The sequence below is a fragment of the Myodes glareolus genome, chromosome 13 (assembly GCF_982192425.1).
Source record: "Myodes glareolus chromosome 13, mMyoGla1.1, whole genome shotgun sequence".
Taxonomy (NCBI): domain Eukaryota; kingdom Metazoa; phylum Chordata; class Mammalia; order Rodentia; family Cricetidae; genus Myodes; species Myodes glareolus.
Window position 1 is genome coordinate 52,858,699 of NC_142038.1, and position 119,706 is coordinate 52,978,404.

At 43.2% G+C, this 119,706-nt stretch overlaps 2 protein-coding genes and 1 long non-coding RNA gene across 10 annotated transcripts; 2 read left to right on the forward strand and 1 right to left on the reverse strand.

Moving 5' to 3' along the window:
- Positions 1 to 333: 333 nt before the first annotated feature.
- Positions 334 to 68,663, forward strand: Fam13b (family with sequence similarity 13 member B). Of its 7 annotated transcripts, none has more exons than XM_048442492.3 (22): positions 334 to 485; positions 21,661 to 21,827; positions 23,210 to 23,401; positions 23,814 to 24,026; positions 27,323 to 27,500; positions 27,813 to 27,954; positions 34,698 to 34,858; positions 35,399 to 35,531; positions 41,186 to 41,250; positions 43,445 to 43,493; positions 44,229 to 44,376; positions 47,459 to 47,524; positions 48,854 to 49,064; positions 53,036 to 53,165; positions 53,698 to 53,779; positions 56,081 to 56,310; positions 59,146 to 59,229; positions 59,479 to 59,574; positions 61,942 to 62,025; positions 62,118 to 62,281; positions 64,169 to 64,270; positions 66,533 to 68,663. In XM_048442492.3, the coding sequence occupies exons 3-22, from the start codon at positions 23,245 to 23,247 to the stop codon at positions 66,654 to 66,656; spliced, it is 2,619 nt and encodes an 872-aa protein (XP_048298449.3). In that variant the 5' UTR covers positions 334 to 485; positions 21,661 to 21,827; positions 23,210 to 23,244; the 3' UTR covers positions 66,657 to 68,663. The 7 variants fall into 7 exon arrangements, with proteins under 7 accessions (XP_048298449.3, XP_087752291.1, XP_087752293.1 ...); XM_087896165.1 differs by lacking the exon at positions 334 to 485 and adding an exon at positions 15,135 to 15,425; XM_087896167.1 differs by lacking the exons at positions 334 to 485; positions 59,479 to 59,574 and adding an exon at positions 15,135 to 15,425.
- On the forward strand, positions 44,383 to 46,567 carry LOC146891793 (uncharacterized). Its single transcript, XR_015005412.2, has 2 exons — positions 44,383 to 44,717; positions 46,105 to 46,567. It is a non-coding gene; the product is annotated as an uncharacterized LOC146891793 (long non-coding RNA).
- A 1,469-nt stretch (positions 68,664 to 70,132) lies between the features above and the next one.
- Positions 70,133 to 95,186, reverse strand: Pkd2l2 (polycystin 2 like 2, transient receptor potential cation channel). 2 transcript variants are annotated; one of them, XM_087896171.1, is made up of 14 exons: positions 95,106 to 95,186; positions 94,581 to 94,682; positions 92,128 to 92,261; positions 89,959 to 90,215; positions 87,587 to 87,808; positions 82,660 to 82,888; positions 79,880 to 80,050; positions 79,108 to 79,289; positions 76,426 to 76,546; positions 76,132 to 76,233; positions 73,306 to 73,370; positions 72,130 to 72,187; positions 70,738 to 70,850; positions 70,133 to 70,225 (listed from the first exon to the last, which is right to left on the reverse strand). In XM_087896171.1, the coding sequence occupies exons 1-14, from the start codon at positions 95,134 to 95,136 to the stop codon at positions 70,141 to 70,143; spliced, it is 1,872 nt and encodes a 623-aa protein (XP_087752297.1). In that variant the 5' UTR covers positions 95,137 to 95,186; the 3' UTR covers positions 70,133 to 70,140. The 2 variants fall into 2 exon arrangements, with proteins under 2 accessions (XP_087752297.1, XP_087752298.1); XM_087896172.1 differs by lacking the exon at positions 94,581 to 94,682 and having other exon boundaries at positions 95,106 to 95,181.
- Between the last annotated feature and the right edge of the window lie 24,520 nt (positions 95,187 to 119,706).

Consider the following 119,706-nt stretch of genomic DNA (forward strand, 5'->3'; position numbering starts at 1 on the left):
GAGAACTGAAAGTTCAAGGCCAGCTCGGGCAAAATAGTGCGATCCTGTCTCAAAATTAAATAAAAGGGGCGGGGGAATGGCTAAGACGAAACTTCCGAAAAATAGTTGCCCAGGGTTCAAGTCCTTGAAAAAAAAAATCAAAGTAGTGCAGGACGTGACTTTTAAAGTTTATGACACATTTGTGGGAGGAGGGTAGCCACCTAAACTGCATTTGTCAGGTTCTGGGATCCCCGCACCCACTCTGACGCTGACTGAATGGGGCCAAGGTCTTCGTGTTTCTTGGTGTTCCCATTTTATTTATCTTTGACCCTTGTCCTGTGGGCTGGTTCTTTATCTTCTAAGGACAGAGATAAAATAGCCGGCTAAGTCTAAGTCTGCCTGAACAGCCTTTTGGGCAGTGCCAGCCTTGGTTCTGGGGAAAGGGTGGCTGCTGCTAAGCCCTCCTTTGCTGTGGACTGGAATGCGGACCTGCAGGACTGAACTGGGTGAGTTTCTTCCCCCTGAGGTCTCCCTGTGGTAAAGGGAAGTTTGGGGAAATGGCAGAGAAAGTGGAACTTTCAGAGTAAAACTGATTAGGGTTTGATTAGGCCAGAGGTGGTGGTGCATACCATACCTTCGCACTTGGGAGGCTGCGGCTGGAGGACCGTCAAGTTCCAGCAAAGCGTGTGCAACATTGCAAGACCCTGTTTTAAAAAAAGAAAAGCCCCATCTAAGGTGGTGACAGGCGCACTGCCAAGTGCTCCATGTTCATGATCAAAATGTGGAAACGGAAAGAAAAAAACCCAAAAACCAAGGTAGCAGGGATGGACGGGCAATTCCGGGGTGACACCGTCACCCTCACTGGGGACACAGAAACTCAGTGCAATCAAAAAGAAGCCATGGCCTCTGCCCCTCAGCCCCATTAGATGACTACACGCCAGGTGTGCTGGCTCGGGAGCCCAAGGCAGGAGAACCACTGTCACTTTGATGCCTTCATGGGCTACATCGTAAGCTCCAGGCAACCCGACAGGGTGAGATCCTGCCTCAAAAAAGAAGAAAAGAAATAAATCATGTACAGTATCTGTTGTCAGAGTTCAGGCAAATTTTAAGTGTTCATTTTTTGTTGTCTTGATTTTTTTTTAAGATTGATTTTATTTTGAGACAAAGCCTCCTAGAGTTCAGGTTGGACTTAAACTTGCTAGTAGTTTAGGATGACCTTGAATTCCTGACCTTCCTGCCTCCTGAGTGTTGGAATTATGGAATTACAGGTGTGTGCCGCCACACCCAGGTCAAGTGTTTTCCTTGGTCGTTACTCCATACAAATATGTGCACGGATACACCAGCACATCATAGCATTCGCTTCATGGAAAAAACTGGAAACGATGTGCTAATTGAACACATATCTGTGGAATATTTTATGTAAAAAGTAAATGGATGCTCTGGGGTACATGCCTCTACTCCCAGCATTTTGGAGGCAGACACTGATCTCTGCGGGTCTGAGTCCAGTCTGGTTCCAGATTAGCCAGGGCTATGTGGCTAATATATAATAAACGTATATTATTCTGTCTCACAGAACAAAGCCACCCACCCCCAAAGAGTTGATGGAATATTAAGGGGATGCTTTTATTTATTTAAAAATTTGTATGCATTTTTCAGATGATATAGGCATCTAAAAGGATACCCTTCACAAGATGTACTTTTGTGAGAAAGGGAGTAAAAGTTAGAGTAAAAAGCATTTTCTTTTGGTTTGTAAAACTTCTTAATTTTGTATATGTGCCTAAGTGTGTGCATGTGCAATGCATGAGTGCAGGAGCCTGTGGAAGTCAGATGAGGCATTGGATCCCCTGAAAGTGGAGTTACAGATGGCCATGAACTGCCTTGTGGATGCTGGGAACCGAACCTGGGTTCTCTGTAAGGGCAGTATGCACTCTTGGCTGCCGAGCCATCTCTTTAGCTGTCTTCCTTTGGTTTTATGAGACAGGGTCTTATTCAGTAACTCAGGCGGACCTCAGACTCATGGCAATTCTCCTGTCTCAGCCTTCCAAATGCTGGTATTCCAGACATGAACTGTAATACAGGGCATCCTTATGTAGCACAGGCTAGTCCAGAACTTAGCATATAGACCAGACAGCCTTCAAATCCGCAGTACGTCTCCCACTTCTACCTGAGCATTGAGAGTACATGTATGGCCTAATCTCTGGGTCATGAGAACTTTGATTTTTGTAAGGTGTTATTGTGTGGGATGTGTGTATGTGTGTGTGCCTATGGGCAAGCTGGGCATTGTGAATGGAGGACCTTGCATGTGCTAAGCAAGTCATTGAGCTACACGCTACCGCTCAGTGCCCATTTTTTAACCGTTCTAAGTTCCCAATTACTATAATGCGGTCATTGTTTTGTGCCTAAACTCAGGAATGTGTATTCCTTAAAACTTTGTACCATTCCATTTGTTTTTTAGTGTGTGTATGGGAACATGTGCCACTGTGTGTGTACAGAGAACAGAGAATCACTTTGATCCTACCATGTGGGTACTGGGATGGGTTGTCAGGCTTGGTGGCATGCACTTTCGCCTGCTGGCCATCTTTCTGGACCCATATATTACTTCTGTACTTGAAAAAACAATGATGAGGTTGGATGTGGGAGCGCACACCTTTAATGTGGAGGCAGGTGCAGGTGGATCTCTGAATATGAGGCCAGGCTGGTCCACAGAGTGAGTCCCAGGACAGCCAGGGCTACACACAGAGAAACCCTGTCTTGCAAAGAAAAGGAAAAGAAGAGGAGGAGGAAGAAGAGGAGAGGGAGGAATAGTGATGATGTGAACTGGTCTGTTTCTCTAAGCCCTCTAGGTTCTTGCCTAGGTCTAGCATCACAGTTGGGTGGAGCATGGTGAATCTTCATCCCAGATGCACGAGAAGGAAAACTTGAACCACAAAGAACCAGATAAAAATAGAAGAAAGGAGGAGAAGAGTGGAAGAGGGCACAGTGGCTTAGTTCTTCCACAGTGACTTAGCTCTGGAAGGTGGAGGCAGAAGGATCAGAGTTCAAATTGCTCATGGCCAGCTTGAGCTAAATGAAAACTTGCCAATAAAAAGTAAAGGAGGGGGCTGGAAAGATGGCTCAGTGGTTAAGAGTATTGGCTGCTCTTCCAGGCATTTTGAGTTCAATTCCCAGCAACCACATGGTGGCTCACAACCATCTTTAATGAGAGTTGGTGCCTTCTTCTGGCCCGCAGGCACACATGTAGACAGAACATTGTATTTATTACATACGTGTAATAAATCTTTAAAGAAAGTAAAGGGAAACATCCATGTTATGTTATGGTTGTTGAGGCTTGCCTTACAGGCTTACTACATTCAGGTGAGGTGTTCTAAAGATGGCAGATTTGTCCCCCCACCTCTTTTTTTTTTTTCCGGTTCGTTGAAATAGGGTTTCTCTGTAGCTCTGGAGCCTGTCCTGGAACTAGCTCATGTTGACCAGGCTGGCCTCAAATTCACAGAGATCTGCCTACCTCTGATTCCTGAGTGCTGGGATGTACACCATCACCACCCAGCTGTCCCCCCACCTTTAATGCTTGCCCAGGCTCCTGAGGACTCAGAGGAATGGAGCCCTGGACCTGTCAGCTCTTGCCCGAATGAAGGATGAGGCATCCTTCCCTCTTCCAATGGGCATTCATTTTCCAGGTGTCCTTTTTGCTTGCAATAAGCGCACTGTCCTTCTCTAGCCCCTGTTGCAGGAGATTCTGATTTCCCTGGGATCTCTCTCATCAGTGTCCCTGAGCACGGCCACTACTGCTCAGGTCAGTCTTTTATTCTGCTTTTCTTCTACAGAGTCATGGCGATTTGTGAAGTTTCTGAGCAGTCTCCAATAATTGGAACCTATTCATACCCTCAAACCCCTCTAAGTTCTGAAGTTTCTATTATCCTGGGAGACTACATGACAAAAGCGGTAGTCAGTTGCTCACTGGTCTTCTGGTACATCACATCTGGGTCTTTGGGTGTGAACATCCGGTAGACCTCGACGAGCCCTCCAAGAACCCACAGACAATTCCTGGGGCTCTTGTATTAACTCACTCACCTTAGGCAGATTGGCAGTTTTTCTAGCAGCGACCTTCATTCCTCTTAAAACGTCTTGGCAAAATTGTTCAGAGCATCCTTCCCTACCTGAGTGTTGGGGTCCCAGTCAGGTTGAGCAGAGGGGAAAATCCCTCTGTAGGCAAATGTTTTTTGTACCGACAGCCAGCTCCCAAATAACCACACAGGGACTTATTAATTATACTTGATCAATAACTGAGGCTTGTTTCTAACTAGCTCTTATAATTTAAACCAACCCACATTTTTTCTTTTTTTTACTTTATGTACTACCACGTGGTTTGGTTCCTTTTTTCAGCAAGGCAAGTTCATCTTCTCTCCGCATCTCCTCACCTGTCTCTGTCTCCATCCCTGAGAGCTCCCTCCCTGCCCACAAGTCATTGGCCACTTAGCCCTTTATTAAGACAGTTAGAGCAGTGATTCCAACTGGCCTGAGACTCTCCAGCCAGATTCTGTCTGGTCCTCAGCCATGAAGAAGATGGCCAGGAGCTGTTGACAATCATCCTGGGTCGGCTGATGGGTGTAAAAGACTTTTGAGAGCTAATGAGAGCCCGAGGATTTTTAGAGGACGGTGGGTTCTGAGTTTTCCAATTATACAAATCATTGATTGAAAAGGAGATGTAAACTATGAAAGGAGAAGAATGAGAACTCCAGGGCTTGGGTGCACAGCCGTGTGTGTGTGTGTGTGTGTGTGTGTGTGTGTCTGTGTGTCTGTGTGTGTGTGTGTGTGTGTGTGTGTGTGTGCTCTCCCTTAGAGGCGGGAGGGGGGAACTAACCCTGCCCCAGGGAATTCGTCCCAGAGCCCTCAGCCAGAGCCACTCCTTTTGTGTGAAGGGGAAAGAGGCCTGAGGCAGAAGATATTATCTGCCTTTCAGTGTAGCCAGGGGAACTATTTCCTTGGGGATAGGGTCAGCTTCCTCTGGTGGGACAGTGAGAACAGGCAGAGGTTTGGGTTTTCTCTAGTAACCTGGCCCAACCAAGAGGAGTCAGGTCCCTAGGAAGAGGGTGCAGGTCTTAAGTCAAGGGTATGGATCTTGCACCAGAGAAATGTTGGTTGTTTTTTGCTCTTTTGGGGGCCCACAACCCAGCTCCCAAATAAATATACACATAGTGGCTTATTCTTTCTTATGACTGCCCAGCCTTAGCTTGGTTTGTTTCTAGTCAGTTTCTCTCAACTTAACTTATCCCATCTATCTTTTGCCTCTGGGCTTTTATCTTTCTCTACTTCTGTATACCATTTTTTTACTTCTTGCTGTGTAGCTGGGCGGCTGGCCCCTGATGTCCTCCTCCTTTTCTTGTTCCTTGGTCTTGTCCCATATTTCTTCTATTTAGTTTCTCTGCCTGCCAACCCCGCCTATCCTTTCTCCTGCCTCACTATTTGCCATTTAGTTCTTTATTAAACCAATCAGGTGTTTTAGACAGGCAAAGTATCACAGCTTCACAGAGTTAAACAAATGCAACATAAAAGAATGCAACATATCTTTATATCATTAAAACAAATGTTCCACAGCGTAAACAAATGTAGCACATTTTAAAGTAATATTCCACAACAGAGAAAGCCATTGGCCAATGTAGGGACATTGGTCAGGGTGGCCAAAGTCTCCAGTCACTATGTTCCAGACAGCCTGAACTATCTGGGGTTCAGAGATACATCATTGGACCTCCCAAGTGCAAAAAAACAAAAAACAAAACTAATCTATTTCACACAAGGTCTGGAGTTTCCCAGACAAGATACAGACACCATACCAACTTCCTTGAAGTGTTTTAACACACACTTCATCGGTGTCTTGGGACTGCTCACTTCCCTTAGTCTTAGGGAAGGTTTTATTGCTGTGAAGAGACACTGTGACCACAGCACCTCTTATAAAGGAAAACATTTAATTGGAGCTGGCTTCTAGTTTCAGAGGTTTAGTCCATTTTCATCATGGCTGGACATGGTGACATGCAGGCAGACATGGTGCTGGAGAGGTAGCTGAGAGATCTGTATCTTGATCCCCAGACAGCAGGAAGAGATACACTGGCGAGGATCTAAGACCTCAAAGCCTGCCCCCAGTGACACACTTCCTCTGAGGCCACACCACCTAATAGCGCCACTCCTTAGTGACCAAGCATTCAAACACAGGAGTCTATGGGGGGCATCACTATTCAAACCACCATACCCTCCCATAGCAACTTCCTCCCAGCCAACAGAATTGACAAACACACACAAGAGTCACACAGACAGGCAACAATAAAGACAATCAGGGGTTGTCACCATACAGGCTTAAACCAGAGTTCCAGTGACATCTCACACATACCCAGACGCTAGGATTTGGGCTGTGTCCAGCCTTTCCTAAGTGTACTTTTCATAAGGTGCCATAAATACACTCATCTCTGAAGGAGAAGATCCAGGTGACTTTCTGTAATTTTCCATTTAGGGTGGAGGCTCAGGAGCCTCTGGGGAACCAAGAGTAGAGGCAGAAGTTCTTGGGACTGTCCTTTCTCCCTGCTGTTGCCCCAGAAGTGGTCTAACTCCCCCTGCCCCGTTTCTCAGTCTTCAGAAAGTTGTGAGGTGAACACACACTTTTCTTTTCTTTTCTTTTTTCTTGTCTTTTCTTCTCTTTTCTTTCCTTTTTACGTATTTTACGTAGTCCTCACTGTCCTGGAACTAGTTCTGCAGACCAGGCTGACCTTGAACTCAGAGATCTACCTGCCTCTGCCTCCCTCCCGAGTGCTGTGATTAAAGGTGTGCACCACCAGCACCTGGCAACACATATACTCTTCTCTATTTGTTTTTGGTTTTTTATTTTTCAAGACATGGTTTCTCTGTTTAGTTCTTGCTGTCCTGAAACTCACTTTGTAGACCAGGCTGACCTCGAACTCAGAGATTCTTCCTTCCTTCCTTCCTTCCTTCCTTTTTTCTTTCTTTGGTTTTTTGAGACAAGGTTTCTCTGTAGCTTTGGAACCTGTCCTGGAACTCTCTCTTTAGTTCAAGCTGGCCTCAGATTCAGAGATTTATCTACCTCTGTCTCCCGAGTGCTGGGATTAGATTTACTTATTTATTAGTGTTCTGCATCAGACTTCATTACAGATTGTTGTGAGCCATCATGTGGTTGTTGGGAATTGAACTCAAGACCTCTGGAAGAGCAGGCAGTGCTCTTAACCACTGAGCCATCTCTCCAGCCCCAGAACACTCACTTTTAAAGTCAAATGTAGTCTTCATCGCTGGTTAGCAGCTGCATGGGGAACTTGCCCAAATCATGAAACCCTGATCCTTACAAAGGTCTTTTATGTACAAATCACCTCCTGGTGACACATTCCAGTAAGCAAGAACAGTTAGCAAGAAGAAGAACTACAGAAGCCAAAAAGCAAAGTTAGTACATTTAGGGGCTTTCCTGGATCCTGGACTTGTAGACTTCAATTGATTAGGTCTTTGTTTGCATTTTAGCAGGTGTTGGTATACCTGCTGTGCTAGGTTTTAAGGTCAGAATGGTGCCTCTAACATGGTGTGTCTCTTGTGTGAAGTTCTGGGGGCCTGCTACAAGTCCACAGAACTCTAAGATACCAGAATGTCCTGTCACTTGGCGAGGTCATCCTTTACGGCAGGTTGTCCTTGAGCATCACAGCGTCCATCTAGCAAACAGGGACAATGGGCAGCGGGACTGTGAGAGAAGCTTTATTTTCCTGTTTGTGAGCAGCTCCTCGTGAATTAAATGGAGTTGGATGTTGGGTGAAGCATCTCTCAGGTCTGGACAAATGACTTTGCCCATCCCCTTGGCTCTCCTGTAAGCTTCCGGAATATTCTAATAATTATAGGTCCATGCATTCTGACCTCAGTACAGACGAGCAAAGCACAGTTAGAGAGGCGACCGTGCAGGGACACAAAGCCAGCTCTGCAGATACGAAGTGAACTGTAGGTTCCTGCAGAGGAGATGAAAGTCTTAGGCAGGATCCCAGTGCATCCACAACAGGCAAGAACCATGTCCTGACGGCTAGAGAGCAAATACAGAGTCTACAGCTGCATTTCCAACACTTAGCGCCAGGCCTGGCAGATTGTAGGTGTTCAGCAAAAATTTACTGTATGGACACTCCAGCAGAAACAAGAAGGAAAACAAACAAATAGCAAAACCTTACTTTAGAGGCCTAGCAAGTAGCACGCCCTTTTAATCCCAGGATTCTGGCAGTAGAGGCAGGTGATTCTGTCAATTCCGCCCAGCCAGGGTTGCATACTGAGACCCTGTCTGAAACACACACACACACACACACACACACACACACACACACACACACACACATTGCTACCCCTTTACTATAATTCAACACATTTGGTTAAACTATGAAGTATGGATGTACTCTTCCTTTTAGTGTGGGTTTTGTTTTGTTTTGCTTTGCTTGAATCAGGGTCTCCTGTAGTTATCTATCAAAGGCTGCCCTTGAACTCCTTATCTTCCTCCCTCGTTCCTGCTGCTGGCCTCACAGCCTGGATAACCAGACTCTCTTTCTCTGAGACAGAGACTAGGATGTTCTAGAGCTCATTATGTAGATCAGGCTGGACTTGAATTCAGAGAGATCCACTTGCCTCTGTCTCCTGAGTGCTGGGATTAAAATCATGTACCACCATACCTGGCTAATGCTTTTATTATTTCAATGAATAAACACATTTCACGGCGATTGTCTTCAGTTACACTCTTGTAATAAGACTGTAGTCTGAGCCGGGCAGTGGTGGTGCACGCCTTGGGAGCACTTGGGAGGCAGAGGCAGGCGAATCTCTGTGAGTTCGAGGTCAACCTGGTCTACAAAGTGAGTTCCAGGACAGGCCCCAAAGTTATAAAGAAACCCTGGCTGTAGTCTGTAAGCATTTGGCTATCAGTTTATCCATTTGCTACAGGCAGGGCTCCAGTGAGAGATGGATGAAGCATCAGGATAGTCAGTCACCAGACTCCAGAGCCTCTGAGGAAGAAATGGGCTCTACAGAACGCTAAGAACTTTTCAGAATAAAAAGACAGACAACGGTTTATTGTTTTGTGAAGGTCACAATCCGAGCTTCTTAAACTTTGTTTCCCCTCCATGGATACAAGAAGAGGGAGAAAGAAGAAAGGAACAGCTATTCACAGATATTTATTTAACTTATTTATTTCTGACAATATTGTTAGATTGTGAAAAACAGATGATCATAGGCACTTCATCAAGAAGCCAAAACAAATTTGTCTACAGCAAATGCTCACATTATTGTCATACAAAGAATTCCAAATTGTTAGGCCAAAAAATGTGGACTTGGCAAAGATGAGCATTACTGTCCATTGTTCCAGCTCCTCAAGCTTGATGTGGCTGGCACCACGGGCTCTGCGAGTGAATATAGCAGCCGAAATCCACATTGTGTTGACTTTGGTCCTATTCCAAAGCCATTATATTTCCGAGAGATGTATGATGAAGCCTTTTCAGCGCAGAAATCATTAATACTCTCCCCAGCACATCATAATAGCTGTTCAGGAAATACGTACTCAGGACACGAATGACACCAAGGTTACTTTGGGTTGCTAAGAGCAGAACAGTGTCGGCCATTATTTTGGGTTCTGGCGTGGGATTTGTACACTCTGGAACAGTCTCTTCTCTTTGCAGCTAGTAATGGTTTTTGTTTATGAAGAACACACATTCTTGCACTGGTACAATGGTCCTGGGCAAAGTGGCATAGCCAGACTTCTTGTGCATTCCTCAGAAGAGGCAGCCATGCCACTCTCTAATGGTGAGTTGCTTCTCCTTTCGGATTGTCGGAGTTTTGATGGGCTCTTAGTCTTTGCCCTCTTCACAAGAGAGGCAGGAGCGCCAGGCAAGGAGAAATTAACGAGTTAAGTTTGAATGACTTGGACAGCATTCCAAGGCTCTTCAGGAACCAAAGCCAACAAGCTCCTTTCCCTGTTTGGTACCGCCTCCATCCCTCCCCAAATTGCTTGTGTTTTCTCAGCCGTATCTAAAGCCATGGCTTGGTTTACATGTATAACAATTCTTCTAATTAGGGAAGATCATTTTTTTTCTTTTTCCCTTTTCTTTTCCTTTCTTTCTCTTGCCTCCCCTCCGCCACCCGCAGACAGGGTCTTTCTAGGTAGTAAGGCTAGGTTTGAACTCGCTTTGAGTTCCAGGCTTGCAGTGATAATTCTGTCAGTCTCCTGAGCACTGGATTGCAAACGTCTATCATCACGCCTGGCAAGAAGAAATGTCTTTGAAGTTTAGTAGGTCTTGAAAATAGCACCAAGAAGGCAGGTATGGTCCAAGAGTTTTGGGGTTCTTGATTTTCATTTGAAAAGAAATTGACCAGGGATGGGGTATACAGCACACAGTTTTGGGTTGAGCCCCAGTAACAAGCAGGGCCAGCTGTGGTGGTGAATGCCTTTAATCCCCGCATGGCAGAGGCAGGGAGGCAGAGAGAGACAGGGAGGCAGAGAGAGGCAGGGAGGCAGAGAGAGGCAGGGAGAAGCAGAGAGAGGCAAAGAGGTAAAGAGAGGTAGAGGCAGAAGCAGAAGGATCTTTGTGAGCTCCAGGACAGCCAGGACTACATAAGTCCTACTACATAAGAAACCCTGCCACAAAAGCAAAGCAAAGCAAAGCAAAACAAAACAAAAAGCACACAGCCGTACAGATGGATAAGCGTTTGGGGACTTCTGGGAAGAGTTCTCACACAGGGACCCATCCCTAGCAATAAAGATCTAAAGCAAAGTATTTCCAGAGATGCTTTCTGGCTCAAAGCAGGAGAGGAGTGGGAAACCCTGCAGCACACTGTTCACTAAACAACCTTTAACACACCAATTCATGGTAGCTTTCCTTTTTGCCGACAGGGACCCTCGGTACTTGACCAGAGCCACAAGGCTAGTAACAGGGTCTAGAACTCAATGCAAGTTTCTAATTTTAAGTTCAGTATGCCTTTGTACTAAATGGTTGTGTTTTTAACTTTTTAAGTTATAGACTTGGGGATAGAAATGTCTTTTTGTGCTTGTTAACTCCGGTGGCTCATTTCTTATTAACATGGCATTAAAGATATAATGGCAATCTTGACTGAGAAAAACTGAATCCACTCTGAAACTTTGGGGCTGGATGAGATCAGTAAGGACAAGAGGGACAATCAATTCTGAGTTTCCTCCTAGCACCCAGAAGAGATGGGCATAGAAGCCTGTTACACCATGAAGAACTAAATTCTACCAAAGGAGCCAAGATGCCTCTTTTCATTCTCTGCATGGGTTGTAAGGTGACGAAAGACAGGGAAGTCCCGACTTCAAGTCTCATCCCAGGCATACTCTAACCCTAGGCGACAGATACGCCGGCATCCACACATCCAGGCACGCTCTCAGCCACAGCGATCATTTGTTCCCTCTCCAGTGATCTGATGCGCAGCCTTACATCCGAGATACATATACCGAGTTCAGAGAAGTTAGGTACAATGCTTGTTTTACTGTGTGAAAAATAATCTCAAAAAGCCCATTTCTAAATAACTTTCCTCATCTGGATTAACTTGAGGGGTCTTTAGAAACACAAAGGTCTGGGTGCTTCTCATCCTGGCCAAACAGCTACAGTTTTGACACTAGAAATATATCAAAATATGAGGTCTATCCCAGCATGACAGCATACACCTGTAATCCTCAGGAGGTGATGGAAGCAGGAAGATTAGGAGTTCAAGGTCAGCTTGGTCTATAACAGACTGTCTCAAAAACAAAAGACAAAAAAGGAAAAAAAATCCAAATCAAATCAAAACATGACTTCCATGCCTATATATAGTTAAAACATTCGTAAGAAAAAAGAAAAATATATGTAATTCTGGAACATGACTGCTGAGCTTATAGATCTTTATTACATAAGAAGCTATATTCTCAGCCAAGGAAGATGGGGCTTGGCTCACAAAACTACTTGGGGCCAAGTGTGATGAATCCCAGGACCCATATTTTGGAAGACAAGAACTGACTCCTGCAAGTTTTCTCTGACCTCCACACAAGGGTGTCCTCCACCCCCAGTAAATCAGCGTAAAAGAAGCTACTGTGTTCATTGTGGAGCATTCTGTGCTGTATATGGGATTCAGCAGCACCCTTTGTAGTTACTACTGGGTCTGCTCCATGTTTATCCACCAACGACATATCCACACACTGCCTCCGAACAGTCTGGCTGAGAACTGTTGCTTTTGATTGAAAACATTTATTATGTATGCACTTGGGAAGGGGTGGGCAGTGTGCTGTGGCGTGAGTGTGGAGGTCAGCGGACTGCTTCAGAAAGTCATTTCTCTCCCTCTACCTGTAGATGGGTTCTGAGAATTGAACTCGGGTCACTAGGCTTATACGGAACCATTGACAGCTGGTATACTACTGTTTTAAAGGAAGTACTAAGACACGACAACTCTCCCAGATTACCTGCCCCACCAAATCACCCTATTACAGCACCCTTTGAGGCACATCCTTTTTAGGAATTCTAGACAACAGCAGGACTGCAACACTAACTACAGTGAGCTGTGACAGGATTTCTTTGGGGACTGCGGCTGTATGCGGTCATCTTGCCAGCTCCAGCAGGTGACAGGGCCCTCAGCGGACCACTAGGTACTTGCCCTGCTTTCCTTGCCGTTAGACAGGACAGTGGGCTGTGTCTGACGCCCAGGGCTGACGCTATTCTGGCAGCAGAGCAGAGGAATACTGAATCCAAGCTAAGATGAGACTGCCCTCCCAAGTCTGGATAAGTTCATGTGAGCTTCCTGTGTAGTTTTGGAGCCTGCTCTGAAACTCGCTCTATAGATCAGTCTGGCCTCAAACTCACAGAGATCCACCTGCCTCTACCTCCTGAGTGCTGGGATTAAAGGCATGTGCCACCACCACCCAGACTGAAAGTTGTTTTTTTTTTTTAAATGAAAAAGAATGTCATTTTGTATGCATGTGGTATGTGTGTATTGGTCCAAGGCGACTCTGAGGAGTCGGTTCTTCCTTGTCCTTTCCACCTTGTTGAGGTGGGGGCTCTCGTTTCTGCTGCTCTGTCACACCAGGTTAGCTGGTCCCTGAGCTTCTAGGCAATTGTCCTGTCCCATCTCTCATCTTGATAGAGCAGAGTTGGGATCACAGATGGCCCCAGCTTTCTGCGGGCTCTGGGGACTGAGCCCACGTGCTCAGGTTTGTGCAGCACAGGCTTCTACCTGCAAAAGCAGCTCCACGCTAGTCTTTTTGTTTGTTTGTTTGGTCTGGTTTTTTTTTCTTTTTAAATTTTTGTTCACCCTATTCACATGTGCCTGGTCTGGTTTGATGAGACAAGGTTCCCTAAGTACTTCCAGGTTGTCCATGAACTCATAGTGATCCTCAGGTCTCTGCCTCCCATTGGGATTTCAGGTCTGTGCAATTACTTCTCAGCAAACTTTGTGTGGGTATGTACCTGCGTGTGTAGGTGCTCACAGAGGCCAGAAGAGGCGTCCAGAGCCCTTGGAGTTGGAGTTACAGGCAGTTGTAAGCTGCCTAACGTGGGCGCGGTGAACCAAACTCAGTTCTTCTAGGAGAGCAGGAAAAGCTTTAGATCAGGAGTTCTCAACGTGTGAGTCGGGACCCTTCTGAGGTTAACCGACCCTTTCCTTTCACAGGGGTTGCATGTGTGATATCCTGCATAGCAGAAATTTACACGGTGATTCCTAACAGTAGCAAAATTAGTTATGAAGAAGCAACAAACAATTCTAGAGTTGGGGATGACCACACATGAGGAACTTTACTAACGGGTCACACATCAGGAAGGTTGAGCAGCACTGCTCTAGCGCCATCTATCCTTTCAGCTCCTGCAGGATATTCTTACTTAGGTTCTGTGGTTCTAGACTTCTTGTGGACCCCACCCTTCAGTTATGACAGCATCACCTGGGCGTGTGACCTTAGGTTACAGGTAATTTCAGTCTCTCTGATGAAGTTTGGGAGCCACTTTGGTCTCTGTAACATTTGCAGAGAGATCATTGCTGAGGGTGACTTATTATTTTTATAAATCTTTGTGGGTTTTTCAGACAAGGTAGTCCAGGTTACCTTAAAGTCATTATGTAGCCCAGGGTGGCCTTGGACTCCCAACCCTCCGGCCTTTACCCCGCAAATGCTGGGATGACAGGCAAGGGGTACCACATCTGGCTGATTAACTTTTTATAAACCTTGTGCCAAGGTCTGTGATTTTTTTTTCTTTTTTTTCTTTTTCGTTTTCCAGGTTACTGACTTCTGACAAAGGCAGGTAGGTAGGAATTGCGGTGGTTTGCTTTTATTATTTTTGTTGTCTTTTTAGGTAGCTCAGGAAGGTTTTGTACTTGTTATATAGCCCAAGTTGGCCTCCAACTCGAGGTGATCCTCCTGCCTCAGCTTCCAGAGTGCTGAGATTAGAGAGGGATGCCACCACACCCCTGCAGTGACTTATATTTTAGAGAAAACTATAGTTCACCTTACCAAACACTGCGTTTTTCTCAACGTAAGTCCTCAAAGGCCTTAACAGAAGAGATGACCTAGTCACATTAAGGGTGGAGGGCTCTGCAAGGTTGGTCTGCGTGGCTACACAAGCAAGGTCATAATCCTGGGCTCATAGCTTCTGTCTTCCTGCCTTGTAGCTCTGATTTAGTATCGTAAGTTCTTTGCGAGCAAGTATCCTATTAACTTCCATATTCCGATCCCTCTGGGCACCGCGCTCGGAAATCTCTCCGGAGTCTAGGTCAGGTACTTAGATAGAGCAGGGTAGGGGTATGATGGGGCGAGGCAGAGCCCCAGAAATCCCTCATCCGATCCAAATCGCAGGCAAAAGGCAACACTTGGGTCTGACGGGCAGCTTCCTGTGACGGTTTATGCATCCTCACCGTAAGGGTTTCCCGAACCTTCTACGGGGCTCGGGACACAGCTCCGCAGAGACCAGGCGCCCTTTCCCTTCTATGCCTCCTTAATCCTCTCCTTCCCAACGTTCCCGAGTCGAGGACCCCAGCCCTGGCTCGCTCCTGGCACCGGACCAAGGAACCCACAAGTGGGCGGGCCAGAGCCACCGCAGTCCAGCGCCGAATCCGGGTTGACCGGGGCGCCGCGAGTTCGCCCCGCCTCCCGCGTCACTTCCGGCCCGGCCGCTCGCCCTCCACCCTGCTCCCCTCCCGCTCGCCGTTAGGGAGGCTCCGCGCCTCAGTCACCACCGCCTCTGCCGCTCCCGCCCCCTTCTCCGCGTCTGCCGCCGCCGCTGCCCGGGGTCTCCGGGGGTCGCTACCGGGCTGGCCCTGCGCCACAGCCGTCGCTTCAGCCTCGCGCCGGAGGCCGCCTCGGAAGGAGACCCGCCGGCCGCCGTGTCACTTCGGGCCTCCGTTCTCGCCTTGTCGACGTCGCCAAGGGTTCTGGAGAAGCGGCCGAGGCCGGGGAACGGGGCTTCGCGGTTCCAACGGTGGGTAAACGGGCGGGTGCCCGGCACTGCGCATGCGCCGCTGGCGGCCACTGCGGCCCTTCCCCCTCCACACCCCCCCCTCCGTGGACGCCTCGCAGCTCCGGGTCCCACCCGCGGTGGCCGCTGGGCCCTGCGGGTCGGGGTCTGGGAGGTCGAGGCACAGCCCCGGTAGACATTCAGTCGAGGGGCTCCTTTTCCGCTGGGAAGGGGAGGAAAAGGCGGTGGCCCTGACTGTCGGGGGGTGTGGCAGCCTTGGCTTTGCAGCCGCTGCAGTGCGTGCAAGCGGGCGTGCGCCTCCGCTCCCGGCCTCGCCTGCCCCCCGCTTCTGCGCCACCTCGGCGCCCACTTCCTCCAAGCTGGGCAGAGGAGTTGCTGCGGGGGTGGGGTAGGGAAAGTGGTTTATTCCGGGCTCGACTGCGCCCCATCTTAAGGTCACCTGAGATGAGTGGTTGCTGACTTCCTTAAGTCGCTCAGAGACTATAGCCAAAATTGGGCTGCCGGTGCCCTGGGACCTCATTTAGAACACCCTGAGCCAGAGCCAGGCCCGAGGGATCCCTGCGCAGGGTGCCGAGTTTCAGACGGGGCGCCTGGCTAGATAAGCTTCTAGGAAGTGGAATCCGTTGGCACACTCGCCTAGTGGAAATTGTTAAACTCTCTTTGTTTGTAATCAATTAAACCCAAACTGACTTAGAAGAACTGTTGCATAATTTCATCCGGTTTCCTCTTAGGCCTTCTAGACGGCTTGGAGGAAGCCAAACTGAAAATGGCCACCACAGCTACAGAATATTTGGCTATTTAACATTAGATAGCGGTGGCATGGAGGTTTGTAGGAGATATTAAAGGATAGTTTTGAATATTAACTTTCTGTGTTCGGGTTAGTATGAAGGTGTGCCTCCAACCTCCGTCCCCTTTGTAACCTCAAAGTACTGTTTGACCTGGGTTTTCACAAGTACTGTGGTCTTAGTAAATACTTGTTCTGGTCATTACTTGTTTGCCTTTTAGGTACCTTGATCTTATTACAGATGGTTGTGAGCTACCATGTGGTTGCTGGGAATTGAACTTAGGAGCTCTGGAAGAGCAGCCAGTGCTCTTTACCTCTGAGCCATCTCTCCAGCTCCCTCTTTTCCTTTTAAATTAGGGTATTTTCTCCAGTTTTACCAGTTAGGTGTCGCAACACAGCTGAAGTTCTTGCCCTGTGTAGAAGGGCCTGTCCTAGGGGCATTATTCTCCGTTGGATAAAGTAGCTTCATTGTAGTATCTTTTTTTTTTTAATTAAAATGTTTTAGGATAGAAAATGGCTGAATTACGCCAGGCGGTGGTGGCGCATGGCTTTAAGCCCAGCACTTGGGAGGCAGAGGCAGGTGGATCTCTGTGAATTCGAGGCCAGCCTGGTTTACAAGAGCTAGTACCAGGACAGGCTCCAAAGCTACAGAGAGACCCTATCTCCAAAAACCAAAAAAAAAAAAAGAAAAAGAAAGAAAGAAAGAAAGAAAAAAGAAAATGGCTGAATTAGAGTGATTTATCAGTATTTCATCATCAGTAAACCGACAATTCTCTTTTAAGACAGGGTCTCAGGTAGCCCCGATTGGCCTCACCTCCTTCTCTATCTAGCTGAGGAAGAATGACCCTGCCTCTCCTGCCCCTTCCCAAGGGCTGGGATCAGAAGCACACACCACCATGCTAGGCTTCAGATTCTTAAGCAAAAAAAAAGTTTGTTGTGCTATGTTGTATCCTGGCACACACTGCGGGTCAGAGGACGACTTTCAGTTCTCTATCCTGTGGGTAGGTTCTGGGGTGAAACCCAGGCCTTCTGGCTTGCTGGCAAGTGCCTTTTCCCTTAAGTCTTCTCTCCAATCTTCAAATTGTTTTTTGGAAGCATTATAGTAAATTTATACCTAAAAGTTATCAGTTCACAATTGACATACAGTTTTATTTTTGATACGGTCTTTGTGTATCCCTGGCTGGCGTCACTCAAAAAATCTTACTGAGCTTCCTGAATGTTGGGATTGCATTACTGGGCACCACTACATCCAGCTGTAACAGTGTTTTTTTCCTTCTTCATAGAACCACCAGGTTCACCTATAGCATGTGCACATATCCCCTCCCCCAGCTACAAAAAAAATTGTATGTGTACACTATTTATAGGGTCTCCCTGACCTTGAACTTCTAATCCTCCTCCCTTCTGTTGAGATGACCAGCTTGTGTCACCTGTTGACGCGGTGTTGGGGGCTGAGGAGGGCTTTGTGCCCGTGAGGCAAGAGTTACGTCTTTAGCCTCTCCTGTGCTTTTGGTTATCGTTTCCCTAAAAGCTGGTAGTAGGCAACTGCACAATTTTTTTTTTAACTTAAGTGTAAGTGTAGGCTTACGTGCCATGGTGTGTGTAGTGGAGACCAGATCCCTGGAACTAGAGTTCTAGGTGATTGTAAACGGCCTGCGTGGGTCCTCTTAACTACTGAGCTCTCTCAAGCTTTTATTCCATCTTTTTGTAGTTCTGGGAATTGAACTTGAGGCTTGTGGGGCAGCGAGCACCTTTCCCTGCTGGACTGTCTCTGAGCCGTCTTGCTGGCCCAAGGATAACTTTTCTAAGCTTACTGTCCTGGATAGGACTCTCTTGCTGGGGTGAGAACACCGTCACTCACAGTTTAGGCAGAGAAGGGTTTATCATAGGGAGTGTTGCTTACTGGCTGCTCATGGCTTACTCAGCTCCCTGTCTTACACAGCCCAGGACCACCTGTTGGGACAGAACCTACCACAACATGGGTCCTTAATCAAGAAGATGCTCGGCAGACCTGCCACGAGCCAGTCTGGTAGAGGCATTTTCTCAGTTGAAGTTTCATCTTCCAGATGACCCTAGCCTATGTCTAGGTGACAGAGCCAAACAGCTAGCGCACTTACCATTTGCGTATTTTTAGAGAAGTGTTTATTGCAAACCCATACCTATTTTTTGTTTTATATTTTTGGTTTTTTGAGACAGAGTTTTCTGTGTAGGTTTGGACCCTGTTCTGGAATCCATACCTTTTTTTGTTGTTGTTGTTGAGTTATAGATGTAGTTAGTCTTTATTTTCTGCATGAGTTAAATCTTATTTGAAAAGCTAATATTTCTGAACATGAATGAATTACTATAATTTCATATAATATTTTGTTTTTTCAGATAAGCAGCAAAGAAACTGATTTTATATCCAAAAAAGATTCTCAGCCTAAATTTAGTTCTCAACTAGGCACATCAACACCAAGAATCTGTTTCTGTCACATCAGTATTAAAAAGGCATATCTGATTACACACCTTTATTTCTAGTACTTTGAAGGTAGAGGCCAGCATCTCTGGGAGTTTCCAGGCCATCCAGCACTACATAGTGAGACACTCAAAAATAAAACAATAAATAAAATCTCCCCATTAAATGAAGACCCTATTCTAATCAATGAATGTTTTTCAGAGACCATTTCTTTATTAATAAAGTATTCTTGTAGCATGCTAAGAACGTGGGAGGAGTTACTATTGTACAAGGAAGGAAGGATGGAATGTTTAGATGAACCCACGTGAGTGAATTGGGACTTCTCCAAGAGAGAACAGTAGGTTCATTTATGAGTAGCTGATTTGAACTAGAAATGGGAACAGTGAAGGGTGTGGAATAGAGTGTAATGTATGCCACGTTAGTGCAGCAATCACCCTGTGGCTCCATGATCTCAAGGGAGATGGAAGCAGTTTCAGTGAGGTCTCTGTTAGCTAGAAAGGACATCCACAAGCTCTGGACTTGACAAGTCTTCAGCTGAGCATTTTCTTCTTTTCCTCCTTATCTCACAGGATAGTTGGAGGATTCTGATCTGTAGTGAACTGGAAAGTACTGGAAATGACAGCATCAGTTCAAACAATTGGATTCTAATTGGTCAGTTTAGAAATGTGGAGACAAAAATGAGGTAGTCTTTGTTGTTGATTTGCTCAAAGTTCACAAAACAAATAAGGATAGTCCTGACGGTTCTTTGTTTGTGGAGTTTAGGGTTGGACCCATGATCTTATGCTTATCAGGTTGGTGCTGCTTTTGCATATGTGCCTGTTTCGTGTGTGTACATCTGTACCTACTTATGTGTACATGTGGGTGTGGATACTAGTGTTCCTGTGTGAGTTTTCGATTGACAGCCAGAGACACCTTCCGGTGTTGTTCCTCAGGAGCTGTCTACTTTGTTTTTAGAGACAGTCTTTTTCCAGGAGCTGGGGCTTGCAGATTATACTAGACTAGCTAGCTGGTCTGCCAGTGAGCCCCAGGGACCTGCCTGTCTGCCTCCCCAGCACTGTGGTGATATAGGCATGTCACCATGCCTGGCTTTTTCTGTGGGTGCTGGGGATGGAACTTGGGTTTTCAGTCTTGTGGGGAGAGCACTTAACTCTCTTCAAATCCCACCCCTCTTTTTATTTTCAGAGGAACTTTTTTACAAATTGTGTAAAATGAGATGAGAAAAGTTTTCATCTCTGGGAACCCATTTGTCTACAGTAAGTTAGAGAATTCCTCTAATACCCTTTTCTGATTAAAAACAAGTAAATTGTAGTTTTATATTAAAGAACAGTAAAAATGATAAACTATTCTGCTCAGTCATGGTTTCATATGCCTGTAATCCCAGAACATGGGAGGCTGATGCCGAAGGATCTTGAATTTGAGGTCTTGATTACATAACATGACCCCGTCTCTAGAAAGAAAAAAATAGTTTGGAGAAGATGGTTCAGTGATAAAGAACACTTGCTGCTCTTGCAGAGTACATAGATTTGATTCTCAGCATACATAATGGGTGGCTCACAACTGTGTCTAAATTTGACTCCAGGGGATTGATCCAACAGCTTCTTTTGGCTTCTGTGTATGTGTGTGCATAGATGATCTTAAAAATAATAAGGTGCTGGAGAGATGGCTCAGAAGTTAAGAGCCTTGGCTGCTTTTCCAGGGGTCCTGAGTTCAATTTCTAGCAACCACATGGCTCACAATGTTTGTAATGAGATCTGGTGCCCTCTTCTGGTGTGCAGGGGCACGTGCAGACAGAGCACTGTATTCATAATAAATAAATAATAATAAATAAATAATAAATCTTTAACAAATATTAAGATAAGGTTATCTTCTTAAAGTCCTGTTCCTCTTAGGCCTTGGTTGTGACCTACCTGAAATTAGATGTTAGTATTCTAGGTCACTTATCTCAGAAGTAAGGTCTGACATTTGGACAGGCAAAATAACTCCTTAAAGTACGTGTCTATGGTATTGAGGTTGACTTCCTTCTGTAGAGCATGCTGCATTTAAATTCACAGAGATCTGTCTACCTCTGTCTCCTTAGTGCTGGGATGAGAAGCATGTGACTGCACACTCAGCTTTATTACAATTTTCATTTCATTCTCTCTGTCTGTCTCTCTGTGTCTCTGTCTATCCCTCTGTGTGTCTGACTTGTCTACCCCACACGTGTGTGAGGAGGGTGTTAGGGGAAACCTTTCAGGAGTTGGGTCTCTTCTTCCACCATAAGGGTCCTAAGGATCAAGCTGAGGTCATTAGGCTTGGCAGCAAGTACCTTTACCCGCTGAGCAATCTCTCTAGCCCAGTGGTTCTCAACCTGAGTGTCATGACTCCTTTGGAGATAGATAATCCTGCACATGAGATATTTACATTATGATTCATAAAGTAGCAAAATTACGGTTATGATGTCACAGTGAAATAATTTCATAGTTCCAACCAATTAGGAAGATTGAGAATCACTGTTCTAGCTCCTTAAGTTCCTTAATGTGTTACATCTGTGTATGTTAGCGTTTAGTGTATTGTTCATTACTCTGCTTTAGAAATGCTGGGTGACATGTGCTTATAACTTCCCCCTGAAATAACAGAACTGTGGGCAGTGGAAAACAGTTGAGAAATTTTGTGTGTTTGAATGATTAGATTTGACTGGGAGGCAGAGGCAGAATAATTTCTGTGAGCTTGGGGTCAGCCAGGTCTACAGAGTGAGACCCTGGGTTTTTTGTTGTGGTTGTTGTTTTTGTTTAAGATTTTTATTAGTACCTAACTAGGAATAGTTGCTAGATCCTGTAACCCCAGCATTCTGTGGTGGAGACAGGTGGATCCAGGGAGCTTATTGACTGGTCAGTCTACCTGAACTGAAAGCTTCAGGTTCAGTGAGAGATTGTATCAAAAAATAAAATGGGGAGTGATTGAAGACTCCAGACAAACACACATACGGATGAGAATTGAAACAGTTGTTTTTTTTTTCCTTGTAGATTAACTGCTGAAGTACTGATCGAGTTCTGCGTTTCTTCAATGAGGAACTACAGGCTGATCTTCTGCCATAATCTCAAACAACCATAAATGACAGAAGGATGCTTGCTCAGTGAGGGTAGCTGGTGCAGAAGCCGTTTTTTAAACTTAGGTGTTTAAGTACTCAAAGGTAAGCTTTCTCAGTGGTAATTTTCTGTAAGTATGCAAATCAATGATTCTTGTGGTTAGCTGCTGTTCGATTAACTTTGAGATTTTTGTTTAATTAACTGGCACCAAGTGCATCAAAGAGTAGATGTTGCTTGTATAAGAAAGACTATGTAAATTTATGGTTATTTTCTTGATCCTAAGTTCATTTTTACCATTCCTGAAAATTGGTTGGATTGTTTCTTGTTATGCTATGGTGCCCCTGATCTAGCTAATACAGCTGATTCAGTGTTACTGTTTTAAACTTACAGATCTTGGGATTCACCTTTTATCTGGCGTATCAGTACTTGAAAAAGTGTTTCTTTTTAAAAGATTTATTTATTGTTTATACAGTGTTCTGTCTGCATGTGCATCTGCATGCCAGAAGAGAGCGCCAGACCTTACTCCAGATGGTTGTGCGCCACCATGTGGGTGCTGGGAATTGAACTCAGGACCTCTGGAAGAGCAGCTGAGCCATCTCTCCAGCCCCCTAGTTTTTCTTTCTTCTAAGATAATCTTTTCTCCTTTTGTTTAGTGAATGGATTTTTATTGAGATTAGTTAGTTATTTGGACTACTTGTTATCTAATGCTTCAGATACTAGAGACTCACTTATTTGAGGCATTATCTCCTGGGAGAGAACCATTTCTTCTGAACTAGCTTGGGGGTTTGAAATTGTTTTCCTCACTAAAAGTGGAAGTTTAGAACTAAACATTTTTCCTTTCTGGGGGAAAAAAAATGAGTTACAGCTGCTCATATAGAAATAAATGATTATTCTTGTTCTTATCAGGCCTCAGTTTATAAAGTGGTTGGTTGACAGTTAGACATGCTATATATGGTTGTATACTAGCAGTTAGAAGGCTGAGGTAGAAGGATTTTGAATTTAAGGGCAACCTGAGCTATACACTGAGACCATGTCTCATAAAGGCCCATTAGTTTACAAAAAGTGATTCTTTTTCTGATTCAAAAATTGAGGGTTCAGAGATGGATTAGGTTTGACTTCTTCCTACAACTGCATTATTACTCCACTTTCAGAGTGAAAGTCTTCTTGGGGCAAATTTGGCCCTTAATTATCTTGGGATATTAATGTCACTTTCCAGAAACTTTTGGATGACCTTTGACACTGTTAAAGTGTTCAGATATCACAGAGCATTCAGACCAGATTCTATAGTAGAGGAAAGCTTTTGTAATTACGCTGAAATTTGTTTGTAGACTGTATCATGGGCCTGATAACCAGAACATGTTTAAATAGTCCACATTCAGGTGTAAAAGCATTTTTCTCTAATGTATTTACTCATAGTGCCGCCTGTTAATTATTATAGTCTTTTTTCCCCCTTTTTCTATTTTCTTTTTTGTCTTTCATTTGGCAGAAAAGACAGCTTTGATTTCTGGCTGCAAAAAAGATATGAGGAAGAGCTCCTCCCCTTCCTTGAGTAACTGCAACTCCGATCTTGCTAACAAAATATTTGGAATTCCACTGGATGAACTGCAGCAGGGAGGCCATCCAGACAATGAGGTTCCATTCATAGTCCGCCACGTTGTGGACTATATTGAGGAACATGGTATACATTTCCTTACTTTGAGGGCTAGCTTTTGTTGTAATAAACACAACTATCCCTTTTTGATTTTGGATTTAGTTTTTTCTTAGTATGAATAATGCCAAAACATGAAGAACAGTATGAACTGTAAGGCTGTAGTATATTTTTCTTAAATTGATTTACCTAGAAATGGCAGTTGCCCAGCTGAGAACATTTTTAGTTGGGGATAATAGAAACTTTTTAAATGGATATAAGGGTGGGATGAAATAGACTATCCCTCAGAGATAGTGTGTTGCTAGATGACCAGTTTGCTTTTTTAGCCAAGTCTGGGGAGCCAAGAAAGCCTTTCCAAAAGCTTAAGAATTTTAAGTTGAGAATGAATATATGTGGCCAGGCAGCTAAGGTGCAGCTTAATTCTTACCTTGAACTAACATAGGCGGTCTGGAGCAACAAGGGCTGTTTCAAGTCAATGGGAACGCTGAGACAGTGGAGTGGCTTCGACAGAGATACGACAGTGGAGAAGAGGTGGATTTGGTTAAGGAAGCGGACGTCCCCTCAGCCATTAGTCTCCTTAGGTTTTTCCTGCAGGAGCTCCCTGAGCCCGTCATTCCTGGCAGCTTGCATAGTCACTTGGTGCAGCTTTCTCAAGGTAACAGTTGGTTCTTATTTCAGTTATTTATTATTAGTTTTAGAGTCCTTTTAGAAATTTGATATGTGGTCAGTTAGTATAGAATTTCAGAGATTAATTTTTTATTTTCTCCATTATTCTTTGAGTCTATGTGGTATAGTAAAGGCAATGACAGCTTCTTAGATCTTTGTAGTTGTTTACAATTTTTAAATAAGTATTTTTGTGTATATGATGTGTGTATGTATTTGTGTATGAGAATGTACATTTACTACTGTGTGTGTGGACATCAGAGGGCGGCCTTGAGTGCTGTTCCTCATCTTCCCACTTCTACATGGGTTCTGGAGACCCAAACGCTCAAGGCATCAGGTATGTGTGGCAAGTGTTTTATAACAGAACCATCTTTAAAAAATTATCATTTATTTTGTTGTGTGTATGAATGTGCATGCTACAGTATGCCTGTGTAAGTTAAAGGACAACTTGTCAGACTTGATGCTCTATCATGTAGGTTCTGGGTATTAAGCTCAGGCTGTCTTGCTGCCCTCCCTTCCCTGATTTTTTTTTTAGAATTGATGTTATTGAGCCAAAGACACAAAAGGGTATTTTCTTCGGAAGGTGTCTAGATCATTGGACACAAATTCTATTTATTGTAGATAAATATGCTACTATGTATCATTCAGGTAATTCAGTTGTTTATTGAATGCTTGCTATATGCCAGAGCACTGCTCTATATTTTGGGAACGCCAGCACTGATCAAAGGTAGTTAAGAATCTTTTCCCTCTTGGAGCTAGAGTGAGAGAAAGAGTGTGTGTGCCTGTGTGTGAGCGCATGAGCTTGCATGAACACTAGTGCCAGAACATGGGTGTTCTCTTCTTCCACCATGTAGATGTTGGCAGTTGAACTCAGGTTGTCAGACTGTGACATGCTGAGCTAGCCTCTGGTCTGAGCTAAAGTTTTAAAAGTGATATTTAGAGGAATAGATGATAAATACAAAGTAAATATGTGGGTGTGATATGTGATGATAAATTGGAGATGTTAGGTATAATTAGTGTTAATTGGATTTTGCTTGTGATTGTTATAAGCGACTTCAAAAAATTATTTATTTTTGAGAGATAGGGTTTCTCTGTGTAGCCCTGACTGTCCAGAAATTCACTCTGTAGACCAGGCTGTCCTGAACTCGAAGAGGTCTGCCAGCTTTTGCCCATGCGCCACCACTGCCTTGCAAGATTTATTATCAAGATTATTTTATTTTTTTAATTATTTATTTTTATATGCATTGGTGTTTTGCTTGCATGTGTGTCTGTGAGGGCGTCAGATCCCTGGAACCAGAGCTACAGTTTTAAGCCACCACGTGGGTCTTGGGGATTGAACCTGGGTCCTCTGGAAGAGCAGCCAGGATTCTTACCCACTGAGCCATCTCTCCAGCTCCAAGATTTATATTTTTTGAAAATTATGTATATACGTGTGTCTGTGGATACATGCAAGTGCAGGATCCTGCAGAATCCCAAGAGAGTGTTGGATCCTTAGGAGCTAGGGAACTAAGACTCCCTACAAGAGCAGCACACGCTCCGAACTGTTAAGCCATCTCTCACTCTGTCTCTGTCTCTGTCTCTGTCTCTCTCTCTCTGCTCTTCACAGAAGTTACCAAATACTTACTGATTTGTCTTGGCTATGCGCTTTTTTGCTTTTGTTCTTTGTGTGGCAGGGTCTCTAGTTCGGCTGTGCTGAAGCTCACTATATAGTAGACCAGGCTGTCCTCCAATTCACAAAGCTCTTCCTGCTTCTGCCTCTGGAGTGCTGGGATTAAAGTGAGCACCACCACAGCCGGCTCTTAATAGATTCTTATAATTGTTTCCACCAGTTATAGGCATGATGTTTTAAAAAAACACTAAAATTATAAAACTATTAAATACAACATAAGAATAATAAAATCATGTGGTGGTTTATGCCTCTAATCCCAGGCATGTTCCATTCAGGTATGACTTCGGAGTACTGGTGTATTTGAATGGACAGTTACTAATATCACAAAGTATAGGAAAGTTGTTGCATTAAAAAATCTTAAGTAAATCATGTGACTTTCCCCCTCCTGTTAGACTTTGTGTAAGTGTGGATACATGTGTGTGGAGGCAGGAGGTTGATGTCAGTTGTTGTCGTCAATCATTCTCTACCTCATTTTTTGAGACAGGGTCTCATTGTGTTTGGAGCTCTAGCCAGCAAGCCCCAGGGTTCCTCTGGTCTCTGTCTCCTTGGTCCCGGGATTACAGGGGTGTGTTACTGCATTTGGCTTCTTAAGGGGATATTGGTGACCTGAACTCAGGTACTTAGTCTTGTGCAGTACGAGTTCTACTAATTTAAGTGGTCTCTCCCGACCCTGATAAACATTTTAGACCTCTGTTATCTTCCAGAAATGGCCAGTATTATCATGACTGTAGATAACCTTTTATCATTTTTTTTCTGTAAGTTAATTTTAAAAACCTGCAGAAAAATTAAACAAAAAATGAAAGTAATAAATTACTTCATTTTTAAGTATATCTGAGAAGTTCTCCAAAATTAGACCATCATCCATTAATGGGGTTTCTCAAGGCCCCATTTCTGTTAGTAAAAACTCACTGACTTAACAAACACAAGGCCTAGCTTCTATAATCACATTCACTTGGTAAAAAATGAAACGAGAGCCAGGTGTTGGTGGTTTGTGCCTGTAATCCCAGCACCAAGGCAGCAGGATTGCCTGAGTTTGAGGTCAGCCTGGGCCAATCAGTCTAGGCTACCAAGTGAGGCTGTCTCAAAAACAAAAAAAAAAAAACAAAAAATTTTGAGAAGAAACCCAAGTGAGAAACAGAAACCTTCTTTTCGATTTAGTTGGACCATACTGTGTAGGTTTAATGGTTCTTTTCTGAATCCTGCCACCCTGTTCATTTCTTATTTTCTTCATTGTTCGCATAGGAGATTGTCATTGATACTTGCTTGTTGATGGCAGGTCAGTGTATTGTGACTTCCTAGAGTTGGCATTAACATGGAAGCAGTAGTATAGTCATGTAGGAGACAGTATGATGAGAAAAGTTAGAGGCCTGTGAGACGAGGTGAGAAAAACATCCTACTGTAATTGAAGCTGAATCCTTCTCTGCCTCCCCTTTTCAAACTCTTCTTTCACTTAATAAGTGAAATGCCAAGCCCTAAGGCGTTGGCCTCTCCGGAGGAAGTGAAGAGGTTTTGAATTATAGTTAAAAAAAAAATAACGTGGGTGGAGTAATGTGAACCTGGCAAAATATCTGAGCTTGACTTTTTACTTCATTAAGAAAACCTGTCATTATGTTTTATAGATTATAATAATGAAGATGAATTTGGAAGAAAGTTGAGGTTCCTCTTGCAACAGCTTCCACCTGTTAATTACAGTTTGTTAAAGTTTCTGTGTAGGTTTTTAGCCAATGTAGCATCACATCATGAAGAAATTTGGTCTGCAAATTCTTTGGCTGCTGTTTTTGGTCCAGATGTCTTCCAGTAAGTTATTTCACAACTTTGTTTAATTTAAAAAAAATTGGATTTGTGAAATGGGATCACTATATCGTTTCCCAAGAATCATAGGATGCTTGGTGAACCATTATTATTATTATTATTTTTATAGTCTATCTGATTAATTCTCATAACATTACTGTTTTCAGGGTACAAATTAGGTGGGTTTTACAGATGGGAAAACTGAGGTACGGAATGATGACATAAATTGCTCAGTTTCATAAAGTGACTCACTGGTTCTTTTCTCATTTTACCTGTAATTAATTTAAGAACTCAGCTCAATTTAACTTTTATTCTCAGCATTTACACAGATGTGGAAGATATGAAAGAACAAGAAATTGTGAGCAGGATAATGGCGGGACTTCTGGAAAATTATTATGAGTTTTTTGAGAATGAAGAGGAAGATTTTTCATCAAATGATCTGAGTTCAATTACTGAGCAGGTGAGCATACTTAACATTCAATTTCTTAGACAATATTTGTAAGAGTGTGCTGCGCTCTGAGTGACTTGACAGAAACATAATTTACCTGTTAAACTAGAGGTGGTTCTTTTGGCTATCTTTGTAATGAATGGGCTACACATCTAGTGTATGATTGGATTCTATGCCCTTATCCCTACTTCCTGATCTTAGTTTAAGGTACTAAGCTGAAAGCATTTATTATCTATCTGTAGTTCTGAGCATTGGACCTCAGTCTTTGTGCATGCTTGGTGAGCATTCTGTTACTGAGGTAAATGATCAGCTAGGAAAATGGCAGAGTGCATAGAAGAAATTCCTTTGTATTTCACTTTCCAGCCTCATTATTCACTTAGAAATTGTGCGGTGATGGTGCATACCTTTAATCTCAGCATTTAGGAGGCAGTGGCAGGTGGATCTCTGTGAGTTTGAGGCCAGCCTGGTCTACAAGAGCTAGTTCCAGGACAGGCTCCAAAGTTACAGAGAAACCATGTCTCGAAAAACAGAATCAAAACAAAACAACAAAAAAATTGTTTTGTGTGCCCAGATTGTCCTTGATTTAGGTAGCTCCTTTGTCTTGAGTGTTGAAGGATTCCTGATATGCCCTACACCTGGATAGTAGATAATTTTAAATTCTGTGAATAAGAAGTTTTTCAGACACTAATAATAAATTCATTAATTATAGAATTTTAGACTGTTTTAGTTTCGGTTTGTATTGTCTGTGTGAGGGTATAGTATTAATTTAGCCCGGTTTGGCCTGGAACTCAGTAGACAGCCTAAGCTAGTCTTAAATTGTCAGTAGTCCTCTTGCACTGGCCTCCCCAGTGCTGGGATTGCAGGTGTGGGCTACATGCCTGATTTTTAAAATCTTTTGTTATTGTGATGATATTTATTTCTTTGTCTATTTATTTATTTATTTTGAGAGATGATTTCAGGCTGGTCTCCAACTTGTTACATAGGTGAGAATGACCTTAAACTTCTGATCCGCCTGCCTCTACCTTCCAAGTGCTGGTGGAATTATAGGTACTCACTACCATACTTGGTTTTATGACGTATTGTGCACACTCTTCCAACCGAGTGCTTGCATTATACTTGATTTAATTTTCCTTTATGAAATAAGAATACTGGAACTTGAATAACTAATTTTTTTTGTAAGTCATTATTTAGACGCCTCACATTTAGAATTTGTGAGTTAGATATCTCTTTGAAAGTTTTTCTTCTAATTTAAGTAGTTTGTCACCAGACTTTTTTTTTTTTTTTTGCCCTGGAACTAACTCTTCAGACCACAGACTGACCTCCAACACAGTCTGTGTGCCTCTGCTGCTTGGGTGCTACTGGGATTACAGGCATGTTCCCCTGTATCTGGGTAGTTTACTGAGGTAGGGTCTCGAATAACACACAGTCTGGTCTTGACCTTGCTGTTAGCATAGATTAGACTTGAATTACTGATATCCTACTACAATCTTGTGAGGACTGGGATTACTGGTACGCGCTACCACATTTAGCTCCAAATGATGATTCTTAGGAATAAATGTCAAGAGGACAGACAGGTCAGTGGCTGTGTCATGCCATGAAGTTTTTTGTTTTTGTTTGAGACAGGGTCTCATGCAACCCAAACTGACCTGGATCTCCTTATATAGTTTTGCCTTGAGTTTCCAGTATTTTGATTATAGCCATGTACCATTATGTCTGGTTGATACAAACAAACAAACAAAAAAAGGAATTGTTGACAGCTTGACCTAGTATTTATAGACTTCTCAAATTTGCAGTATATGCCTTGACTATACTTTATATTGTTGTATACTTTTGTGGTTTTCTGTCCTATAATTTCCTTATGTGTACTGAACTTTATGTCTACATGTCAGTATTGTCTTACATGTCAGTACTTTTATATTTTTTCAAACATTAGAAAAATTAGCTTTAAAATATATCGCATTTTACATTACATAGGATGATACTTAAATTAAGCAAGACTGAAGAGATATGTTGAATTCTGATGGGTTTGCCCATAGATAGAAAAGGTATTAGTATATTGATCAAAATATCTCCAAGAAGTAGGGTAGTGAGGTGTTTTTCAAGTTACTAATTACTGGGATTTCTTTCCGTCCCTCCCTCCTTCCCTCCTTCTTCCTTTCCTTCCTAAGATTTATTATGTATGCAGTGTTCTGTCTGCATGTACGCCTGCAGGCCAGAAGAGGGTACAGGATCTCATTACATGGTTGTGAGCCACCATGTGGTTGCTGAGAATTGAACTCGACCTCTGGAAGAGCAGCCAGTGCTCTTAACCCCTGAGCCTTCTCTCCAACTCCAGATCTCTTTTCTTTAAAAAAAAAACAACAACAACAAAAAAAACTTAATTTTATGTTGTATGTATGGGTGTATGTCATTACACCATGTGCATGCTTAGTGACTTCAGAGGTCAGAAGAGGGTATTAGATTGCCTGAAACTGGAGTTACATATGCTTGTGAACCACCATGTGGCTGCTGGGTCCTGGAAGAGCAGCCAGTGCTCTTAACCCCTGAGCCTTCTCTCCAGTCCCTGGGATCTACTTTCTTATCCATTAAAAAAAAATAAACTTCTTGAGTAGAGTGAAGTAACAGAAGTACAGATTTGTGAAGCTTGTTTTTCTTTAAGCAATTTGGTAAATTCTGTTTGATTTGTTAGTAGAATTGATGAGGTATTTGCGTGCAAGTAAAATAGTCTCAAACTCAGCAGAATTGTGTTTAAGTTACTTGAATACTTAAGTCTGATTTATATGCTTAAGGATACTAGCAAGTATGGCTGTTGGGCAGTTCTTTGCTTTTTATTTTAATTTTAATAATTGAAAGAAGCCAAGTTTATTGAACACTGTTTTGGAGTTTCATTCCATTAACTCAAAAGTTGTTGAACTCTTCTGAAGGTAGTAGATGTCTTATGCAGGGTATGTGTTGAAACAGTGAGTAGGGAATGCTTGAGAAATAACTTGACAAAAGTCAAGTGGACTTGGATAGGGCTCTTCAGATGAATGAAAGTCCAGTAGGGGGGTTTGAAGTGACAATTGTGTTTCTTTGTACATTTGAGAAGGCAGTTAGCAGCGTTCTCCACAGTCTGGAGTCTGGAGAGCGGGCATTTCACAAGGCCCTAGAAAAGGGAATTGCAGCAGTCAAAGAAAGAAGGGGTGTAAGTATGGGTGAAGGTTTCTGTAAGTGAAGTTGAGACAGCTATATAGTTCAAAACTACAAGTTCAAAATAACTATGAATAAACAAAAATTGTTTGAGCAGCAGAAAAGGAAAAGGACAAAGGAAAGATGAAGAACTTTTGAAGATTGATGTGGAGTGAAAGGACTTTTTACTCTGTCCTTTATGCCCTCTCTGATATAAATAATTGAGTTAGTTATTACTGGAGAAGTTCTCAATGATTGTGCTAGGAATTGGAATTGAGGAGAAGAAAATCCTACAGGCTATATTTTTAGTTGTGATTATAATAGTGTTGATGAAAATATTGGGGATTGTCGGTTATGGAAGGTTTATTGACTTGAATATGATACATTCAGTATAAAGTAGCATAAGGCTTTCATAGTTCCTAAGAGCTATTGTCTATAGAAGTGATTTTTTAAAAAATAATTCTTATTTTTTTAATTTGTGAGTGTGTGTGTGTGTGTGTGATGTCTATATGTGTGTGTGTAGGTTAGAGGACAACATTGGGTGTCTTTCTCTGTTGCTCTTTAAGTTACCTAATGAGGCAGGGGTCTCTCACTGAATCAGGTGCTCAGTGATTGGTTCTATTAGCAGGGGATCTTCCTGACTCCCTCTCCTCAGTACTAGATTTACAGATGTACATCACCATGTCTGGCTTTTATGGGATCTGTGAATCCAGATTGAGGTCCTAATGCTTATGTGGCGTGCCATTTGAGCCAACTGAGTTATCCAAATGAGCCATCTCCTAAAATTATTTTAGCATGTTTTTTAGTATGTTTGTTATACATATGTGTTTGTATGTATGTGGACACACTTGTGCAGAGGTGCACACATGTGTATCTTATATATGTGGAGGCTAGAGGTTGACATTGGTGCTGTCCTTGAATACCTTCCTCTTTGAATATTGTGGTAGGGTCTCTCACTTATCCCCAGAACTTACTGATTTGGGCTAGTCTAGCGAGCTAATAGCTTTGGGAGTCTGGTCTCTGCTTCTTGAACACTGGGATTACAGGCAGACGACCATTCTTACCTGGCTTTGCACTTGGGCTCTGGGAATCTGAACTCTAATCCTCATGCTTGTGTTGTAAGCATTCTATCCTCTGAGCCATCTCAGTGATTTATGGGAGTGATACATGTTCAAATAGGAACAAAATAGGTAGACTGAATATTTAGTGTTTAAATAAAATAGTTTTAAATTTATATACTGTGTATGTATGTGATGTGGTATCGTGGCACCTGTGGAGGTCAGAGGACAACAGCTTGGGGAAGTTGTTTTTTTTTTTCAGCTACATAGGTTCTAGGGAACAAACCTGAGGTCGTCTACTCAAGCTTGATGGCAAGTGCTTTATCTGCTGACGCTGTCTGTCCAGCTCACTGCCCCCTCGGAAGCTTTTTTTTATAGCTGTTTTATTGGTAGATGAGGCATTACGTTTATAAGTACAAATTAAATGGAGTCTGTCATACATATTTACAAATTGAAGTCATTGACTTTTTAAAGAAAAGTTTTTGAGATGCCCTAGGTTGAACCTATAGCCTTGGGTGTGCTAGAGAAGCAGCCTATCACTGAGTTGCAGTATCCAGCCATTGACTGTTTTCATGTGACAAATGGTAGCAGTCAGTGTTGAAGAGCTCCCACTTGGGCTTGTGTAGTCTAGCTTAGGTAGCCATGCTGGTAAGACTTTATGGGTGTAGTCTGACATTTCCAGGAGCACTTTCTGTCCCTCTGGCTTTCACAGTCTCCATGCCCACTTCCTCGATGATCTCTAGCTGGAGGTGCAGCAGTGTTGTAAGTGCATCAGTTAGGGCTAGGACCACATAATCCCTGTTCTGTATGTTTTGGTCAGTTTTCTGTAATGGTCTCTGTCTGGCTAGTTTGAGACTCTGGCCCAAGATCTGCTGCTCAGTATTTTAATGATTAGTATTAACTTATAAAAGCTTTTAGGTTATTTGTAGATAATTTCTTTTTTGATGTAATTTATTTTTGAGACAGGGTCTTGCTGAGTAGCTCAGGTTGGCCTGGAAGTCACTGTGGAGCCCAGATAGACTTGAACTTTTACAGGTTTGTGCCACCACATCCAACTGCTACTTTTGGACAACCTTAAAATAGGTTTCACTTAACAACGTGTTTTTGGCTGGGCAGTGGTGGTGCACGCCTTTAATCCCAGCACTTGGTGGCAGAGACAGGTGGATCTCTGTGAGTTTGAGGCGAGCCTAGTCTACAGAGCTAGTTCCAGGGCAGCCAAGGCTACACAGAGAAACCTGCTTTGAAAAAAAAAATGTTTTATCGACTTTCCCTTTGTATCTTAGTTGTTCATTTTTGTTAGTGATTACTTAATATAAAGTTGGTTTTATGATGGAGACGTTTTATAAATCCTACTAAAAAATAAAATTACAATTTTGTGCTTAATAATTAAGATGTAAGTCCTTTGTTTCAGGATTTTATTTTGATGGGGGCTGAACTCAGTCCCTTGCAAATGCTAGGCTAGTGTTCTATCACAGAGCTACATCACTAGCTAGGGTCCCGTTTCTTCATGAAAAATGTAATCAGAAGTTAGCCAGAAATTATGAAACATAGCTAACACATAAAGCATCTTACCCCTGTTTCCCCCTTGATAGGGTCTGACTGTGTGTCTCTGCTTGCCTAGAGCTCACTCTGTAGACCAGGCTAGCTTGGAACTTACTGTGTAGACCAGGCTATCCTGGAGCTAGAGAGATCTGTCTGTCTCTGTTTTCTGAATACTAAAGACAAGTGTGCCAGCCCAGCCACAAGCAACATTTTAGAATATCCCCCACCCCCATTTATCCTGAACTGGCCTCTCAATTTGCCAGGATGATCTTGACCTTGACTTTTAATAATTATGCCTCTCTGTCTCTCATTTACTGAATTTACAGATGTATTTCACAAAACTCAGGATATTTGTGCCTTCTTTTTTATACTTAATATTAAAATGAGTTATTTAATATCCTTAGAAAATGGAGAAAGGAACTGGAAGTCTTTCATGTTAGATTTGCAAGATTAATTAGGAAATTACTAGATATATAAAAGTGGTTAGAAAATGAAGCTTAAAAAAAATCATTTTGAGAGACAAGTCTTCTCTGTAGTTCTGGCCAGTGGAGCCTGCAGCGATCCTCCTGACATTGCCTCCCTGGTATTGGAATTGCAGTGTGTACTGCCGGGCCCAGTGAAGACATTCTTACTGTTAAGTGCAAGCTTTTTCATAGGTTATAACATTATTCATATTTATCATGCATCAAAATGCTGTTTGACATAAGCAAAATTAAAAAGTTGCATTGTTCTTGTTTATACACTTGTTTTACTTTTTATTGTTATTTAGTTTTTTAGTGATAGGGAGTGAAACTGGGATCTTGTGCATGTTAGGTAAATGTTTTCCCATTTTATAATTTTATTTCGTTATAAAAAAGTTGACATGTTAGAGAAGAGATTGGTATTAGGAAATGAAATTTAAAATGAGTTTCTTGCATTTACAGTACTTTTTAGAGTAAGACTTTTTAAAGCTTTATTAAGTTTAATCCTGAAGTTCCTTTTATGTAGGTTAATGGACTTTCTGAGGAAGAAGAGGAGGATGAAAAGCTGGAACATATAGAAGAGCTTCCAGAGGAAGGTGTCGAGAAGGCAGATGGCATGCCAGAGGGGTTGCAGTTGAGGATGCCTGAGAACTCCCTGGAACCAGACAGTGTTATAGCGTCGGCAAGGTAAGGACCCAGCTGAACATCTTCAGCTTCTGAGTGTTTCATTCTCACTGTAGACTCAGGCACCAAGCACCAAGAGCACTGCTTTGTGAGTGAGCTTGGCATAGTGGGGATATAGTTAGTGTTGGAGGATTAGCTAGCAAGCGTGTTCCCCTGCAGGACCAGCAGGCCAGACCGTGCAGGTTGTATATAGTAAGACCCTTTCTCAGGAAAAAAAAAAAGACAATACTAAAAAAAGAACAAAAAGGAAACTAGAAGCCAGTGAGGAGCTTTCATTTACCAGTGTTCACTTTCCTTCAGAAGTAAAGCCTCGTATAGAGTTTTCTTAGAGTTTGCTTTTACGTTAGCTACTTAGTTGGGTTTGGTTAAAGTTTTAGAACCTTTGAAATAGAGTTTCTAGAGATGGCAGTACTGTGATTGAATTGACTGACTTAGTTACTTTACTGCAGGATTACGGACTTGAGCCACCACAGCCAACATAGGTCATGATTGTTATTTGATTGTTTCAAAGGCCTGATCCTGACTTTTTAAAAATCTTATTAGGGTTGATGCTGCTGCTGATACTGCTAATACCAGTGATGATAACATAAAGTGTTCAAAGCCTGTGGCTGTTACTACCGCAGATAATGAAGTCATGCAGCAAGATTTTATATTTGAGGATCAGGAAAATAATCAGGTAAGAAATGCTAGAAGCATCGTTCTAATTGTCCCATGTGTTCCTCTGATAGCAAAAGTTAGTTAGTAATTCTGCTGACATACTTGTCTGTGCTGTAAATCCCTAAGAACATAAATTCTCTGTAGAATTTAGGAATCATGTTAGAGAAGAAGTATAGAGCACCTTATTTTTATTATTTTTAATCTTTTGTGTATATTTGTGAGTAAGCTTATGTGTGCCATGGTCAGAAGACTACCTTTGGTGTTAATTTTTGCATTCAATCTTGTTTGAGACAGGATGTGGTGTTTTGCTTGTATACACACCAGACTGTTTGACCCAGGAGCTTTGGAGGATCAACCTGTCCTCCAGCCCATTTTGCTGTAGGCGCTAGGATTGCAGATTTGTACTGCTACATTTAACATGGGTTTGTGTGGCAAGGACATGTACCCAGTTATCCATCCCCCATCCCAAGGGCCTTTTTGTTTTAAGCAGGTCTTAACTGTATAGCCCTGGCTGACAGGGAACTCTCTACATAGACCAGGCTGCCCCTGTTGTAAAACAGCATGAGAGGGAACCTGGCGGGTAAGGGCTGTGGTTGGGAGACAAACGCACCATGCAGGCAGAGCTTAAGTCATGAGTTTATTGAGAGAAGGGTAAAGGGGAGGGAAGAGGGAAAGAGAAATACAGAGGGGAAGAGGAGGCAGGACCAGCTTGCAGTGGGCAGAGCTTGTCTCTTAAAGGGACCTTTGCACCTGCACAGTGCCTTAGGAGCCATAGGACCCTGAGCTGGCTAGGGTACCACCTGGGTTCATCCTGCTAGGTGACAGGGCCAGCATAATGCCTGAATCCTAACAGCCCTCCTCTGCCTCCAAAGAAAAGGTATTAAAGGTGAATGCCATCATGTCCAGCATCAAACACATTTTAAAAGTATTTCTTGGAAAGAAAGTTTACGATGTCCACTGAGGTAGTTAGTGGTGTTGTGTTGAGCTTCATTAGTTTCAAAGCCTTCTGTATTTATTAGTACTTCTGAAGAACATAAATTTTCCCCCTCTTTTCCCTTTACAGTTCTTAGTTGAAGTAGACTCCTATAATAAAAGACAGATTTAAATAAAACCTTTTTGTTGTTCTTATGGGTATAGATGTTTTGCATATACCCCATTGTGTGCTAGTGGAGGCCCAGAGGCCAAAATAGAAGGCATTGGAACCCCTGGGAGGGAAGTTAAAATTGTGAGCTGCCGTGTGGGATCTGGGGATTGATCCCAAGAACAGCCAATGCTCTTAACTGCTAAACTGTCTTGGTGGAGGCCTTCTCACAACTCCGCTTACTTTCTCCCAGCATTCAGTTTAGCCATCCCGTGCCTGCTCCCCCCCCCCAGCTCTACTCTGCTCTATCACACGCCAAGACAGCTTCTTTATTCATTATTCAGTAAAAGCAACACATATACAGAAGATCTTCCCACACCACTGTCTCTCTAACCTCTCCCATTTTTGATATTTAAAAGATAGGAGTCTCACTGTATAGTCTGGAACTTGCTATGTAGACCAGGCTGGCCTTGAACTATAGTGATAGTTTACCTTTTTTTCCTTAATTGCTGAGATTAGTGAGCCACCATACCTGGCAACAAAAGAGGAGAAAAACAAGCTTAATAAATTCTCCCTCAAATCCAGGTGGGCATGGGAAGAAACAGTAACTCTCTAACAGTGGCTTAGCTAGCACTGGTGTCCAGAAATGACTGTGTAGATGACGACCAGGAAAGGCATTTGAACTATAAATAGGGTTTAGTTCTGTTAGGGCAGAGTGATAAGGATTTCTTCTTCCTGCAGAGGAGATGTGGCACAAATAGAGATACCTTATGTGTGAGGTAATGGAAATTCAGGCCCATGTTGGAATGCCAAAGTGTTGTATGATGTTTATTCTTTTGCTTTTCTGAGGGGCCCGCCACTCAGCTTCCAAGTAAATCACACACTGAGACTTATTCTTAGTTATGAGTGCTTGATCTTAGCTTGGCTTCTAGTCAGTTTGTCTTAATCTTTAAATTATCCTGTTTACCTTTTGCCCCTGGGCTTTTGTTTTTCTCTATTTCTGTATCTTACTTCCCTCCCCATGGCTTGCTGGGTGTCCTCGTCTCTTTCCCTCATTGCTCCTCCTCTTGCAGATTTCTCCTGTTTCTACTCTGCCTGCCCCGCCTATCCTTCCTCTTGCCTTGCTGTTGGGCCACTCAGCTCTTTATTAGACCATCAGGTGTTTTAGACAGGCAGAGAATCACAGCTACACAGAGTTAAACAAATACAGCATAAACTAAAGCAACACACCTTAAAATAATATCCCACAATGTAAGCTGTCCCGTGTGTACTGGGAATTGAGCCCTAGCCCATTGAAAGAGTATCCAGTGCTCTTAACCACTGAGCCACCTCTCCAGCTCCAGGATAAAACATTTTAGACTCCTCCCCCATTCCCCATGTTCAAGGAAGAAGCTTTATAGTTTAGCTACATCTCTGTACATCTGCTTCCCTTTATAATAAAATTGCTAGGAGTTGTTTTATTCCTCACTCTTTCCCTTTTTAAAAATACTTTTGGGACAGAGTTTCTCTGTGTAGCCCTTGCTTACCTGGAACTCACTCTGTAGACCAAACTGGCCTTGAACCCAGAGGTCCTCCTGCTTCTGCCTCCCATTCTTTCTTAAACTCATTCCTGCAATCTAGCACTCTTGAAACAGGAGCATCTCCAGTTGGAGGCTAGTGTAGGTTAGGCCTTGTCACAAAGAAAGAAAGGGATTTTTTTTTAAAGTGTGGCTATAGGACATATGGATATTACTTCTGTTAATCTTTGTATTGTCTCTTATTTCAAGGTAAGTAAAAGTATAGATTAAGAGTTGGTGGTGGGATAGTTTGCTTTTATAATACAGGTTTCTAGATTTTCTTGCAATCTTTTTATTTTTGTTTAACTGTGTGCTCTGACTATCCTGGAACTCACTCTGCAGACCAGGCTGGCCTCAAACTCACAGAGGTCTGCCTGCCTCTGCTTCCCGAGTGCTGGGATAAAGACATATACCACTATGCCCAGCAAAGTTTATCTTTTAAATTTTGTCATAAAAACTAAGGCATATGAAATACTGATTTCTTTTCATGTGCCTAGTGGTGGGAAAGCAGAGACCTAGTTGGATTGAGAGAGAGGTGTGAGGCAAGATTGAGGTGGAAGGAATAGGACCTTGTTTTGTGTGGGCACTTGAATGGGATGTACAGTGTTAACAAAAGGAAGGTCTGGATGCATACCTGGTGAGGGGTGGGGGTGGGGGTCAGGAACTTCAGGGAAACGGGGAAAGTTCATCTTCTCCTCTTATCCCTGTTATATGCTATGGAATGGGGCTTCTGAGGCTTGCAACTGTTTCTCTTTTATCTTAGATTTGGCTTTGTTTTCCCACCCTGCTGAGACCTGCCTGTGAATTTACACTTCTTAGCAGGGGCCTGTTAGCTCAAGGTCTTGGCTTGTCCTGATTCTTCAGGCTTTGAACTAATACATAGGCCTATGACCTAGAAACTTTGAGAATGTATATCTACTTTCCCAATAACATTTGATTTTTAGATCATTGGTTCTCATATTGTTTCTTTATCTCTTAAAACTTGTTGAAACATCTTAGGCATTTTTTAAATACGAGTATATCAATATTTATTATACTAGTAAACATTGACTAGTTTTAAAATAATTTATTAAGAATAAATTTATTCATAATATTTTCATTTTATTTTTTTCTGTGTATGGGTGTTTATGTGTATGCTGTCCTCCTGCATGTATGTATGTATATGCATGATGTGTATGTAGTGCTCCTGGAGGCCGGAAGAGGGTGACAAATAGCCTGGAACTGGAGTTATAGTTGTGAACTGCCATATGGGTGCTGGAAATTGAACCCCAGCCGTTTTTTCTTTTCTTTTTCTTTTCCTTTTTTTGCAATAGCAGCAAGAGCTAACCACTGAGGCACCTCTCCAGCCCACCCCCTCATGATATTAATAGGGTTGTTTTTCCCTCTCTCACTCCTTCTTTGAAGTAAGGTCTCAGTATGTTGCCCAGTTTATCTTGAATTTATGTCCAGCTTAGGCCTAGTATAGTCCCCTGAATAGTTAGGATTCTGGTTCCATTATGTTTGCATCCATGCATTCATCCGAGTTTGTGTGGTGCACATGTATGCAAATGCACGCGGAGGCCAGAGGTCCACGTCATGTTCCTCGTTATTCTCTGCCTTGTTTTTTGAGACAGTCTTTTGCTGAGCCTAAGGCTTTCCGCTTTGGTAGATTGCTGACTGGTTAGCCCAGTGGATCCTCTTGTCTTAGCCTTTCCATTGCTGGGATTACAGATGTGCACTGCTGGGCCTGGCCTTTCTACGCTGCAGAGAAGCACTCTGTTAGCTAACCTGTTTCTCCAGACCCCACTTTTTTTTTTTAAATAACTTCTCATTAAATGTTTTAATTTGGGAGGTTGCATTGTTTTATGTTTATAAATATAATTAATGCCTGCCTAGCGGATTTTCATATTTGCTTTTGTATTCAATATGCTACTGTAGAGTAGATTGGATTAGAGAGTGGGAAACAGTTCGGCCTCATGGAGATTTAGTTTTTTCACAGTCAGGCACTTTTCTTGCTAAACAAAATGGATTCTTAAGAATCTAAGAAGGTTGGCAAGTGGATAAAAGTACTTGCCACACAAGTCTGTCGATTTCAGTTCACAGAACCCACAATGGAGGGAGAGACACAGTTCCTGAAAGTTGTCCTCTGATCTTACATATGTGCTGTGGCATGTGTGCTCATGCAAACACATACTAATATGAATTTAAAAATTAAGAATTTAAGAAGAGTCTAAGAATTGAAGTTTTTGTTGATTTTGCAGATTAAGAATATGAAAATGTTTATGCACGTTGTAATATTGAAAGGGGTTATATTTTACTTTGGAGACTTGGTCCTTCGCGTATCTTAGGCTGGTCTGTAGAGCAGGAGGAGCTCAGATTTTGAGTGTTCCCGCCTCTGATTCTTGAGTGTTGAAATTATAGGCATGTGCCCACACACCTAGTTCTCTTGGACTATTTTTAATTTGTAAATTCATTGAAGAGTAGATTCTTCTGTGCTTCTGAGGCTCATGTGCCCCTCCTCCAGTATAGAAAGAAGTTGCTATTTCAAATGTACCCAAGCCAGACCCCATGGTCTGCTAGGCAAGTGCTCTACCACTGAACCAGCACCATAATTTTTGGAGGAGAGAATTCTAAGGAAAGAAGCTACTAGTGATTATTGCTTACAAGGAGACAGAAAACAAGGTCCCTGCAAGTTCTTAATATATTTCAGGTTTTGGGTCGGGTGATGGTGGGGCACACCTTTAATCCCAGCACCTGGGAGGCAGGCAGATCTCTTGTAAGTTTAAGGCCAGCCTGGTCTACAGAGTGAGTTCCAGGACAGGCTCCAAAGCTATAGAGAAACCCTGTCTTGAAAAATAAAAAATAAAAAACAAAAACAAACAAAAAAGAAAAAAAGGGAAAAAAAGTTCAGGTTTGAGGGAGGTTAAGTTCAGTTACAGAAACTGCCAGTTCCTAAGGCTGTTACAGTAGTGGAGAAGGGACGGTTGCTAATTTGTCATCTGATGTCTTCTCTACTGTGAATGTGGGAGCTGATAGACAGTGGTATTCTTCTGTTAGTCTGCAGGTGTACTGTTAGAGCCCTGTAGTGACCACGGAGATAGTGAAGATGGCCGTCCCGAGAGGTAAGCCTTCTTTTATTGTTGCTGATAAATCGTTTTGAGAATTGGAACAGCCTTTTCACAGGTTTTTGGTTGAGAACTTTGGGTGAATATATCCATTATAGCACACAGTTTGGGTAATTTTAGAAAGAAAATTAGGCTTTCTACTTTAGTGGTAGATTAGAGTATATTAAGAGCCACAGGTAGACTCTTCCAGCTGCAGACAAGCATTAATTATGAACATACATTATTCAGAGAGAACACAACCTTCTTAGAGATGACAAAAACTTCGATTTATAAAAAAATTAGAATTTATCGATATTGTAAATGGACATGTCAGTGAGTTAACTGATAGTTTGGGAACTGGCCAGCCAACCAAAAATTTATAAAATTCTTGCTTCAATGAATAAGTGTGGGATAGTTTTTTTGTCCCTGGTACTCACTCTTGCTGTGTCCAAGAATAATCTTGCCCCATTTGGTGCTTGTTCATCCCCGTCCCTATAAGATGTCTAAGATATTGAGACCCATCAAATGTAGTCCCTGCAGATAAGGTCCCTTTGAGGAGGAACAGAGCGTTTCAGTCAGTGGACAGAAGGCTTTTCCAGTCACTGGGTCTTGTTGCCCTTTGCATCGTTCTGCCCCAAGCTGCCAAGAAGTATATCCTAACATTCTTAGCAGAGCTGATTTGATACTCTGAAAACGGTCAGGAATGAGGGTTCTGATAGAGCAATACTGATTTGCTGATTGCCTAGTGGTCAGGTAAAGTTTTGTAAATGATGTTGTATCTTAATTGTGAGTAGGAACCTGCTGTTGGTGGGTAAGTAAATTCTTTGGAGCCTTGTCTCTGGAGTGTCCTCATACTCTGAAGGTCCACAGATTTCCTGCTTACGGAGCTCCTTGTGCTTCCTTTCAGGAGGCAGGACTGATCCTCCTCCAGCGCAGGGAATTTTGGAGCTGTGGGATCCCCGAGTGATGACAGCGGGATATAGAGAACAATGAGTGTCCATTTAGTGAGCACCCAGTCTTTTTGGGAAGCTCTTTGCTCTTTACCTCATGTCTAGGTTAGCAAACTTGTAGATCTAGAGTACTTTGGTTAGGTGAATTGCATTTTGCGTAGTTAATACTTAACGTTTTTCAGATTTAGATAATTAGGTCTTTCAGAGTGAGTCTTTGAGAGTGAATCTAACTTATCCTACAATTTGCTCCAACCCTAAATAAAAGAAAGCCTTGAAGCGATGATGGTGCACACCTTTAATCCCAGAAACAGAGGCAGGCGGATCTCTGAGTTTGAGCCAGCCTGGCCAACAGAGTGAGTTCCAGGTCAGCTAGAGCTACACAGTGAACCCTGTCTTGATCCCCTCCCCCCTCAAAAAAGAAAGCTTGTCAGAGAATTAAGTTTATTTCTCAGGCCACCAAAGATAAGATACTTACATAAGGAATTAGCTTCTTGCGTTTAAATCAAGGCTTGTCTTCCAAGTGCTCACCACTTGTTATGACCACTTAAAAGTAGCACTTAGGTATATTTATAACAAATTGGCACAGATCTCTTTGAGGAACATTTCCCACCGTGGGCATGTTGATAGCTTACCCTATTAATAACAGATGCTTTGTTGACTGACCAAAGTGGGTAGGGATCATTTGTGACAACTTACATTATGGTTCTTAAACAGGGTTTCGTTTTTCTGGAGAAGTAAAAGGTGAATGAAGTTCTCCCCCCCCCCCCCTTTTTAAAATGTTATATGTTAGGTTTTTGTGGTGAGGGTTTAAGAAGCAGTAACCTTCTTGAATTGCAGTTACTTCCTGTGATAGTGATAGCCTTAAAGGACAGATCCAAACCATGGAGAGAATAAACATGTTGGTTAGAACTAATTTATTTTATGAATTCTTTTTCCAATATGCATCAGTTCTCACTGCCTTCTGTATTACGGTTTTTAATTTTCCTTTCCTAGAGATTTTTATTTTGGGGGTGGTTTTATGTGGGGAGGCAGTGGTGGAGAATATCATTTAATTTTTCCAAACCTGAAGTGAGTCTGTGGATCTTTTCAGTATTGTGTGATTTTCAGATACAGGGCTCCAAAGAATGGGCATGTGCCCCGTTGTCACTTTCCTCTTGAATTGTAAATGCTAGCTATATTGGGGAAGAGAAGAGTCTAGGTAAGAGGTAATAGCAGTTACCTTTTTAGTCTTCAGATGCTAATAACTATACTTGTGTTTTTAGGAAGGAATATTTGTTATGTGACAGTGATAAATTGCCACACTTGATTCTGGTAAGAACTATCGTTATATTATAATTCTTAAAAATGTTGCCTAGATTAATGTATCAGTTATGTCTAGCCCCTAATTCTTGCATTGGGATAAGTTAAGAGAGTCATGTGTGTTTTAGTTAAGCAGCAATTAATATGATTACAAGATTGTGGGTTATGAAAGTACTTTTCTAAATTTGAAATCGAAACTTGGTTTCCTAGTAAGACATTATAAAATGCAAATTTATGCTTGGATATAGTTTGCTTGGACCTGGAGAGATGGCTGTTCTGGCTGCTGTGCTCTTCTAGAGGTCCTGAATTCAATTCCAAGAAACCACATGGTTGCTTGCAACCATCTATAATGGAATCTGATGCTGTCTTCTGGTGTGCAGGCGTATAAGCCAGCAAAACATTCATAAACATAAAATATATACAAACCTTAAAACAACGAAACAAAACACTGGCTCCTCTTCCAGAGGACTTGGCTTTGATTCTCAGCACCCACATGGTGACTCATCTGTTACTCCAGTCTCAGGGGAACCTGATGCCATCTTCTGGCCTCTTTTGGCACTAGGCACACACATGGTGTGCATAACATAAGTGCAAGCAAGCACACACACACACACAAACGGAACAGTTAGCTTTGTTGGCACAAAAGAGTAATGAAAAATACTTAGGGATATTTGTGTGCTGATTGTGTCTGAGCCAGTTATGAAAAGCGTCATGATTATGAAATGCATTCTTTATTTTAAAATGCAGGATTCTAGTAGCAAGATCCATGATTTGAATGCCAACACTGAATCAGAAGTAACAGACGATCAGAGTGGTGGTGTTCAAGGAGAAGCAGCATGTATACAGATCGCTCATTTAGATCTGAAGAATGTTTCTGCTGGTGATAAGTGGGAAGGTAATTTTACCTAAACAATTTAATTTCCTCAGACCTTTATTTAAAATTGAAGTAACCCAAAGCAGTGGTGAGATCCTGTCCAGTCTGGACAGTGTTTATCGTCCTGCTCTGTTTTCTCTTGAAAACAAATGAAATTTGTTTTTGCTTTTTGGGATTTTGTTTTGTTTCCTCAAGACAGTTTGTTTCCTAATAGAAGGACAGTTCTTTCATGAGTAGAATGTAACTATATGATTTGCTTTGAGAATGAGTGCTACCGCTGGAATGGTACCTGCCTATAATCCCAGCATCTGGAGGATCAGCCTGGGCTATAGCATGAGACCATCTCAGAGCCACTTCCCAAGGTACCTCCTTCAAAGCAAAATCAAAGTTGATTAAAGATAAAAATCACCCTAGAATAGATTTGGTTAATTATTAAATCAGATACCATTTCTTGATCTGTGAAAGTTCAGTGTATTAGAGTTTTGATGATTCTACCAGTTTAAACAGGGTGTTTAGCTACCTTTTCTTATAATCGTCAGTAATATGTTTTTATTTTTTAATTCTTCAAGGGTACTTTTAAGCAAAGATTATATAGTGATTACAAAAGTATTTGGGGGAGACCATAAATAGTTTGCACAAAGGAATGAAGTTTAAATTTAACAAGCAACATGTGCATAATCTTTTTTGTGTTTTTTTTTTTGTTTTTGTTTTTTTCAAGACAGGGTTTCTCTGTAGCTTTGGAGCCTGTCCTGGAACTAGCTCTTGTAGACCAGGCTGGCCTTGATCTCACAGAGATCTGCCTACCTTTGTCTCCCAAGTACTGGGAGTAAAGGCGTGCGCCACCACTGTCCGGTGGGCATAATCATATTTTAAATTTAGAAAATGTGCACTGAATTTTTGCTAAAGGTTTTACATTAAGAAAAACCATAAGTTGTAAACAAATATTGGACTTAATTTAAGTGAATTATTTACACACTAAAGTTTTTTCTTGGGAAAAATACCAGACTCTACAGTTTACTTTGAAGTTGGTAAAAAGAAGGTTCATGGCTAATGAAACGCATGAACAATGCACAGCACTGCAGCAGGTGTCAGTGCAGAATCTGTCGGTGGTGTGCGGGATGCCTTTACCCTTGCTGTATTTTTATCCACTTTAAAATGTTGGAGAAGGGGGAAAAATAAGCAACTAGTTTAGAACCATGAATCTTTATGAGTCATAAATCATCCTAGTAAAGAGAAAGTGAGACAACTCAGAAGTCCTAAGCCCAGTTTTTGATCCTGTGGTCAGACTCCTGAGATTGTCTTTTGGCAAGTTACTTGATGGCATACAGTGGCAATAACCAGAGGAACTGCAGTGCCAATGCCCTGAGTTCCTCTTGCCGCCTGACCATGGTTTTAGTGTAGGTTTTTGTTATTCTTAGTTTTTAATCCCAAGTCCAGTCATTTAAAAAAAGTTCCTACCAAATCTTTGTGCCAATTTTTAGTGTTATCTTCCCCTGCCCACCAGTTCTAGGTCTCTGATTGTGAGCCTAACTTAAACTATATCAGGAAGTTGGTTGGTTCCTGTTTGACTTATTCAGAACCTTTAAAGAAGCTTCCTTGAGTTTGGAAAAGTTAGCATACTGGTGGTGGTGAAGATCACCATTACTGCAAAGGATCGGTGGCTAAAAGAGCATCTCTAGGAACCATGGTAGGGAAGGAGTCTCTGAACATGAGGGTAGGATACTGATGAAGCCTTTTTGTCTCTTCTAGTAGGAGATGCTAATAAATAACCACTCACGATCTTCGCCTGGAGGCTCTGGCCTGCCTTAAACATGGAAGAATAAGCATTTTCCATTGTTTGGAGAGACTGGTGTCTCTAGCTCCAGCTTTCCGGAGGTTCTCAAAGAGAACCTGATGCTGGGTGTTTGTTTCCCTCTGTCAGAATTCAGATATAACTTGTCAAATGAAAGGAAAAAGCCCTGCTGTTCGTGGCATGGGTTGCTTCATTATCCACCCAACTCATCCGTCATGATAGATCCTTGCAGTTCCCTTTCTCATTTCCAGAAAGGGGTTGGTGACCTTCAGAAACTCAGTGCCAATGGATAGATGAGTGACTTCCTAACCCTGGGAGAGAATGGTTGTCATTAGTCATGTTGTTCTAACTTTGCCACAACTATGAATATTGATTTTCTGCAATTAGGTGTTGGAATATTAAAAAAGAACTTAAAGCAAATCTTTTTTAGCTTTGTGTACTTTGAAATCTATAAACATATTTTGTTTGTTTGCTGTGAGTCTGGTAGAGAAATGGGGATGACTCCACAAATTGAGGCCCTTCTCTCTCTTCCCTAGTAAGTGGGGATTTTGTTTTTTCTCACAGGGTAGTTAGCAGAGCATAGTCAGCAAGCAGGTTGCACATGTCTATCACAGCCAGTGTGGGTTTGTGGTAGTTCAAAAATTTTTAATGGTGGACATCTTTCCCTCAGTAGTAAATCTCTTAAGGAGCATGATGCATAACAAAGGTAGATTTTTGTTACTTTTCTGTTTTTGGTCCTGGGTATAGAACCTAGAGCCAGGAAAATGCCAAGAAGCACTCCGTCACTTAATGATACCCTCAGCCTTTTATTTATTTATTTCTGGGGTTGGGTGGGGGTGGGGTTCAAGACAGGGTTTCCCTGTACCTTTGGAGCCTGTTCTGGCACTCGCTCTGTAGACCAGGCTGGTCTCACACTCCCAGAGATTCACCTGCCTCCACCTCCCAAGTGCTGGGATTAAAGGCATGCGCAACCACTGCCTGGCATCCTCAGCCTTTTAAGAGAGTTGTTTTCTTTCTCTCCGTCTTACTAAAAGGCTTCAAAGTATACCTGACTAAGATGGCTCGGTTCTTCATCCTGTTTCTATTATTTAATAACAGTCATTTTTGGGTTTGCCTTACTTGATGAAATATAAATGTATATTTGCTAAAGTTTGGTTAGTAATTTCTTTGCACAATGTTTTTGAGCAGAAAGCCTAACTGGTCTTAGGGAAATGTTTTTGGTATCCTTGGCTTTGTGTTATGTGTATGGTTTGTTCTGCCTGTGCTGTGTGTTCACTGTAGTGTTTTTTGCCATTTTTTCCATTTTATTAGCATCATGCCTTATCACTTTCCCCCTCATTGATTTCAAAACAATGCATCTGCAGAGAGATGGGGAGGGTAAGTATGGTTCACTATAGTTTAGTTTTTTTTTCCTTTTTGTGGGTCACTTTGTCTGTCTTTTCATTAGCCCTTCTCCTGCTGTCCCCAAATCTTAGGAAAACTTGTATTAAAAGTGCAGGAAAAAATGTTTTTGTTAATTTTTTTTCTTAAAAAGTGGCAATTTCTCAAAATGTTCCTTATTAGTGTTATTTGCTGGGACACAGGTAAAAGGGTTGCTTTGAAATCACTGTATTGCTGAGTTTGTTGTGGGATCACATACTTGTTACCCAACTTTTAGTCACCAAACTGATATAGGTTTCAAAAGCAAGCTAAGTTATTTTCTAAAAACTGTTAAAAGATAATGCTTTAAATGGCTGATCCATAACATTAAATGACATCGCTGAAGTGGTTATCTTGATTATTGTCTAAAGAAAGGGACAACGTAAAGTTTTGATATGTTAATTCATTGTTCCATTAGGTATCATCAAGATTTAAAATTTTAAGTCGAATATATAGCTAAGAAGCCCTTCCTCTCCCACACTCCAGGGATGTTTAAAGTGTTGTATTTGGCATATATTTGTAGATGGTGTGTGTGAGCAGAGGCATAAGCTATATTAACATGGCTTCAGTGGAGAGTATACAGGATGGCTGTGATAAAATAAATGCTGTTTCGTTCTCACTTAGATATTGTTGCGGGGATTAAAGTGTGTGTGTGTATCTTATTTATAGGAACCTCATAACAGAAAGTAACTATCACTGTTTTAATGTCAACTGTTAACATTTTTTCATATTATTTAACATATTGTGAATAGGGTAAGTTGGCTCCTCACTCCAAATATTAGAATTCTTATAGTGTTAACTTCCATTTCTTAGTTCTGTGTAGTGTGGGGAAAACTTTCATATTTTACCATAGCCAGCCATACCATCTGATAATGAGAGAGTTCATACATCCAGTGAGTGAGTGTTGAGTGTTCACTGCTTCTAGGACTTGTATTGAAAAAGTGTTTTTCTGTGTAACAGCTTTAGACTATTGAGTAAGGATTATATTGAATAACATCTTTAGAATTAACTTTAAGAAATTTAATAGTGTGCTTTCTTGATTTGTTACTGGGTTCAGGCATTTAAGGTGAATCTCTGAATGAGAGGATGTCAAGAATGAAGCTTGGATATTTCTAAACTCCAGCAAGCATTGTGAATATGCTATAGTGTCTCTTGCTTTGATGTTTTCCAGTATATAGATATATGTGTGTGTGTGTATATTAATAAGCAAAACATATAAAATGAACCCATTGGATAATGTTGTAGACTCAAGATACTCATAATTCTGCCCTTGTGTTTGTTTCACAGAGCCGTTTCCTGCATTTAAGTCTTGGCAGGAGGACTCAGAGTCTGGAGAAGCTCAGCTGTCTCCGCAGGCTGCAAGGATGACTCACCATCCCCTGGGAGAGGACTGCCCTCCAGTGTTATCACATCGTAGTTTAGATTTTGGACAAAGTCAGCGTTTCCTCCATGATCCAGAAACACTGGATTTCTCGTCCAAGGCCCTTTCCTTCACTAGGTATGTGATGTCACATACTTGAGGCAGTTCTTATTCTATACACAGGTACTGCTAGGCCCGCAGTTTAAAGCTGCTGTCCCCATTCCTGGAGTATGTTTTGTAATTCCCTAGTTGTTGCATTTTGAATTTATTGAGGTTTATGTAGTACTTGGGGTTTACTGTTAGACTGTAGGCACTTCATGGTTCAGTCCTTATTCATTTATTCATTCATAATTGGAATGCAAGACTCTGAAGGGGAGAAGCTGACTAGTTCCCATTATTCTAATTGAAACTTAATTTTTATTGGGTTCCTCAACTGTCGTGGAAGTAGGAGGGAGATAGTGGTGTTGGCATCCTCTTGTAGCATCATAGAATGCACCTTATTCCCAGAGGGAGCTAACATGCCACTGAGTGGGCCTGTCAGTCTCTGACCTCCATACTCTTTCTGTGTGTGTGTGTGTGTGTGTGTGTGTGTGTGTGTGTGTGTGAGAGAGAGAGAGAGAGAGAGAGAGAGAGAGAGAGAGAGAGAGAGATTTCAAAAAGAAAGAAAAGAAAACAACAGCAAAATCTCAGAAATGTCCAACTGTGACAGAAGCATAAGGAAAATTCACATAAGAGGGAATATTGGTTCATCAGTTCCAAGATAGCAATGTCTGTCTTCCAGATTGAAGCTATAATGCTTCTTCAGTCTATGGAGTTGGAGCAGGGTCAAGAGCCAGACTGCTAAGAACTCAAACACAACACTTCATGAAATAATAGAGGAAAGAACAACGGGTTTTCTTAGCAGGTGTCCTGGAGTTGCAACTTGTCATTCATGGTTGACAAATTAATTTTGCTGTTGAAAATGGAAACTTTGATTACTTTTATTCAGAGAAGTTTAAAATGTATTATTATTCCTGTTGCTGTGTGTGATGTGCTGGGAATGGGGCTCTCTCATGCCATAGTGTGCGTGTGGAAGTGAGGGGACAGCTCTGTAGTCAGTCTGCTCTCCTTCACCTTATGTGGGTTCCAGGTGTCAAACACAGGTCCTGCACAGCAAACGCCTTTATCTTTTGATCATCTTGCCGTTCTAGGCAACTTTTTTGATGGTCAGAAAAGATAGACATTGATGGTGCTCATGAAGATACAGACGCTAATATGACTATTATACCTCTTCCAAAGAACGCCTCCAGATCAAGGGAGGCATGCTTCAGGCTGCTGCTGCATCTTTAGAAACTGGCTAGTGATATAGGTCTGAGATTTAATACCCCTTTCTCCCAACTAGACTCGACAGTGAGCAGGGAATATTACCTAGTTCTTAACACAAACAACATTCTCCTTAGGGCAAGGAGGAGTTTCTCGGGATGGGAGCAAGTTGTCTCATCAGATGTTGGAGCCTATTGTGTATATCTCATAGGTAGAAAGGCTCATCACCCTCCTGTGCTTCTGGGTATGCCTGCATTCTGAGGTGGAAGCTCCCCCAGTTGGCTAGCCTGGATACATACCAGGGAATGCTATAAAGAATTGGGGCAGACATTAAAAACAAGCCATGCCTGCAAGCAAACCTTTCCTGCCATATTGGAAAACTACTGAGGCAGAAGCCCCAATAGCCCAGCAGCTTGGCAAGATACTTTTAGGTTAACTTTCTAAAAATAAAATTCAAGTTTTATAAGTGCTTGAAGATATTTTCACAGTTAAAATGACTGCAGACAAGTAATCTGGTCAATAAAAACACTTCAGAAATTATAAAGTTCTGACCTGTTTTTGTTACGCCTTCATATCACTGTGTTTGTGATTATTATTTATTTATAAACAGGATTTTGTTTAGCCAGGTAGTTCCAGAGTACTGAGATCCATACTGTGTCTGGTTTCTATGGTATTAAGGACTAAACACAAGACTCCTATATATGTGCACTGTACTGACTGAGCTACATCCCAAGACTTAATATTCTGATGTACATGTATTTTGTTTTATCATGTTAAAAGCCAACATTGAGGTGGGGCTGATGAGAGAGATGGATCAGGCGTTAGGAGCACCCACCCACACTGTGCAGCTTACAACTATGGGTAACTCCAGCTTCATGGGGGGTCTGACGACTTCTTGTGGCCTCATAGGCACTGCACTCACTTGTCCATATTGGACTGAAAAGATGACTTAGTAACTTAGAAGCATACTGCCCTTGCAGAGGACCCAAGTTCCATTTTCAACACTCAGGTGGCTCACAAGCACATTTAATTCCCATCTCCAGGAAGATATGATCCTTCTGGCTGCTGAAGGCACCTGAATTCTTGTGCATACCCCCTCCCCACCATACACAAAACTAAAATAAAAATTTAAGCAGCTAACATAGCATATACTTCCAAATGCTCTAATAGTAGGATACAGCTTCGAATATTTTCTGTAGGAAAAAATGCAACAAGCAAACATCATTATAAGTGATGCTAAATAGGAAATGATCACATTGTAGCACAACAGGGCCCGTTTTTCATTTGCTTTTAAAGAGCCTTTGTGTAGGAGCTAGAGCGCATGTACTGCTCTGCCAAAGGACCAAAGCTTGATTCCAGCACCCATGCCAGGCAACTTAGAACTTTCTGTTACTCAAGCTTCAGGAAGATCTGTCGCCTCTGACATGTACTGGAGTGCTCACATATAGACACAGACAGACATACACACATAATTAAAAATAATTTTGTTTTTTAGACAAGGTTTCTCTGTGTAACAGCCTTGGCTGTCCTAGAACTCGCTTTGTAGACTAGGCTGGCCTTGAACTCAGAAATCTGCCTGCCTTTGCCTCCTGAGCGCTTGAAAGAGTATGGAGGGGGCAGGAGAGAGGGAAGGGGAAGGAGAAGAGAGAGCTGTCTGGAATGAGAGAGTGACTGTTAGCACTGGTGAAGTTCAGAAATGCAAGGTAGGATTTGAAGGCTTTACTGGGAGCTGCGTGGTTTGCGTGGCTTCCTATCCCCGTGAGTCCTTTTTTGGAAAGTTTTTATTTTCAGCACTGAATGTAAACACAGGCTTTAAACTCTGTGAAGAATGTATATGCAGCACCACTTCCTTCCAACTAGCATTCTTAACTACAATTCTTTGGGGTAGGGACTTGCTTCAGTGGTTGAGTACTGGCTGCTCTTGCAGAGGACCACACCCACATGGTGGTTCACAACCATCTGTAACTCCAGTTCCTGGGGATCTGATGCTCTCTTCTGGCTTCCAAGAACACTGAACACACAGTGATATATAGGCATAACAAAATACAGGCAAAGCACCCATACATATAAAATAATAGTAATGACAACATCAACAATAATAAATAATACAAACCTTTTGACAGGGTTCCCAGTATTGTTTATTATTGTTGTTGATGTTGTCATTACTATTATAATTCCCTGATGGTCAGTTTAGGCAGCCTTCTGACAGGCTGGGTCAAGTTGCCTAAACTGACCATCAGGGAATCAATAAGAAACCTTGGTCATTTAAACACATCCCCACTGCAATTTTAATTATGTGTATATATGTTTTTCTGCATGTGGGTTTGTGTGTGTGAGTGCAGTGCCCACAGAGGCCAGAAATGTCAGGTCTCCCAAGGTTGGAATTACAGATGATCATAAGCTACTGAGAAGGTGCTAGGAACCGAACCTGGGATCTCCTGGAAGAGTAGCCAGTGCTCTTAACTGCTAATTCATCTCCTCTTGAGACATATTTTGTTATCATATGTGATAGCTAATTTGTTTTATTGACTGTCCCTTAGTATTAGGAGTTTAATTTTCACTTAAAATTACTATTTTCATTATTGTTGTATTACATGCTCATGCCACAGTGTTTATATGAAGATCAGAGGGAAAACTGCTGAGCCTTGGCGCTGGTCCTTCCTTCACTTTTAAGATGTCCTTACTAGTAATAGCAACACATCAGGGCAATAAGTAATGCCATTAATTATTGAAAATTACAATAAAAATTACAATAAAATTACACTTGAAAATTTAACACATCATGTTGGCCTGTTGTTTTAAATCAGAATTCGAAGGTCATCCTTTAGTTCAAAAGATGAAAAGAGAGAAGACAGAACACCGTATCAGTTGGTCAAGAAACTTCAGAAAAAAATCAGACAATTTGAGGAGCAATTTGAAAGGGAAAGAAATAGCAAGGTAAGTTTCTCGTGCTGCCTATAACAAGTCTAAATTCATACTACAGCCGAGAGAGGAGGATCTTAGAGTGGGCGCTCCAGCTCTCTGCTCAGAACACACCCGAGATCCTAGAGAAGCAGTAGTGGTCCTAGACACCTGCGCGCCAGCGGGTCCTCAGGACTGGATTGCAGGGACAGTGTGTTTTTATGTTTTCATGTGCAAACAACGTTTTAGAATTTTTAAACTAAATTCTTTACATTAAAAGATCAAAGTTTTGCTCTGAGATAAACCACAAGTAACAAAAGGGGAGGGAGAAATGAAGAAATTGTGTACTTCTAATGATTAGAAGTCTGATGCCTAGAAATGAAACACTACCTTCAAACCAGGCTCCTCCCAGCTGTCTGACCATGAAAAGCTCGATAACAGATGAAAGTAAAGTGAGAATTGAGTGAAATTTATGTTATAGGAACCATAAAATACCATGGGGAATAAATAAATTAATGTAACTGTTGTGTATTACAAATGTCAGTGATCCTTCTCCATAACTTTATAGCCCTCCTACAGTGACATTGCAGCCAATCCGAAGGTATTAAAATGGATGACAGAGCTTACAAAGTTACGGAAGCAAATTAAAGGTAAAAGTGTGCATTTTGTGGAAAATCTGCATCTTAAAAGCATAATTCTGTACCAAAATTTGTTATAATTTTTGATAATTTAAATCTTGGAACTGCTGCACGCCTTTAATACCAGCACTTAGGAGGCAGAGGCAGGCGTATCTTTGAGTTCGAGGCCAGCATGGTCTACAGAGCAAGTTCCATGACAGCCTGAGCTACATAGAGAAATCCTAACTTGAAAAATAAAACAAAATAAAAAATAATAAATCTATTTGGAGCTTTTTTGGGGAAAAAATAGATTTCCTTTTATTTTTAAGGCCAGTAGTGCATATTGAAAAATGAGAATCTTTGTGCTGTGTTCTTTCCAATGTCTTGTCTTGTATGAGTATTATTACTCTTTTGGAAGATCCCTACATTACATTCATATGTGCATTGATCCTGTACAGTTTATCTGAAATAGTTCTAAATATCGAGTTGCTTTGGGTTTTGGTAGGTACTTCATTAAGATCTTTGTGCATGGATGGGAAGTAAAATTTTATCTAAGCTAATATAACTAGGAGCTGGGAGTGTTGCTCAGTGGTGGAGTACTTTCCTACTATGTGTGTGGCCCTGTGTTCCATCTCTAGTCCCTAGGCTTAGTGAATTTTTGAAACTATAAAAATTAATTGCTAAATTGTAAATTTTTCCTGAGTCATAAATTATGCCAGATATTTTAGTATAGTGTTAATATGGTTAAATTTTATTTATTCTGTGTTTACTGAGTGTGCTTTAATAATTACCACTACTTTAAAAGTTACTTGTGTGAAGAAAGGGCTTACAATGTGAATCATTGCTTTGATTCATTTGAACTTAGTGAAATTTTTAATATCTAAGATTTAAGACATTTTTCCTACTGTTGTAGACTTTAGTCTTGTGGTTAAGGTCATTTCTTTGAACTTTTTTAAAAGAATTATCTCCCTCTATAGTTCTAGTAAACATTTCCTTATTATTTAAACCACTTTCCAGCCATTAATTATGACATTAAATTGACCAGACAGCCTAATTAATGTTCCAATTCTCTCCCACTCTCACTGTCCTGTAGTCCGTCCTTTGCACACCATTGGAAGTATTTTTTAAAAAATATGGTTACTTTTTTGTTACATTCTCCCACTGGGTTTCCCTTTCTAAGTCTAAACCCTATACCATAGCTTTTAAGAACTTGCACACACTGCTCTTTGTAGATTTTTATCTTGTTAATGTCTCATTTTCTGTTCTCAATCTTAGAAGAATTTAGGGCTTTTGACCAGGCTATTGTCTCAATTGGGCACAAATGCTATTTCCCTAAGTCTTCTGTGCTGGGTATAGTTGAATGTGGAATATTCTATTCATTCCATGTTCAACCAGAATGACACCATTGAGAGAGGCCTTCTTTGTTTTTTTTTGTTTGTTTGTTTTTGTTTTGTTTTTCCAGACAGGGTTTCTCTGTGTAGCCCTTACTGTCCCAGAACTCTGTAGACCTGGCTACCCTCCTGAATGCTGGGATTAAAGGCATGTGCCACCACTGCCCAGTTAGACATTCTTTTCTTTGTTAATTCTACTTAGTATTGTTCTTCCTCCACAAAGGATGCTCTTTAGCACTGTGACTCCCACTTTAATTTTTGTTGTGTGCAGTCTAGAGTTCAATGTCAAACACCTTTCTCAATAATTTAAAAAAAAATCAATTTTTTTTTTTCTTTGAGACAGGGTATCTCTGTGTAGCCCTGACTGATCTGGAACTCACTGTGTAGAACAGGCTGGCCTTGAACAGAGATCCACCTGCCTTTGCCTCCCTAGTACTAGAATTAAACGCGCATTGCCTCTAAACCCAGCCCATGCTCAGATATTTTAAGACAGGGTCTCTCATTGAACCTGGAGCTCACTGAATGGTTAGCTTGGCTAGGCAGCAAGCCTCAGAGCGCCTCCCACCTCTGCTTTTCCCGGGCTGGGTTATAGGTGCTGGGGATCTAACTGAGGTCTTTAGGCTGCACAGCAGACACTTTCCCAACTGCACCATCTCCCAGCCCTCTTTTTATCTTCTTCATAACACTTAGCAGTTGAAATAACTAAAACTATTAATAGAATTGTCTTTCCTTCCTTGAAAAACAGTATGTACACCATAAAAATGTGTTTTGTTTACTTCTCTTTGGTGCTTATAAAGCTATCATGCTTTGCAGTAGGCTACTTATAAATATTACATAAAGGGACAAGTAGGATAGTTCTCTTGCTGTGTGCACACTGCATGCTAAAGGTGTGGCTTGGAAATGTATGTTACTGATTATTAATCATCTTATTTCTGAAATTTAGATGCAAAACACAAAAACTGTGATGGAGAATTTGTACCTCAGACACGTCCTCGGAGTAACACTCTTCCAAAAAGTTTTGGCTCTTCTCTAGACCATGAAGATGAGGAGAATGAAGGTGAGCCCAGAGTCATTCAGAAAGAGAAGAAGCCGTCTAAGGAAGCCACTCTTGAACTTATCACAAAACGATTGAAGGAAAACCGTGCTGAGCGTCACCTACCTGAGGATATCAAGGTAATGCTGAGCTATGGTCTCTGCCCGGGGTAACCTTTAAGAGTGCCTGAAACGAAATAACTAGCACAGCAGGGTGGAGCATGGGCTGCCTGACTTTTCTACCCTTCAGATCTGCCACTTCAAAATATGCTTTTAAAACTTGGAGTACTATGTATTAGTGCATGTTGCAGGTTGTTGGCAAGATACTGATGTGTAGAGTATAAAATGGCTGAATTTGAGTGGTAGCTGTATATATTAGCCTATTGGACTCTGGCATAAACTGTGTGGGTTCTGCCACATGGTTTTTTTCAACATTCCTATGAGAAATATAAATGTGATATTAGCCATTGGAAAAAAAAAATCTTGCCAGATGGTGGTGGGACACATCTTTAATCCTAGCACTTGGAAGGTAGAGGCAGATGGATCTCTAAATTCAAGACCATCCTGGTCTACAGAGTGAGTTCCAGGATAGCCAGGTCTACACAGAAACCAAACAAACAAAAAAGATAAAAAGAAAAGATACCACTCAAAAGCCTGACATGGTGGCACATATCTGTAATCCACGTACTAGAGAATTGGAGGCAGGGGGATCAGGAGTTCAAGCTACATAGTGAGCTTGAGCCCAGCAAGGGCCACATGACACCCTGTTTAAAAAACAAAACCAAACAACCAAAAAACCTGGACAATCTAATTGTTAGCAGGATTGCATGAATTATGTTTTTTAGGAATGATTACTGTTGTGTATGGTATAGGTATGTATGGATCCATGCTTCTCCGTGTGCATGGAAGCCAAAGGCAACCATCTGGTTAGGACTGTCTGCCTCGGTCCCTAAGACAAGATTTCATTGCACCTGTGAGCAGACCCCATTACCCCACAAAGTCCTCTGTGAGGCAGTCCAAGCAGAGCTCTTAGGAACCACGTTGTATGTGAGGTGAGATTGCTGGGGAGATAGTCTCAGGGGAACCCAAGACACCCTGACAACAGAATCCACCTCTCTAGTGATTTAAATATGTGAGTCTTTGTTTCCCTGGAACAGGGCTAAGTAGTCTTTTTTACCCCTCCTTCAGCGTTTTCTTTGTTCTTGTGGCTGTTTTTGTTAGAACAGCAGTCTACTCCCACTGCAAGTGGTTTGGTTGCATTAGCTTAGTTCAGATTTACAACCCTAGATTTCAGAGTTGAGACTTGAAAGTGGAATGGCAGTTTGTGTAGGTCTACACTCAGCTGTTGCTTACGGCATGAGAGTGTCCAAAGTGTGATTTGTAACTTCCTCTGGTAAGAGGCTGAGAACTGTTTGCTGTTCCTGGAATCTGTAGAATTTATTTGGTCTAGTTGAAGGGTATCTTGTGGAACATTGGTTCATTGAAATAATGGATGAGTCTGTGGAATAAAAGGAAAATTTGTATACAAACACGTAGGGAGTTCTGCCTGCCATGCCATTCAGAATATTAAGATAGGTGTATTACACTGTAAAGAACATGTCAGCCCATATAGAGGGAAACATGAAGTTATAGGATGGAGGTCTAAGGTTTCAATTGGACGTTTTTGAGCTTTCAATAGGATCTTTACACTATATTCCCTGGGTCAGCTGTTTATGTGTTGAAATGTGTGTCTGCCTTCACTAGTCTTTTGGTGTCTCATTTATCTATCTATCTATTTGTCTGTCTGTCATATCATCCATCCATCCATTTTTTTTGTGCCAGTTGAATCCAGGGACCCTTGCACAAGCTGGGCACATGTGCCACTGAGTTCCATCAGTATCCTTATTTTTTTTTTGAGAAAGGCCCTCTCTCATTGTGTAGGCCACACTGACCTTAAATTTCTGATTCCTCCTCTTCTGCCTCTAGAATGCTGGATTATAGGCCTCTGACCACAATGCCTTGCCTGTAGTCACTAGTCTTTTTTTTTAAGAGTGTGTGTGTGAGTGAGTGTGTGTGTGAGCGGGTGAGTGTGTGTGTAAGTGAGTGTGTGTGTGAGTGAGTGTGTGTGTGAGCGGGTGAGTGTGTGTGTGAGCGAGTGTGTGTGTGAGCGGGTGAGTGTGTGAGCGGGTGAGTGTGTGTGTGAGTGTGTGTGTGTGAGCGGGTGAGTGTGTGTGTGAGTGAGTGTGTGTGTGAGCGGGTGAGTGTGTGTGTGAGTGAGTGTGTGTGTGAGCGGGTGAGTGTGTGTGAGTGTGTGTGTGAGTGAGTGTGTGTGTGAGCGGGTGAGTGTGTGTGTGAGTGTGTGTGTGAGTGAGTGTGTGTGTGAGCGGGTGAGTGTGTGTGTGAGTGTGTGTGTGTGTGAGCGGGTGCAGGTGCGCATGCCACAGCGTACACAGGGAAGTCTTAAGGACAATGTCATGAGTTCTCTCCTTCAGCCATGTGCTCTGCAGATTGAATCTGGATTGACCTGAGGTCCTCAGGCTTGTGGGTCAAGTGCTTTTAAAACGTGCTGAGACAGCTTTCTGCCCATATTTATGGTTGTTTTGACAAAAAACTTTGAAACATTATAAAATGTCAAGCAATTATGAAAGTTTCCTATGTGCTAGATAGGCACCATTACAAGTGCTTTTACATGGATGAATTTGGACCTTTGAGGCAGAATGGAGCATTACTGATTTATAGAGTAGGATGTTAAACGCAAGGTGTCTAAGGTATGCAAAACGGCACTATTAATTTATACAACATATAAATTAAGCCATAAAAATGTATTGATTGACTTACTGTGATATTTGAATTGTATGGGAAGCTGAAAACTACAGCTGCACGTCTATAATCAAAGAATGCATTAGCCAACCCTGTTTTGCTGACTGTCCGCTCTTTCACTGATTTCACTGTGGGAGGGAGGAGAATATTGACACCAGTACTTTGTCCCCATTCTAGAAAATGACAAAAGATCATTTGATAGAAGAGAAAACATCTCTGCAGAAAAGCCTGCTTTACTATGAAAGTCAACATGGAAGGCCGGTAATTTCTCCCCCACTAAGACGATTTGCTTTTTTCCTCTTTAAGCAGACCATGCTGCTAGTAGCACACCACAGCCCATGCTGTGTCTGCACTCTTCAGTGCTTTTATCCAGCACTGTCCCTAGAGTTGGGAGATCACCTACTAACTTAAAAATTAAATTTGGGGTGAGGGGATCATATTAATTTGTTTTTGGTGTCTAGATTTCTAATAGTAAGGTTACTTTGCTTCACTTTTTTTTTTTGGCTTCAGGTGACCAGGGAAGAAAGGCACATTGTTAAGCCTCTGTATGATAGATACAGACTTGTAAAACAGATGCTGACAAGAGCTAGCATTACTCCTGTCCTTGTAAGTAAACTAAACAAATGTTTGGTTTTGTTTTTAAAGACAGAATCTCACTTTGTAGCCAAAACTGGCTTGGAACTCACTAGTCCAACCAAGCAGGACTCTTAAGTGGCATAGTTATAGGTGTACATTGCCGTGCCTAGCACAAGTATTTCTTCAGTTTATTTTGACAAAATATAGTTAAGAAAAGAAGGGTGATGAAACAAATTTTCATAATATTTTTGAGACACACATGACCAAGGCTGAAAAGTTGTTGTGATTATGAATTTAAAAGAGTAGGAGATGCCTATGACTATTTTCTCGGCACCTTGGTCAACACTTCCAGGCGTGTGGTATTAAATCCTAACAAAAAACACACGGGTTAGAATATGATGACCCTGAGATCCAGGTGGTGCTTTTGTATGCAAACTTACATAAACGGCAAAGTAGTACTTGTATGTTGTGCACCTCACCTAGCCTCTGCTTCAGTTCTTGCCTATGGATACTCTTGTACTGATCACCGTGAAGGTGTACCTCTAGTTGCATTGCAATATAAATGGGTTTTAAGCATTGATTTATGTAAATGTATACATGGTAAGAGTGGTGGTCAGAGGACAGGTTTAGGGGATCAGTTCTCCTACTACTCAGGTTTCCAGGGTTCAAACTCAAGGTAAAAAAAGCTTGGCAGTGAGACTGAACCATCTTGCTGATCCTATAAATGGGTTTTAAGAAAGAACCTATCAAGACAATACCTACTACCAGGTGTCTGGCACCCGCTTTTAATCCTAGCACTAGAGGCAGGCAATCTCTGAGTTCAAGACCAGCCTAGTCTACATAGGGAGTTCCAGGACAGCGAAGGCTACACAGAGACAGACCCTGTCTCAAAAAACAAAACTAAATTAATCAAACAATGCTAATTCACAGGGCCAGAGAGATAGTTTAGCAGGTAAAGGTGCTTGCCATCAAATCTGACCTGCTCTTCTGCACACCACACCCCTCTCTCTCACACATACATGACCACACACAAAATTAATAGAATAAGATACTTTACATGATGCTTATCTGTATTAGTGTATACTAAAACAAACACAAAATAGCTTATTTAAAATGGGGTCTTGCTGTACTGTCTAAGGTGATTTTGAGTTGTGAGCGTATGTGTATGATCTTTTAGCCTCAGCCATCTAAGTAGCAGGGACATTGAACATGCTGACGCGAAAAATGAAATTTATAATACTTAGATACAAGTCAGGACTATTCTTGGAGAATTACAAGTTTGATGCTAACTAGAGCAACTTAGCATGACACAGTCTTAAAACGTTCTTAAAAGTGGAGTGCTGGAATGTTGTTAGTGGGCTAATGATTATCTTGCGTGCTAGGATGAATAATATCTTAGGATTTGATTTAGTTTAGTTTTGCTTCTAAAGAAGAATTCGATGAGGTCCTGAGACTCCAAAATAAAGATGCTTGAGCTGGGTGTGGTGGCACATGCCTGTAATGATATCACATGAGAGGGCTGAGGCAGGAGATTCATAATCCACATATTCAGTCTGCTATGTAGTGAAACTCTGTCTCAGACAAAGGGCTGAACATCACACTGTGCTTGTGAATCTGCCGGGCTTTTCTGAACTATCAGTTAATACCCTTACTATATCATAAAAGTAAAATGTAAGAAAGGCGAGTCTAGTAAAGAATTTTTTTAAACATTTTTAAAGATGCTCTAAGATTTTGAAAATAGTTTTTATATATAGTTTTCTCTCTTTTTGTTTTTTTTTGGGGGGAGTTGGTTTTGTTTTGTTTTTTTTGTTTGTTTGTTTGTTTGTTTTTTTGAGACAGGGTTTCTCTATGTTGATTTGGAACCTGTCCTGGAACTCATTCTTGTAGACCAGGCTGGCCTCGAACTCCCAGAGATCTACCTGCCTCTGCTTCCCTGGTGCTGGGATTAAAGGTGTGCGCCACTACTGCCCAGCATTTATTTTTTTCATTTTTATTGAAAAAATTTTCAGACTGTATTTTGATTGTTCATTCCCTAAACCTCCCAGATCCTCTCCATCCTCCTAGCCCCCAACTTCATGGTCTTGCTTTTTCAAAAACAAAAGAAAAAAAAAGAAAAGAAAGAGAAAGAAAAAGAAAATAAGAAGAAAACAACAAAAACCAAAAAGTAGTTGGCCAACAGAAAACACACTTGATGTTTTTGTGTACTTTTGTTTTACTTTAGTATTTTTTTATCTTACTAATTTTTCTTTTTGGTTTTCCTGTTTTGAGTTTTGTTTGCTTGTTTTCTGGGGGGCTGCTGGGGACTGAGTGAGTCTGTTGATGTACCATGAGATGGGTGTGAAGCAGCACTAACCTTTCAATCTGTGAATTTTGGAACTGGTGTTGCTAATTTTACAGGGATCTCCCTCCACAAAGCGCCGTGGTCAGATGTTACAGCCAATCATAGAAGGAGAAACAGCACATTTTTTTGAAGAAATCAAGGTAATTGTGTAGAAAAGTCATTTTTTAATTACATTGCTAACAGGAAAGTGGAAAGTCATGACCTAAGTGGCTCTACTTGGTCATCGTTTTAGGAAGAAGAGGAAGATGGTGTCAGTCTGTCCTCTGAGTTAAGTGACATCTTGAAAACAGCCATACACACACAGTCATCGTTGGAAAATTCAGAGTCTGATGCTGAAGAAAATCAAGAAAAACTGGCTCGGGATCTCCGCCTATCAAGTACTCGGGCAGCTTCTATGTAAGTACTTGGGTTTGTGATTTTAACTTATTTCATAATAAAACTTCCATATCAAGATATCCAGTATAAACAGCTGAATGCTTGGAAGATAGTAATTTTAAGAGATTATTAGAAATTGCTTTGTGAGATACTTTTTATAAGTATGATTTACAAATAGAGATTGTAGTTCCAGTTGCCTTCCCTTTTGTGTGTGGGGGCTGCTGCTGGTGGTGCCGTGAATGGAACCCAGGACCTTATGTATGGAAGACACACTGTATTCCCAGGCCTCATTTTACCTTCTGTTCTAAAATTGTGTGAGAGGGTACCCTTTGCCCACTGCGTGGGTCTGGAGGTCAAAAGACAGCCTTAAGTGTTGGTTCTCACCCCTGCCTTGTGTCGTGATTTTGATTTCTCTTGCTGTTTTGTGCCATAAGAGTGCTGGAATTACAGATATATGGCACCTTGTTTGGCTTTTTAAAAAATATTTATTTATTTATTTATTTATTTATTATACAATATTCTGTCTGCATGTATGCCTAAGGCCAGACCCTCATTACAGATGGTTGTGAGCCACCATGTGGTTGCTGGGAATTGAACTCAGGACCTTTGGAATTTGGAAGAGCAGGCAGTGCTCTTAACCTCTGAGCCATCTCTCCAGCCCCCCCTTGTTTGGCTTTTTACATAGGGTTCAGGGATCCAAGCTCACGTGTCAGGCTTATACATCAAGCCTGATTTGTTGAGTCCATCTCCCTAGCCTATAGTTTCTATTTCTTTATTAAATATTTCAATTAAAAAATGTACTCAACTTATAACAGTTATAGGAACCAACTGAGAATTTGTTTTTTATTGGCCTGCTTATTTGTAGGTGGATTTATGACAGTGGTTCTCAACCCTTAATTCACCTTAAAATTAGAAAGGTTCATGTGTGTGTGTGTGTGTATTCGTGTGCACTTCTTTTTTTTTAATTTTTTATGATTTATTTATCTTTATTTTATGTACATTGGTGTGAAGGTGTCAGATCCTCTGGAACTGGATTTTTAGACAGTTGTGAGCTGCCATGTGGGTGCTGGGGAATTGAACCCAGGTCCTCTGAAAGAGCAGTCAGTGCTCTTAACTGCTGAGCCATCTCTCCAGCCCCTCGTGTGCACTTCTGAGTAAGTCAGAAGTCAAACTTGGATGTTGTTCTTTAAGAGCAATTTCCCTTTTTAAATAAGACTCTTGTTAGGTTTTTTGTACTTTTTAAAAAATTTCATTTTAATAAATAATGTGTATATTTGTATGGATTTATGCATATGTTGAGTGCCTCTGGGGGTCAGAAGAATACATTGTGAGAACTGCCTACACATGGGTGTTGAAAACCTAACTCAGTCCTCTTCAAGAGCAGTAACTACTGAGCCATTTTTGCAACGCACACTCATTTTTACTTATGGGTGCTTATGTGTATGGGTGCTTACTTATGTGTATGGGTGCTTTGCCTGTGTGTGTCTGATGCCCCCCCGAAGGCCAGGAGAGGACTTCAGGTCTCTGGGACTAGAGTTATATACAGTTTTGAGCCACCATGTGGGTACTTGGAATTGAACTAATCATTGCCCCCCCCCCCTTTTGAAACAGTGCCTCTCATTGACCTTGGGCCAGGGATCTTTCAAGAACTGGGATTATAGGTGCACACCATTGCACCCAGAGACTTTATGTGTGCCCTGAGGGTCAAGTTCGGGTTCCTCGGGGGCTGTGTAGCAAGCACTTGAGCAGTTCCCGCAGCCCCAGAACGGTTTCATGATTTAATTTATAGTGGAGTGTAGACATTGGTACATTTCGGAAAGCCTTAGCTGCAGAGAGGACTAGAACCAGTGTTAATAGAATAAAGAAACTGTATCATTTAGTAATGCTTTGCTTCCATTTTAACTTTAGGCCTGAATTACTGGAACAGCTTTGGAAAGCCAGAGCTGAGAAAAAGAAACTACGTAAAACATTGCGGGAATTTGAAGAAGCATTTTATCAACAAAATGGAAGGTTTGTTAAACATTGTAGATGTTGACATCTTTCTCCTTTTACTCACAAAATGTATGTTAAGGTAGTGGAATACATGGGATTAAAAACACAGGCACTGATGCTTGCTGCAGCCAATGCTGGCTACCAGTTTGATCCCCAAGACCTACATAGGGGAAGAAAAGAATCAGCTCCTAAGGGGTCTCTTCTTATCTCCACATGACACATGCACTCTCATGTTCCCATACACTAAGAAGAAGAATTACACATTGCTTATAGGATGTTAGCCCTGAAATACAGGTTTTAGCTCTAAGACTATAGCTTGGTGCAAGAGCATTTGCCCAGCATTTGCAAAGCTCTGGGGTTTAATCCCCAGCACTGCAAAAACACAAAAAGAAAATTATATATATTATTTTTATATTGTATAATTAAATATATATATGTATGTGCGTATACACACATATGCATATATATATATATATATATATATATATACATGCATACACACACACACACACACACACACACACATATAACTATGTAGACCAGACTGGTCTCAAACTCAGAGTTCCACTGCTTCTGCCTCCTGGGATTAAAAGGTGTGCTTCACCACTCCCAGCCAATTTTATAACAGTCTTTTATGCTCTCAAGACCTGCTGTTACTAAAGTCAAGGAAAAGTCATAATTGGAGTAAGCATATCAAATATTTTAAGGTTTGTCTAAAGCCATTCTTGTTGGTTTGCAGTGCTGGAGCTCAAACCCATAAGGCAAGCATTCTACCACTGAGCAATATTTCTGGTCCCCAGTGATATGATATGATATGATAGATATTAGTGACCTGTCTCTCTGAGATGATCTCATTATGTAGCCATTACTGGTCTGGAACTTGATATGTAGACCAGGCTGGCCTGGAACTCAGAGATCTGCCCGTCTCTGCTTCCTGAGTGCTGGGATTAGACACCATTGGCTGTCTGGATTCTTAATTTTTATCCTGAAACAAGCTCAGGTTGTCAATATACTGCTTGTTGGATTATCCCGGCTACTCATTCTGGAGATTCATAGGTATGTGAGTCTAAACAGTATGCCATATGCCTTTAACTGCTTTGCATAGTTGACCTATATCCCCAGAGTTGGGGGCTGGGGAGGCGTGTGGATAGGAAGATCCCTGGGCTCACTGAACAGCCAGTCTAACAAAAAACTAGAAAGCTTTAGGCTCTGCGAGATAACCTTGTGCTGTGGAAACACAATGAAGAGTGATAGAGCCAGGAGATAATTTTAGAGTTTCACGTCTATGTGGGTTATCAAGTATGATTTAAACAATCTGAGTACTGGGGAAATGGCTCAGTCAGTGAAGTGAACCTTCACTACTGTGAAGCCTGCTCTGTGGACCCGAGTTTGATCCTCAGAGCCCAAACCAGTTGGTGGGTATCTGAATGCTGTATCGTTGGGGCTTGATAGCCAGTTAGTGTTGGGGACATTTGCTTAATAATGCAAAGATGTGTTGCATTCTTTTATGTTGCATTTGTTTAACTCTGTGAAGCTGTGCTACTTTGCCTGTCTAAAGCACCTGATTGGTGTAATAAAGAGTTGAATGGCCAATAGCAAGGCAGGAGAAAGGATAGGCAGGGCTGGCAGGCAGAATAAATAGGAGGAGAAATCTGGAGGAGGAAGAAGGAATGAGAAAAGGAGGACTCAAGAGGCCAGCCACCCAGCTACACAGCAAAGCCTCAGAAGAAAGATATGCAGAAATAGAGAAAGATAAAAGTCTAGAGGCAAAAGATAGATGGGATAATTTAAGAAAAGCTGGCTAGAAAAAAGCCAAGCTAAGGCCATTTATAAGTAATAAGACCTTGTGTGTGATTTATTTGGAAGCTGGGTGACAGATTCCCCCCTCCCCTCCAAGAGTAAAGAGTAAAAACAACCACCAGCAAGCTCAGGCAATAGGAAAAAAACAAGGTGAGTAAGACACCCAAGTAAGACACCTCTGACTCGTGCACACACGTGTACAACATACGTATACACAAAAGCGTGTAAGAAAATCTAAGAGCTATAAAGGCATTTTCCATGCAATTCCTTTATATTGAAAGAAAACAAATTATACTTGAGGTGATGGATGCTGAAGTATCCACTAATGGAGTGGTTAACTAAATATGTAAAATGACTCATGGTAGCCGGGCAGTGGTGGCTCATGCCTGTAGTCCCAGTACCAGCTTTTATTTTACCATAAATTTGTAATATTACACTCCATACGAGGACAACTTTTAAGTCAGATTTTATCTTCCATAGGAATGCCCAGAAAGAGGACCGCGTCCCGGTGCTGGAGGAATATAAAGAGTACAAGAAAATTAAGGCCAAGCTTAGACTTCTGGAAGTTCTTATCAGCAAACAAGACTCTTCAAAGTCCATATAAAATATGTCCCCTGAAAATGGACATCATAAAGTCAGTTGTGTTCTATGAAGGTTCATCATGTGTACTTGGCTCGCACTTGAGTTCACTGTCAGGCACTCAGAATCCACCCCCTTTGCACTTGTCTGTGGTTCAGTAGGGAAAGGAAGGCTGCTCCACATTACCGCAGACTCCTCTCCACACTTAGCAAATATGCAGATCCCTCACTGTTTACTATAGGTACAGCTATTAGCAAAAGACAAGAATTTTATTCTTTTCACTTCAAGAACTTTGGAAATACAAAGCTTTTCTTGTTTACAGATTTGTTTTTTATTTTTCATTACTGAAGAAAATTGAGAGGAAAATCTTGACACTGAATTCTTCGGTTGCCTTTTTCTTACAGAATGACTGAAAATTTAAAAGAAAAGCCTATAAACGTGACATATGCAACTGTATTCTGTTTTTCCTAGAAAACCAAACTGAATTTTGAAATCTTAGTGTGGAACACCTTTCTGTGTAATTCCCAGAGTGACAGCTGCACAGATAGGTACTTAGCCAGAGTTTGCAAATCCGTGGTCTCACCTGAACGAAGATAACGTGGGTAGACCACAGAGCAGCCTTGCTTAGTCATTTGAAACATTGCACACATCCCTCAGAGCTGAATCACATCACATGCTGCCTACAGGACTTCAGTTACTGTCTACCAGCAATGATGTGACTTGTCTGGATCAGATCCTGCGCTGTCCCCCCACCCATCTCCAGATAATGTGAGAAAATAGCCGTGCCAGTATGGAGGGACTTGGATGGTGCTCAGGTTTGTGTATTTTATCACATGGGCCTCACTTGGCACAAGAATGATCACACCTAAGTAATTGTGTTCTTTACAAGGGCTATACCACTGCAGCTGTACAGTCCATTCAGGGGCTGCATCTCCCTCTAAAGTGACCCCTCCCCCAGCCGCTTACAGGATGTGTAGTGGTATGCCCCTTGTCACAGACTCTCAGCATCTCTCTTCCTTTGGCTTTGCATGGCTTTTCTTCAGGTACTCTGCTAATCATTTTTATGGAATAGTAACTTGTGTTAATAAAACAGATGTGGGTCAGGCTTTATCTGAGTGGATCATATCTCCCACCCCCGTCCCTGGTGCTTTTTTGAATTGATAAATGTTTCACTTTGCCCATGCTTTGCATGTAATGACTCATGCATGATTTTCTTAATATTAATAGTTTGTTTCATACAAATGGAATTTCACAACATCTTTAATAAGGTGAGGAAAGCATGAACCTCGAACTTCTGGCACTATTACCCAGTAAGAACATGAGGTAGCTTGCTAATAAATAGTGTCTCTAGTACTTCCCATCTCACTCGTGTGTGCAATGCCTTTTTCAGAGGAGAGGGAAACATCCAGCGGTAGTGAGTGTATAGTTGGAAGATTTTTAAAAAGCACTAAATCCAGCCTTGTTTGTGTGGTTCCTTTTGATATTGCTAGGTCATTCATAATGTAATTTTAGGAAAGTAATTAAGAATGCCAAAAAAATGTATCATTTGATTTGAGCCCATCATGTGGTGTACTTTTTTAGTTTCTTTTGGTCTCCAGACAGGATTGCTACATGTAATTTTATGTGCACTGTATATTTTTATGAATGTTTTATTTTGTATACCACATGCAAAAATGTCCATGTGCACTATTTAAATGTTAAATAATATATTCCTTCTCTATAATGCTAAATCTATTTGAGTACAATATTTTTATAAGTCTGTGGCCTGACTGGTTTCACTGAGTTGCGCTGCGTCATGGTTTGGTCATTAGTGGTAGTTGGGCTGAGTAGTGAGGAGACGGCACTCTTCCCGTGCTGTCGCTGACTCGAGCTAGGCACCTGCGAGAGTTTTACTTTGGTACAAATAAAAATTATATCTATATAGAAATATTATATAGATATATATATATGTTCACCAGTATAATTACATTGCTGTGTTTGTTTGGCACTTCATTGTACAGACTTTTGTAATAAAAGGACTTTAATGTTCTAAGTCATTGTAAATGTATGATGTTTTTCTAGAAGGTTCTCTTAGGCTTATTTAAATTGCCCTACCCAGTGATGATGTAGGGGACATACTAAGGTTGCTCAGCAGGGAAGAATCTATACTGCTTCTCAGAGCTATTTAGGAGATAGGCAAACTACCTTCACTCCCAGACCCCCAAGACAGTGTTTCATGTATCTGGTCTTGAAATCGGTGTGTAGCCAAGGACCTTTAACTCCTGTTCCTCTCTCTGCATCCTAGTGCCAGAATTAGTCATGTCTTGTTGCAGTGAATTACCACATTATGAAAAGTCTGCCCTCCTTGCTTTGAGGAAGGTAACATTTATTGGGCATGGTGTGATGTGTACCTATAGTCTCAACTGCTCCAGAGACCACAGCAGAAGGATCCCTTGAGCCCAGGAGTTCAAGGCCAGCCTGGGTGATTTTTTTTGGGTCGGTGTGTGTGTGTGTGGGGGGGGTTTCAACACAGGGTTTGTCTGTGTAGCCCTGGCTATCCTGAAGCTCATTTTGTAGACCAGGCTGGCCTCTGCCTCTGCCTCCCAAGTGCTAAGATTAAAGGTGTGTGCTACCACTGCCCAGCAATTTATTAATGTTTTAAATATATACACTGAGCATTAATGTGCAAATTGAGTGCTGAGGTTGAATATGGTGTTGCTTTGACCTATAGGACAGAACATAGGTCTAGTCTGGAGGGGTTTATATAGCCTAGGAAAGTAACATTTTCCTCCAGTTTCTAAAGTACTAGTCATACACAACTTTCCAACAAGAAGGCTCTCAAAGGTCCCTTGTCTGTAATTTCCAGACAACTTACGACCTTAATATATGCCATCCTTTTTGTTTTTAGGAAACTTGAAATATTGTTGTTTAGAAACAAGGTGAAATCTGCATTTGAAATTTCTGTATTTAACTACAGAGTTGTTGTATATGACTTTTTCTAGGCATTTTGGAGTCTAGAATGGAGATTATTTTATGTATGTTGTTCATACATAGTATTTTCCCAAAATCTTATGACTTTACCTCTGGCCAAAGGAAGTGAGAGCCTGGGATGTGCCAGGGTTGAAACTACCAACAGTTCATCTGTCTCTACCTCCCATCCAACTATTGGCGATCTACCCTGTGACCTTAGAGATCTGCCCCATGACCAAGAAGCATTGTCTGTGCTTCCCTTTTACACTCCTGTGCATATTACAGGAAGCACTTGGTAAGTGTATGGGTGGTACAGTGGACTCTGTTCAGCTGCACTCAGTTCATGGAAGTCATCCTGTTAGAACTGATAGCTGCTTCAACACTTTTAAGTGCATCTTGGCTGGAGACGTAGCGTGGTGCCTAGCATTAGCAGGACTCTGCACTCAGTCCCCAGCACAGTGGAAGCAATGAAGTAACCAGAGAGATGGCGACGTGTGTAGGAGAAAATGCAGTAAGTACCTCACAAAGCATTGCACCTCATCACAGTCTTACCTCCAGTGTTACTGTAGCTTTCGCATCACTTGGTTTAGTTTTAAACTGATGTAATGTAATTCCTTTTCCAGCTCCACAGCATATAAAAAGAGTCTAGAAGAGAGTTTAAAAGTTAGGAGTGATACGCGTGATAGCTGTGTGCAGTAGACAGCTTATTAACGCCTGCGGTGACGTGCTTTGAGAGGGAGAGGGGATGGCATCTCCCGAGTCACATTTCATAGGGCAGCGGTAGTGCTGATGGGAAGCTTGTGAGAACAGCCCCACTGTGCCCTTTCATCTAGAGGTGGAACGTTCATCTCACTTTGTGAAATATATGTGTATGTTTTTACCTGCATGTATGTCTGCACCATATGCATGCATGGTGCAGATGCTCTCCAGGACTGGAATTAGATATGAGCCTGTGCTCCTGACCACTGAGCCAGCTCTCCAACATGGTGGCCTCACTAAGCAAATGGAGTTGTGTGTTTTAATTTGGAAGCTGCAGCAAATGAAAGAGTCAAGTATAGCAATGTGGTTCTGGCTCAAAATAACACATATAACATGTCTTCGGACTGCATATCCTGGTGTGCCATGTGCCACAGTTGGTACATGCGACAAATGCTTACTCTCGAAATTCTTGCTGAGTGACAGGCTGGTAGTCATCTTGAAGGTCTGTAGAATAATACTTTTTCTCAAGCCTCTCCTTCCACGTTTTCATCTGCTCTGCCCCTTGGATCTCCTGTCAATTTAGAGGACAAATACAGCCTGGCGCTTGGGTGTCTGCGCCAGCAAAGTCACCCCAGAAGACTGGGCAGTGAGATGTGCAGTGCAGATAGGCAAGGGTTCGGGTCATATTTGCTAACTTCATTCTGCTGCCTCTTCCTGGCTTTAACTTATCAAGGCTGAGTATTGAGCCCAGAGTCTCATACATGCTGTGCACTTGCTCTGCCCTAAGCTACACCCCTAACCTCTTAACTGTAGCAGGTGTACCTCAGAATGCATCTGTGGGCATTCTTTGCCCTCCCAGCAGCTTTTCTGTCAGACTTGCACAGATGTGACCCTTTAAATAATCCCTGCCTTGGTTAATGGCCCGTATGCACCGGTGTCATGTATCACAACACAAGTCTTTCACCAGAAAGTGTGGTATTACTGCCCCTTTCTGAGAGAGAGAGAGAGAGAGAGAGAGAGAGAGAGAGAGAGAGAGAGAGAGAGAGAACGAGAGAGAGAACGAGAGAACGAGAACAGAAGCTGCCTCTTCAAGAGGGAGACAGGAAAGGAAGAGACTCAGGCTGTAAACAGGAAGGAAGACCTGCCTGCCTCAGCAGACAGGGGAGGGAGTGGGCATGGCTTGTCTCTTAAAGGGACAGAGCAGATCATTACATTCCCTTCTCTTTTTTATAATAAAAAGACAGGAGGTTAGGCTCCACAGGTTACAGTTGGGGCGGTGGATTCTCAAGACTGCTTCCTGCTTGTTTGTGAGCATCATCTTTGGGGGGGAAACCTGAACTACTAGATGCCCAGGCTGATTATACTGTGGGTCCAAATACACCTGTAAATCTTTTTAAATGCTGGCCGTTGATAGTGCACACTTGTAGTCTCAGGGATGGGGACAGAAGGACCTTTGGAGTTTATTGGCAAGCTGGTCTAGTCCTGCTGATGAGCTTCAGGCCAATGAGAGATCCTGTTTTAAAGGGGGTAGATGGCCTTCTTGGGATAACATCTCTGGTCTGTGCACATACCCACCATACATGAACATACCCATACATACATGCACAAGAAACACCCTCAGATTTGTCAGAATTGACATGAGTCTTTTTAATAGAAATGACCTATTAACTAAATTCTATAAATAGATCTTCATATTCTTTAGGCAGTTTGTTGTGATCTGTCATAAATGGAGAAGGCTCCTGATTTTGAGAGATGTATTGGGGGTTACAACTGTTACCATAAATTATTTCTGTTAATCAGAACTAATAAAGCTATCACTTGTGTTTAGAAAAAAATGAATTAAATCTTACGCTTTCATTAAAGCCTTCTTTTCTGGCTTGCTGGGCCAACTCTCCGGTGGTTTTCCTGCTGTAGATGCAGAATAAGCATGAGAGTAAGAAAAGGCAGCGAACCATTTACAGTCAGATCTACAGCAAGGAGTGGGATTGTGTCATGAGAAAAGACAGTGTAGAACGTTTTTATTTTGATAATTGAATACACTGTGTACTGCATTTGTTGCTTTAGACTCGTATGAGAGACTACTCTATTTTCCTGTCAGAGTCTTCCCTGGGTGGCAAAGTATGTCCTGTGCTCTGTTTTCTATGCCAGCCCAGAGCCTCACATGTGGGGCAAGTCCTCTACCAGTGTCACTGCGGCCTCAGAAATGAAAGGCTTCCTGGGTGTCAGAAAGACAGTGTGCTTAGACTCCCCACACTGAATGGAGAGCCTTAACTCTCATTGTTTCCTCGGTAATACAGGGAGATGTTCCCGTCTTAGCCTCAGTTTAACTTATACTTTCTGACTTTATAATGATGCAGAAGCAGAAACCATACTTTAAAATGTGAGTTTTGGTCTCTCCCAGGGTGGCAGTATGTGGTAGGATTCCCTGACTATGATATGCAGTAGCAGGGAGCCACAGCCACGGTCATGAGGGGAACAGTCACTACAGATGGTGCTGCTGGTAGGTTTTAGAGCTCCAGAGCCAGTAAATTACATGTTACCATACACAACCATCAAATAGGGCTTCTCTTGGCTGGTACTGGCCCACTATAGACTGATGGTAGTGTTTTGAGCATATTTAATATATGCAGGCTAGGCTAGGACCATTTGGTAGGCTAAAGGTGCTAAATGCACTTTCAAGTTAATATAGTAGTTTTCCAGGTATGTAACCCCATCCCATGTTGGACATCTATGTGGAGGCTTGAATGGGAATGTCCCCATAGGCTCACATATGTGAACGTTTGGGAAGGATTAGGAGGTGTGGCCTAGTGCTTATGGTTCAGATGTCAGCTCTCAGCTACTGTGCCAGTGCTGCACCTGCCTGCCGCCAAGCTCCCTGCTGTGATGGTCATGGCTTCACCTCTGGGACAGAGACCCTCAGAACTTTTCCTCTGAAAGTTGTCTTAGTTGTGTCCCTTCACAGCAGTAGAAAAGCGACCACGACATTTTGTATGAAACTTGAAAGTGATAAAATCTTAACGTCTTACGTTTTCTTGTCTTCATTATCTTGAGCTTTCTTCAGTCTGAGTTTCTCGAGAACATTAAGGTAACTCTGGGTTAATTAAAAAAGAGTTTAAAAATTCATCAGAAATTATTTTCTGTATTCTTCACATTCAGTCAAGATCCACGAGCCATGATGTGTTTGTTTTAGGAACTCCTGCCTAAAGAGATGTCTGGCACACTGCCATGATCCCGTCACCATCTCTAGCCCCCCGTTGTGGATGCTGGGGGTGCTGCAAAGGTCGGGGTGGCTGGGGACGAGACCAGGAGGGATCAGGTCTGGGGAGGATGGAGGGAGACAATACTGGGAGAGACAGCTGGAATTGGGGGGCATTTCGGGGGCAAGATAGAAACCTAGTGCAATGGAAACTCCCAAGAATCTACAAGGGTGACCCTAGCTAAGACTCCTAGTAATGGGGGATATGGAACCTAATGTAACTGGGAAGGACTTCCAGTGGAGACACTGGGGCATCAACCCAGCCACAAACCCTTTGACCTACAATCTGTCCTGCCTGCAAGATGTGCTGGGGTACAGATGGGGCAGATTTTGTGGGAGTGGCCAACCAACGACTGGTTCAGCTTGAGACCATGCCCCTAGGAAGCCCACCCCTGACACCGCCCGGAGGGCCAGGGACTGGAGGCTGGATAGCCCAGAGACCTAGGAGAGAACCAAACATGATCAGCAAAAAGGAAAAAAAATTAATGAAATGATTCTTAATGTTACTCTGTCATACTCATAGTAGATAGGAGCCTAGATAATCGTCACCAAAGAGACTTCAGCCAGCAACTGATGGGAGCAGATGCCAAAACCACAGCCAAACATTAGGTGGAACTCGTAGAATCCTGCAGAAAATGGGAAGGAAGGATGGTAGGAGCCAGAGGGCCAAGAAAATCCACAGAAACAACTAGCCAGGACTTATAGGAGCTCATAGAGACTGACAGTCAGGGAGCCTGCATGAGTCTGACCTAGGTCCTCTGCCTATATTTTATGGTTGTGTAACTTGGCCTTCTTGTTTGACTTCAATGGGTGCTGTCTCTGAATCTTTTGCGTGCTTTTGAGACCCCCTTCTTCCTACTGGGTGGCCTCATCCTTAATGTGAGGGGATGTGCCTAGTCTTGGTACAACTTGATGTGCCATGTTCAGTTGATAGCAAGTATGTTAATACTCTACTGTGTACAACCAACATCATACTCAGGACATCAGAGATGAAACCTACAGCTGAGCTCATTGTGGAGACGCCATCTTAGCAGCACTGTCTCAGACAAAGCGCTGCGCCCACAAGGCCACAGCTACTGACCTCTGGGAAGTGCTCTTGGAACTGCAGGGTGTACAAGCTGGTCAGGAGGAGTGCTGGCGAGTTCTGTGTCAATTTGGCATGAGCTGGAGTCATTTGAAAAGAGGGAACCTCAGTTGAGAAAATGCCCCGACAATAGCAGAGTCTGGGGGACATTTTCCCGACAAGTGACCAGTGGGGAGGGCCCAGCCCACTGGGGCAGTACCCCCTTGGGCCCATGATCCTGGGTGGTCTAAGAAAGCAGGCTGAGTGTGCCAGTAAAAGCATAACTCCTCTGTGGCTCCTGCCTCAGCTCCTCTGACTTCCCTGGATGATAGGCTACAGGCGGTAAGCAGAAATAAACATGTTCCTCTCCAAAGCTTATTTTAGTCATGGTGTTTTATCACAATCACAAGGAGCTAAGACAGGACAGGGCAGATCCTACTGTCCAGAACAGAACGTTAGCAAGCACAGCTGTGAGGATACTCATTTCAGGGTAGGAAGTGCTGTGAGCAGAAGCCAGAGTGGGAATATGTGTTACGCAGCCTGTACTTGGGTTAGCAATATTCCGGTAGGACTGCTGTTAATTCAAGGTCAGCCTGCTCTACATAGCAAGTTCCAGGCAAAAGTGCACCATGAGACCATGGCTCGGGAAGAACCAAAGCAAACAAACAAAAACCAACCAAACTGGAGCTCACAGTATAATATACAGAGGATAGAAAAGTAGAAATTAGCTCATGACAGCTGAGGGTAGATTGGGACTATGATGCGTGTGGGTGGCTTGGGAGAGCCGAGTGAAGAAATTTGGCTGAATTTGATAGGCCCAGGTAACCTGCTAGACTGACTTAAAGTTGAATGACCTGGGGTCAGGCTAGAACAGGTAAGAGGATGTTATCATATGGGAAATGATCTCTTGGTGGTAGAGTTTAAAGGGTCCTTGAGATAGTGTGAGCAAGACCTGCATTGGCAGAGAAAAATTACAAACCTTGGGGACAGGTGATCAGAGAGCCACCAGGACAGAAAGTCCAATGTTGGAGCCAGGAGAGGCTAAATAATCCTGCCATGAATGTAAGGAGAGTGAGGCAGACAAGGAATACAAAGGTTGGGTTTGGCTGTGGAAATTTCCTACTATCTAACTTGACAAACTTTTGGGAGCAACGAAATAGTTTCCATCTATTACCCGACAATGCTTCGTATTCAGTATTTGGTGGCTTTGGCCAAACTGTTGGAGCCAGAGAGGCTGGAGATGTAGCTCAACTGATAAGAGTACTTACCTTGCATATATGAAGCCCAGGTTCCATGTCAAGCAACACGTAAACTGGGCATGGTGGTACATGCCTGGAATCCTGGGACCCAGGGGGTAGAGGCAGGAGGATCATAAGATTACTCTTGGCTGCATAGTGGGTTTGAAGCCAGCTTGTGAGGCATGAAACTCTTTCTCAACCAACAACAAAACAACCCGGAGGGCACGTGTCTCATGGAGGGTTTAAGTGATACAAAGTGTTTTAGAATTATAATTAGGAAAGTAAGTTAACTAACCTTCTTAATTATTTTACCAAGCTCAAAATCAGGTCTTCTGCCTATTGAGTAGTCCGCCTTCACTTCAGAATATGTGTCGTTGATTATTGCCAAGAACATGTTCTGAGGAGAAACAGTCAAATAATTTTCTCAATAAAAACTTACTTAGGGGTGGGCGTGTAGCTCAGTGTTAGAGTGCTTGTCTAGTACTGAGCTTGGTCCTCAGCATCCCGTCACATGCACACACGCATGCACATGTGCAGCTGGGTACTGCAGCAAGTGCCTATAGTTTGGTTTCTTGGGTGCTGTTCTTACCAGCAGCACGAAGAACACAAAGAAGATGAACGTGATGAAGTAAATGGGCCCCAAGATCCAGTTGGCTTGCTGGATACCAGCAAAGTTAAAGTCTCCAAGGACAATCCGAAATTGTGCAAATCTTTGATGAGAAGAAAGAAAAACATTAGGAAATGTCCAGCTCTTCATTTACAAACATGACAACCCGGGGTTGCTAATAATGTCTCTGGGTGCGGAAGGCACATGTTCTTGATTTTCTCTTCAGTGCTGGGGACTAAACCCAAGACCTCACGCACGCTTTACCATTGAGCCACCACCCAGCTCCTCCCCTCTGGCTTTAATTATGCTGCCACAGCATCCTAAAATCAGACAGAGCATGGTAGAACACGGGGGAGGTTGAGGCAGGCGGTCAGGAGTTCAGTGTCAGCCACATTACATAGCAAGTATAAGGCCTTTGTAGACTACATACTCAGCACCCTCTCCCAAAGGTGGCTCTGCTGGGAAAGGGCCTGTCACGAGAGCAAAACCTGAGTGTGGGCCCCAGGCACCCATGTGCAAGCTGAGCATGGAGGTGCATGTCTGTGATCCAGGTGCGGGGCAGGGGTGGGGTGGGAGGCAGAAATAGGTAGATTCACTGACTGCCACCAAGTGAGCTCCAGGTTCAGTGACAGGCAGACCCTGTCTCAAAAAATATAATTGCGGGGTGGAGATGACTTAGCAGGTCAGGATGCTTGCCCCCAAACTTGAGAAAATAAGGCTCCCACATGCTGTCCTCTGACCTTCACATGTACACTCCCCCCCGCCCACACGCACACACAATTGAAAAACCAAGTAGAGAGAGATTAGGGAAGCACCGATGTGTCCCTCTGGCCTCCAACCTGCACACACGTATGCACACGCTCACACAAATCATATGTACAGCACACATGTACACACATGCAAGGAACAAAACAAGGAACTTCAATAGCTAATCATGCAGTTGAGGAAATGGTAAATGTCCAGTTCCTCTTCATGTGCCCACACATACAACAGAGTATCTCTCGGTCACAGGGAGAGGGTTCATGTGCCCACACATACAACAGAGTATCACTCGGTCACAGGGAGAGGGAAATGCTGTCACTTGCAGGCAAGCGGATGGAAGAGGAGGACATCATAGTAAAGTCAGTCACAGACAGAAGAACAGCGTTGCTTTTGTCTCATGGATGGGAACACATGAATAAAGGATGACCCAAACATGGAGGAGGGATTGTCAGCCACTGCGAAGGCGTAGCGGGGATGTACTAGCACTTTCTGTCACTGTCCAGGGGAGGAGTCCACAGAAACTGGAATTTTCTCTACAGATAGAGGTCGTTCTATCTACTCAGGAGATAAACTGTAACCCACACTGGACGTGGTGGCTTATCCCTATAATTCTAACACTCAGAAGGCTGAGGCAGGGTCATTGCTGTAAGCTTGAAGTCAGCTTCAACATAAATCTGTTTTTTTTTCTTTTATACTGGGTCTACTAGCTAGACTGGCCTTGAACTTGTGATCCTCCTGCCTTAGTCTCTCTTCTTTCTTTTCCTTTTATCTGTCTGTCTGTCTGTCTGTCTATCTAATTTTATTTTTTGAGACAGGGTTTCTCTGGAACCCACCTTGTAGACCAGGCTGGTCTTGAACTCACAGAGATCTATCTGCGTCTGCCCCTCCCCCCCAAGTGCTTGGGATTAAAGGTGTGCGCCACCAATGTCTGGCTTGCCTCAGCCTCCTGTGAATATAGGTGTATGCCCCATACCTTCCTTTTATAAAGCTATTTTTTTTAAGATTTATTTATTTATTATGTATACAACATTCTGCCTCCATGTATGCCCGCATGCCGAAGAGGGCACCAGATCTCATTGCAGATGGTTGTGAGCCACCATGTGGTTGCTGGGAATTGAACTCAGGACCTCTGGAAGAGCAGTCAGGGCTCTTAACCACTGAGCCATCTCTCCAGCCCCCATAAAGCTATTTTAAAAAATATTTATTATTATGTATACAATATTCTGTCTGCGTGTATGCCTGAAGGCCAGAAGAGGGCACCAGACCCCATTACAGATGGTTGTGAGCCACCATGTGGTTGCTGGGAATTGAACTTGGGACCTTTGGAAGAGCAGGCAATGCTCTTAACCTCTGAGCCATCTCTCCAGCCCCTATAAAGCTATTTTTAGGTATTAAAAAAGTTATATGTTTTTGTATTTAAAAGGGAGTCTGGCTGTATAGCCCAGGTTGGTCTCAGCTCAAATCCTCTTGCTTCGGCCTGCTGAGTGCTGGATATAAGCGTGCACCCCACCACACCTGGCTTTAGACCGCTGCTGTGAATCACAAGTCTGGCACATAAGCAGGAGCAATCCAGTTACCAGGGAAAACCTACTCTGAAGACGACTTCTGTGGGGAAGCACAATTTCCTCTGCTCAAGGGTGAGTGCTCTGGAAACACTGGGACCCACTTCCGTTACATATTCTCACTTCCGGTGAAAAATTATTCTTCTAACTTGACCTTACCAACGATTGAAAAACAGACAGCACCGCCCATTTTGGTTGTCCACGGGCAGACTTCATTTTGAGCGTGATGGATATTTAGCCTTAAGTGAACTACAGGCCCAGCTTTAAAAGAAGTGTTTGTCCCGGGCTCGCTGTGGCTTCCCAGGCAGAGAGCATAAAGAAAGTTGTGCTAAGAGCTTACATGGAATTTTGAAAAGTGGAAAAGTCATCGACCTGTGACCCGAAAACAAGGAACCCCAGCTGGGCATACGCGGAGAATATAATAAAGAACATGACGGCGAACCCCACTATGTCCTTCATGCAGCGGGACAAGGTTGACGACAGCTGAGACATGGTCTCATTGAAGCTTATGAATTTGAATATCTGAAAGAGAGAAAACAAGAGTCAGTGTACTCACTATACTCAGAGCGGCTTAGAAGCAGGAAAGTTAATTTCAGAAGAATCCATCAAGGAAACGGAGGCAGTGGGAATCAAGGGTGTTTAGAGGTGTCAGTGATCATTTAGAGGTCAAATTAATATCTTGTTTACGTTTTGGGGTTTGTATGGGTGGGGGGGGGCTGTGGGGAGAGTGTGCCACAGAGCAGAGGTGGAAGTCAGAGGGTAGCTGTGAGAATTAGCCCTGTCCCAAGGAAATGCCGGCCACCAGGCTTGGGGAGCACCTTCACTTGGTGCCACATTACTTTCAGAATTCACTTACTGCCTGGTGGCGGTGACGCACACTTTCAATCCCCGCACTTGGGAGGCAGAGGCAGGTGGATCTCTGTGACTTTGAGCCCAGCTTGGTCTACAGAGTGAGTTGCAGGACAGCCAGGGCTACACAGTGAAACCCTGTCTTGAAAAACAAGCAATAAAACAAAAATGTACATACTAGTGGGAGACTCCCCCTCCACACAAGGTAATAGCTTTCCTAATACACATTTACTTGGATTATGTAATAAAAGAGATGTGAATACCTTTATCCATGCAAAGAAGATAGTAATTGCAATCATGTTGTTGTAGTAGATTTGCCAGTATGCGAGGAAATAGAAGTCTGGGTAGTTTTCAGTGTTTTTCAGCAGTCGTCCGAGCAGGATAAAACTCTGCAGGTTACAGTATGCGTAGAAAGAGACAGCCAGAAAACACAGCTGCAGGGGAAGATGGCAAAGGCCACCATAGTCAAGAGGTAGTTGGAGACCATCTCTCTCTAAATTTCTTGCAGCCTTTGAAAAAGCATTCATTAAATGCTTAACAAAAGGGAGGAAAAGATAGGATCTAGGCTTTTAAAGTAATTTTGTGAAAAGTGACTTACCACCCGGCGGTGGTGTCGCACCACCTCCCAGCACTCGGGAGGCAGAGGCAGGCGGATCTCTGTGAGTTCGAGGCCAACCTGGTCTACAAGAGCTAGTTCTAGGACAGGCTCCAAAGCTACAGAGAAACCCTGTCTTGAAAAAAAAAAAAAGAAAGGAAGGAAGAAAAAAAGAAAGAAAGAAAGAATGAAAGAAAGAAAGAAAGAAAGAAAGAAAGAAAGAAAGAAAGAAAGAGAGAAAGAGAGAGAAAGAAAGAGAAAAGTGACTTATCAAGTCTAGTTTTATCTAGGACACAAGGGAGACCCCCAGCCAATCAACCCTGCCTGTGACTGCTCAGCAGGGAATTTGGTCAAACTGAGTCCGAGAACATACAAATGCCTCTCTTGTCAAGTCTGCTGCCGTTATCTGTGCTTTCACACGGAACCGCTCTTAGAATTTCACGCATCCCCATGGCCTGGTCCCTGGTCCCAGTTACAGCACAGCGAGGTAGCAGGCAGCTTGCGGAGCGGCCCCTGTGACCAGTTCTCTGTCGCTCCTCCCTTCCAATCCACGACTTGGGGGTGTGAGGTCACACTGTCTCCAGCTATCGGAGCCCGCAGGCTGTGAGCTGCGGTGATGGGGAGCGGTGACAGAGTGACAGCAGGCTTTACTCGGAGATGAGGAAGCCTTTCCGGCAGAGGCCGGTACCTGACCTCCCGCCTCCCGCATGTCTGCATGTGGCCTGCAGAAAACTGTGCCCAGCTGGCTGACTAGGGCAAAGCCTTGCCGTGTTTTCCCACTGTCCTTTGCAGCTCGGCCTTCCAGCTGTGGTCTTGACTGCTTCTCTGCTTGGCAGGGTGATAGCCCATGCAGAACATAGCTATTATAGAGACGGAAGTCGCTCAGTTTACACTTCAAATATTAGAGTCACTATGTCTCACAAAAAAAAAAAGACACTACTTCCTGGTTGTCCTAACCTGCCTGCCCGTCGCTCGATGGTCTGAGGGCTTCTGCGTCACCCCACCCAAAAGATGAATCTTTCATACTGTGGAATACTAAAACCAAACCAAACAAAAGCCTGCAGTCAACATAAACGCACCTCCTCAGGATGCCGTACCGAGCTCTTTGAACACCTTTGGATCCAGGTTATCCAAGGCATCGGAGATTTACAACTGCTTGGAATTTTTCCTTTGACAAACACACAAATGTGGGACACTAGAAAGGCAGACGGGGCACGTTTCTCTTTGTGATGTGTGGTACGTGGATGCATACACCTGGGTGAGCAAGCAGAGGCTGACGGAGGACGTCGGGTGTCCCTTTCCTTATTCCCTGGAAGTAGGGTCTCTCCCTGAATCTGGAGCTGACAGCAAGGCTCAGCAACCCTCCTGCTTCTGCCCCACACAGTGCTGGGGTTACAGGGATGCATGGCTACTCCCTGCTTCTCTACATGGGTGCTGGGACTCAGCCTCAGGTCCCCATGCCTGCACAGCAAAAAGTCTTACCCACTGAGCCATCTTCCTGTAGCACAAATAATAAAAACCCAGAGACAGATACTGGGGTTCAGCTCGAAGGTCAGAAGAGTAAAGCAGCCAGCCACTGGCTCATACCTCTAACTCAGACTGAAATGATGATTCTGCCTCCACAAAACCTCAGACTGAGCCTGAGACCTGACTCCTCCTGTTTTATATTCCTCCCTAGGGCTGGGATTAAAGATGTGCACCACTACTGCCTGGCTTCTGCGGCTAACTAGTGTGGCTACTGGGATTAAAGGAGTGTGCCACCACTGCCTGGTCTGCATGGCTGATCAGTGTGGCTGCTGTGCTCCCTGAAACTTCAGGCAAGCTTTACTTATTAAAATATGAACGACATATCACATCTTCCTAGGCCATTTTCTCATTTTAAATTTAGGTCTCAATACGTTGCCCAGGCTGGCCTTGAACTTCTGGAGCCTCCTACCTCAGGCTCCCAGACAGTTGGGGTTATAAACACTCTGTGCTAACCCTCACACAAATACATTTTGGGGAGTGTGGATATCAAGACTCCTTACGTGTATTGAATCACACATGGCACACACTTTCAATTCCAGCACCCAAGAGGCAGAGCGTGGCAGATCTCAGTGAGTTTAAGGCCAGCCTTATCTACATAACATATTCAGGGACAGCCAGGGCTCCAAAGACCCTGGGGAGGAGAGAAGTAAGGAGGAGGGGGACAAGAAGGGACTCATTTCTTATGGAGCCTTATGGAGTCCTCTAGGCTCTTGCTGGCCCTCTCAAGGACTACATCAGAGAGAACCAACATACTTCTCTTTTAGGGGAGTAGGATTAGACTGCCCTATGACAGCTCATTTTATATTTGATACTTGTAGCTTTTCAAGTAAGTCTTGGATGAAGAGAAAATCTTGTGTTTTATGCATGTCCAGCCGCCGGGAGCAGATGTGAGCCCTTAGGTCACACCGTGGCTATACTCACCGCCAAAAGCAGCATCTCCAGCCAGTTCCAAACGCTTTTGAAATAGGCGAACTTAAACTCGTTCAGCTTTCTCAGTTCTTGTGTTATGAAGACGAAAAGGAAAATACAGAATATGATCTCACAGGACGCGATGAAGTAATCGTAGTGGGTAACATATCTGAGGAGCTTCACGGAGTAGAACTGCCACGAGGTGAGGAGCCCGCCCGTCGCCGGGAACTCTGCCACCAGCCTGGAAATGGAGTCCGTGAAAGCTTTTCTAGGCTTTAGTGTTTAAGTTGCTGTCAAATTTCTAAACCAATAATGACATATACCTCAACGTTGATCACTTATTTTGTACAAAACCCGTTTCCTTGGAGGCGGGAGGGATGGCTCAGTGGTGAAGAACACTTCCTGCCCTTCCAGAGGACCAGGGGTTCAGTTCCCAGCTTCCACACGTGGGCTTACAACTGGCTGTAACTCCAGGAAGTCACAGAGTCGTGACATTAGCAGTATTAGTCTGGTTAACTTCAATGTTTGTGTCCTGGCTGGCTTTATGTCAACACAAGCTAGAGTCATCGGAGAAGAGGGAACCTCAATGAGAAAATGCCTCTGTAAGATCAGGATGTAGGTAAGCCTGTAGGGAATTTCTTAATTAGTAATTGATGCCCCGCGGAGGGCCAGCCCATTGTGGGTGGTGCCATTCCTGGTCTGGTGGTCCTGGCTGCTCTAAGAAAGCAGGCTGAGCAAGCCAAGGAGAGTAAGTCAGTAAGCAGCACCCCTCCATGGCCTCTGCATCAGCTCTTACCCTGCTCCCTTCATGATGAGCCATGGTTGGACAATGTGAGCTGAAATAAACCCTTTCCTCCCCAAGTTGCTTTCAGTCACAGCTTTTTATCACAGCCATAGAAACTCTAAGACAGTGTATGTGCTGGAATATACATGAACCATGTTTTTAAAAACATAGAGACAGTTTGGCAAGATGGCTCAGGCCTGCCAGCAACCCCGACAATCTGAACAGGGTCGGGTGGTGGTGGCACACACCTTTAATCCCAGCACTTGGGAAACAGAGGCAGGTGGATCTCTGTGAGTTCGAGGCTAGCCTGGTTTACAGAGCAAGTTCCAGGACAGCCAGAGCTGTAACACAGAGAAACCCTGTCTCAGAAAACAAACAAAAACAAAACCCAAAGATACTTATAGTCTTATTTATTGGTGTCACCTTTCCTATGCCCTGACAAGTCCCACAGCTCAGAGAACACAAAAACAAGGCTGTGGAGTACTAACTTGCTTCTGCCCATCAAGCCCTGCCCTGTGGTTCCTGCAGCAAGTCAGGGCTCCTCTCAAAACACAGCTCTTTATGTCAGAGGAAGGAAATACGTTGCTCTCCTTGGCTGGCTTATCAGAGACCTCGCTGACCTCTCAACATCAAGATCACACAGTCTGCTAAGACCAGTATTTTCTGGTTACCTTAGGACACAAAGAGCTATACAAACAGAAGTATAACAACTTATTTCCCAAAACAAAACACAGAAAGATTCTGAGGCTGTTCACTGCTGTTCTGGGTTCTCCACAATTTATGGTAATTAAGAACTGGCAGTAATCTAAGAAGCCACTGTTTCTGCACAACCCTAAGGGTACCCCAACCGTAAGTGCAACTGTTTTCCTACCTGAAAATGCGAGTGACATGCTGCCCAGCAGGCATCAGAACTGTTTCCTTTTACACGCAGTACACACTCGCCATTGGGTAAGGGAATGAAAGAGAAGACACATGCAGACCAGCAAACAAAAGGGGGAGACAGCAGAATTGACTCAGTTTCTCTGACAGGGTATAGGAGAAGTAAATAGAAATGATTGTAGTGTTGACCACTGCTTCCTTTTTTTAAAAAAGTTTCTTTTGTTTACTTTGTGTTTGTTTGTTTTTTGAGACATGGTCTCTCTTCATATCCCTGGTTGTCCTGGAACTCACTACGTAGACCAGGCTCAACTCAAACTCAGATAGACCTGCCACTGCTTCGGAGGACGGGGGTAGAAGGTGTGCACCACCACGTTCAGCCTGACCATCGCTTCTTAAACTGAATTCAGAGTCATAAAAAAAAAAAAAAGCGACAGTAAAACATTTCCAGATGCACAATGACTGAAACTTAGTTCAAATCAAATGTGCAATGAATCAGACGTGTTTCTGGCTGGGCCAGCACCGCAGAACTTCACTGCAGCCCATGCCCAACACACAGCTCTAGCAAGGCACCGAGCACTGCTTCACACCACACACCACCGATGCAGACGGCCTCAAACACCTGCGTCAGATTCCTGAGCTCTGTGTGAATTGGCGTTTTTACCACATGTGGAGTCTTTTGCTCCTAGAGAAATGGAATGATGGGATTATGGGAGAGGCCCTGTTTTAAACTGGGGTAAGGGGAGAGAAAGGAGGGAGAGAAGGGGGAGAAAGGAGGGGAGAGGAGAGAGGGTGAAGAGGGGGGAATAGAGAAGGGGAAAAGAGGGAGGGGGAGAAGGGGAGGGAAGAGAGAATGAAAAGAGAAAAGGAGAAAGAAGAAAAAATGCTGCTTGAGATACTCACTTGAGCTATTTAAAAAAATAATAATGAATTTTGACTTGGGATTAGGTTAGAATTTCCAGCAATTTCTGTCATGGCTCTGAACCTACTTCTACCATTTGGTAATACTTATGTGATGTGGTCTTCTCAGCATTGACAATTATAAAATCCATATATCAATCAAATCTGAAACATGCTGAAGATGCTCTGTCTACAGCCTCTATAGCACCAAACATTCAGCGGAGATTTGTTTAATGTTGCCTGTCTCTCTGGCAGCTATTTCCCATTCTTCCTTCCAAACAGGAAACTGACTGTGTTTAGCTATCCGCCTGTCCTATCACTCAGGGAATGGAGGTTCACTTTTCTGCTGGACACAGTCAGCGTGTGCTGTTTCTTTTCCCGTGTTTGATCCTAGAACCTCTTCCAAGGCCTGGGTTCAGAGGCGACGCTAACTGAAAGAACTGTTGACTGCTCTTCAGAGCATTCATGACATCTGCCCACAGCTGCTTTTGGTGAGCTGAAGATATGGCTGACACCAAGGAGCCCAAAACAGAAATCACCTGAGAAACATGGAGGCAGACTTTTGAGTTTACCAAGAAAATTATTTGCCTTGATTCTGAAATTGCTCCTACACGGCACAAGTCATTTTTGTTGTTGCTATTTGAGGCTATTGAGATTGGGATTTTCTTTTACAACAAAAGTCTCCAAACTGATCCAGAGGTCAAAGAGCTGTGTTCCAAGTTAGGCCTTGTACCCACTTCTTTCTGTTATCTAACAAGCCTGGCCTCAAAGCCTGGCTTACAATGAATATTTCCTGTGTGTCTACAGACTTCAATGGACCACCCGGCTGAGTCAGTCAGAATGATCTCAGCCAGGCTTGCTAATAGAACCACCATTTGACTGGCTCGACTCCGCATCTTGGAGTTGGCTCAGCTCTGCCTGCCCATCTTCCTCCTGCTTCCAACAAGCCAACGCACACACATCCCTTCACCGCAACTGCAGACATGCAGAGAGCAAACTGACACACAACCGCACAACCCGCTCAGTTGCTGCATATCTGCTAGTATCCCATTGGCCAAAGCAAGTCACATGGTTGAGTCCAACTTCAAGGGCCAGAATAGACCATCACAGTAGTACGTGGCAAGTCTAAGAAGAACCAAAGTTTTGTATACTTTTTGTAGTGTATAATATACTCTAAAAACGTCTAGGATGTGGCCACTGTTACGCGTCATCTGAAATTTAAATAGTTAATTCTAATTGTGAATAGTTAACTCAGACGCATTCACTCGTGTGTGAAGGTCAGAGATCAGAACTGGGTGTCTTCCTCTGTCACTCTCCACCCTGTTTTTTTGAGACAGGATTTCTCACTGATCCTGGAGTTTGCTAATTTGGCTGACCAGTGAGCTCCTGGAACTCGTTCGGCCCCCCCCTCCTGCCCGCACACGGTTTTGCTCATCACTGAATTCGGCTTTTACGTGGGTGTTGGAGACCCAACCGGGTCCTCGTGCCTGCACAGTGCCCTGGTTTCCTGGGAGGAGAGGGGGGTCTTTGTTGTTGGCTTATCAACTTGACACAGGCTAGAGCTAACTGAGAAGAGGGAACCACGAGATAATGCCCAGCTCACTGTGGGGGGTACTGGTCCTGGGATGGGGTCCTGGGTGCTAGAAGCAAGCAGGTTGAGCAAGGCATGAGGAGCCAGCCAGCACCAGCTCTCCACAGCCTCTGCTTCAGCTCCCACCTCAGTGATGGGCCTTGATCATGAGGTGTAAGCCAAGCAAACCCTTTCCTCTCCAAGCTGTTTTTGCCCACAATATTTTAGCACAGCAGTAGAAACCCTAAGACTTATACTTAGGACAAGCATTTTACCACCTGACTTATCTGCCCTGCCCATAACCCAAGAGATTTTAACAATCGGCTTTTATGAAAAAATTATGACATCAGATCTGTACAATTCCGGAAGGACAGAAGTGGCAAGACTACATATCCTCACACCACACAAAACTAAAGCTTTGGTGGCAAGACGACTTCACAGTTACACAAGTCTGACCACCTGAGTTTGCTTCCTGTCACTGTGGGAGGAGAGAACAGACTCCCCAGAGCTGATCTCCACACCTGGCACCATGGTGCACACCTGCGCATGAGCGTGCGCGCGCACACACATGGATCATAAGACCTAGCATATTGTATGTGACTCTTCGTGTTCCTAAATGTGTCCTGAAATAACGAAAAGTCGGATGATGTCGCTCTATTCTCCTCTGCACCCTTGGCAGAATGTCACGTTATCTTAAAGCTGTGACTTTAACCTCAGCACGGGCATGCAGAGACTGCAAAACTGCACCGGAGGCTTTGGGTCCTTTTAAAATTCCATTTGCCAAGATCAATAACTTCTGAGTCACTCACCTGACGATGCAAAACAGATTGACGTTAGCATTGTATACGGAAAAGTCAATAAAAACAACCCTGGTCCCTCGTGTGATCCAGCTGTGGAGTCGAAGGTCAGCAAATTTGGCTTGGGTTTCAGATTTGGATTTTGATAATGTGAATATATACCCTCCGTCTCGGTACACACCGACAAATCCCCAGTGCCAAGGGGCATTGGCAGGAGAAGGCGAGTACTTCCATCTGTTAGACATCAAAAGAACAACGGCAATGAGAAGCCCAGGCGGAAAGCATTCAAGAATTTAAGCTAACCTTTGATTTAAAAGAAGTAGCTTCAAAACAGATGAACTAGAAAGTTCAAAGTAGCCGGGACAATTGAGTTAGGGCCAAGGACCCAGTGTGTTTTAGTGCTTATCACAGGCAATAGACACATCCAATGGTTTTCTGTACATTTGTGGTATGTCTGCATTTATTCATTCACACACACACACACACACACACACACAAACACAATTTTTTGGGGGGGGTTGGTCTTTTGAGACAGAGTATCTCTGTGTAGCCCTGGCTACTCTCTCTGTAGACCAGGATGGCCTTGAACTCACAGAGATCCGCCTGGCTCTCCCTCCTGAGTGCTGGGATTAAAGGTGTGCGCCACCACTGTCTGGTTATTTTTTTTCAAAAAAAAATGTTTCTAGTTAAACCTTCTGGCTTTTAACTTATAATTACAAGAAAACCAAAAAAAGAATATCTTGACCCCCCCTTTTCAGTCTCCCTATTCAGTTTTCCCCAAACCTATCTGAAAGGTGTGTGATTATATGTATGACTTTATTACATTAACAAAATTATATAAGAACTCATGAATGCCCAAACTCACCCAGCCTGGGTTTTATATGTATATATATATATATATATATATATATATATATATATATATATATATATATATATGTGTGTGTGTGTGTGTGTGTGTGTGTGTGTGTGTGTGTGTGTGGCAGTATCCTGTCTCTGAGTAAGATAAATTCCCAAACTCATACAAAGAGTAAGTCAACAGACAAGAAGCCATACATACATCCTGAGATTGTAGGAGGCTATGTAAAGAAAGGAAATGCAATCAGAGTTTGTAAGGAAAATATAGACTAATGAGTAAGGGTGGTCAAGTGTAACTAAGACCGAGAGGCTGAGAGGAAGAGAGGAGGCAGGACCTGGAGGTGGCAGAAGAGAGCTGCAGTGACAGATCGCCTGCCACGTGGAAATACCCACAACTGTAAAATGACAGCCCTTGCAGGACGTGCCTTAGGGACAGGAAGTGGAAGAGCAAAGAACAGCTGTCTCCAGAGAGTGGATGAGCAGAAAAGTCGATCTTTATAAACATTGGAATAACTAATAAATACTAAATACAGAAGGGTCGGCTCTGTCCCCGGCCATGATTATCACAGGACACCTGACCCAGAGAATGTAAACAGCACCGACACCGGGAACATCTTTGTCTAGAGAAGGAGGTACCAGTGGCTTCGGGCTTTCACAGTTCAGTATAAGGTGAACCCCCTCCCCCTATAATTGCCACGAACTCTAACTTCCTACAGCTGCAAGCCCCAACAAACTGTGTGAGCTGTTTGGGCACCTTAGCACGGCAATAGAAAAGTACCTAAGACCGCGTCTTCCGCAGGCATTGCCAGACACGATGACGAGGAACATCGCTGCCCCCTTTAGTACTGGAGCCACAGACATCACTAAAGTTGGGCACAGTGAGGAGGGAGGAGAAGGCGGAGGATAACTCAACACAAGCATAAAAGCCAGCTGTTGGGGCAGGAATCTATAATCCCAGAGCTGGGGTAGACACCATTGGGTCCCTGGAGCTCTTGGCTGATCGGTCTAACAGAACTGATGAGTTCCACCTCTAATGAAAGACCCTGTCTCAAAAATGAAAGCTGGAATGATTTAGAAAGACACCTCTTTTTTAACACTTAAAAAAAGATTTATTTAATTGTTATGTACGCACACCAGAAGAGGGCACCAGATCTCATTACAGAGGGTTGTGAGCCACCATGTTTGCTGGGAATTGAACTCAGGATCTCTGTGGTGCTCTTTAACCACTGAGCCATCTCTCTGGTCCTACAGAGACACCTCTTGTTGATATCTTGGCTCCACATGCATACACACATGCAGACAGAGTGATGTTTTACCCGCCGTCCAGTGTGACTATACATTTCATCAACCCTCCCACCCCTATCAGATGGGGTTGCTCGTGTGTTCTGAGCGCAGCTATAGCCCAGGCTTCTTCCCCTGCTGTTTACAGAGAAAACCACTGCAACCAGCAGCTCCCAGCTCCTGTCACTCACAGCACAGATACAAAGGCACCTGCTAGAAAAGGTCACCGGTTTCATACTGCTTACTCTGTATCACTTTTGAGGCCAAAATCAGACAGGTCTTCGTTTTCAGCTGTGTATTTATCGTAACAGTCGCTCACCAGCGACTGAAAGGCTGAGTAGACCTTGCAAGTGTTGTTGCGGACTCTCAGCTGCCGTACCCTGGGGACTCCGAGAAGAATGTTCTCGTAGTAGATGCGGCTGCTGTTCTTCAAATTGTACAGCTGCTGGCTATTGTACCACGAGTCCCAGTACAAGCCCTCCAGAAGGGGTCCTTCCATGAACTTCACAGAGAAGGGCAGATACCATGGGAAGAAGAAAGAGAAGAAGAAAAGCCTTCATGCCAACAGAACCTGTAGCCACACGTGGGATTCTGAGGGTAAGTATTGACCGAGACGCCACTTCCGGCAATGCCAAATGCTGCTGGCGAAGGCCACAGCGATGGCTATTCCTCACTGTCCCTGTTCCATCCTAAGTGATCCCAAGGATGGCTTTCCCCATTTCTTGTTGTCTCTGCCACCGGCCACACAGACAATGAAAAGAGCGAGGACGATTTCTGTCCCTCCTTTCCTACTCATGACCTCTTGGATCTTATCTCACACTGATCTTTTCTTACTAGGTTTGCCTTGTCACCAGGACAGAATACCGGCCTAAATGCCAGTGTAGGGGAGGAAAGATTTGTTTCAGTCCGCCTTAGCAGAAGAGTGTGGCAGAACAGGGCGGTTCAGACCACGGTGGCCAGGAAGCACTGAAATGGCCGAGCTTGCTGCCCAATCCCCCAGGTGGCTAACCCTCTCAGAACCAGGCCGTCACAGGCACACCCCAGGTCTGCTCCGCCACCCTGCTTCTTTAGGGTCTTAAGCTAACTACCGTGTCCACCCGTGCTCAGAAAATGACGGTCTCCTGGGTAAATTTCAGCTTCCCAGTGCGGCATTCATGATCTGACCTTTGTCCATTCGTTTCTACTTCATCTTCTCTGGGCTCGCACTGCAAATTCAGCTCCACAGGCACCGCACACAGCACACGCTCCCTATCCTGCACACAGCACGCGCTCCCTATTCCAAGGACACCTTACGACCCTTTAAAATGCGGCGTCCACACTGCTATCAGTTTGGGAGAGCCTTCCCTCACTGCCTCCCTAATCTTTTAAATCCAAATGTTTGTGACACGGAGACCAGACGTTCTCCTGCTTGGTTACTCTTCCTTCCCCGTGACTTGTGCTACAGGTAACAGAAAACGTGTGTATCCCAGTACGAGTGCGGAAGGAGCCACTCTCATGTGATTAAACCCAAAAAGTCAAGCACACATTGCTTTTTTTAAAAAAAAATTTATATAGCATATTACTGTAACATAGCAGGAAGTTGCATATATAAAATTATGAATATTATCCTTTCTGGGCAATTAAGATTTTGTAAGAGCCAGGTGGTGGCGGTGGTGCATACCTTTAATCCAGTGCTGGGGAGGGGATGGGCAGAGGCAGGCGGATCTCTGTCAGTTCAAGGCCAGCCTGGTCTACAAGAGCTAGTTCCAGGACAGGCTCCAAAGCTACAGTGAAACCCCATCTCAACCCCCCCTCCAAATAAGAATTTGTAATACTGTCACTCATATGGATTTTACATACACAGTGCCAGGCTGATATTAGTGCTCACATAACAAGTCTTTTTCCAAGGGAAATGGGAATATTTGAGAAAAGTATCAAAAATGTGAACTTAAAAAAGAACAGTATCACATTGTGAACATAAAGATTCACAATAAAGGGGCTGAAGAGATGGTTCGGTGGTTAAGAGCACTGCTTGCTCTTCCAGAGGACCCAGGTTCAATTTCCAGCACCCACACGGCAGCTCACAACTGTCTGTAAACTGTCTGGAACTCCAGTTCCAGTCCATACATCATACACATCTCCCTCAGACATACATGCGGGGAATACACCAAAGTACATAAAATAAAAATAAATTTAAAAAAGATTCACAATAAATGCCACTGGTTGATTTTCTAATAACGAAATAATACTCATTTTTATTAATTCCTTTAACAAATATTCCCTGACCATTTCCTACATGAGGCAAGGGTTTATAGACTGTGAATTTGTCTTTTTTTTTCCCTTCACTTAGTAAGCAAGCACTGTACCACTGAGCTAGCCTCTAACCCTTGGCTGATGGGCTATAGAATGCTACTTCCTCAAGTCACGCATCTTACCTTCCAAAAGTCAGCTATGCTGCGGATGGACCTAAAGCTGCTTCTCTCATCGCTGGGGAGGGGCGTGTCCACAAACAGCGATGACATCACTTTGTTTAAGTAGTACATATGTGGATTGACCATCCCAAAAGTCACTGAGGAGAGAATTTCTTGTTTCAGTTTGTAATTTAGCATCCATCTTCAGCAGCATTCAAAAATATTCATTTCCCTTGGTATAAGTATAATTTTTTACATTTATTTTACATTACGCAGACACACACACACACACACACCCTGGTACAAATGTGGAGGTTAAAGGACAACTTGTGGGAGCTGATTCTCTCCTATTATTATGTGGGCTCCAGGGATTGGGACTGAACTCAGGTCACCCTGCTCGGTTGCCAAGTGTCTTTATCCCTGAACAGTTTCACCAGCTCTGCTATATCTACTTATTAAAGCCAGAAATAGACAAATCTTTTTCAGCCCTCGTACTAAAGGGAGACATGGGTTCTTCAGTTTTTATACATATATATTTAATATTTTATCTTTAAAAAATGAAGTCAAGCCAGGCGGTGGAGGCACATACCTTTAATCCCAGTGCTTGGGAGGCAGAGGCAGGTGGATTTCTGTGAGTTCAAGGCCAGCCCGGTCTACAGAGGAAGTTCTAGCACAGGCTCCAAAGCTACACAGAGAAATCCTGTCTCAAAACGTGCCCCCCCCCCCCAAAAAAAGTCAAATTCGGGCTGGTGAGATGGTTCCACACTTAACAGTACTTTCCATGAAAAGCCAACAAGTAGAAGGGGAAGAAGAGAAACAGCCACGCAGAGTTGTTCTCTGACCACACATGTATGCGCCCCTGATTCATACACACATACACAAATATTTTTTAAATGAGATCACATTATATCCATGATTCTACTGTTGGTTTTTTTCTTTACATTAAAACAGGCAATACCACCTTGAATTCAACCAGTTATAAATATCATCATAAGGATGCTATCTTTTACTACAGAGTTACACCATAATTATGGAATGTTTGGAGTGTGTGCACACACAGACGTGCACATGGGTACTCATGCATGTGGGGACTAGAGCTCAACATCAGGAGGCATTACTCAGGAGCCACCCACCCTGGTTTCAGTTTTGAAACTGGACCTCTGATTAGCCTGGACCTTTCAAAGTGGGCCAGGTTGGCTGAACAACAAGCCCCAGGGGCCTGTTTCTACCTCTCCAGCCCTGGGACTACATCATCACCACACTCTGCTTTTCTGCATGGATTCTGGGGACCAAACTCGGGTTCTCATATATGTGCGGCAAGCACTTTACAGACCGAGTTATCTAGCCCAACACATAGAGCACTTACACCCATGCTTTGGAGCCTAGGAAATTTGTTTAAAGATTTTTAAGCAATAATCTTTCTTTCTCCTCTGCTATAAACTATCTTATTTTATTGCCAGAACTCCCCAGTTAAAGCAAAAACAGTATGTGGGGCGAGCAAGATGGTTGAAAGGGAACATAGTGCATCATCAAGTCTGACAAGCCGAGTCGGGCATGATGAAGGGGGGAACCAATGTCACACGCTGTCCTCTGGCCACCATACATGCTGTCACACGCACACAGCAAGTGAGCGTATGCCATTCTCCAACAGTTATGTTTATTCTGCAGTGGTTAATGAATCACCTTACTGTAGATGTAGGCTGTTTTAAATGTTCAAAAATCTCTGAATCGGTGGGACTATAAATAATCTTTTGGTTTATATTTTCTACTTTCTAAATGCTTGACAATAAGCATGTATTTGTGTTATCTCTATAACTAAGCCTTTATTGACCAGTACCTTATCTGGTTGGCCACAATTGTCTTTAATCTTGAGCACCCAGCCCTACAGTACCAATTAACTGTGTCATTGGTACACAGGCTACATGTTCGGAGAGGAGAGCAATCCTGTATGCTAGCTTCTAGCTACATGCATTGGGCAGTTTAAATACAGAACATCACCAAGTTTTTCACCCACTAAATTGATGCCATGGGCCCACGGCAGCAGGGGCGTGTAGTAGATTGAGATGTTCTCCTTGCCTGCCTTTAGTCAACACAAGTGTATTTTATTATTAATAATGCAGTAGTTTAGTGACAAGGATGAGGCTTATGGTCGTCCCCAACCTTTACGTTGGGTCCCTTTTGTACTTTTTATTTATGGAATGAAACCAATATATCTCTATGGCTCTGAAAGAAATTAGATTCAATTGTCAGCCCGGGGGACTATGTTTAAATAGATTCTCCAAATTTAAAAAAAAAATCATATTCAGTCAGTGTTGACCATGGAAGTTTTCCTTTAACCTGTGGCCTAGCTCTGCCCCTTAGAAACCATCATAGGATAATGATCTCTAAAATTTCTCAGCTCTCTGAGTCTTTACTTTTCACGTCTACATTTGAACTACTAGTTCAATTGGCATGTTTAGCTATGGCTGTGTACTTACGTATACACAGATTTATTAAAAAAACAAAGTAGAGTAACAACTCCTCAAGCGTGGTGTTAACTTCTGCTTCCCGTCTGTAATGCAAGTCATGTTTGGAAGTCCCTGCGAGATGTAAAACAAACATTTCTTTATATTACCGGGTAGCAGTAATGTATGTAAGTAACCAAGATGGGGAAAACAACGATTTTTAGTGCCTTCTGGTTCCTTTTTACTTCTCACTACTAAGTTTTGCTATGGAGCGGGCTGTCATCCTACGATTTTCACATACATCACAAGTGTTTCCCCCACGGTTCTGTTAAGACACAATCAAACACCTGCTTCTGTCCCTAATGCCCTCATCGAAGCTTCTGGGGAAGAGCAGGTTCAGCTACGGAGAAAGGGCTCCAGCTGCAGCGGCCAAGGGCGCGACTCCCTCAGCGACCCACACCCACGGAGGTGACAGCCTAGCAAGGGACTGCACGCTTCCCTCGGTGACAGCGCTGGATATGTGGGTCAGAATTCCTTCCTGGGTACAGCCACCCTCACCTCCTCGGTACCACCAAGTGGCGTCGGCCATCGCGGACTGGACCTCACGGTCCGTTCCACTACGCCCGTTCCACCCTCTGCTTGCCCCGCGCCTGCGCGGTAGCACCGCAGCGCGCTAACCTGGCAACTGCACCTGCCCTACGTTCGCAGGGCAGAAGCTAGTGCGCTTGTGCGACAAGACACAGCCTCGCTTGTCGCCGCACCTTCCAAGGGTTGGGTTGTGGCTCTTAACCCCGGCCACAGGTTTATTTATAGCTTCGTTTTCTGAATGCAAATAAATAAATACATACATACATAAGTTTCGCTGCCTACAGCATCAACTAAGTGGCTAAAAAAGTGGTCTTATTATTGGTTTAGTAGAAACAATTAAATTAACATATCATAAAAACAAACGCTGATGGGCATGGTGACCCAAATTCGGTCATACAATACTTTAGGAGGCAAAGACCATAGAGGGTCTGGACTTAGGGGCCAGCATTGGCCTAAATGTGCAGACCTGGCCTCAGAGAACAAACCCGCTGAGCTCCAGCCACAAGTCCTCGGTGCGCTCACAAGTCACTTAAATACCTCTACGTGCGGAGACAAACGCTGGTCCGTATCTAGATGTGCAGCTGGGGGTTTGTTTGTGCGTGATATGACCTAGCAGGAGGTGAGGCATGAGTAGGCGAAACTTTAGAAGTTTGTACTGTGTGTATCTGCATTATTTATTATGAAAACGGAGAAATTTAAAGTATACGTAATACAGGGGTCTCTAGAGAAACAGAGCCGATGGAATGAAATCTATATATCAAAAAGGGATTTAGTAGAGTGACTTGCAGGCTGTGGTCCAGCTCGTCCAACAATGTCTATCAAGGGAAAGCCCAAGAATCAGCAGTGGTTCAGTCCGAAAGCCTGTGTGTCTCTTTTGCTCTTCAGTGTGCGCCAGAATCCCAGAGACGTAGGCTCTAACGCTGGTGAAGCGGGAGCAAGGGCAGGCAAAAGGCAACTTTTCCTTTAGATAGGCGGCCAAGAGAAGCTGTGTCAGGCTTACGGTGGCTCTTTGGAGCCCAAATGAGCCAGTTAACTAAAAATCCCTCACAGGTGTGCCTAGCAGCTTGGGTTTTTTGTTAATTCTCGACGTAGTCAAGTAGACAACCAAGAATAACACTGCACGTCAGAAGCACCTTTTCTAGCAACTGTATGTGATCCATGTTGTGTAAGGGCACACTGGAGAGCTCACACCTAAGGCCTCACACAATCTACCATTGAGCAGATAGGGTCACAGTTGTTTTATGCTATGGTTGTATGACTGTACCACAGAACTTAATTGTCTTTTTAAAGGCTAGTTAGCTGGTTCCAGCCTTGTGGCATGATGGATAGTGTTGTTAGGAGATGCTTTTATGTGTTCTTTGTACTTTTTCTTCTGCCCTGGGAATCACTGATTTCACGACTTGTTTTTCTCCAGTCAACCCCAAATAGTATCTTGTAGTTTCAATCAAAGACTTTTCCTTATTGCAGGCGAGACAGGGCATTTCCCCCCGCCCCATGCCTTCCCCAAAAAAGACAGTGGAAGTTAAGACAGGGGCAAGAGAGGGGAAGGAGCCCTTCAGGTCAGAATCTAGTGCACCCCTTCTTGCTGACTGAGAATCAATGAACTTTAACACAGTTTTAAAAAGCCAACATTGTCTACAGAGATCGTGTATGTTTCCCTGAAGACATCTCAAATAGCGATATTAAAAAAAACAAAAAACAAAAACATATGAGTCAGGTGATTCAGTCCTGTAATCCAGCACTTGGAATGGAGAGGCAGGGAGATCAGTAGTTTGAAATTGTTCTTGGTTACATAGCACATGCAAAGACAGTCAGAGCTACGTGAGACCTCATCGTCAGGGCGGAAAGACGATTGGGCAGATAGTTTAGGTCAAGTGAGGTGTTGAATCTCAATTGTTAACTTGATACATCTGGGAAGCAAGATCTTCGAGGATTTGACTCCACCAATGGCCTGTGGGCATGTATGTGGGGCATTTTCTTGGTTGCTAATTGATGGAGACCAGCCTACCCCACTGTGCGCAGTGCCACCTCTAGGCAAGTGGACCTAGATTGTATAAGGAAGTAAGTTGAACAGAGCCAGGAAGCAGTGTTCCTCCGTGGTCTCTGCTCAATGTCTACCACCAAGTTCCTGCCTTGATTTTCGTTGGTGATGGATTGTGATCTAGGACTTGTAAGATGAAATCAACCCCTTCCTTTTAATTTGTTTGTGGCCACTGTCTTATCACAACAGCAGAAACCAAATTAGGACATCCAGGGCTTACTGAGCAAGTATCAGGACCCGAGCTTGCACCTCAGACTCCAAGGCAAAAACTCTGGCGAGGTGACACACACTCAGAAGCTCAACTCTGAGAAAGTGGGTCCTGGGGCTCACTGGTCAGTCAGCCTAGCCCACTGTGAGCCCCAGGCCAACGGGAGACCCTGCCTTAACCAACGAGAAAGATGGTTCCTGGGGAGCTGAACCTGAGGTTGCTCTCTGGCCTCCACATGCACTGGCACACACATTTCATGCTCTCTCATACACACATGTGCACACACATGAACACAAGAGTACACAGATACACAAAGCAAGCAACACAAAAACAACAAATGAACACTGCTTACTTAAGCCCCGATGTTTGTGACCTGTGTTAGCACCCATCCCTAAATCTGTCTTTCAGAACTCTCAAGCATAATGCCTGGGTATTCTGCCTAATCTGTCCTTAAGATTGTTTAGTTTTAGAAACCATAGATAAATCAACTCATAGAAGGAACTGAGAGTGGTATGCAGACTTGGGTGAGGTAGCACATGTTTGAATATCTGGGCACTTGGGAGGCTGAAGCAGGAAGGTTTTGAGTTTGAGGCCACCCTGAGACTGTGCTGAAGAAGAGGAGGGAAAGACAGGAAAGAAAGAAGAGGTAACCTGGAACTCTGAGATCTAGGGTCTGAAGCAGCATGGGAGTATTCAAGGATAGCCACTGATGTGTCTTTCATCCATGCAAATCTCAACCATGTGAAAAAATACCTCTGGAGAGGCTTCCTCCTTCCTCAGAGCCCTTTCAAAAGCCCCCAGTTCCTGGCCTCTCCCACAGCAAACATTTTTTTGGTCAAGGTGATAGATACATAAGTCAGGATAGGACCTCTGGAAAGTCTGTGACAAATGGTGGCAGGCTCTTCCTCGTTAATTCACATCCTGTGGCCAGCCGTGGGCCATAGGGCAAAAGACACAAAATATATGTCCCTGATGACCCTGGAGCCCCCAAACCAGCCCCTGAGTACCTATTTCTTGACTTCTCTTACACACAGAGCAAGACATCGGTCTTGTCTAAGTCATGATATTTTTTGCTTGTTTATGAGACAGTAGTCTTAACCAACAGAATCTGTTTCCTCTTCATGTGGAGATAGAGGTCATTCTCAGCCAAAGCTTAAGATAACTTGTTTGGTTTGTAAAACAAAATATTTTAACAAAACCCCCGAACTAGTGCAAACAGATTAAGTGTTAGAAGGGAAACAGTTCTGCGGAATGTTACAGAAAAAGACTTAATGTTGGGCTGTTTTCTGGATGTACAGCGAAGGGAATGCTTTTTCTTTTTCTTTTCTGCTAACCGTCAGAACAGCCTGCAGAAGCATGAAGCCAAACAGAGCAAAGTAAAAGAAGAGATAAAAGAAACAAATTTTGTTTCTTTGTTTTGTTTTCTTGAGACAAGGTTTCTCTGTGTAGCCCTGGATGTCCTGGAATTCACTCTAGACCAGGTTGGCCTCGAACTCACAGAACTCCACCTGTCTCTGCCTCTCAAGTGCTGGGATTTAAGGCGTGCACCACTATCGCCCAGTCTTATTTCATTTCTTTTGCATGTTTATACTGAAAAGTGTGTGTGCATTATGCGTGCGTACATGCGTGTGTGTGTGTGTGTGTGTGTGTGTGTGTGTGTGTGTGTGTACATGCACGAGGAGGTCAGAGGACAGTCAGTCTTCGGTGTGTCATCCTCTAGAATGGCATCCACTTTCTTTGAGACAGAACCTCTCATGTCTGCAGTCACCAACTAAGCCAGACTGGCTTGGCAGCCAACCCCAGGGACCATCCTATCTCAGTTCCCCTAGGTCAGGGATTAAAAGCGTGCACACCATGTTGTCTGTACTTAAATGGGCTCTGGGGATTAAACTGAGGTCCTCATGTTTGCAAGGCAAGCACTCTACCGAGTGAGCTATCTCCCCCAGCATAAGGAACCAATTTGTGATCATATTGTTCAGTCCCTAGGATTTAACTGAGGTCTGAACATATTTATATATGTTCACATATGTGTGTACGTATGTATTGTGTATATATATGTATATAAATACAATCCTTGAATTTTTACTTATTTCAAGTAACACATTTCTCTTTGCTGTTAGTTTTTGGCATTCTTCTTTGAAGGGCTATATTGCACCAGGAGGGGTCCCTTTGTTTGTCCTGGCTGCCCGGCTAGCTTACACCTGAAATAATCACACAGAAACTGTATTCATTTAAACACTGCCTGGTCCATTAGCTCTAACTTCTTATTGGCTAACTCTTACATATTAGTTTAACCCATCTCCATTAATGTGTATCGTCACGTGACTGTGACTTACTGGCAAGATTCTAACCAGTATCTGTCTCAGGCAGGAGAACTGTGGCATCTGCCACTCTGCCCTTCTTTCCAGCATTCAGTTCTGTCTACTCCACCTAACTAAGTTCTGCCCTATCAAAAGGCCAAGGCAGTTTCTTATTCAACCAATGAAAGCAACACATAGACAGAAGGACCTCCTACACCAGGGCTAGTCTGATCTTACTGTGCAGTAAGTGCCAAGGGAGAATGCTACAGAAGAATTTGAGGCTGGGTGGGGGTGCACACCTTTGATCCCAGTACTCTGGAGGCAGAGGCGGGCGGATCTCAGAGAGAGTTCCAGGACAGCCAGGATAAACAGAGAAACCCTGTCTCAACCCTCCCCGCCCCAATGAGGGTGTGTCACTACTGTGGTTTGATGTGGTTTGCTTTTCTGGAATCTGTGTGTTAGAAACTAGGTCCTCCTGGTGGCGGTGGTAGATGGTGTGGAACTTTTTGGAGGTATTTCCCAGTGGGAGGTCCTTGACTAGCTGGGGACAGGCTCTCAGAGGGATTAAAGTATTTCTCATCACTTCTTGACATTCTTCCAATTGTTATAAACCCCAAGCCTGCCCCACCTAGTTCTGCCACTTCCTATGTGGTGATGTGGCACTTGCTCCCTCCCTCACTCCAACTTACTTTTTACATGTCTTCAGTTTTACTATTTATTATGTGTGCATGCACCTGTGCCTTTTGGGTATACATGCCACGGCACACACGTGGTCAGAGGTCAGCCCACGGGAGTTGGTTCTCTCCCGCCACTATGTGGGTTCTGGTGATGGAACTCAGGCTGTCAGTTTAGGGTGCAAACACCCATTGGGCTTTGCTGCTGGACCCTTCTCTCCGACTTTTGCCACCCACCATGATTTGATGTATGAGAAAGGGCCCTCACCAGAGCTAAGCTGATGCCAGCATTATGCGGCATGCTTGCACTTTCAAGATTACAAACCAAGTCATTCGTTTTTGTTTATATAGAGCTTGCCTTGGTGTTTTGTTATATTAACCCAAAGCTAGTTGTGTAACTTTTTAACTAGTTAGGACATCATTGGCAGGAGCAGAGCAACACATAGCTGAGGACAACCTCAGACGGAAACCAAAACTTGGACCATTTTTTTGGCACTGCACTAGACAAGGGTGACAGTCAAGACTTGGAGAGCTCAGAAACATTCCATTTATAATAATAAAGTCAACATGTCATAGATGAGATAGGATATCTGCAGAGATCTGTGTCATAGATCCAAGCAATAGGAGCTCAACTGACTAATCACGAGTCAATAAGAAAAAGAAGTCAATAAGATACAGAGGGGACGTCCTGAGAGTGTCCTAAGATGCAGGATGTGGCGTGGCCCTGCATCCCACAGACTGGAGACACTCTGAGCAGTCAGCCCGAGCATCCATCCTCTTGGCAATACTTCCATGCACTGACCTTTATACTTCAAATCGCTCAAGCTAGCACCGTTTCCACTCAATACTCTTCAAACAAACTGGAGATTGCGATTTTATAGTTCATATTAGCACAACTAAGTAATAAGAGAGTCCAGATCAAAGCTCCCATGGAGGGCAGAATGTCAAACTGCAGGCCAGGTACAAACACCAGGTCTAGATGGCAGAGTAGATTCAGAATTTAGGGAACAGCTATGGAGCTAGAAGAGACATTCTTGAAGCCAGAGACAGTAATGAAAGATCAAGTTGGAAACGAAGGAAAAGATTTGGGCAACTAGTCAAACTGGGAAGGTCTATGGAAACCGGGAGGGAGCTGGCTTGCCAGCAGAGAGCCAGGTGGGTAGGAACAGGATCCACTTCTCCTGGTTCTAGTTATTTGCATGGTAGAATTCCTGTTGACTGGGGTCCAGGTACTTTCTTCGTTAATGTTGGCAATGCCCTAAAGCTCTTTTGTTCTCACTTTAAAGTGCAAATATCCACAAAGAAAGTGAATGCATTAAACTTTATCTCCCATCTAGCAGCCCAAGCAACCCTTTCAGACGTAGAATCAAACACCCTCTAGTTTACTACTTAAAAGAGCCTCATTGTTTAGAAGTGAATGACTTTCTAGAAGTAAATTTTCCTAACTTTGTATATGAAAAATTAATACAAATAAATGTAAGACTTACTCAGAATAAATAATGCAGGCAAAACATATGCACAGCCAAGCCATAATTATTACTGTGCAAAAGTAGGTGGCTATCATTTCAAACATTTGCTCACAAATCCAGCATAGCCGTGGCATTACGGTTATATATGCCTTGAGCTTCCCAAATTCTATGAATCTTAAAGTGTTTGTTTAGATTAGAATATAATTTCTTCATATATATTTTCTCGGGAAAGAGGAGCCAATAATGATCAACAGGCAGGCTGCCAGGTCTGAAAAGAGCTGTTGGCTTGGGTTTGTTTCCGTCCCTGCATTAGAATGTGTTCACAGCATTTTCCGCAGGAGACTATTTGCAGTGCTTGAGCCTGGAGAACACGGCATGCACCTCTACTTTAGAGAAAAATCTCCACTCAGCCAGACCCTATAATTAGAAAACAATACCCGAAGCTGTGCAAAAACACATGCAGGCTTTCTCAGATACAAAGTTTCCTGTGGAAAACTTCAGCCCACCCTGGGTAGGTGCTGTGCTTGCAATGAATTACTGGGTTATCGCTCACTTCCCTCTCCTGCTTATGTCTCCAGGCTGGCCTAGGACCTGTGCTCTCCCTTTTCCCTTTTAACCCCATCCCCTTACTCCCAGAAATGTTAACAATTGGGAGAGATAGCCAACATTACGTATGTTTGGAAAAGTCATATGGAAATCTACTATTTTATAAACTTCATATATATATTTAGTATGTGTTATATATGTGTAATTGGAGTTCCCCTACATAGGAACAAGGCTCTTCCCACAAGTCAAAGGCTGCCAAAGAAAAACCTCAGCACCAGATATGCGACGTCTCCCCCAACAAGGATTCCCAAGCCAGCATAGGCTGTTGCCGTTGCGCTTGGTTGTCCAAGAACTTGATGAGAAGGTCCTACTGTGGAGACACAACAATTTCATGGTCACAAGACATGAAAGAAATCAAACTATCACTGACAGGGAAACTTCCTCCCACATGACTGGTTTTCACAGTGCTGGAAGGTTCTATGCAGGCTGCTAGGAGTGCAGTTATCAACAGTCTTGATCCAGCTGTGAATCCTGCAAGGAACAATAAGGATTGACCTGGTAAGATATACCCATGGGTACAGTCATGGCATGAGGGTTACGGGGTTAGCCAGCTGCTTTCTACCGGGGGAAATGCATGCCTGGTGCTAAAAATCTCATCGCTGACTTACTATTCCCATGACTTTTACGATCTTTGCACCCCCTCTTCCGTGGTGTTCCCCGGGCCTCAGACATGGGAGGTGCACTGTAGATCCACCAGTTGTGGCTGGATCCCAAGCAACCACCTGTTCTCTGTATTTTGACAGGTTGTGGTTTTCTGTGACAGTTTCTGTCTGTGGCAAAGAGACGTTTCCGTGATGCGTAGTGAGAGCTACACTTATCTGTAGATATAAGGATAAATATTTAGAATGTAGCTAGAAATTATGCTGGTTTAGCAAGTGGCAGCTGTAGACTCTCCTCTAAGATCCACGAAGTCACTAGCCCTCAGTGGTTGGCTAGGTTTCCAGTACCAGGCACAATTTCCCTCCCAGGGAGTAGGGCTTTAAATCCATTCTAGAGTGGTTGGTAAGCCAAGGTATGAGTGTCGTTACTGCGCCCTTAGGGTTATTGTGACATGCTGGCCATTGGAGTTCATAGGCACCTTTGGTGGGGTAGGATTCCTGGTTGCTTCTCTCCCATAGAAGCCTGCATGACACACTCCGGTACTGTGAAAGCTGGTTCTCATGCAGGGAGAAGGCTTTCACTTTTCGTGTGTTTTGCCTGCTTGTATGTCTGTGCACCACATGTGTGTCTGGTGCCTACAGAGGCCAAAAAGAGGATGTGGGCTCCTCTGGAACTGGAGTTACAGATGTTTGTGAGGTGCCACGTGGGTGCTGTGAATCGAACGTGGTCCCTTAGAAGAGCAATCAGTGCTTTTAACTACTGAGACATCTCTTCAGCTCCACCTTCACCTCTATTAACTAACAGACATATATACACGGAGATATCATCCTTTAAATGGTATACAATAAACAGACACATGTGCATAGAGATATTCTTTAAAATTATATACAATAAACAAACTTATATACATGGAGATATCATCCTTTAAAAATATATAAATAAAAGGTTATAATGTCTCTGTCTTGCGTTTGCTTTATAAAAACTTACAGGGGAAGCCCAACTCAAATGAGTTCACTTATTCTTTGGGTAATGACTGTGGTGGTTTGAATAAGAACAGCCCTTGTAGGCTCACGTATTTGAATGTTTAGTCAACAGGAAGTGGCACTATTTGGGGATTTGGAGGTATGGCCTTGTTAGAGGAAGTATTACTGAGGTTTCAAAAGCACATGCCAGGCCCAGTCTTTCTCTCTCAGCTTAGGTATCGAGAGGTAGCTCTCAGCAACTTGTCCCACACCACACCTGCCTCCGTGCTCCCTGCTGTGCTCCCTGCCATGATGATAATGGACTAAGCCCCAGAAGTTGTAAGCCAACCCCAATTGAATGCTTTTCTTTATAAGACTTGCTTTGGTCAACTCTTCACAGCAATAGAATAGTGTTTAAAGCACTGATAGTCTGTGCTGCTTAATATTCTATTGGGTAGATAGATGTGCCTCAAATTATTATTGGACATGCAACTTGGTCTCAGTTTTACGTTTTGTCCCCACAAAAAAGGTTGCAGTGACAAGTCTTGTGTGCCCGTTGTTAGGAGCCAGTGTGCTTATTTCTGAGGACTAACAGGAGTGGGGGGACTGAACTTCAAAGGGCACTGACAGAGATGGGGCATTCCTCATGGTCTAAATTGGATTCATAACTTCAAATGTCATAGGCGAGCATGTTCCCTTCTGCAGTCACCCAGGGTTAACATTCTTTTCAACTATCGAATCTGACAAAAAGTGATTGCTAGGTTCTTCATCATTGTCAATTTATTTTTATAATGAATTTCACCTTGAATATGCACACAAGAAGTTCTGAGTCGGGAAGACTAGGAGGAGCAGAGTCTTATTGTGTAGCCCAGGCTAGCCTGGAGGCTGGGTAGAGACAGATTCATTACTACACAACAGTAAATAAGAATACTGTAGCCAAGTCCTATCCTTGGAAGCCAAGTGGTGGAAGGAGAAAGCGGATCCTACAAGCTCTCCTCTGCCCTCCCCAATGCATTGTTTCACTTACATTCCTGCCCCACAAATGTTTTGTTTTTCTAACTTAAAACAATGGATCTTTCCCCAGTTGAGATATTGTCCACCTGTTAGTGCAAAGGAAAGACCTGTGTGGATCCACAGCAATTCAGAGACTGCCTCACTGGTGAGCTCTCGGGTGACACAGGCAGCCACTGCATCCGAATCCGAATAAAAGGATTCCTCTGAAGCGGCTCTTTCTCCTCCATCAATGTGTAGGTTACGGGCATTGAACTCTGGAGGCCAGGCATGGCAGAGGGAATGACAACCTGAGTTCAATATGCAGAACCCACAAGACGGAAGGAAAGAGTTGACTTCCACGAGCTGCCCTCTGATGTGCACATGAATGCACGGCATCACATTGGGCACCCCTGCACATAGATACACACACAAATAAGTAAATGTCAAAGAAAAACTTTTAAATGTGCAATCTAAAATTTTGCTTGGTCATGGCTAATGCTTATGGACTATGTGCAAGGTGAATAAACAGAGGTAGCCAACACAGACAAGAAATGGAGAAAGACAGGAAAACAAAGGAAAAACAGACATGAGAGAGGCAGAAGGAACAGATGTCAAATCCAGCTCTCCAGGTCACAGGCCTGTGGAGCCCTGTTTACCCACCACCATGCCCCGGGATGCAGTCAGTAGGCTCGTTTTCACTGTTGCACATTTGAGTGCATTTGGGGATTTGCCCCTTATGAAACATGTGACTGGGGAAGGACAGGAAGAAGGACAGCATGATCTTTACTACATTTCAGCCCTGATTATAAAGCAGGGGCAAGGAAGGGTTGGGATATGGAGGTATGCAAACCAAATGTTTCCCACCAGCCAGTATAGTGTAGGGTGTGCATGTTTGTATGTGCACGTGTCTGCACACAGATGTCCATGCACGTGTAGAGGCAGGAGGACAACCTTAGATGCCATTCCTCTGGATCGGTCCACTTGCCTGGAACTCACCAAGTATGCCAGGCTGGCCCTAGCGATCCACTTGTTGACACCTGCCACGCCAGGCTCATTAGTATGTATCTGGCTACTTCTTACATGGGTTCTGGGTACTGAACTCGGGTCTTCTAGTTTACAGTCTACCATGAAAGGAAACCAAAGCAGGAACCTGGAGGCAGGCTCTGAAACATGGTTTGTCCTCCATGGCTTGATTAGCCTACTCTTCTGTATCACCCAGGACCTGCAGAGGGATGACACTGCTCCGTGACTGGGCTTTTGCTGGACTTTCTTTTTGGGACTGCCAGCTCCCAAATAATGACATGGAGACTTTATTAATTACAAATCTTGGCCTTAGCTTGGGGTTGTCCACAACTAGCTCTTATAACTTAAATTAACCCATTCATATTAATCTACATTCTGCTGCAATGTATATCTGCCCCCTCTGCATCTAGCTGGTAAAATCCACCTCTTTTCTTCCCAGAGTTCCTGTCTCTGCCTGGAAGTCCTGCTTATTCTTTCCTGCCTAGCTATTGGCTGTTCAACTCTTTATTAAACCAATCAGAAGGTGCCTGTTGGGCAAGGTAAAACAGTAACAGATTTTTCACACACTGTGATCAAATATCCTGCAATACTGGGCCCTCGATTAATCAACCATTAATCAAGAAAATATCCCACAGACTTGTCCATAGGCCATTTTGATGGAGGCATTGTCTCATTTAAAGTTCTCTCTCTCCAAAGCAAGCAAGTCAAACTGTTTTCAAATCCAGTGATCATGAGTAATGTAAGAGATCTTCAGAACAAGAACTCAGCCTGAGGACAGTCTTACTTTTAAATTTCATTTTTGCTCAGAATAAATCCTCCTCATTCGTAAAATCTTCGCAAGAGTCATAGACTATCTAACAAAAACTTCAGTCTCAGGCATGAGAAACCTCTTTCTGAGTTGTTGGTCAGGAGAGTTTAAGAGACTCCCTAAACAATACAGACTGTTGCTGCTGCCCTTGGTTGCCTCCCAGAAGCTGAAAGTAAGTTCCCAAATCAGAAAACAACCACGGACTTTGTACACAGGACTCAGAGGGGTCTGACCCAAAAGTCTCCTCCCTGAGGACCAGCTTTGCTAATACCAGAAGGTGCTGTGCAGACTGCCAGAGGAGGCGAGCCCTCAGTAGTCCTACCCAGCTGTCTGTAACATGAAGGCCAGCTTGTTGGGGTATCTGTCCCGCCCAGTGGCCACATGGCTCCGTACCTTTCTCAGCTGGGCAAGTTAAATGCTGCCTCTTCGGTGGTTTGCACAGGAGTGGCTAATATAGATAAGGATAATGGGGTAACATAAGTTATAAGAGTTAACAAGAAGCCTGACCTAATGGGCCAATCAGTTTATAATCTTATGAAGTCTTGTGAGTGATTTTCTTTGGGCTTGCCAGCTGTGGGGTACTGGGCAGGACAGATACCCCAACAAGCCGGCCTTCATGTTACATATGGCGCCCCACGTTGGGCGCCAGATGAAGGCGTAAGTCACAGACAATCCCACACCAGTTTGAAATTATGATTAATAGAATGGTTATTTATTCAAAGGGGAAAAAACTTACAGATTACCGTCCCAGACAACAGCCCCTCCGCGTGAACAGGAAAGGAGTCTAGGAGCCGGAAGCCAAAAAGGGAGTGGAGGACAGCCGCTGCTTTTTTTAAAGAGAGAGAGACCACGCCCCAGTGGGCTGGTAACTCAGCAGCGATTGGCAGAAGGAGCGGAAGGAGCTCCCGCAGCAGCTGTCAATCACAGTGATTATCATTCATGCGTCACTGGGATAGTGGCATTTAGATTTTGGGGTTTACCAAAAGTGACGCTTATAACTTAGGTAGTTACCAACAGCTGTCTAATTGGAGTTAAGACCTAATGAACAGGAAATTTGTCTCTGTTACTCTCTTTCCTAAACCAGTGTAATTATTCCTAAGTGTATTAAAATACTTATCTGGTTTTTACTCCCTGTGAGTCTTATCTTTAAAGTTAATATTTGTAAGGTCTTTGACACTAGAGGAGATCTTTCATATACATCTTGAACAGCCTACAGTTGATAACCTTCAATAAAGGTGTGACCGGACTAACGCTACTTCAGCCACACAAGCTTGACTTCTGACTTGGATGTAGTTATTCATTACAAAATGAAGGCCAACTCAACTAAAACAAACAGGTGGTTTCCAATTGTTAGACTTCCCAAGGGACATAATTACTACCTGTTGATAATGGCGGGAATTTTGAAGACCAATAACAGACACATCTGTGTGTGCCAGTCTAGGGTCCACAAGCCATTTTCTTAGACTTCTACAAATGTGCTTCTGTCCTGCAAGTATGTTTATATAATATAGTCACTCCATGAGCATGTGTGTGCGTGCACACACACACACACACAGTAGTTCTGCCTGGACTGGAACTCTATGTAGACTAGGCTGGCCTCAAACTCACAGAGGTCTGCTTGCCTCTGCTGGGATTAAAGGTGTTCTCCATCTCACCCATTTTTAAGAAATGTTAGTAGTAGCCTTTCTTTCTTTCTTTCTTTCTTTCTTTCTTTCTTTCTTTCTTTCTGGTACATCATACTCTAAATGCTCTTATATATCATTCTCATGTATTTTCTTCATATTTTGGTCACATATTTATGTACCAATAATTTTATATATTACTACTGTGATTGCTTTATAAATGGCAATGCTATCTTTTCTCTTTATAACTCTGTAATCTCTATATTCACAATAGCTATAAATTATTTATCCTATACTCCAGAACATTTATTTTGATACCTAACATTTAATTTTAGGAAATTTATTTTCTTATTGATGCACATTTAAATAGATTTCAGGTTTTCCAAGGTTCAAAACACACTGCAAGAAATCTCCCTCATCAGTCATTGTGACCCATCCACAGAAGAAGCAAGATGTGACTGCCTTGCTGAATAAGGTACCGAGCCACGTGGCTAACATAGACAAGAATAATGGGCTAATATATGTTATAAGAGTTAATAAGGGGTTGTTGCTGATTGAGCCGAGAGGACTGTGGGAAGGACCCTGTAAACATGAAGAAGCTGTCCAACTTCTGGGCACTATTACAACAAACAAACCAATGCCCGCTCTCCTCAGCGGGAGTTATTCTAAATAGCACAAGAGAGTGATATTGTTGAAACAATAACTAAAATAATGACTGTCATTGTTATAGTGGTGGCTAGCACTTAACTATCACATAAATATTTTGGGATAAATATGTAGAACTTGGGGGATAAGCCATAAGCAATCTGTAAATAGAAAGGAAATTCAAACAAATGGCTCTTATTTACAGCCTTTTAAAAAAAAATCACATACACAGCTCCAACATGCTTTGTACTGGGACAGTCAAAGCAGGGCAGAAGGTAGCAGAATCCCCCTCTAAGGGGAAAAGTGGGCTTGTTTCTAGCCTCCCACCCTGAATGACTGATAGTGATCTTTCATTGCCAGGGTTGGAATCTAAACCGGACTCGGGTGTGAATCGTGGCTCTACTGCTTCCTAGGAGAATGTGCTTTGGGACAGCATGTCCCTTTGTCTCTTTTTATAGCTGGTGGTAATGGTACCCATCTTGTAGGGTTTTTGGTAATGAAAACGTCCAGAATGTTCATGGTTCTGCATAAAAAAAAGAGCTAATAAGGCCAGTCGGCAGTGGCACACGCCTTTAATCCCAGCACTTGGGAGGCAGAGGCAGGTGGATCTCTGTGAGTTCAAGGCCAGCCTAGTCTACAAGAGCTAGTTCCAGGACAGGCTCTAAAACTACAGTGAAACCCTGTCTCGAAAAACCGAGAGAGAGAGAGAGAGAGACAGAGAGAGAGAGAGAGAGAGAAGTTAATCAGAAGCCTGAGTTAATGGGCCAATCAGTTTATAACTGAAAGAAAGAAAGAAAGAAAGAAAGAAAGAAAGAAAGAAAGAAAGAAAGAAAGGAAGGAAGGAAGGAAAGAAGAAAGAAAGAAAGAAAGAAAGAAAGAAAGAAAGAAAGGAAGGAAGAAGAAATCTCGCTCATATCTACTTATGAGATAGGAGCTTCTCTGTGGTGTGTAGCTACAAAGAACTTCTGAGTAAATATATCTTCAACTTTCAGTTTGATAATGCTGACTATCTCTCCAAAATGGCTATCATAACCTAATGCATGAGGGCTTTCATTTCTCCCACATTCTTGTTGATTAATGCCAATTTTGTCAGTCACGGTAGAGAGGCTTTAGTCCCACAACCTGCATGCCCACTGTCTGACTCACAGGGATTGACATACTGTGTCCATTGGCTCTTCTCTGCTCAGTTATATCAGGGCCACCAAGCTTCCTGCTTCATTTATTTGGCCAACTGAAGGAGATCTTCCTCAACTGAGTTTTGGGTTAACACCGCAATTGTGCCATTTTCTCTTGCTTTCTTCAAACTGTGATTATTACTGTTGTTTTGTTTTATTGTGATACTCACGATTGTGCCAGGCCCTTATGTGTGCTGGGCACAGGCTTACCACTAAACTACCTCCAAACGTTTGATGTTTGTTGAGATAGGACTTCCATATGTAATTTTTACTGGCTTCAAATTCAAAATTCTGCTGCCTCTGCTTCCTGACAGCTGGCATTACATGTTCATGCCATTATGCCCAGCCAAAATTATGATCCCTAATTACTGTCTTTCCTAGAGATTGTAATGATTGTTCTTTTCAACATTAATTTTTTTTTTTTTTTTTTTTTTTTTTTTTTACTTTCAGGGTCAGCAAGATGGTTCATCAGGTAAAGGTGCAGGTGCTTGCTTGCTACGTGGGCCTGATGCCTGGAGTTTAGTCCCTGGAACTCAGGTCAAGGTAGGAGAAACAATTTTACAAACTTGTCCCATGACCTCCATGTGCGTGCCACGGTATAGGCATGTGCACATACACACTGTGCATACATACATCTTACATACAAAATAAAAAAACAAACTTTCTTAAAAGTTTATTTTTATGTTAAACAATGCTTCTTACTTGATGTATGTACACCATGTGGTGCCTGGTATAAGACGGCCAGCTGATCCCCTGAAACTGGAGTTGGATGGTTAACATCATATGGTGCTGGGAATTGAACCTGGGTCCTCTGAAAGGACAGCAAATGTTCTTAACTGCGGAGCCATCTCTCCAGCTCTGCTTCTCCTTCTAAATCCCACTTCTCTGCTGTAAAGTCCATTAAATGCCATCAACAGACCTACATATTCTTTATTTTTATATCTGCAATTATATTTGTATGTATTTATATTTGATTGTTTTATTTTTAACTTTCTGGATGGTTTTGCATGTGCCTTTTGAGCCATAATTTTATTGTTTGCTTATGGCATGGGTACTCATGAAACTGATGGTTTTGATCTTTGAGTAAATGAATTCTATCCAGTTAAAGCACAGTGATCTAGATCTAATGGGCTATGGCTTTACTATTCTTTTATTATTATAATTATTCTTTTTCTCTCTTCTTTAGGACATAACAGATCCTCCTCTGAGATCCATGACTCCACTAGTGCCGGGTATTATAGGCGGGAAAGCCAGACAGGAAGTAGGGGTGGAACAAAGAGACTGGGAGTATTCTGGAAGCAGAGGGCCCCTCCGCCATTCCTGCGCAGACCACCAAGGAGGCAGCATGTAACTTGCCCAGCTGAGAAAGGTACGGAGCCATGTGGCTAATGTAGATAAGGATAATGGGGTAACATAAGTTATAAGAGTTAACAAGAAGCCTGACCTAAAGGGCCAATCAGCTTTATAACTTATAGAGATCTCTGTGTGATTGATTTTCTTTGGGGCCTGCCTGCTGTGGGGTACTGGGTGGGACGGATACCCCAACAAGCAGGCCCCTCATGTTACATATGGCGCCCACGTGGATAACTGAATCCACAGAAAGCCTGAGAAAGCTTGGGAAAGAATAGAGTAAAGCATATTTTCTTGGTAGCAGCAATTTCTCGGGTCTGCTCTGCTTGCTAGAGGCAAGCAAGTGCTCTCATCTAAGAGAGGCTTCCTGACTCAGCTTTAGCTGCAAAACCCTGTAGCTCATTAAGAGGTCCTACCACGAAACACTTAAACGGTGTTGGTGAAAAGCTGAACGCATGCTTTTCAGTTTTCAGCCATAGCGGGAAAAAAGCTGTGCTATTTTAAAATGCCGGCCGTCCTGCCAGGGCAAATTCTGACTCTTTCAGGCAGGCGGTCCGACTGAGTGTGGTCTCAGTTTGCTTGCTGGCAAGGACCTTAAAACGCCATAGAGTTGTGGCAGTAAAAATGGCTCCAGCGATACCTCTGCCATGAGTCTGGAAAGCTAAGGAATGGGCTGGATCTAGCTGTCAAAGCCATGGCTTTCCGTATTGCTTTGTAAATTAAAGGCTCATATGGTCAGAAAAAGAGAGATATACAGTAAAGAAAGATTCAAAGACAAAAAAAACCTCTAAATGGTTTACTATGTGTTAAAAATATATACAGGCTAAAGGTTAAAGTCATTAAAAATAAAAAAGAAGAAAAGGGAGACATAGGGTGTGGTGGTACACACCTTTAATCCCAATGCCTGGGAGGCAAAGGTATATTGACCTTTGTGACTTCAAGGGGCAGAGGTAGATTGACCTCTGTGACTTCAAGGTGTGGTAGTGCACACCTTTAATCCCAATGCCTGGGAGGCAGGGACAGACAGATCTCTGTGAGTTCAAGGTGTGGTTGCATACACCTTTAATCCTAGCACTGGGGAGGCAGAGACAGGAGGATCTCTGTGAGTTCAAGGATAGCCTGGTCTACAGAGTTATTCCAGGACAAAGATATATACAGAGAACCTGTCTCAAAAAGCCAAAAGTTAAAAGTAAAAATAAAAGAAATAGAGGTTAAAATAAAGCTGCATAAAGATGGAAAATAAACAGAGAATCTTGATACTGTATGCTATTATTCTCTCTTTGAATTGTTTGAATGCTGAGGAAGGAGCAACAGCTGCTAAAGGATTGCTGTTTATAAATATTGCTGAACTAACCCAAGATAGGTATTTTGAAAATTCCTTGGCTTCAAAATTGAAGTCAAAAGGTATGTTACTTTGGAGAAGAGATTCTGCTTTTGTTTCCACAGAAAACGAGAGGCTCTGGATTCATTCAGAGTTAAAAAAAAATCACCTTTGACCAAGGGAGACCACCTGAAAAATCTCCGACAGGAATAGGTGGCCCAGATGACAAAGTTCTACATCCAGAACAGATTCAAGACTGCTGCCTGAGATGATCAAGACTCATAGGATACTCCAGTCAGGACTTGATTATAACTCTAAATTTTCTTTAGGTCCCCATAAGATCATCAACGTCCCCAACCAGCAGGAAGTAGCCTGAAATACTACGCCCACATTCCCAACAAATGGATTATGGGTATTTTCCTTTGTTTAAAAAAAAAGAGGGAAATGGTGTGGGAGAATTATCTGTATTCTGTCAATCATATTTTAATAAAACACTGATTGGCCAGGCAGGCAGTATAGGTGGGAAAGCCAGACAGGAAGCAGGGGTGAAACAAAGAGACTGGGAGTATTCTGGAAGCAGAAGGTCCCTCTGCCATTCCTGCGCAGACCACCAAGGAGGCAGCATGTAACTTGCCCAGCTGAGAAAGGTACGGAGCCATATGGCTAATGTAGATAAGGATAATGGGGTAACATAAGTTATAAGAGTTAACAAGAAGCCTGACCTAAAGGGCCAATCAGCTTATAACTTATAGAGATCTCTATGTGATTGATTTTCTCTGGGACTTGCCGGTTGTGGGGTACCGAGTGGGAACAGAAACCCCAACAAGCCGGCCCTCATGTTACAGGTTATGTGACCAGGTCTCTAGTACTCGACATATTTCCCTCTTCCTGAATGTATCTTAAGCCCATTAGAGAGCTGCTAGTTACTGCCAAGGTATATGTGCCATGCTACTTCATCTCCAGGGTGGTTGTGCCATACTGGTCATTGTTGTGGTTCATGGGCATCATAACTGGGTAGGACCGTTGGTTCCTTCCCTCTCTGAGAGACTTGCATGGATCCTTCTGGTTCCATGAGAGATCATCCTCAGGGAGGGAGCATTCAGGTCAGCCCCAGCTCACAGTCCTGTTTCTACAATATATCCTCTCATTTGTTGAATATACATTGTGTTTCTTTCCTGTCCTTCCTTTCTTTAAAAAAAAATAATTATGTGTTGTGTCATTTGTGTGAAGGTCAGAGGACAGCTTGTGGGAGTCAGTTTTCTCCTCCCACCCTGTAGGTCCTGAGGGTTCAACTCAGGTTGTCAGGCTTTGGAGAAAAACACCCTTACCTACTCAGCCACCTTGCTAGTTTGAGCTATAATTTTTTTTGAAAAACAACTTAAGCTTTGGGGTTTAGAAATAAATTGTCTGTGATGGAACTCTGACAAGAACATGTGACGGGTGATAACAAAAGCCAAGATATGCTCGCTTTCAAGGGAAAGAATTGGAATGGGAGCACAGTGAGAGGAGGGCCTGTGGGAGCACGGTGAGCAGAGGCCTGTGGGAGCACAGTGAGAGGAGGGCCTGTGGGAGCACGGTGAGCAGGGGGCCTGTGGGAGCACGGTGAGCAGGAGGCCTGTGGGAGCACGGTGAGCAGGGGGCCTGTGGGAGCACGGTGAGCGGAGGGCCTGTGGGAGCATAGTGAGAGGAGGGCCTGTGGGAGCACGGTGAGCAGGGGGCCTGTGGGAGCACGGTGAGAGGAGGACCTGTGGGAGCACGGTGAGCAGGGGGCCTGTGGGTGGCACTGACTTCCAAAGAGGGTCTAGTCACCTCAGCAGCGAGAGAAGAAGAACAAGAGGGCCAGAGAGCACTTGGCTCCCACAGCCGTCCAGTAATCCACCAGAACCCACATCCCTGATAATCTCCCAAAGATGCCCCCTCTCCATACAGCCACATGGGGACCAGCTTTCCTGCACAGTTCTGAGAACTGCACACACTGCAACAGTCAGTGACAAAGACAAGGAAATATAGTTGACCCCATGCCTCTAATTAAGCAATACTCACTATAAAATCCACAAAATGTAATTATTTGATATCAATTGGTAACAATTTCTTTTGAATATGTTATTTTGACTTTAATTTCTTTTTTAAAAGTTTGCTTTTATGTGTATAAATGTTTTTCTTGCATGTATGTATGTGCACCACATGCATGCCTGGTACCCACTGAGGTCAGAAGAAGGGGCCAGATTCTTTGGAACTGGAGTTATAGATGGCTCTGAGCCACCATGCAGGTGGAATTAAATTTGGGTCCTCTGGAAGAGCAGTCAGTGCTCTTAACCATTGAGCCCCTTACTCCAGACTTCTTTATTGTATTTCTCTTTTAAATCTATTTATTATTTACCGTGTATGGGTGTTTGCGCATCACGTATGTGCCTGGTGTCTCAGAAGCCCCAGAACTGAATTACAGACTGTGAATTGCTGTGTGGGTGCTAAGAATTGAACCCAGGTCCTCTGAAGAGCAGCTAGTGCCCTTAACCACTGTACCATCTCTCAAGCCCCTCCCCTTGCTTCAAAAAGCTGGGCGGTGGTGGTGCATGCCTTTAATCCCAGCACTCAGGAGGCAGAGGCAGGAGGATCTCTGTGAGTTCAAGGTCAGCCTGATCTACAAGAGCTAGTTCCAGGACAGGCTTCAAAACTACAGAGAAACCCTGTCTCGAAAAACTGAAACAAAACAAGAAACCCTTAACTATTCCCAATACTATAGGCCCTTAAGAGAACAAAGAAAAAGACAGAAATGGACAGAAATGAGTCACAAAAGCAAGGCTGTGTGTAGGAGGGAGAGAGGCCCACTGGCATAAAGGAAACCCTACCCATGTGCCTAATTTCCTCACTGCAGAGCTCCATATGGATACAGGTGTGTATTCCTCTTCAGACACATAGTCCACAGCTGGAGACTGTCCTGCGTGTGGTCACTGTAGCTGCCACTTTGCCCTATGCCATCTTCTGTGTGTACAGATACCCCTGGCAGGTGATGGACAGGTGAACATTGTTGGTTTTTTCTGTGGAAATGTTATTTGTGTGGAAGTGCGAATGCAGTGGCACAGGTGAGAAGTTCAGAGAGCTCAGCTGGAGTGTGTTCTTGGCTTCCATCGTGTGGGTCCTGGGGACTGAACCCAGGTCGTTTGGCTTGGCGGCAGATGCCTTTACCCCATGAGCCACTTTGCAAGCTGATTTGCAAAGCAAATGAAGGCTAGAGTAGAAGGATGTTTACTGGTCCCTGGAGAAGAATAAAGGGTGGGTGGGGGGGTGCCTGGGCAAGCACCCCACTTTAGCTGGGCGTGAGTCTGCATGCCAGCGGCCCTTGCTTGCAGCACCCAGAGCAAGAGCAGCGATGGCAACAGTGGCTGAAGGACATCATGGAGGTGTTCTCTCTCTGTCCACCTTGGAAGGCTTATTTATGGCTGCATGCTCCGGCTGTAAAAGGAAATCAATTTAAAGATGGTCTAAAATGGGAGGTTGTGGTTCTTCCTCTTCCGGCAGCTTCCGTCCGTCCTGCTATTGTTGGATTTATTAGAAACAATTGAGTAAACCACAAAAACGAGTTCTAACTCACCTAGAAATTCTTTACGTACCCGTAATTGACTTTATACCTTTTTATTTCAATTTTTATTGGATGCGCGTAGGTGTTTTGCCAGCAAGCCTGTCTGCCCGCCGCTTGTGTGCCTGGTGCCCATTGCTCTCACTTACACATTTGTTATTCCTGGTGAAGTTTAGAACATTTTGTCAAATCTCCACTGTTGAACCTGTGTTAAGACTTATGGACTTATTTGTAGAGAATTATGTTTCTCTGAATATCCCCGGGTTTATTGTTTTTCAGCTAGGTTTTATAGTTTTCTTCAAATATATCTACTACATATTTTATCAGTTTGTATTTATCTATTTTATGTTTTTATGGGCTGGGCTTTGACAACATGCAGCGTTGAGGAGGCTGAGGCAGGAGAACTGTGGGTTCAAAGTCAGCCTGGGTCATATAGGGGGACACTATCTTTTAAAAATTAAATTATTGGGGTTGGAGAGATGGCTCAGTGGTTAAGAGCATTGCCTGCTCTTCCAAAGGTCCTGAGTTCAGTTCCTGGCAACCACATGGTGGCTCACAACCATCTGTAATGAGGCCTGGTGCCCTCTTCTGGCCTGTAGACATATACACAGACAGAATATTGCATACATAATAAATAAATAAATAAATAAATAAATATTTTTTAAAAAAATTAAATTATTTCTTGACGTTTTGATTAAAATCAAGTGTATTTTGTGTTTGGTTATCAATGGTTATAGAAAATAAATTAATGTGTGTACGTGTGTGTGTGTGTGTGTATGTGTATACATTAATATGAGGTCAGTGGACAAGTTGGGTGTCATCCTCAGGCATGGCATCCTCCTTCTTTGAGACAGTCTCTCTTTACCCTGGAGATCACCAGACTCTCTTGACCTGGCCAGCGAGCCCAGGGAACAGCCCCTCTTCGCTGTCCAGCACTTGATTTACGAGTGTACACCTTCAGCCCTGGGAACCAGGGGTCAAATTTAGGTCCTGATGCTCACAAGGCAAGAGCTTCGCCAGTCCAGGGGGGGGGGGAAATGTATTCAACAGTGTGACTAATAATTTGCAAACCCTCAGTTGACACTTACTTGTTACTACTAAGTGACACAGTTGTTACTTATGTAACAGAGTAAAGGTTGAAAGCCATGACAACTTCTTTAACTATATCCTAGAAAATAAAATAAAATAAAAATCTTCCCTAAGGCTTGAAAATTTTTGCTGTAATTATACTAAGACCAACTTTTTTTTTTAAAAAAAATGTAATTGGGTTGGTGTGCCAAGTCTGATATCTACAAGGAAACTTTGTATTCAAGACACAAACTCATGGGCTGGAGAGATGGCTCAGAGGTTAAGAGCATTGCCTGTTCTTCCAAAGGTCCTGAGTTCAATTCCCGGCAACCACATGGTGGCTCACAACCATCTGTAATGGAGTCTGGTGCCCTCTTCTGGCCACCAGGCATACACACAGACAGAATATTGTATACATAATAAATAAAATAAATATTTAAAAAAAAAAAGACACAAACTCAGGCCTGGCCTTCCCCTTGCCTGGCGCATCCCAATGGGTTTGGTTCACTGCAAGGGAAATGCCACCACCATGTCTTCACTGGCGCCCAGACTTCTTTGTTCCTTTGCTTCAAACTAGGGGAGTCCCTTCTCTAAAATGCAAATCCTGCTGAAAAAAAACAGACTGCAGGGACAGGGAGCAGAGGCACAGGCTGTTAGAACTAGCTCTCAGGAGGTAGGTGGATCTCTGAGTTCCAGGCCAGTCTGATCAACACAGCAAGCTCCAGATTTGCCAGGGCTACATAGTGAGACACTGTCAAATAAAACAAAACAACAACAAAAAAAATGTTTAAGCTATTGTCTTCTATACGATAACATGAATCGACCATCATTTTCTTCCCAGTTTACAGCTAACTAAAGAGTTCTTAGTAAAAGAAGTCTACAGAAGGTGGTGGTGCTGGAGACATGGCTTAGAGTTCAAGAGCACTGGCTGTTCACACAGAGGACCCTGGCTCAATTCCCAGCACCACTGTGTAACTCCAGCTCCAGGGGATCTGATGCCCTCTTCTGGCTTCCGTGGGCAGTGCATGCATGCAGTGCACAGACATAAATGTAGACAAACACACATACACATAAAATAAAATCTCAATTTTGGGAGATGGGGTTAGAGACAGGGTTTCTCTGTGTAGCCTTAGCTGTCCTAGAACTTGTTCTGTAGACCAGGCTGTCCTTGAACTCACAGAGATCTGCCTTCTTCTGTCTCCTGAGTACTGGAATTCAAGGTGTGCACTGCTACTGTGGCTCTCACTTTTCTTTTTGAAGAGAGCAAAGGGCAAGAGATACTCGCACATTGGCTGTGTGTGTGTGTGTGTGGGGGGGTGTCTAAAAAGCCAAGAGAAGGGAGCGGAAAAGTTTCAGGCAGAAATCTGCATCCTTAGTACATCACAGCCCCTCCTTAGATGTGTGTGAAACAGCTCATAGGTAAACAGATTCACTCACTTTGTGGCTTAGTCTACAGCCTGGCCTGCCCAAAGTCACACACCCCGAATTATTTTGGGGTGGCCACTAAGCTGCTGCTCTGACTTCCTTTCCTCAGAGATACCCACAAGAGTGTGTGCCAGAATCTTCCTGCTAACAGATGTTAGGCCTGTGCCATAACAGCTGCTAACACATTCTGCACTAAAATAGAACAATTAAGTGTCTATTTATACAGTTGTAAGTGTCTCCTTGTAAGATAAAAGAGCTCATTGCCATCAGGTGCTGGGTCAGGTCCCTGGGGAGCTCTCTCTCCTAGTCCTCAGGGGCCTGACCAATTCACAGGGGAGGCCCCCAGGGGAATCCTGGGAGAGTGAGGGATGTACCCGTGACCCCACACAGTGGGGGTAGGTTCCCCACTCTTGGTATTTATGAATTCCTTAGATGCAGAAAAACAGTAACTCAACCAAAGGTCTCTGCTTTCTCAACTCCCAGGGCTTGGGGAAGGTGGAAGGGAAAGCTAACGGAGCTGAAAAGTTTCTGAGTGGCATAGCTCAGCGCCACTGAGAGAAAATGGTACCTGACAGTAAGAAGAGTGGAAGCGGGGCCCTGGGAGGGACCCCAGTGTGATTCCCAGAATTCAGGTGTGAAAATGGGACATGGCTGTGGTGTGCTTGTAGTGAGAGAGACAGACAGACACAGAGAGAGAGAGAGAC

Coding starts and splice junctions, on each gene's coding strand:
- Fam13b (XM_048442492.3), top strand. CDS start 23,245: ATGAGGAAGAGCTCCTCCCCTTCCTTGAGTAACTGCAACTCCGATCTT. Junction 44,377..47,458: donor TGCTGGTGATAAGTGGGAAG/GTAATTTTACCT, acceptor CCATTTTATTAG/CATCATGCCTTATCACTTTC. Junction 59,575..61,941: donor CTAGCATTACTCCTGTCCTT/GTAAGTAAACTA, acceptor CTAATTTTACAG/GGATCTCCCTCCACAAAGCG.
- Pkd2l2 (XM_087896171.1), bottom strand. CDS start 95,136: ATGGCCGACGCCACTTGGTGGTACCGAGGAG. Junction 90,216..92,127: donor GCATAGCTGACTTTTGGAAG/GTAAGATGCGTG, acceptor TTCTCTGTGAAG/TTCATGGAAGGACCCCTTCT. Junction 70,851..72,129: donor AAGAAGGCTTTAATGAAAGC/GTAAGATTTAAT, acceptor CTAAATTGACAG/GAGATCCAAGGGGCAGAGCA.